Raw genomic sequence first — 144,179 nt, 5'->3', positions numbered from 1 at the left:
AGTACTATAGTACTTTTTTCAATACTTTTTCACCTCGGTCAGTACCGTAGTACCCCCGCGAATGATTTAGTGCCTTTTGTGTAGACATTTTTGAGTCGATATCAGATTTATGGTACAATAGCTTTGACAAAATATTTTAATATTTTGAGAAAGTCTTTATCAACCTTATTTGCTAATAGTCTTTTACAAATATGGCAACAGACATGTTCATGTGGGAAGAAAATCTCGATTTTGTAAAAGACATAGTCAAAGACAGGATTTTATTGAACTTCAAGAATGTTTTAGTCGAAAAAAGAACGCGATTGTATATTATCGATTTTTTATTTCGGTAGAAAATGTTGTCAACATTTTATTTCTATATAGATTTTTGCAAATTGTTTTTTTTTTTATAGAAAATTTTGTCAAAATTTTATTTCAATTGAAAATTTTGTACAAATTTTATTTCTATAGGAAATTTTTGCAAAATTTTATTTCTATAGAAAAAATTTTGCAACATTTTTTTCTACAGATTTTTTTTTGCAAAATTTTATTTCTATAGAAAATTTTTGCAAAATATTATTTATATAGAAAATTTTGTCAAAATTTTATTTTCTTTAAAATTTAGTCTCTTGACAATAATTTTCCAGTGAAATTTTTGTTGAAATTTAGTAAAAAGTACCTTCCGCTCAAAAAATACCTTTTTTGTACTTTCTTAAAAATTGTATTTTCCATCCCTGAGTAACTGGCAAAGTGACCAAAATTTTTAAAATATGCACGTTTGGAAATATCTCTTTATTGCACTCTCCAAGTGCTTCCATCGCTGAATTAGACAAGTTCTTTTCGCAGGTTTTGCGCCATTTCATTTACACATGTGTGTTTGGCTGTTTCGTTGTTGTTGCTATGGCCAAACAAAGCGAGTCATGTTCACAAAAAGAACAACAAACACAAATAAAAAGCAGAAAGACATTTTCCAAAAATGAAATTTGTGGTGCGAGAACAAAAACAATTTATTTTTTTCGACCGTCGTTTGACAGGCTTTTCAACTAGTATTCTATGATTTGTGCAAGTTTTATAGGTAAGCGTTTTTCAAAATAAAACCTCCAGCTTTTCTTCAACATCTTCGATAAGATTTTTCTATGCAGCTAAAAATATATATTTATTTATATAAAATATTCATTCATTTCGGGGGGGGGTTTGACCCCCCTCATCCCCCCCTGAATACGGCCTTGGCCCCCATATAAACCGATCCCCAGATTTGACCTCCGGAGCCTCTTAGAGGATCATCCGATCCGATTGAAATTTGGTCCGTGGTGTTAGTATATTGTCTCTAACAACCCTATCAAAATTGGTATAGTCCCCATATAAGCCGATCCCCGGATTTGACCTCCGTAGCCTCTTAGATGAGCAAAATTCATCCGATCCGGTTGAAATTTGCAACATGGTGTTAGTATATGGTCTCTAACAACCATGCAAGAATTTGTCCATATCGGTCCATAATTATATATAGCCCCCATATAAATCGATCCCCAGATTTGTCCTCCGAAGCCTCTTGGAGGAACAAAATTCATCCAATCCGGTTGAAATTTGGAACGTGGTGTTAGAATGTGGTCTCCAACAAACATGCAAGAATTGGTCCATATCGGTCCATAATAATATATAGCCCCCATATAAACCGTTCCCCAGATTTGATCTCCGGAGCCTCTTAGAGGAGCAAAATTCATCCGATCCGGTTGAAATTTGCAACGTGGTGTTAGTATAAGGCAGCTAATAACCATGCCAAAATTGGTCTATATCGGTCTATAGTTATATATAGGCGATCCCCAATCACACAAAAATTGGTCCTTATCGGTTCATAATCATGGTTGCTGCTCGAGCCAAAAATAATCTACCAAAATTTTCTTTTTATAGAAAACATTGTCAAAATGTTATTTCTATAGAAAATTTTGTCAAAATTTTATTTCTATAGAAAATTTTGTCAAAATTTTATTTCTATAGAAAATTTTGTCAGAATTTTATTTCTATAGAAAATTTTATCCAAAGTTTATTTCTATAGAAAATTTTTTTCCAAATTTTACTTCTATAGAAAATGTTGTCAAAATTTTATTTCTATAGAAACTTTACACTTAATTATATACGTATTTAATCGGCCGTGTTTAGTTTAATATATACCACGTATGGACTATGTGGTATATATTACGGTGTTAGGAAGTTTTAAGATACCTTGCCATCGGCAAGTTTTACCGGAACCCAAGTAATTCGTTTGTGGATGACAGTCTTTAGTAGAAGTTTCTACGCAAATTATGGTGGTGGGTACATAAACTTCGGCCTGGCCGAACTTACGGCCGTATATACTTGTTTAATTTTATGTAGCCTAGATTTAAAGCTAGAGTCAATATGAAAATCTATAAGCGAAGGTCAAAATCTCTCCAAGTAAACTGTTTTTTGGGTGTACATATCAATATATCTTTCAATATATTGCAATCTTTCTTCAATGTAAATTCCCCAATCCTTCTTCATCAAAGTTCAAGAGGGAAAATATTATTTTTGCTTCAAAGTTATGTTTACATAATTCATTTGTTTGCTGCATTGTTCTGGGTAGACAGGATCAAAAAGTTTGACATAGATATTAGTCAGGCCCTCCCAATATTCGCATGGCCGGATAAGGATGTAAGTCTAGAAATATGGGTGATATAAGTTGGATAGCATTCTCAATGTGTGCATGTGTCCATGATGTGATTCATACAGTTTTCACTTTAGTTTCTGAACTCAGAAATGCATAAAACGTGATGCGATGCTCTAAAGTTTAACGAAAGGATTTTCAAAAATGTTAACACGTTACATTACGTTCAGTTGATATTTACACTGTTCACATGGTGTTGCTGTTGTTGTTGCTTTTATTGCTATCGTTTGTGGTAAGGATGTGAAGATTATTGGACAAGAGAGCGCGAGCAAACGAGCCAACAGCTTATTTACATATTTTTTGAAACATAATGAAAGCCCACTTTACCGCTATACGGCAAAATATTTACAACTATTTACAAGGGTTTTAACAACAAACGTTACAATTTAGTATGCACATAAATACGAACGCACGCATGATAAAAATATTTGAGCAACTAAAAATTATCGTTAATCCACAGAGAGAAATAAATTTGAAATGTTCTTAAGCAAAATCAGGCTGAAATGTACCACAATTGCCAAGGGCAGATGCATCAATTCGCAAACATCAGTGTAGGTATAATGACAGCATGTTAGTTTTTTGGCTCATTTGGACTATATAGTCGATATCATAGTGCTGCACAATTTTCAATTTCAGGGTACTTTCTTTATACCCTTCTCCACTACTGTGGTACAGGGTATAATAAGTTTGTGCATTTGTATGTAACGCCAAGAAATAGTGGTCATAGACCCATCTTTTAGTATACCGATCGGTATACTAAAATCGAATTAAATTTCGATTTAGCGATGTCCGTCTGTCTATCCGTCCGTCTGTCTGTCTGTCTATCCGTCCGTCTGTCTGTATATGTAATTTCGTGCACAAAGTACAGCTCGCAATTTAAGTCCGATCGTCTTCAAATTTGGCATAGGGCCGTTTCTTGGGACATAGACAATCGCTATTGGTTTTGGAAAAAATCGGTTCAGATTTAGATATAGCTGCCATATATATTTATCCCCGGTTTTGTCATAGTTAGCGTGTTTATCAACCGATTTTCTTGAAATATCGTACATCCAAATATTTTATGAATCTCGAAAATCTAACAAAATATCAGCCAAATCGATTCAGATTTAGATATAGCTCCCATATATATCTTTCGTCCGATTTAGACTCATATGACCACATAGGCCAAAGTTTACTACCGATCTTCGTGAGATTTTGCACAGAAGGTAGAATTGATTGAAATCGGTTCAAATTTAGATATAGCTCCCATATATACCATATATCCGATTTGAACTTACATGGCCACAAAAGCCAGAATTTTGCCGTGATTTGCTTCAGATTTTGCACAGGGGGTACATTTACCAGAGGGGGTACGTACACCAGAGTTGGGGAAATATGGTAGACGGTTACACATTTTAGACCCATTTTCAATGGAAGTTTCCTCCAATTAACTGGATAGCGTTAGCCGATTTAAATTTTAATTCTAGAGATTTTGTAGAAGTAAAAAATTGTCTCCTTTTTATAGCTTCCAGCAAATGTATCTCAGCTACTTCACATTTGCTGGAAGCTATAAAAAGGAGACAATTTTTTACTTCTACAAAATCTCTAGAATTAAAATTTAAATCGGCTAACGCTATCCAGTTAATTGGAGGAAACTTGGAGGTAACACAAATTTTGGCCTACATAGAGGTGAAGGGTATAATATAGTCGGCCCGCCCGACTTTAGACTTTACTTACTTGTTTGTTACGAACATAGAGTACTATCCCAGGGCGTTAGCCGACTTAAATTTTAAGTCTATGGTTTATAATTTGACATTTGACGTATTTGATATAGTGTCGAAAATGCGGATTTACAGGGTATAATATAGTCGGCCTCGCCCGACTTTAGACTTTCCTTCCTTGTTTAGTAGAACTTTGTTCTCTTTATGGGAGCTATAACAAATCATTGAGCGATACACATCATATTCGGCACTCCTCCTTGTGGACGTAAAGTACCTGCAGATTTCCAATTTCACGTAACCCGCAGTGTTTAGAAGCCCAATAAGTCAAATCGGAGATTGGTCTATTGGGGGCTCTACCAAAACATGGACGTTCTACGTTTCAACGTACAAAAATAACATTTTGCACTAAAAAGGTGTACCCGGTTCCAAAGATTTTTTTTCTTTACACTAAAGATTTTGGTATTGATTCCGAGCCAAAGAAGCGGAGCATTGCAGTAATGCTACTTTTAAGAAACAATTCTCTTTTAAACTTGAGTTTCAGAGTTTTTCTTCATGTGCTATGAAAGTTGATTAAAAAAGTTTTAACGACAATTTAAATTTCCAAATTCAGACTCTTCTTCACGTTGAAGTTATCCAATGTTTCAAATAAAAAACGTCTTTACAATATAGTGTTGAAACACATCTCGCTATTTTTTAACGTTTGTTTGCTTTGTAGCCAAGACACAAAAAGTCAAAAAATTTACAGACGATTTCATTAATTTTGAAGATTTTTTCAGAAGTATTAAAGCCAAGTCAACCATAATAAAATGAAATTTTCTTTCATGTTAGGACACTCAATTTTAATTCGAATCACTTAACTATAAGGACAAAGCGATTTCATTGAAAAGTTTATCGACTTTTGGACAAAAAAGAAAACTTTATATCTCAGAAATGCGTCATCTATGCTAAGCAAAACTCGAATTCGAAATTTAAAGACATGAAATCGTTGGCCTCACGACAATATGTTTTTCAGTGTGCTCTTGACTCATGTTTGGTGTGATCATATACCTTCTCTGAGTGTGGTTGTGGATCCAATTTTCTTGAAAATCGCATGAACAGTACAGTGTGTAGATGCTCAAGACCTCAAATCCGGTAATCGGCATATATGGTGGTGGTTTACGGTGGTGAATACATCAGACAGACAGACGGCCATACGGATATTGTTATATCGTCTTGGATCCCCTGATCTATAATATACAAACTGCATATAGTCTGGCATCTATATTTCGATGTGCTACAAATGAAGTGGGAAAATTTGATATACACCCATCACCATTCTATGGTGGTGGGTATAACAATTGAGCCAGTTCATAGTATTAATGAACTTTTTCATTATTCCGATTGAAGATTTTCGTTATGGCAATCAAAAATACGCTGGTTCAATTTTAATGTTTTTTTTTTTTTTTTTGTGTGTACTCATACCAAAAAGACAACTTTTAAAAATGAAAGTTAAACAAAACGTGAGCCCTTTTGTGTTTGTTGTCCAAGCTCTCATTCGTTAGTTAGTTACTATGTGTGTAATTATAAAATAATGTTGACACATGTTCACGATTATGTCTGCGTGCGAATATATATATATATTTTTTTTTTGCTTTTGAATTATTTTAAATCATACTGCGTGTTTTAATAAAAAAAAGCTTTGTGTGTTTGGTTGCAGATATATTCATGGAAAATATTTTTACACCCTCCATCATAGGATGGGGGTATATTAACTTTGTCATTCCGTTTGTAACACATCGAAATATTGCTCTATGACCCCATAAAGTATATATTCTGGGTCGTGGTGAAATTCTGAGTCGATCTAAGCATGTCCGTCCGTCCGTCCGTCCGTCCGTCTGTTGAAATCACGCTAACTTCCGAACGAAACAAGCTATCGACGTGAAACTTGGTACAAGTAGTTGTTATCGATGTAGGTCGGATGGTATTGAAAATGGGCCATATCGGTCCACTTTTACGTATCGACCCCATATAAAGGGACCCTCAGTTTTGGCTTGTGGAGCCTATAACAGAAGCATATTTCATCCGATCCGGCTGAAATTTGGTACATGGTGTTAGTATATGGTCTCTAACAACCATGCAAAAATTGGTCCACATCGGTCTATAATTATATATAGCCCCCATATAATCCGTTCCCCAGATTTGGCTTGCGGAGCCTCAAAGAGAAGAAAATTTCATCCGATCCGGCTGAAATTTGGTACATGATGTTGGTATATGGTCTCCAACAATCATGAAAAAATTGGTCCACATCGGTTCATAATTATATATAACCCCCACGTAAACCGATCCCCAGATTTGGCTTGTGGAGCCTCTAAGAGAAGCATATTTCATCCGATCCGGCTGAAATTTGGTAGATGGTGTTGGTATATGGTCTCTAACAACCATGCAAAAATTGGTCCACATCGGTCCTTCATTATATATAGCCCCCATATAAACCGATCCCCAGATTTGGCTTGTGGAGCCTCGAAGAGAAGCATATTTCATCCGATCCGGCTGAAATTTGGTACATGGTATTGGTATATGGTCTCTAACAATCATGCAAAAATTGGTCCACATCGGTCCATAATTATATATAGCCCCCATATAAACCGATCCCCAGATTTGGCTTGCGAATCCTCATAGAGAAGCAAATTGCATCCGATCCGGCTGAAATTTGGTACATGATATTGGTATATGGTTTCTAACAACCATGCAAAAATTGGTCCACATCGGTTCATAATTATATATAATTATATATAATTATATATAATTATATATAGCCCCCATATAAACCGATCCCCAGATTTGACTTGCGAAATCTTCAAGAGAAGCAAATTTCATCCAATCTGGTTGTAATTTGGAACATGGTGTTAGTATATGATCTTTAACAAGCGTGCCAGAATTGGTCCACATCGGTCCATAGTTATATATAGCCCCCATATAAAACGTTCTCCAGATTTGACCTCCGGAGCCTCTTGGAGGAGCAAAATTCATCCGATCCGGTTCAAATTAGGAACGTGGTGTTAGTATATGGTCGCTAACAACCATACCAAAATTGGTCCAATCACACAAAAATTGGTCCATATCGGTTCATAATCATGGTTGCCACTAGAGCCAAAAATAGTCTACCAAAATTTTATTTCTATACAAAATTTTGTTCAAATTTTATTCGGTTCATAATCATGGTTGCCACTCGAGCCAAAAATAATCTACCAAGATTTTATTTCTATAGAAAATTTTGTCAAAAGTTTTTTTCTATACAAAATTTTTTTAAAATTTTATTTCTGTAGAAATTTTTTTTTTCTAAAGAAAATTTTGTCAAAATTTTTATTTCTATAGAAAATTTTGTGAAAATTTTATTTCTATAGAAATTTTTTTTTTTAATTTTATTTCTGTAGAAAATTTTGTCAAAATTTTATGTCTACTTTGTCAAACTGAATTATATACGTATTGGATCGCTCTTTTTTGATTTAATATATACCACGTATGGACTTACATACAATTTAGAAGATGGTGTTAGGAGGTTTTAAGATACCTTGCCATCGGCAAGCGTTACCACAACTTAAGTAATTCGATTGCGGATGGCAGTGTTTAGAAGAAGTTACACGCAATCCATGATGGAGGGTACATAAGCTTCGGCCTGGCCGAACTTACGGCCGTATATACTTGTTTTTTTGCTAGCCATATATTGTAAATCCATAAAATTCTTTTTTTGCGTTACGTTTCGCCATGTTAATTGAAGTCATTAGCTTCGGCATCGATTTGAAACTTACCATTTTTTTTGCCATAATGACTAATATTAGAAATACACGTGTTATAGAGTTAATTACATTCTAACATACTTGCATCCATTAAATATTTGTAAAAAAACTCTATTCAGTATAACATGGAATTAATTACTATACGTAGATACATACACGCATTAAAAAATTAAAGTTAACAAAACGGTTATCGCAAACGTTATTCGTTTCCTTATCACAATGGACTGAATAGTCTAAGTGAGCCTGATACATCGGGCTGCCACCCTAACCTACAGTGTTTTGAATTTCGCACAAAAGTTCATACTTTTATCACAAAAGAATGTCCGTTCCCAGATATTGTGTTTAATATGAAGTGCTTTGTTTTCATTAAGTAAAAATTCTTCAGCCTGATCAGCTTGATTGTGCCCGACAATCGGGTCTATTTTCAAGGATTTTGAAGACCAATCAACATCTTTTGAATCTGCGAAAACGAAGGATATCACCTTCTCAAGTCATTCGAATACAATCCTAGTAACGAGTTTACGAGGAGAAGAGGAATATCAGGGCTCTGGTTTAAAAATTAAATAAAGAAGAAATATCGTAACTTGGAATCAAAAATTCGGGAAGAAGCGTAAAAGATCGCAACACTGAACGCTTTTTATACAATTATTCAATCAATTAATTGGTTGCCATTCTTTTTACCAACTTTTTTTTTTAAATTCATATATTTCTGTTCACACTCCACAAGAATGGGTTCAAACCCTGAACCGATACAGGACAAAAATAAAATTTTAATAAAATTTTCTATAGAAATAAAATTTTCACAACATTTTCTATAGAAATAAAATTTTGACAAAATTTTATATAGTATTAAAATGTTGACAAAATTTTCTATAGAAATAAAAAAAATAGAAATAAAATTTTGAGAAAATTTTCTATAAAACTAAAATGTTTACAAATTTTTCTATAGAAATAAAATTTTCTATAGAAATAAAATTTTGAAAAAATTTTCAATAGAAATAAAATTTTCTATAGAAATACAATTTTGACAACATTTTCTATAGAAATAAAATTTTGACAAAATTTTCTATAGAAATAAAATTTTGGCAAAATTTTCTATAGAAATAAAATTTTGACAAAATTTTCTACAGAAATAAAATTTTGACAACATTTTCTATAGAAATACAATTTTAACAAAATTTTCTACAAAAATAAAATTATGAGAAAATTTTTTATAGACATAAAAAAATAGAAATAAAATTTTGACAAAATTTTCTACAGAAACAAAATTTTGACAAAGTTTTCGATAGGAATAAAATTTTGACAACATTTTCTATAGAAATAAAATTTTGACAAATTTTTCTATTGGAATAAAATTTTGACAAAATTTTCTATACAAATAAAATTTTGACAAAATTTTCTATAGAAATAAAATTTTGACAACATTTTCTATAGAAATAAAATTTTGACAAAATTTTCTACAGAAATAAAATTATGAGAAAATTTTCTATAGAAATAAAAAAAAATAGAAATAAAATTTTGACAACATTTTCTATAGAAATAAAATTTTGACAAAATTTTCTATTGGAATAAAATTTTGACAAAATTTTCTATAGAAATAAAATTTTCACAAAATTTTCTACAGAAATAAAATTTTGACAAAGTTTTCTATAGAAATAAAATTTTGACAAATTTTTCTATAGAAATAAAATTTGGCAACATTTTCTATAGAAATACAATTTTGACAAAATTTTCTACAGAAGTAAAATTATGAGAAAATTTTCTATAGAAATAAAAAAAGTAGAAATAAAATTTTGACAAAATTTTCTACAGAAATAAAATTTTGACAACATTTTCTATTGGAATAAAATTTTGACAAAATTTTCTATAGAAATAAAATTTTCACAAAATTTTCTATAGAAATAAAATTTTCACAAAATTTTCTACAGAAATAAAATTTTGACAAAGTTTTCTATAGAAATAAAATTTTGAAAAATTTTTCTATAGAAATAAAATTCGGCAACATTTTCTATAGAAATACAATTTTAGCAAAATTTTCTACAGAAGTAAAATTATGAGAAAATTTTCTATAGAAATAAAAAAAAGTAGAAATAAAATTTTGACAAATTTTTCTACAGAAATAAAATTTTGACAAAGTTTTCTATAGAAATAAAATTTTAATAAAAATTTCTATAGAAATAAAATTTTGACAACGTTTTGTATAGAAATAAAATTTTGACAACATTTTCTACAGAAATAAAATTTTGACAAACTTTTCTATAGAAATAAAATTTTGACAAAATTTTCTATAGAAATAAAAAAAATAGAAATAAAATGTTAAAAGACCTTTCTATAGAAATAAAATTTTGACAAAATATTCTATAGAAATAAAATTTTGACAAAATTTTCTATAGAAATAAAAAAATAGAAATAAAATTTCGACAAAATTTTCTACAGAAATAAATTTTTGACAAACTTTTCTATAGAAATAAAATTTTGTTAAAATTTTCTATAGAAATAAAATATTCTATAGAAGTAAAATATTTGAAAAAGTTTTCTATAGAAATATAATTTTGACAAAAAAATTCTACAGAAATATAACTTTGACAAAATTTTGTATAGAAATTAAATATTAGACAAAATTTTCTATAGAAATAAAATTTTGACAATATTTTCTATAGAAATAAAATTTTGGTAGATTATTTCTTGCGATATTGACCAATTTTTGCATGGCTGTTAGCGGTCATATACTAGCGCAATGTACCAAATTTCAACCGAATCGGATGAATTTTGCTTCTCCAACAGGCTACGGAGTTCAAATCTGGAGATCGGTTTATATGGGGCCTATACGAAAAAGTGGTCTGATATGGTCCATTTGCAATACCGTCCGACCTACATCAATAACAACTACGTATGCCAAATTTCAAGTCCATAGCTTGTTTCGTTCGGAAGTTAGTGTGATTTCAACAGACGGACAGACGGACGTTCATGCTTAGATCGCCTCAGAATTTCACAGCGACCAATAATATATATACTTTATATTTCAATATTTCAATGTGTTACAAACGGAATGACAAAGATATTTTATGGTGGAGGGTATAAAAACAAATCTAAAGACATTTTTAGGCTTTTTCGCAAAGTGTATTTATGATTTATCGGTCGATAGATATGTATTAAAGATATAGGAAAATTTGAGAGATTTTTACAAGTTTCGACTTAGCAGTGATGATTTCACAAGGATATGGTGGGTATTTTGGCCAATTTTGCTCAAATCGAAGAAATATTATATATGAAGGCTTTGTCTAAATCTAAGCCGATATTGACCAATTTGTTATGTATAGTAAGAATCTACACAATTTCAAGTAAATCGGAGTAAAACTTTGGGATTTTGGACCATATGAGTGTAAACAGGGCGATTTTATCAAAATTTGACACACTTTACGACACTACTCCTTGTGCAAAATCTGTGCAAAAAGTAAATCAAAGTAAAACTCTGAGGCCATATAAGTGAGAGATATACGAGTGCTATATCTAAATCTGAACTGGTTTTTTCCAAACTCACTATTTATGCCATGTTCCACAGTGTGGCACAGAGTATAAATAGCCGATATCTATAAAAACACAATAATTTGATTTTGTGGTCCCAAAATAAACCAACAAAAACCAAATTCTAGTCAAATCGAATGAATGTGGAGGCTTCTATGCGCTCAAGAATAGGTCTATGTAAGGCTATATCAAAATCTGGACAGACGGGATTTGTACTTTGAATATTTTTTTTGGGGATCCCAAATTCTGGAAAATGGTATGAAAATTTAAGCCTGGCGAAAAATTGTAGACCGTTTAGTACCAACACACTGAAAGAAGAGTTATCTTTTCTGAGGAATGAAATTTTAGACAAACGAAGATTTCTTTTAACGCTAAACAATTTTCTTTTTTTACGACTCCGACTTCAGCAAAATCTTCAGACCCCAACTCCGGTTCCACAGCCTTGGTACCAATCCTATGATAAGACCTTAGTGGCATTTTGCAATAACTTCACGTTGGGCATGTTCTTACGTTTTACATGTTTTCTCACTTTTTTATTTAAAGATTTATAGTTAATTTAATAATTGTGTATTAAACCTTTTTATACCCTGTGCCGCACTATGAAACAGGGAATTATAAGTTAGTGAAGAAGACGAAGAAAATGAAGAGATAGACACATGGTGCCTTTGACAATAATGCTCAGTACCACCCCATTTGTCACAATTTGTGACAGGGTTGGCCCGTCACAAATTGAGACTTTTGAGACATACATTTGCGACGGTATAATACGTATGTCGCAAAAGTCGTAAGCCTACTGTAGAAAACCTAATTACACGCAAAGAAAAAAAAAAAAAAAACGTTTGCAAAACGTGTACCGAAAACGTTTTTCTTTTGTTAGAGTTTTTTGAATTGCTTCGAAAATTTTAAACTTTTATCACCAAAAAATTCGTTTGTTACAAAATTTTATTTTTGAAACAATAACACAGTCCATTTCGTTTATATCAAACACTGTTCTTTTCTGACTTTAGGTCTTTAATAAGACACATTTTACAGTTCAAAATTTAATATACTACAATGTAATGTTGAACATTTTTTCGGAATCTTCCGAACATATCTGGAATATATGTAAAAAAAAAAAAAAAAAAACTTTGGTCAAAGCAGGGATCGAACCCACGACCCTTGGCGTGCAAGTCGGACGTAGCAACCACTGCTCCACGGTGCCAAACTAAATGTTTGTTTCTGTTAAATAAACTTTCTTTATTCGGTTCGTGGGCGCCGCAAGCTATGCTATATAAATATAACTTATATGGATATTTATCTATTGATGACCATAACAGGTACATAGCTCAGTGGTTAGTGTGTTGGCTTAGAAAGTGCATGGTCCGCGGTTTGATTCTCCGTCCAGGCGAAAGGTAAAAAATTTTAAAAATTTATAAAATCGTATAATTTCTTCTAAATTGTTGGTATTACAGGAAAAGGTGTTAAGAACTAAAAAACCTCGAGGATGTGAGAAAGAGAAGACTTCCTTACAGCGAAAAGCAAATGAGAAACGAACTTTGTTTGTCTAAAATTTCGTTTGGGAGGAAAGAATTATTTTTTTGCGTGTATGAATAGAAGAAATTCTGAAATTTTTTTAATTTATTTTGACAGCTTTCGCTGTGAGTTTCTGCAGAAATTTGTGAAAGTTTTCCCACGGTCAAGCCTATTTTCTTAGGTGGTTTCGAAATTCCCGTTGTTGAGTGTGCAAAATACGATTTACGTGAAATTGCACAGGGAGTACAATTAACATTTTAACTACGTATGCCAAAATTAACACAGAGAGTACATTTAATATTTTGGAAATGAGTGAGATATTTGGTAAAAATCGGTGTAGATTTAAATTTAGCCTCGATATATGTTTTGTTCGATGAGGGAAATATGGCTGGATTACCCACATTTCACCCAAGAGATTCAATGAGTGTTAGTTTATTGGTATGGATTGAATAACCCACAGTGTTTTACTAACATTTTGGTCCTTCCATTAGCCGATTTAAATTTTAAATCTAAACATTTTGTAGAAGTGTTCAAATTTTGTTCAAATAGCTTTAACATATATTTAAATCTAGGTATAAGACAATATAATCCTTTATATAGAACCCAACAAATTTGAAAGATTTGAGATGGAATCAAACATTTCGGCCTACAAAGTGGTGAAGGGTATAACATAGTCGTCCCCGTTTAGACTTTCCTTACGTGTTTGAAATAAATTTTAAATTCTTATTTAATTTTAAAACCTTCAAAAAATACCATTAATTGATAATACCCTCTAACCGTATTGTCACTACAATAGGCATAATCCCGCCATTTACCATACTTAGCATTAATTCCAAAGTCATTCTAATTTGATTAAATTTAATTTAATTAACATAGCAACAATTGTGCCACAAATGATGACGATGATATTTCAATTGGCTGAATAAATGGCCTAATGAAATAAACATAATTTCATTAATTATATCACTTTCTCTCTCTCTCGCTGTCTCTGTATGGAAATTCTTTGTGGAGAATACTTCCACAAAAACACATGTCGGCACATCCACCTCCACCTTCAACACACACTGAAACCACCATTAAGCCATATTAAATTGTTACTGTAATAGCTTAAATGTATCTTTCGCATGTGTGAGTGTGTTTGTTTGTTTGTCATGAAATGAAAGGACTAAGGCGCGTGTATGTTTAAAAATCGTAATTGGGTATTAAGACGACAAACGCCAAAAGAAAAGTTTTTAAATAAATCCTTTTGTTTTGCCTTCTTTCATTTGGCAAAATAAACCAATTATAGCTCATTTAACAAACTCATTTAGATGTAGTCATATTTGTGATATTACGGTGGGTCGACGCGTTTTAAATACCCCTGTGCATAGCAATGGTACTTGTATGAAGATAGGTTTTTATTATAACCTTTCTTGAATTTTTGCTTGGGAGTTTTTGAGTCGTATACCGGATATGACATTTAATTGTACACCCATAGAAACCGATTTTCTGATTTCTATATTCTTTCGCCACCTGTAGTGTTTGTCTAGGGCCTCTTATATCCATGCAAAAATTGGTCCATATCGGTCCATTAATATCCCTGCAAAAAACAAGTATATACGGCCGGAAGTTCGGCTAGGCCGAAGCTTATGTTATGTACCCTCCACCATGACTTGCGTAGAAACTTCTTCTAAACATTGTCATCCACAATCGAATTACTTAAGTTGCAGTAACGCTTGCCGATGGCAAGGTATCTTAAACCTCCTAACACCGTCTTCTAAATTGTATGTAAGTCCATACGTGGTATATATTAAATAAAAAAGATCGATTAAATACATATATAATTCAGTTTGACAAAATTTTCTATAGAAATAAAATTTTAAAAAAATTTCTATAGAAATAAAATTTTACAAAATTTTCTATAGAAATGAAATTTTAACAAAAATTTTTATAGAAATAAAATTTTCACAACATTTTCTATAGAAATAAAATTTTCACAAAATTTTCTATAGAAATAAAGTTTTGACAAAATTTTCTATAGAAATGAAATTTTAACAACATTTTCTATACAAATAAAATTTTGGTACATTATTTTTGGCTCGAGTGGCAACCATAATTATGAACCGATATGGACTAATTTTTGTGTGATTGGAGATCGGCTATATATAACTATAGACCGCTATGGACCAAGTTTGGTATGGTTGTTAGCGGCCATATACTAACACCACGTTCCAAATTTGAACCGGATCGGATGAATTTTGCTCCTTCAAGAGGCTCTGGAGGTCAAATCTGGTGATCGGTTTATATTGGGGCTATATATAATTATGGACCGATGTGGACCAATTTCTGCATAGTTGTTAGAGACCATATACTTACACCATGTACCAAATTTCAACCGGATCGGATAAATCGGGGGAACGGTTTATATGGGGGCTATATATAACTATTGACCGATGTGGATCAATTTTTGCATGGTTGTTAGAGACTATAACTAACACCATGTACCCAATTTCAACGGGATCGGATGAAATTTGCTTCTCTTAGAGGATCTGCAAGCTAAATTTGGGGGTCCGTTTATATGGGGACTATACGTAAAAGTGGACCGATATGGCCCATTTGCAATACCATCCGACCTACATCAATAACAACTACTTGTGCCAAGTTTCAAGTCGATAGCTTGTTTCGTTCGGAAGTTAGCGTGATTTCAACATACGGACGGACGGACATGCTCAGATCGACTCAGAATTTCACCACCACCCACAATATATATACTTTATGGCGTCGTAGAGCAATATTTCGATGTGTTACAAACGGAATGACAAAGTTAATATACCCCCATCCTATGGTGGAGGGTATAAAAAAAATAGCTTCGAAAAAAGTAGTTTGGATCCCCATTTTATGAATCGGAAGTGGTACAAACTTGGATCATCTCCAATGAATTTTATATGGCCTTGTCATAGGACGGAAGTACTCCATTTATTGATCCTTTACATTGCTTTAGAAGTTGTTCCTTGGAAGTTCATTTGGATGAAGGAATTTAAAACGCTAAAAACAAATTTTTTCCAATTTCACTTTTTATTTTTATCGGTATTTTTTGTTACACATTTATTTTCTTATTATTTAATTTTTACACATTGAAAAACTTCTTCGGTTCCACCGGAGGTTGAACCTGGGTCTATTGGCACCATAACAGAACGCCTTAGCACACTCAGCCACAAACGTCATTACACATGATGTATCAAAACGTCTATTCAAATGTTTGTGATATGAAGCTAATTTGACACCACGGCATGACATACTAATTACTTCCTGAAATGTTATTTATTATTAGCAAGACAAAATAAAGAACGCTGGTTCAAATCTCACTAGCGGCAATTTTTTTAATTAAATATTTTTCTTAAAAATATTTTTTTTTATGTTATAACTACATCGTTTTTATTTGTTTTTTTTTCGGCATATATTTTTGTATAAATATATTTTTTGCATTAAAAATCAACAAAAAATTAAAAATGATTGTAATTTGCAAAGTCTTCTCAAAAAAAATTTCCATGGATGTGAAAAAGTCAAACGGCACAGTTCTATTATTATTATTTTTTTTTTTAATTTTCTATTCTTTTTTGCCAAATTTTTTTCCAAAACTTTAATTTTCACTTAAAATGGCCGTCTTCTGAACTTGCTAAGACTTGTTCAAAAGGACTGCATCGGAAGTAGGAACAAATTATGGGGAATTTCGGGATGCGAAAGAAATGTTTGTGGATTTATCCAAAAGGCCTGCATCGAAAGTGGAAAAATTGATGGGGGATTCCGGGATGCGCTTTAAAAGAAATATTTGTGGAACAACTTCAAATTTGTTTTGCTGGGTATATACATATACACATCCTCCGTTTAACCGATCCCCACAATACATACATGTTATACCATAGAATGGTGATGGAGGTACACAGAAAAAAAAGTAAACTACATTACGGGAAAAATTAACTATCTTGTGCGAAAATTGAACTAAATTGTATTCCATATTTTGAGATTCTTTAAATTTTCCGACATTTTTTTAAATTAGCATTTACGAAATACATCTTTCTCGGAAAGAAAAAAATGAACTAAAAACAAGTATATACGGCCGTAAATTAGGCCAGGCCGAATCTTATGTACCCTCCACCATGGATTGCATAAAAAACTTCTCCTAAAGACTGTCATCCACAGTCGAACTACTTGGCGATGACAAGTTATTTTAAACCTCCTTAACATCGTCTTCTAAATTGGAAGTTAGTCCATACGGGGTATATATTCGGCAAAAAAGGCAGATTAAAAACCTACATAATAAAAATCGGATGAAATTTTCGCATCCAAGAAATGTGCTCTTCCAAGAGGCTCCCGACTTCAAATCTGGGGATCGGTTTATATGGGGGCTATATATAATTATGGACATTTATGGATAAATTTTTGCATGGTTTTAGTGGCCTTATCCTCACGCAACATAGCAAATTTCAATCGAATCGCACGAAATTTGCCCCACCAAGAGACTCCGAAAGCCAAATCTGTGGATCGGTTTATATGGGGGATATATGTAATTACGCACCCATGTGGACCAATTTTCGCATGAGTGTTAGATGTCATATAACATACTAACATCACGTACCAAATTTTAACCGGATCTGATGAAATTGGCTCCTCCCAACGCCTCCGCATGCCAGATCTGGGGGTCGGTTTATATGGGGGCTATACGTACCCAGCAAAAAAATTTGGAAGTTCTTTCAAAGGCACAACTTTAAAAGCATTTCCAGATGTTGCACTCCCCATGAAATTTTGTCGAAAAAAAACAATGCTAAATCTATTCTGAAAAAATTGTGAATTTTTGAAAATGTTTGAGGTTAAACGTTTCCGACAAGCTTTAGAATCCATTAAAAATTATAAAAATTATTTATTTGACAAAATATCACAGAACTTTTTAATTTACATCCAAAACATTGAATTCGGATCACACCTAAAGAAGTGATGCAAATTCAGTGCAACGGCTGTAGAAATGGAGGACTTCCGTCCTATGACAACCCAGCAAAAAAATTTGGAAGTTCTTCTAAAGGGACAACTTTAAAAGCACTTCCAAAAATGTCCTTCGAGAGATGTTATTTATTTTAACTACTCAGGAAGTTAATTTAATTCAATTTTTTATAACTCGCTGTTTTCATACTTTTAAAGGGCAATTTTAACATTTTTTGTTTCAAATATGTTAAAAACAGGGTAAGGATTAATAAAATGGTATAAATTATTTAAATTTTGTCGAAAAAAATTCTAAATTCATTCTAAAAAAATTTGAAATTTTGAAAATATTTGAGGTCAAGGGTTTCAGTCAAGTGTTAGATTGCATTAAAAATCATAAAAAATTATAAAAAGTAATTATTTGTCAAAATACCACAACATTTTTTAATTCACATCCAAAACACGGATCACATCTAAAGAAGTGGTGCATATTGAGTGCAACGGCTGTGGAAATGGTGAACATCCGTCCTATGACAAGCCCATGTTAAATTCATCGCTTCTGCGCCAATTTTGCACCACTTCCGGATCCAAAAAGATCATTTTCACTACTTTTTTGGCGACGCATTTTTTGCTGGGTAAACTTGGTCGATATAGACCATTTGCAATACCATCCGACCTAATCAATAACAACTACTTGTGCCAAGTTTCGAGTCGGTAGCTTGTTTCGTTCGGAAGTTAGCGTGATTTCCACAGATGGACGGACATGGTTAGATTACCATGACCCAGAATATATATTCTGACAAAATTAATATACCTCCCATCCTATGGTGGAGGGTATACTAAAGAAAAAATCTTAGACGACAGATCATTCCCATTTTAACCACGCTGTAGTTCATTCTTACTATTTTTGAGAAGTGTACGAAAAACTTTTCCTGTTTTAGTTAGAATTGAACTAATGTGTATGTAATTGAAATTTTACTGTCATTTAGTTCATAAAATTTGTGAGACATACTTGGAATAAAGGAAAAATCGTTAGGGTGGGGAAAATTTCATAAAAAAATTTTGAAAATAAACTAAATCAGAATAAAATGTTTGCAATAAATATTAGTTCATTTTAACATCAGTTTTACAACAGACTTTTTTCTGTGTATAATAAGTTTTTCATTCCGTTGTGTTACATCGAAATATCGATTTTCGACTATGTAAACTATACATATTCTTGGTCAGAGAGAAATTTTAAGACAATATAATCATGTACGTCTTTATGTCTGTTGTAATCTAGGAGGTAATCACATTCCTTCTTTCATATTTGCTCAGATCTAATGTCACAATTTTGGGAACCAATTGTATGAAACTGGATCCCTAAATATTTACTCTGACTGTTTATTTTAGTCATATTTTATAGATATAATGAAGCTTTTCTTTCTTGTAATGCATTTTCCATAAAATAACAAAATATGTCGTAATACTAACGAATTCATTCATTGGCCTCATGATTATCGCTATGCCATAGTTTCGTACCACCCTATTGTATATAACTTATCCCTTTCCTCGAAAGAACAATACTATCGTTCTTAAGTGTTATGGTTGCGCATTTAAATGAACATGTTCGTTGTGATCATCTGTGCTAGTTGTGGTGGTTGGTGATGGTGGTAGTGATGTTAATTGTGGTTGTATTTGCCATAACTTTTTAAGAAGTTTTAAGAACATAACTTGGAATATGGTTATGTGTATCAACTTTTGAAATGATTTCGTTATTATCACCATCAACAACACATAAGGCTTAAATGTATTCATTTGAACAAGTACATTTTCAATGGTGGAATAAAGGCTTATAGCGAAATCTGAGATTTCGAAGGAGATTTTCTAATTAAAAAATATACAGAGCCAAACCAAATGTTCATGGATACACTATGAAAAAAACCAGTGGCTTGAATCAATTTGTATTGGGCTAAAGACTTTTAGTTATATGGATTTTTAGCCAAAGGAAAGCAATGAAGTTTTTTATACCCTCCACTTTGTCATTCCGTTTGTAACACATGGAAGTATTGTTCAAAGACCCCATAAATAAATAAATATATATATATATATATATATATATATATATATATATATATATATATATATATATATATATATATATATATATATATATATATATATATATATATATATATATATATATATATATATATATATATATATATATATATATATATATATATATATATATATATATATATATATATATATATACATATATATATATATATATATATATATATATATATATATATATATATATATATATATATTCTGGGTCGTGGTGAAATTCGGAGTCGATATAAGAATGTCCGTCCATCCATCCGTCTGTTGAAATCACGCTAACTTCCAAACGAAACAAGACACAAGTAGTTGTTATTGATGTAGGTTGCAAATGGGCCATATTCGACCACTTTTACGTATATCACACATACAAACCTAAGATTTGACTTGCAGATCCTCTAAGAGAAGCAAATATCATCCGATCCGGTTGAAATTTGGAACATGGTGTTAGTATATGGGCTCTAATGACCGTGCCAGTATTGGTCGATATCGGTCCATAATTATATATAGCCCCCATATATGTTAAACCGATTCCTAGATTCGACCTCCGGAGCATCCTGGAGGTGCAAAATTTACCCGATCCGGTTGAAATTTGGTTCGTGGTTTTAATATATGGTAATGCAAAAATTGGTCCAAATCGGTCCATAATTATATATAACCCTCATTTAAACCGATCCCCAGATTTGACCTCCGGAACCTCTTGGAGGAGCAAAATTCACCCGATCCGGTTGAAATTTGGTACGTCGTGTTGGTATATGGTCTATAAAAACCATGCAAAAATTGGTCCATATCGGTCCATAATTATATATAAGCTCTATTTAAACCTATCCCCAGATTTGGCTTCCGGAGCCTCTTGGAGGAGCAAAATTCATCCGATCCGGTTGAGATTTGGTATGTGGTGTTAGTATATGGTCTCTAACAACCATGCATATAAATCGATCCCCATATATGACTTCCGGAACATCTTGGAGAAGCAAAATTCATCCGATTCGGTTGAAATTTTGTATATTACGCTACTATATGGCCGCTAACAACCATGGCAAAATTGGTCGATATCGGTCTATAGTTATATATAGCCGATCCCCAATTACACAAAAATTGGTCGATATCGCCAAAAATAATCTACCAAAAGTTTATTACTATAGAAAATATTGTCAAAATTTTATTTCTATACAAAATTTTGCCCAGATTTTATTTCTATATAAAACTTTGTGAAAATGTTATTTCTATACAAAATTTTGTCCAGATTTTATTTCTATAAAAAACTTTGTCAAAATTGTATTTCTATAGAAAATTTTGCCCAAATTTTATTTCTGTTGAAAATTTTGCCCAAATTTTATTTCTATAGAAAAATTTCCAAAATTTTATTTCTATACAAAATGTTGCCAAAATTTTATTTCTATAGAAAATTTTGCAAAACTTTTTTCTATAGACAATTTTGCAAAATTTTATTTCTATTTTTTTTGCCCACAATTTATTTCTATAGAAAATTTTGTCCAAATTTTATTTCTATAGAAAATTTTGTCCAAATTTTATTTCTATAGAAAATTTTATCAAGATTTTAATTCTATAGAAAATTTTGTCAAAATTTTATTTCTATAGGAAATTTTGTCAAAATGTTATTTCTATAGAAAATTTTGTCAAAATTTTATTTCTATAGAAAATTTTGTTAAATTTTTTTTTCTACAGAAAATTTTGTTAAAATTTTATTTCTATAGAAAATTTTGTTAAAATTTTATTTCTATAGCAAATTTTGTCAAACTTTTCTATAAAAATAAAATTTTGACAAAATTTTCTATAGAAATAAAATTTTTGACAAAATTTTCTATAGAAAGAAAATATTGACAAATTTTTCTATAGAAATAAAATCTGGACAAAATTTTGTATATTTATTTTTTTTTATATACAAGTGTAGCTTAACCAACAGAGGAAAAGAATGTTTGTCAAATTTATTTGGGCAAATCCCTATAGACTGTAAGATGGTTGAATGGACGCACGTTTCGGAATTACCACATTACTCATCAGCATCCTCTACTTGCAGCAAAATTATAATAAATTCGGGTAGTTCACTAAACCCAAAAGTGAACCACACTTGAACCTTCCAAAAAAAAGGTTTACACGAAAGCCCGCTTATGCCGAAATAAATTAAGCCGGCTATCGTGTAAACCTATTTTCGGAAGGTTCAAGTGTGGTTCACTTTACCGTTTAGTGAACTGCCTGAATTTTTTCTGATAATTAGTTTATAGTTTTGCTGCAAATAGAGGATGCTGATGAGGAATATGGTAATTCCGAAACGTGCTTTCATCCAACCATCTTGTAGTCTATAGGACTTTGCCCAAATAAATTTGACAAAAATTATTTTCCTATGTTGGTTAAACTACACTTGCATATAAAAAAAATATATGTAAAAAATTTTGTCCAGATTTTATTTCTATAGAAAAATTTGTCAATATTTTCTTTCTATAGAAAATTTTGCCAACATTTTTTTTCTATAGAAAATTTTGTCAAAATTTTATTTTTATAGAAAATTTTGTCAAAATTTTACTTTTATAGAAAATTTTGTCCAAATTTTATTTCTATAGAAAATTTTGTTCAAATTTTATTTATATAGAAAATTTTGTCCAAATTTTATTTCTACAGAAAAATTTGTCAAACTGAATTATATACGTATTTAATTGACCTTTTTTTGTTTAATATATACCCGTATGAACTAACTTACAATTTAGAAGACGGTGCTAAGATATTTTAAGATGCCTTGCCATCGGCAAGTGTTACAGCAAACCGAGTAATTCGATTGTGGATGGCAGTTTGTAGTATGGAGGGTACATAAGATTCGGTCTGGCCGAACTTATGGCCGTATATACTTTATTTCAAACAATGATGCAGATCTAGTTAGGACAAATATCCACTTCCTATGCAAGACAATACAAAAGGTAATGACAATGAAATGCAACAATATAGAGTTGCGCTATGAAAAATTCAAGACGAAAAAGATTTGTTGAGATTTTACATAGTTTAATATGACATAGTTTAATACACTGAAAAAAAATATTGTCGTGAGGTCAAAGATTTCATGTCTTTAAAATACGAATGCAAATTTTGCTTAGCATAGAAGACGCATTTCTATAGTATAAAGTTTTTTTCCTTGACCAAAGGTCGATAAACTTTTCAATGATGTCGTATTATCCTTATAATTAAGTGATTTGATTTCAAAATGGATATCATAACATGAAAGAAAAAATGTTTGGGCTAAGGTCAACTTGACTTTAATAATTTAGAAAAAATCTTTAAATTCAATGAAATTGTCTTTAAATTTGTTGTCTTTTTGCATCTTGACTACAAAGCAAAAAATCGTTCAAATATAGGACATGTTTTTCAACACTTTATTTTAAAGACGTTTTTTACTTGAAACACAGCATAATTTCTACTAGAAGTCGAGTCTTAATTTGGAAAATAAAGTCGTCGTTAAATTGTTTTTAAAGGACTTTGATAGCATATGAAGAAAAAAAGCTGAAAAAGCAAAGAATTAAAATTTGCTTCCTAGAAGCAAGTACACAAAACCCGATTTTAAAAGAGAATTGTGTCTTAAAAGTATCCTTACATGTATTCTCCGCTTCATTGGCTCGGAATCAATACCAAATTTTTTAAAGTAAAGACAAAATCTTTGGAACCGGGTATGCTTTTTTTTCAGTGTAGGGAGAAAATTGTGTAAACATTTTGTATAGAAAGAAAATTTTTTTATAGAAATAACATTTCAAATTTTCTATAGAAATAAAATGTTGACTAAATTTTCTATAGAAATAAAATTTTGACAAAATTTTTTATAGAAATAAAATTTTGACAAAATTTTCTATAGAAATAAAATTTTGACAAAAATTTCGATAGAAATAAAATGTTAACAAAATTTTCTATTGAAATAAAATTTTAACAAAATTTTCTATAGAAACAAAATTTTCTATAGAAATAAAATTTTGACAAAATTTTCTATAAACAAGTATATACAGCAGAAGTTCGGCCGGGCCGAATCTTAAATACCCACCACCATGAACCAAATATTAGGGTTTCCTTTGAAATTTCAGGAGGGCTTGAGGACTTGAGGACACTTCCCGAAGATAAATTTAAAGATTTCAACTATGAGGACTATATCAGATTCTGGATTTATAAGAACCATTTTTGTTTGAGTTTTAGAGGAATCATTAACATCTCTTGTAAGTGTGCAAGAAAATTATAAAATAACGTCTTGATTTGAAATCTTAAATCTGTAGAAGTAAAATCTGGAAACTTTACATTGAGTTTCAAGCAATTTTCATGATCAGTGCGCCTTCTACACCCTCAAGAAGTGAAGTCGGTCTATATGGAGGCATTACCAAATGGACCGATAAAAACATAATCCGATGCATGTTTTTGTGAGCCTGAAATACCAGAATATTTACAATTTCAGGCAAATCAGATAAAAACTACGGTTTCTAGAAGCCCAAGAAGTAAAATCGGGATATTGGTCTATATGGGGGATATACCAAAATATGGACCGATACTCACCATTTTCGGCACACCTCTTTATGGTCCTAAAATACCTCTAGATTTCCAATTTCAGACAAATTGGATAAAAACTACGGTTTCTATAAACCCAAGACCCAAATCGGGAGGTCGTTTTATATGGGGACCATACCAAAACATGGACCGATACTCACAATTTTTGGCACACGTATTTGTGGTCCTACAATACCTCTAGATTCCCAATTTCAGGTAAATTGAATAAATACTGCGGTTTCTATAAGCCCAAGAAGTAAAATCGGGAGATCGGTCTATATGGGGGCTATACCAAAATATGGACCGATACACACAATTTTTGGCACACGTATTTGTGGTCCTATAATACCTCTAGATTTACAATTTCAGGTAAATTGAATAAAAACTGCGGGTTCTATAAGCCCAAGAAGTAAAATCGGGAGATCGGTCTATATGGGGGCTATACCAAAATATGGACCGATACTCACCATTTTCGGCACACCTCTTTATGGCCCTAAAATACCTCTAGGTTTCCAATTTCAGACAAATTTGATAAAAACTACGGTTTCTATAAGCCCAAGACCCCAAATCGGGAGGTCGTTTTATATGGGGAACATACCAAAACATGGACCGATACCCACAATTTTTGGCACACGTATTTGTGGTCCTACAATACCTCTAGATTCCCAATTTCAGGTAAATTGAATAAATACTGCGGTTTCTATAAGCCCAAGAAGTAAAACCGGGAGATCGGTCTATATGGGGGCTATACCAAAATATGGACCGATACTCACAGTTTTCGGCACACGTATTTGTGGTCCTACAATACCTCTAGATTTCCAATTTCAGGTAAATTGAATAAAAACTTCGGATTCTAGAAGCCCAAGAAGTAAACTCGGGAAATCGGTCTATATGGGGGCTATACCAAAATATGGACCGATACTCACCATTTTCGGCACACCTCTTTATGGCCCTAAAATACCTCTAGGTTTCCAATTTCAGACAAATTTGATAAAAACTACGGTTTCTATAAGCCCAAGACCCCAAATCGGGAGGTCGTTTTATATGGGGACCATACCAAAACATGGACCGATACCCACAATTTTTGGCACACGTATTTGTGGTCCTATAATACCTCTAGATTTACAATTTCAGGTAAATTGAATAAAAACTGCGGGTTCTATAAGCCCAAGAAGTAAAATCGGGAGATCGGTCTATATGGGGGCTATACCAAAACATGGACCGATACTCACCATTTTCGGCACACCTCTTTATGGCCCTAAAATACCTCTAGGTTTCCAATTTCAGACAAATTTGATAAAAACTACGGTTTCTATAAGCCCAAGACCCCAAATCGGGAGGTCGGTTTATATGGGGACTATATCAAAACCTGGACCGATATAGCCCATCTTCGAACTTGACCTGCCTGCAGACAAAAGACGAGTTTGTGCAAAATTTCAGCACGATTGCTCCATTATTGAAGACTGTAGCGTGATTACAACAGACAGACAGACAGACAGACAGACGGACAGACGGACATCGTTATATCGTCTTAGAATTTCTCCCTGATCAAGAATATATACTTTATATAGTCGGAAATCGATATTTCGATGCGTTACAAACGGAATGACAAACTTATTATACCCCCGTCACCATTCTATGGTGGTGGGTATAAAAATAAAATTTTGACAAAACTTCCTATAGAAATAAAATTTTTATAAAATTTTATACAAAAATAAAATTTTGACAAAATATTCAATTGAAATAAAATGTTGACAAAATTTTCTATAGAAATAAAATTTTTACAAAATTTTCTACAGAAATAAAATATTGACAAAATTTTCTATAGAAATAAAATTTTGACAAAATTTTCTATAGAAATAAAATTTTGACAAAATTTTCTATAGAAATAAAAATTTTGAGTAGAATTAAATATTTGACAAAATGTTCTATCGAAGTAAAATTTTGGAAAATTTTAAACTTTTAAATGATATTAATTTAATTTGGTAAAAATGGTCCGCTGGTAAGAATTTTGGTCCAATTTTGGAAAAATGTTGGTCCAAAATAAAAATTCATTGTGGCAACGCTGGTACTGATTCCGAGCTAAAGATGCGGCTTCTTTAAAATAAAGAAATTTTTTAGCGACCTATCTAACTTCAAATCTAGGACCAATAAAATTAAAATTGGATACAGATCTCATTTATCGAATTTTGATATTCTTTACGGGGTAAATTATTAAATGTACTCACGTACAAACAAATGCCAGTTTAAAAATTCAACTTATAACGGATACTTCAAAGTACAAAATGTTTTCTTAATTCAAAAAAAAAAAAACTTTAAACCAAAGATGCTAAATCCTCAAAATAAGTCTTAGCCTATATTTAAAGCTTTTTATCTTAAAACTAAAGATTTAATGTTTCAGTTAATTTAAGGAGGATTTCTTTCTTTACTTTAAGGAAAATTAGCTTTATTTCAAAGACATGGGACTTTAACGGAGGGACGCAAATTAACAAAATGTGTGTCCTAAATTTAATGAAAACAATTTTTGAGGCAAATATTATAAACTTTATTTTAATTAAAATTTTATTATTTTAAAGAAATTTGTCCTTAATATTTTGTAAATTTCGCATCCTAAAATTTAGGTTGTGAAATCTTTAATATCAATACATATGTAATTTATTAGGTCTGATACTACAATGGCAATCCATTACAAACGGAATAACAAAGTTATAAAACAAATACTATTGTGGTTAAAATATTCTCAGACTGATTAATTTTAATTTCACTCGAAAATCCATTTGATCAAAGCTAGACTTCGTGATATGGTGATTACTGGTAACAATTTAACTCTTAAGATCGAAGAATTAATACCATCTAAATATATTTTATATATGCTTCAATCCATAACATTGTCCTTCCAATGCCATAAAATGCTATTATCACGTTTCTCAGTAGGATTGCCTGTTTTCTTTGAATTGTCAACACGTACATAGGCTCTATAATAACGAATATAATCGTATCAGTTTATGTTTATTACAAGAACATATGTTCATATGTAAGTACATATGTATGTAGGTATTATGTATGTATTTATGTGCAAAAAGTTTCTTCTTCTATTAAGTTTCATCATTTATAATTAAACAAATATGTAGAACATACATTTTGTTTATTTCATCATTAGCAACTTATGCCGGAACAACAAACTGTTGCAGAAGGCAATATTAACCACGAGCCAAGCCGCCATACCGAACGATGGAGGCAAGTTTTTGAAGCAAATGTTTCGAGGCAAACAAATGAAAACCACAAGTTTATTTTAATCAACTTAGTTAAAGGTTTTGCCTATGGTTTCCGGTGAAATTCATTTAATTATGTTCACTACATAAACTTCAGGCTGTGACATTTTGTATTCATTAAAAATTATCCAACATTTTGCCAAGGATGACAATAAATTGCTTCAAGTCTTGGGTATGAGAATGGGAAATATTATAATATGGGCTAATTAAATCGAGTCAGGGGAAGGCTACATCTCAATCTCCAATTGAATGATGTTTTTTTTTTTACAATTCTGCATCGGACTGAGGTCCTTTCTTTTGTTTGTTTTTGTAGAATTGATGAGTAAAGTTCGGATCTTCAATAATTGATGCTCAATAATCGACTCATTTCGTTTGTAAGATAATAAGGATAACCGTGATACAATGGTTAGCATGACCGTTTCCATATACCATTTTCGACCAAACGCTAAAAAGGTATTCAGCGGTGTATTATTTATTTATTTACTAAAATCTTTATTATAATTACAAATTATAATAAATATATAACAAAAAATAAATATATAACAAATTATAATAAATATATAACTAGCAACTTAGGTGTATTATACTCCCTCAGTAATGCTGGTGATATCTCTGAGGGTTTCAAAGTTTCTCTAACTCGGCTATAAAAATTGTCATTGAACTAAACCTGGAATCGGATAGCACTTAGTGATGAGATAGATGAGATGTTCACCAACTCTGGTATGACAACCCAGCAAAAAAATTGGAAGTTGTACCAAAAACACAAGTACTTCCAAAAATGTCCTTCCAAAGATAGTTTTTATTTTAGCTACACAGAATAGGATGGGGGGTATAGTAACTTTGTCATTCCGTTTGTAACACATCGAAATATTGCTCTAAGACCCCATAAAGTATATATATTCTAGGTCGTGGTGAAATTCTGAGTCGATCTGAGCATGTCCGTCCGTCCGTCCGTCTGTTGAAATCACGCTAACTTCCGAACGAAACCAGCTTTCTACTTTAAACTTGGCACAAGTAGATGTTATTTATGTAGGTCGGATGGTATTGCAAATGGGTCATATCGGTCCACTTTTACGTATAGCCCCCATATAAACGGACCCCCAAATTTGGCTTTCGGAGCCTCTAAGAGAAGCAAATTTCATCCGATCCGGCTGAAATTTGGTACAGGGTGTATGTATATGGTCTCTAACAACCACGCAAAAATTGGTCCACATCGGTCCATAATTATATATAGCCCCCATATAAACCGATCCCGCGATTTGGCTTGCGGAACCTCTAAGAGAAGCAAATTTCATCCGATCCGGCTGAAATTTGGTATATGGTGTTAGTATATGGTCTCTAACAACCACGCAAAAATTGGTCCACATCGGTCCATAATTATATATAGCCCCCATATAAACCGATCCCGCGATTTGGCTTGCGGAGCCTCTAGGAGAAGCAAATTTCATAGGATCCGGCTGAAATTTGGTACATGGTATTAGTATATGGTCTCTAATGACCATGCAAAAAATAGTCCACATCGGTCCATAGTTATTTATAGACCCCATATAAACCGATCCCCAGATTTGACCTCCGGAGCCTCGTGAAAGACCAAAATTCATCTGATTCAGTTGAAATTTGGTACGTGGTGTTATTATATATGGCCTCAAACACCCATGCAAACATTGGTCGAAATCGGTCCATAATTATATATAGGCCCCATATAAACCGATCTCCAGATTGAACCTCTCGAGCCCCTTTGGAAGAGCAAAATTCATCCGATCCGGCTGAAATTTGGTGCATGGTGTTAGTATATGGTATACAACAACCGTTCAGGAATGGGTTCATATCAGTCCATAATTATATATAGCCCCCATATAAACTGATCCCCAGATTTGACCTCCGGTGCCTTTTGGGGAAGCAAAATTCATCCGATCTGGTTGCAATTTGGTTCGTGGTGGTAGTATATGATTAACAGCCATGACTCTCTGGCTCTCTACCACGTATGGACTAACTCCCAATTTAGAAAACGATGGTAAGAGTTTTAGTATACCACAACCCAAGTAATTCGATTGTGGATGACAGTCTTTCATAGAAGTTCCTACGCAATCCATGGTGGAGGGCAGGGCTGTGGAGTCGAGCCAATTTTGCTCGACTCCGACTCCAGCATTTTTCATCAGCTCGACTCCGACTCCGGAGTCGACTCCGGGTAATATAACTAAATCTCATTTTAATACCACTAATTTGTAGTTCTATTGTGGGGGTACCGTAAGTGGACCGATATAAAGTATCGTATTTATTTATGTGTGCAAAAAAAAGGTCTTAATTTCACATTAGATGCCAATTGAACTCTATATTTCAAATTTTGGGCAATGTTTAATAAATAAAATAACGATATAAATACCCATCATAATATGAGAAGATTCCAACAGTATATGTATTTGTGGACCAAAATTATTGATACTATCTCAAATCCTTTACATTTGTTGCGAGGTTTATATTCCCATTTGCATGAATTTGAATCTGAATCTGAATCGATTTAGACAAAATTGTATATACTTCTACAAAATCTATGTACCAAAATTAAATCTAACGTTATGGGACGTAACACAATTTTAACAAAAAACCAGTAAGGAAAGTCTAAAGTCGGACGGGGCCGACTATATTATACCCTGCACCACTTTGTAGATCTAAATTTTCGATACCATATCACATCCGTCAAATGTGTTGGGGGCTATATATAAAGGTCTGTCCCAAATACATACATTTAAATATCACTCGATCTGGAAGAATTCGATAGACTTCTACAAAATCTATAGACTCAAAATTTAAGTCGGCTAATGCACTAGGGTGGAACACAATGTTAGTAAAAAAAATATGGGAAACGTTTAAATTTGAAACAATTTTAAGGAAACTTCGAAAAATTTATTTATGATTTATCGCTCGATATATATGTATTATAAGTTTAGGAAAATTAGATTCATTTTTACAACTTTTCGACTAAGCAGTGGCGATTTTACAAGGAAAATGTTGGTATTTTGACCATTTTTGTCGAAATCAGAAAAACATATATATGGGAGCTATATCTAAATCTGAACCGATTTCAACCAAATTTGGCACGCATAGTTACAATGCTAATTCTACTCCCTGTGCAAAATTTCAACTAAATCGGAGTTAAAAATTGGTCTCTGTGGTCATATGAGTGTAAATCGGGCGAAAGCTTTATATGGGAGATATATCCAAATCTGAACCGATTTCAAGCAAATTTGGCACGCATAGTTACAACGCTAATTCTACTCCCTGTGCAAAATTTCAACTAAATCGGAACAAAAAATTGGCCTCTGTGGGCAAATGAGTGTAAATCGGGCGAAAGCTATATATGGGAGCTATATCTAAATCTGAACCGATTTGGCTGATATTTTGCAAGTTTTTCGAGACTCATAAAATATTCGGATGTACGGAATTTGAGGAAGATCGGTTGATATACACGCCAATTATGACCAGATCGGTGAAAAATATATATGGCAGCTATATCTAAATCTGAACCGATTTTTTCCAAAATCAATAGGGATCGTCTTTGAGCCGAAACAGGACCCTATACCAAATTTTAGGACAATCGGGCTAAAACTGCGAGCTGTACTTTGCACACAAAAATACATCAACAGACAGACAGACAGACAGACAGACAGACAGACAGACAGACGGACAGACGGACAGACAGACGGACAGACAGACGGACAGACAGACGGACAGACAGACAGACAGACAGACGGACATTGCTAAATCGACTCAGAATTGAATTCTAAGCCGATCCATATATTAAAAGGTTGGTCTATGATTACTCCTTCTTGGCGTTACATACAAATGCACAAACTTATTATACCCTGTACCACAGTAGTGGTGAAGGGTATAACAAGTGAGGAAAGTCTAAAGTCGGGCGGGGCCGACTATATTATACCCTGCACCACTTTGTAGATCTAAATTTTCGATACCATATCACATCCGTTAAATGTGTTGGGGGCTATATATAAAGGTTTGTCCCAAATACATACATTTAAATATCACTCGATCTGGACAGAATTTGATAGACGTATACAAAATCTATATACTCAAAATTTAAGTTGGCTAATGCACTAGGTTGGAACACAATGTTAGTAAAAAATATGGGAAACATTTAAATCTGAAGCAATTTTAAAGAAACTTCGCAAAAGTTTATTTATGATTTATCGCTCAATATATATGTATTAGACGTTTAGGAAAATTAGAGTCATTTTTACAACTTTTCGAATAAGCAGTGGCGATTTTACAAGGTATTTTGACCATTTTTGTCGAAATTAGAAAAACATATATATGGGAGCTATATCTAAATCTGAACCGATTTCAACCAAATTTGGCACGCATAGCAACAATGCTAATTCTACTCCCTGTGCAAAATTTCAACCAAATTGGGGTAAAACTCTGGCTTCTGGGACCGTATTAGTCCATATCGGGCGAAAGATATATATGGGAGCTATATCTAAATCTGAACCGATTTCAATAAAATTTGGCACACTTGAATATAGTCTAATTGTTCTTCTTGTGCAAAATTTTAAGCAAATTAGGGTAAAACTCTGGCTTCTGGGGCCAAATAAGTCCATATCGAGCGAAATATATATATGGGAGCTATATTTAAATCTGAACCGAAAATCAATAGGGATCTATTCTGAGCCAAAACACATACTTGTACCAAATTTGAAGTCGATAGGACTAAAACTGCGACCTAGACTTTGATTACAAAAATGTGTTCACGGACAGACGGACATCGCTATATCGACTAAAGAGACCACCCTGAGCATTTTTGATAGACACCATGTGTCTATCTCGTCTCCTTCTGGGTGTTGCAAACATATGCACTAACTTATAATACTCTGTTCCACAGTGTGGAGCAGGGTATAATAAAAATGCAAGGAAAGTCTAAAGTCGGGCGGGCCGATTATAATATACTCTGCACAACTTTGTATTTAGATCTACATTTTGATAAAATCTCAAATCAGACTTCTTCAAAATTTCGGGCAATATTTGGGAAATATTTATAATTGTTTAGACAATTTCGCAAAAATGCATTTATGATTCATTCATTGAAAAATTTGAAAATTTGAGTCATTTCTACAAGTTTTTGACTTAGCAGTGAGTATCAGTGAGCATACAATTTTGGAAAAATTTTTGTGTAGTAAATAAAATTTTGCAAAATTTTATATAGAAATAAAATTTTGCAAAATATTTTACAGAAACAAAATTTTGACTAAATTTTCTATAGAAATAAAATTTTGGCAAAATTTTTAATAGAAATCAAATTTTGACCAACTATATAGCAATTTTTATAAAAATAAAATTTTTATAGAAATAAAATCTGGCAAAATTTTTTATAGAAATAAAAGTTTGAAAAAATCATCAATAGAAATACAGTTAAAAAAATGTGTTTCAAACAAAATTTTGCAAAATTTTCTATAGAAATAAAATTTTGCAAAATATTCCATAGAAACAAAATTTTGATTAAATTTTCTGTAGAAATAAAATTTTGTCTAAATTTTATATAGAAAAAAAATATTTCTATAGTAATAAAATTTTGAATACATGTTTTATAGCAGTGAGTATCAGTAAGAAAAAAAATTTGAGAAAATTTGCTATAGAAATAAAATTTGACAATTTTTTCTTATAGAAATAAAATTTGAAAAAATTATCAATAAAAATTACAATTTTAGAAAATTTTTTGTGTAGTAAATAAAATTCTGCAACATATTCTATAGAAACAAAATTTTGACTAATTTTAATATAGAAATAAAGTTTTGATCAAATTTTCTAATAAAAAAATCTATTACTATAAAATTTTGGCAAAATTTTCTATAGATATAAAATGTTGACCAAATTTTTTAATAAAAAAATCTATTACTACAAAATTTTGGCAAATTGTTTTATAGCAATAAAATTTTGCAAAATTTTCTATAGAAATAAAATTTTGCAAAATATTCTATAGAAACAAAATTTTGACTCAATTTTCTATAGAAATAAAATAAATAAAATAAATTTTTGAATAGATTTTTTATAGAAAACTTTTTATAGAAATAACATTCAAAATAAAATTAAAAAAAAAAATAATAATTTCGATTTGTTCGAAATATTTCAAATTTATTGATATGGACATTAAAATGGATCGATCCAGCCCATCTGCTAGTCTAACATTCTAGGAAACATAAAAAGATAGCCGTAATTGGAAGTTGATTTTCAGTTACAATCATGCTGTACATTGATCAAATGAATAACGCAATGGAAACTAATTTGCGTAAAAACTTACTTAGTTACAAAAATGTGAAGTGTTTTAAAAAATTTGGTGTAGCCGGAGTCGGAGTCGAGGAAAATTTTTACGACTCCGACTCCAGCAAAATCTTCAGACTCCGACTCCGACTCCGGCTCCACAGCCCTGGTGGAGGGTACATAAGATTCGGCCTGACCGAACTTACGGCCGTATATACTTGTTATGGTCCTAAATTACTTCTAGATTTCAAATTTTAGACAAATTGGATAAAAACTACGGTTTCTAGAATCATTTCTTGCACACATATTTATAGTCCTAAAAGCCTTCAGGCAAATTTCAGGCAATTTGGACAACAACAGCGGTTTCTACAAGCCTATATGGGGCCTATACTAAAACATATGTTAGACCGATAGTCACCATTTCCGGTGCACCTCTTTATGGTCGTAAAATAATTCAAGACTTTAAAAGCACTTCCAGAAGACGAACTCCCAATGATGTTCTTTATGTTAACTACCCAGGAAGTTCTTTTAATTCAATTTATTATAACTTGGTTTTTTTCATACTTTTAATGGGTAATTTTAACTTTTTTTGTTTCAAATAGGTTGAAAACAGAGTAAGAATTCATAAAATGATACAAATCATTAAAATTTTGTCGACAAACACGCTAAATCCAATCTGAAAAAATTGTGAATTTTTGAAAATATTTGAGGTCAAACGTTTGCGACAAGCGTTAGAATCCATTAAAAAGAATAAAAAACTATAAAAATTATATATTGAATTTTTAAATTTACATCCAAAACATTGAATTCGGATCACACTTAAAGATATGATGCAAATTCAGTGCAACGGCTGTTGAAATGGAGGACTTCCGTCCTATGGCAAGCCCATGTTAAATTCATCGCTTCTGCGTCAATTTTGCACCACTTCCGGATCCAAAAAGAACATTTTCAGTACTTTCTTGGCGACACTAGGGTGTAATGGGCCATGTTTTGGCATAGCCCCACAGAGACAGTTCTTATTGTTGCGCATCTGTCAAATTCAATTCTGAGACCACATTGTAAGTCCTCCCTTTTGGTACAAGTAGTAAATTTCCCAAGATGGTGAGAGTTAAAATCGGTTGGTAGATTATTTTTGGCTTGAGTAACAACCATGGATAGAAGCCTACCTGATTACAGAAATTTGCAGAAACTAGAAGTAAACTGCCAATTTTGCTTCTTGTCCTCATTCGAGTAATTGGATAAAATCTGAAAATTTTATGCATGTTATTTCAACGGATAGTTTTCGCATGCTCAGACGAGATGTTTAAAATTCCTGCAAAACTTACTAAAATTGTTCTTCTAACTCCAGACTCTGATGTTGTTTCCTAATGTAGACATTTTCGGGAAGAATACCATTTGAAGCGATATTATTGCGGTTGTATGTTTCATCAAATTCACATGAAATCCTACATATTTTCAATTTGGCCATCATTATTGTTTATATATTTTCGATTTGTTTTTTTTTTCAACATATCACTGTTCGAAATTTAATTTTCACTTAAATTGGCCAAATGCGAAATTTTACTCTTCCTTGGCTATACTACTAAATGTACAAACTTATTATGGCCAGTACACTAGAAGTGAAGTATTACTTGGGATATTCAGATTTAGTGAAGCATATCGCATAATTTTGAAATATAAATCTCGTATTCTGACGTTTTGGATATTATTTGGATTGTAAAAAAAGTCGGCCCCATCCTAGCTTGAATAGTTCTTACTGGTTTCATTAATTACGGATGGATCACCCTTTGGTCCGATTAAAATCTTTGATAATGACAAAATATAATGCAGAATATTACCACTAAATATCTCTATAGTACAAAATGATGTATGGTCAAGTTTTGAAACAAAAGTACAAAACATAATCATAAAAGAAAACTCCATTGCATTGTGTCTCATATACCATTTAATATTTTTCCATGTTTTCTGCTAAGAGCAGCATAATTCTAATAATAGTGTTATTCACTCCAAGAGCAAACCCAGAAAAGTCAAAAATGATGTCCCTTTGCAAGTAGTACAAAAAGACAAAATTTCCAAGAAAAAATTAGTATGTTTAAAGAAACCAAGTAATTGTAATAAAAAATAGAGAAAACCATTGCCGTTAGTGGAGTTAAGGGACCACGTAAACATTGTCTTCAACTATTCGCGCTACAGCGACTATTTGTACTATCATGACCATTATGAGTTTCTCTAATGCTTTTAACAAATTTCTAAAATTGTTTTCGAGCATAGCCACACTAGCGTAAGTGCAATATGCGATAGGGATGACATATCAAATGGTTCATACGCTTAGTCCAATTTTGGAATACTCTTTGCCACATTTCGGCCGGTGTATCACGAATACGAGCTTCACTCTTGACTTCCAATAAGTCAATTGAAGCGAACTTCGCTGTATAGATATGAGCTTTAACATAGACCCACAAAAAATATTCTGAAGGCGTTAAATCGCACGATCTAGGCGTGATTGATAAAATACTGTTTTCTGAAGGGAAAAAATACGGTGGAAGCAAAAACTTGGCTTGTTAATGAGTTTCCGGACTCTTCCCCAGGGAAATCAATAATAATTGATTGGTATGCAAAATTCAAGCGTGGTGAAATGAGCACGGAGGACTGCCCGAAAGAGGTGGTTACCGACGAAAACATCAAAAAAGTTCACAAAATGATTTTGAATGACCGTAAAATGAAGTTGATCGAGATAGCAGAGGCCTTAAAGATATCAAAGGAACGTGTTGGTCATATCATTCATCAATATTTGGATATGCGGAAGCTCTGTGCAAAATGGGTGACGCGCGAACTCACATTTGATAAAAAACAAAAACGTGTCGATGATTCTGAGCGGTGTCTGCAGCTGTTAACTCGTCATACAATGGACTGAATAGTCTAAGTGAGCCCGATACATCGGGCTGCCACCTAACGTAACCTAACTCGTAATACACCCGAGTTTTTCCGTCGATATGTGACAATGGATGAAACATGGCTCCATCACTACACCGGTGAACCGTCTCCGAAGCGTGGAAAGACTCAAAAGTCCGCTGGCAAAGTAATGGCCTCTGTTTTTTGGGAAGCGCATGGAATAATTTTTATCGATTATCTTGAGAAGGGAAAAACCATCAACAGTGACTATTATATGGCGTTATTGGAGCGTTTGAAGGTCGAAATCGCGGCAAAACGGCCCCATATGAAGAAGAAAAAAGTGTTGTTCCACCAGGACAACGCACCGTGCCACAAGCCATTGAGAACGATGGCAAAAATTCATGAATTGGGCTTCGAATTGCTTCCCTACCCACCGTATTCTCCAGATCTGGCCCCCAGCGACTTTTTCTTGTTCTCAGACCTAAAAGGATACTCGTAGGGAAAAAAATTTGGCTGCAATGAAGAGGTTATCGCCGAAACTGAAGCCTATTTTGAGGCAAAATCGAAGGAGTACTACCAAAATGGTATCAAAAAAATGGAAGGTCGTTATAATCGTTATACCGCTCTTGAAGGGAACTATGTTGACTAATAAAAACGAATTTTGACAAAAAAAATTGTTTTTTTTTTTTTTTTTTGTTAGACCGGGGACTTATCAGCCAACCTGTTATAGCCCTTATATAAACTGACCCCCAGATTTGACTTCCGGAGCCTCTTGGAGGACCAAAATTCATCCGATCCGGTTGAAACTTAGTATGTGGTGTTAGTATATGGTCTCCAACAACCATGCAAAAACTGGTCCATATCGGTTCATAATTATATATAGCCCCCATATAAACCGATCCCAAGATTTGACCTCCGGAGCCTCTTGAAGGAGCAAAATTCATCCGATCCGGTTGAAATTTGGTACATTTCACTAGTATATTGCCGATAACAACCATGCTAAAATTGGCCCGTATCGATCTCTATTATATATAGCCCCCAAATAAACCGATCCGTAATCACAGAAAAATCACGATTGCCACTACAGCCAAAAATAATCTACCAAAATTTTATTGTCATAGAAAATTTTGTCAAGAATTTATATTTCTATAGAAAATTTTGTCAACATTTCTATAGAAAATTTGTCAACATTTTATTTCTTTAGGAAATTTTGCCAAATTATATTTTGTCAAAAATTTATTTCTATATGAAATTTTGTCAAAATTTTATTTCTATAGAAAATCTTGTAAGAATTTCATTTCTATAGAAAATTTTTTCAAAATGTTATTTCTATATAAAATTTTTGAAGCATTTCATAGAGAGGAATATTTTGCAAAACCTTCCAAAACATCGAGAATTCTTCTAATCTACCAAACAGTAAAAAATCTGCCATTTTTCGTAGTCTCGTGTTCATAATTGTATATAGTCCCCATAAGACCCCCATATTTCAATTCTGGCTCTATAATTACCGCACAAAAGTTTATATCGGTTCGTAGTAATTTCTTTCCTATATATGTCAGTCAAGAACTGGATATATACGTATTTAATCGACCTTTCTTTTGTCTACTATATATCCCTCATGGACTAACTTTCAATTTAGAAGTTGGTGTTAAGAAGTGAAGATGCCTTGCCATCGGCCGCAACCCAAGTAATTCAATTGTGAATGACCGTCTTTAGTAGAAGTTTCTACGCACTCCATCTTGGAAGGTACATAGGATTTGGCCTGGCCGAACTTACGGCCGTATATACTCGTTTAAAACTCAATTAAAATATTAATTGGAAAAATTTCCGTGAAATTTTCTCTTTGTACGCCTGATGTGAGGCATCCCAGCAAAGACTCCTATTACCAGGTATCGGTAGCAGTATGCCTGCGCCAAATTGGTAACAACTTCCTCGTACATATATCAGTAGTAATACTTTTACACGGGCATGCCATTGGAGGAAAGTACTTCCGTGCAAGCATACCAGCAGTCGGAAAATAAGTACTTCTTCGCAAGCATACCAGCACTCCAAAAATAATATCTTTACCATAATGATACCCAAAAAGTGCGAACTCACCCCTGCTGTCTTGTAATCCAACACACTATACCACGCTCCACGACATGGATCTATTCAATGATGTTATTTTGTAATATAAATTATGTACTAAAGGGTGATACGGTCAAAATTTGGTCAATATAAACTTGACGTATTTCTTTCAATTTTGCATTTAAAAACCTGAACACCCTTCATTTTGAAGGTGTGTGTGTGTTGAATGTTGCTCCTATTTTGATTTTGGAATTCACTTTTCAGTTGTCAAAATGCCGTCTAAGCAAGAAGAACAGCGTATCAAAATTTTGCTCGCGCATCGCGAAAATCCGAGCTACTCGCACGCAAAGCTGGCAAAATCGCATAAAGTTGCCAAGTCAACCGTTACAAATGTAATTAAAGTGTTTGGGGAACGTTTGTCGACAGCCAGAAAGTCTAGATCGGGGGTAAATCGAAAACCGGAAGCCGCTGAGACGACAAAGAGAATTGCCGGCGGTTTCAAGCGAAACCCTAACCTCTCTCTCTCCGAGATGCCGCAAATAAGCTGGTTGTATCGTCTACAACCGTGCATCGAGCCAAAAAACGAGCCGGACTATCGACTACAAGAAGGTAGTGACTCCAAATCGCGATGATAAACAAAATACGACGGCCAAAGCGCGATCCCGGAGGCTGTACACGACGATGCTGACGAAGTTTGACTGCGTGGTAAAGGACGACGAAACCTACGTCAAAGCCGACTACAAGCAGCTTCCGGGACAGGAGTTTTATACGGCAAAAGGAAGGGGAAAGGTAGCAGATATTTTCAAGCACATAAAACTGTCAAAGTTGGCAAAGAAATATCTGGTTTGGCAAGCCATCCGTACCTCTGGCTTGAAAAGCAGCATTTTCATAGCTTCCGGGACTGTCAACCAAGAAATTTACGTGAAAGAGTGTTTGAATAAACGTCTGCTGCCTTTCCTGAAGAAACACGGTTGTTCCGTACTGTTTTGGCCGGATTTGGCATCTTGCCATTACGGTAAAAAGGCCATGGAGTGGTACGCCGCCAACAACGTGCAGGTGGTTCCCAAGAACAAGAACCCTCCCAACACGACAGAGCTCCGCCCAATTGAGAAATACTGGGCTATTGTCAAGCGGAACCTAAAGAAGACCAAAAAAACTGCTAAGGACGAGCAGCAGTTCAAGGCAAACTGGCTTTCTGCGGCGAAGAAGGTGGACAAGGTGGCTGTACAAAATCTGATGGCAGGTGTCAAGCGTGAGGCTCGGCAATTCGGATTTGGAAAAGCGAAAGCCTAACTGAATATTTTTCCTGAATTTTATACTAACTGAACTTGAAAAAGAAATTTAATTTGATTTTTTAAATAAACGATTTCACCGATTTACACGCGTTTTCCCTTGACCAAATTTTAACCGTATCACCCTTTATACAACTATAGAATACAAAGGTATATTTTATTGGTTTGATTACCGGTATTACTGAAAGAATCACTAATGCTTACCTAGTTTTTGCTTGGATGTGGCACCGTTTTCTTGAAATCAAATGTCATGCAAGTCAAGCTCTTTCATTTTGGACAAAAGTTTGTTATCATCGCAATTCACAATTTCGATACGATTCACATCATCTTTGAAGAATTAAGATCCACTGATGCCACACTAAATTGTGAATTTTTCTGGAGGCATTGGTAGCTTTTGTAATGCTTCTGCTTATTTGAGCTACCCAAAAATGATCTTCGTGACAGAACACAATACGCTCACAATGAACTTCTTAACAGAGAGTATCAATGTTGCCAAAAAGATAATAGCTAGAAAATCATCCTTTATTAATAAAGTGAAACCTCTCACATGTGCACACTTTAAAACGTATATTTACAAAGTAACTACGAGGAAATCTAAGTTGCCAGCTTTTTCAAATGATTAGTTTTGTTTTGTAGTCCCAATATTACCACTTTTTACGCAACGACATCTCTATTTTTTACACATTGAAATATTCACATAGATATGTTCGGATATTAACGTTTAGATATAGTTATGCATGTAATAAAATGGGATGAAAGTGACCCAAAAGAATTTGAAGTGTCGCCAAAGTACAAACCAAACTTTCACACCACTAGTGGTTTTTCGAAGAAGTTTAAAAGTTTGTTCATTCCAGGATCGATGGACTTGAGCATGGGTGTGAAAGTTAATTGGAAGTGACTACACTTTTATGCTTACCATTAAGGTGCAATAACATGCATAATGGTATGGTTGTACCTATATATATGTATATGCAGCTAAGAAACTTCAAAGATATGTTCAGAAACTGATACAAACATTTTTCGCTAACAAAGAGGATAAGAGAGCAAAACTGGAAAATATTTTTATTACAGCTTTATAAACTTGAAGAGTTTGTATATCGTTTAGGAAAATAAAATATGCTTCTATGTTTCCGCTCGGGATTGAACCGGGGGCCTTCCGCGTGTTAGGCGGATGTGATAACTACACTACACCACGAAAACTTATAGAATAAATCTGCGATATTATTACCAAATGGTATTTGTCTTTGTTTTTAGATATCAACCAATTCATTAGCCACACAAACGTAATCGCAATCAAGCCATTAAAAAATTGGCATTGTCATGCAGCAACAATGACATTGTCACAATTTAACAATCACGATTCATAAAAGTCGATCGAACCTCATACACTAACAACTGGGTTTTTGAAAACCAATGGTTCTTAATTGTGCTGAAATTATATTGATATATTTTGTATGAAGTACTAGGGTTGCCTTTTATATTTCGAGATTAGGCAACCTTTGTGTCGCGATCTGCCAACTGTGACAACTCTATTGGAAAGCGTGACATTTTTGAGGTTATACGTACTCAGAACGTTTCGACATACGAACGTTATTTGTGTTGTTTACAGCAACTTAAAAGATTCATTTCGTAAAAAAAAATAATTAAATCGCCAACATTTTTGTGTGATATTTTTTTTACAATTTCCTGGCAGTGTCTATCAATGGTATGGTAAATTCAGCCGATGTCGTATTTAACTCCAAAACGAATTTCGTAAAGGTCGCCCAAAAGTAGTTGTGGTTCTCGAAACCATTGATGTTATTCGCCAACTGCTACTGCAAGATTGTCATGTGAACTATCGTGAGATTGTTTGTATCATTACCAAATAACAAAATTTGCAAGTTCTTCCAAAGGTACAACTTTAAAAGCACTTCCGGAAGATGCACTCCCAATGATGTTCTTTATTCTAACTACCCAGGAAGTTCTTTTAATTCAATGGTACAAATCATTTAAATTTTGTCGAAATGCTAAATCCAATCTGAATTGTGAATTTTTAAAAATATTTGAGGTCAAGCGTTTGTATAAATCTGAATCGATCTAGCGATGTCCATTCCTCTGTCGAAATGACGATAACTCCCGAACGAAACCTGCTGTCGGCATGAAACCTTGGTATAGGTAGTTGTGGTATTGCAAATGAGTCATATCAGACCGTTTTTAGGTATAGCCGCTATATAAACCGACCCCCAGATTTAGCTTGCGGATACTCTTGAATGACCAAATTTCATACGATCCGGTTGAAAATACAGACGTTATGTTATTATATATATATATGGCCTCTAACACCCATTCATTGGTTCATATTGGTTCACAATTATATATAGCCCTCATATAAATCTATCCCCAGATTTGGCTAGCGGATCCTCGTGAAGGAGCAAATTCATGCGATCCGGTTGAAATTTGGTACGTGATGTTGGTACATATAATCATATATATCCCCCAGATAAATCGATACCCAAATTTTATTTTTGGGGAACAAATTTCTTTTGATCCGTCACGTAAAAATTGGTGGATATCGGTTCATAATTTTATGTATAGCCCCGTGTAACAATTAATTTCACTTCTGGCTCTATAAATACCGTCCAAACATTGGTTCATATATGTTGGTAATTGTCTAACATAGACTTCATATGGACTAAATTACAATTTAGAAGACAATGTTAATAAGTTTAAAGGTACCTTGCCAACGGCAAGTGATACCATAACGCAAGTATTTCGAGTGTAGATGACAGCCTTTATTAGAAATTTCTACACAATCCATTGTGAAAGGTACATAAGCTTCGGCCTGGTCGAACTTACGGCCGTATATTTTTATGTTCACAATTATTATCAAAACCAGTGATAATCTCATTTAAAGCAAATAGACAATCAATTGCTAGCCGTGGCACTATGATTAAATATTATTATCTTAATAAACAAAATGGAAAACTAACAGGTTGGCTGATAGGTCCCCGGTCTAACAAAGAAAAACACATTTTTTGTCAAAATTAGTTTTTATTATTCAACATAGTTCCCTTCAATTTTTTGATACCATTTTGGTAGAACTCCTTCGGTTTTGCCTAAATTTCGGCAATCACCTCTTCATTGCAGCCAAATTTTTTCCCTGCGAGCATCCTTTTGAGGTCTGAGAACAAGAAAAAGTCGCTGGGGGCCAGATATGGAGAATACGGTGGGTTGGGAAGCAATTCGAAGCCCAATTCATGAATTTTTGCCATCGTTCTCAATGACTTGTGGCACGGTGCATTGTCTTGGTGGAACAACGCTTTTTTTATTCTTATGGGGTTGTTTTGCCGCGATTTCGACCTTTAAACGCTCCAATAACGCCATATAATAGTCACTGTTGATGGTTTTTCCCTTCTCAAGATAACCGATGAAAATTATTCCATTACTTTGCCAGCGGACTTTTGGCGGAGACGGTTCACCGGTCGCTGTCCACTCAGCCGACTGTCGATTGGACTCAGGAGTGTAGTGATGGAGCCATGTTTCATCCATTGTCACATATCGACGGAAAAACTCGGCTAACAGCTGCAAACACCGCTCAGAATCATCAACATGTTGATGTTTTTGGTCAAATGTGAGCTCGCGCGGCACCCATTTTGCACAGAGCTTCCGCATATCCAAATATTGATGAATGATATGCCCAACACGTTCCTTTGATATCTTTAAGGCCTCTGTTATCTCGATCAACTTCATTTTACGGTCATTCAAAATCATTTTGTGGATTTTTTTGATGTTTTCGTCGTTAACCACCTCTTTCGGGCGTCCATTGCATTCACCGTCCTCCGTGCTCATTTCACCACGCTTGAATTTTGCATACCAATCAATTATTGTTGATTTCCCTGAGGCAGAGTCCGGAAACTCATTATCAAGCCAAGTTTTTGCTTCCACCGTATTTTTTCCCTTCAGATAACAGTATTTTATCAAAACACGAAATTCCTTTTTTCCATTTTTTTTTCACAATAAATAACAAAAGTTGCTTCACAAAAGACGCTCTATCTCACAAACTAATTGACTTACAGACGTCAAATTTTGACACGAATCATTTGAAAGTTGGTACTATATTAAAGTAATATACATTTAATACTAGCGACGCCATCCATGTGTCAGACCGGGGACTTAACAGCCAACCTGTTACGAGCGTTATTTGTGCTGTTTACAGCAACTTAAAAGATTCATTTCGCAAAAAAATTTAATTAAATCGCGAAAATTTTTGTGTGATGATTTTTTACAATTTCCTGCCAGTGTTTATCAATGGTGTGGTATATTCAGCCGATGTCGTATTTAACTCCATTGATGGTATTCGCCTACTGCTTCTGCAAGATCGTCATATGACCTATTGTGAGATTGGTTGTATCATTACCCACCAAAAAAAAATTGGAAGTTCTTCCAAAGGTACAATTTTAAAAGCACTTCCAGAAGATGCACTCCCAATGATGTTCTTAATTTTAACTACCCTGGAAGTTCTTTTAATTCAATGGTACAAACCAATTAAATGCTGTCGAAAAAATGCTAAATCCAATCTGAATTGTGCATTTTTAAAAATATTTGAGGTCAAGCGTTGCCAACAATCGTTAGAATCCATTAAAAATTATAAAAATTATTTATTTGACAAAATATCACAGAAATTTTCAATTTACATCCAAAACATTGAATTCGGATCACACCTAAAAATGTGATGCGAATTCAGTGCAACGGCTGTTGAAATGGAGGACTTCCGTCCCATAACAATCCCATGTTACATTCATCGCTTCTGTGTCAATTTTGCACCACTTCCGGATCATTACTTTTTTGGCGACGCGTTTTTTGCTGGGTAGTGTAATCAGCATACAGCAATATTGTATGAAAATTTGACTCTCAAAAAAATTGTTTGTATTGTATTCCACACAATTTCTCAATCGCTCACAAAAGGCTCTTGTCGGTTGAAACCCTCTAAAAATACGAACGCGGTGCTGCGAAACCCGTCTATGTCATCGTGACAGGTTATGAGTCGTAGATTTACGTGTATGGGTCCGAAGGTATACAGTAGTCGATGTTTGGCTATTTTTTTTTTGTTTGTGATTAGGTTAGGTCGATATTTTACTATTCCTTCCATTCCACAGTAGTGAACTTCTGTCTTGTCGCTGAGTGCTGCCTTATTCTATGTTTAGCTCAATGACAATGTCATTTAGAGAAGCGTTGAAACACTGTCACCAGCATTACTGAGAAGGTATAATCCACCAGTGGAAAATATTTTGGTATTTTGTCGAACTGGAATTGAACCTATGACCCTGAGTATGCAAGGCGAGTTTTTGTTCTCTAATCCCGAAACATAAAAGCCAACCTTCGTACAACTATTCCTACACTCTAAGGTGTGGAGTGATATTTTAAAAACTTGTGTAAACACAAGTATAAGTGGTTCCATTCACAATCAAGAAAATACCCTCAATAAATATTAGACAAAATAATAAGCATTTTATATTTTGGAAAATCACGAATGTATTGACTTTTGACGGTATGTATTTTTTTATATACATCCAGAGAAGGATCTCCTCAAACATGTTTCAAGAGCAAAATGTTATTTTTGGATGGCGAGCATGGAACAAAAATGTTCTTTTCTCGGCGAACAAATATAAGATTGCTGAAATCACATACATAATTTTCGCGAAAATATAAGTTTTGCGACAAATAGAATATTCAATATATTCTCAGTCCAAAAATAACATTTTGCTCTTGAAATATGTTCGAGGTCATCATATCCATTCACTGGGTGTATATTAATTTTTTCATTCCTTTTGTACCACATCGAAATATTGGTCTCAGATCCCATGAAGTATATATATTCTGGGTTTGTATAAATCTGAATCGATCTAGCGATGCCCATCCCTCTGTTGAAATCACGATAACTCCCGAACGAAACCTGCTGTCGGCATGAAACCTTGGTACAGGTAGTTGTCATATATTCTATGGTATTGCAAATGAGTCATTTTGGACCGTTTTTAGGTATAGCCCCTATATAAACCGACCCCCAGATTTGGCTTGTGGATCCTCTTGGAGGACCAAATTTCATACTATCCGGTTGAAAATACAGAACGTTATGTTATTATATCGTCTCTAATACCCATGCATTGGTTCACAATTATATATAGCCCTCATATTAATCTATCCCCAGATTTGGCTTGCGGATCCTCGTGAAGGACCAAATTCATGCGATCCGGTTGAAATTTGGTACGTGATGTTGGTGCATATAATCATAAATATCCCCCATATAAATCGATACCCAAATTTTATTTTTGAGAAACAAATTTCTTTTGATCCGGCTAAAATTTGATACTAGTCACGTAAAAATTGGTGGATATCGGTTCATAATTATATGTATAGCCCCGTGTAACCCTTATAAACCCCTAATTTCACTTCTGGCTCTCTAAATACCATCCAAGCATGGTTCATATTTGTTGGTAATTGTCTGATACAGGTATTTTGTATACCTTTTTTGTCTAACATAGACTTCATATGGACTAAATTACAATTTAGAAGACAATGTTAATAAGTTTATACACCCAAAAAAAGTTTACTTGGACTCAAAGATTTTGACCTTCCCTTAAGGATTTTGGTATTGATTCCGAGCCAAAGATGCGGCTTGTTTAAAATAAAGACATCTTTGACGGACCTCCCTGGCTTTAAATCTAGGATAAATAAAATTAAAATTAGATACAGATCTCATTCATCTTATTTTTATCCTCTTTTTGCGATATATTAATAAAGGTATTTATGTACAAACAAATTCCAATTTAAAATCCAAATTATGACAGGTACTTCAAAGTAAAAACAGTTTTCTTAATGTTAAAAAAAAACTTTAAACCAATGATGCAAATCCTTAAAATAAGTCTTAGCCTATATTTGAAGCGATTTTATCTTAAATTTAAAAATGCAATATGTCAGTTGAGTAAAAGACGATTTCTTTAAATTAGAAATGTTTTTCTTTATTTTAAGGAAAATTTGCCTTACTTCAAAGATCTACAACTTCAGAAGAGAAACGGAAAATTTCAAGATTTGTGTCCTAAGTTTAATGAAAAAAAAATTGAAGCAAGGATTATAAACTTTCATTTAATTAAAAAGTCATTATTTTAAATAATTTTGTCCTTAACTTTGTGTAAATTTCGATTCTTAAAATTTAAGTTGCATAATCTTCCATATTAGGTCAATATTTGTTTTAGTGTAGGTACCTTGCCAACGGCAAGTGATACCACAACGCAAGTATTTCGAGTGTAGATGACAGCCTTTAGTAGAAATTTTTACAAAATCCATTGTGAGAGGTACATAAGCTTCGGCCTGGTCGAACTTACGGCCGTATATTTTTATGTTCACAATTATTATCAAACCAGTGATAATCTCAGTTAAAGCAAATAGACAATCAATTGCTAGCCGTGGCACTATGATTAAATATTATTATCTTAATAAACAAAATGGAAAACTATATCTGGGATTCATTATAATTTACGATAACGTCTGGACTTGGCACCGAATGACTCCTTTTTATTCCCGTACGTAAAAAATGAAATGAAGATCAACGTTTTTCTACACCTGAAGATGCGGTTGAAGCGTTCAGAATTCATGATTTGGAGATCCTCAATCAGAATGGCAAAAGTGATTCGACAATTGGTTCTAACGCATGCATGCACTACTATCAGCAAATACTTATCGTTCCACCCTAACGTACATAAATATGTACCATTAAACTAACAATACACACCTACATATGATTGTACAATAGTTTATGGTTCACAAGGGACTACTTGATCAGTGTACAAATTTTGTAAATATGTATGTATGTCTGGATAAACGCACAGAAACGGATACACCATGCATTCGTTTGTCCTGTAGGAAATTTCCATAAATGCATACCTTTCAGAGTTTTTGTTAGCATTATGGATTTTGTTGTACTTCTGTCTTTGTTTATTTGTTAGTTCGCATTCAGATACGAGTAAACAAAGACACATATCAGTGATAAGCTAACAAACAGAAGTACCCAAATACAAGTGCACTATCACTTACATACCATCTACACGGCATGTATTTTTACCTTTCTACTCAGATACAGGAATGTATGTGGAAGAGCAAAGCGTTAAGGTGAGCGTTATTCTCATGTATTTGGACCCTTTTACAAAGAGAGCCATTTAAACATTTACTTCCCACCCGACCAAAGTGCCGAGAAATGGCGAAGGTTCGCTAAAGCGAACATTTTTCGAAATAATTTAAAGCGCACATTATTCGAGAAAAGTTCGATAATAGAAAAATTTCGAACGTTCGTTGTTTCGAAGTAATAACGAATATTTTTCGGCTTATTTGTTGGTGTTCCGCCATGTTTGTTTTTGACAAAGACAGAGATAAAAAAGTCATTTCAGTTTAAGAAATTGTTAAGTGCGGGTGAAGTGTCTTAGCGAATCTAAAAGAGGTAAGTAATTTATTTATATATCTTTTAAAAAAACTATCAATTTCCTTTCTTGTTTAATTTGCAGATGTATCCAGGAAAATCCATGAAAAGCCACGACCGGCTTAATAAGAAATTCCGTGCAAAGAAGTCAATGCAGTGCCTTAAATGACTTTAAATATATATTCCAAAATGTAAATATTTTAAGTATTTTGTTCGCAACACTAATATCTATATTATTTTGTATTATAATTATCTATATTGTGTTATAATAAAATAAAAACAAACTTGAAAATTTTCTTTTACTACACAACTTATAATGGGAACAAAATGGGAATAAAACATGTAGAAAACTTTCGAAAGCGGAATGATATCGAATACGAAAACGAATTCGAAATAGATTCGTTAACGATCAATTATAGATATCGCGAAACCTTCTTTAACGAATCACTAGCAAGCCCTCGAAAACGAAGAGTTTGCTGGCAGTAACAGCACGACAGATGAACGTTTTTCGAAATATTTTCGAACCATTCTCGATATCGTTTTCGATAGTTTTATTCGAGAAAAAACCGAGAATATTTCTATATCGAATACGATAACGAACGTTGTGGTCAGGTGGGTTTGGACTGTGTGTTTGTTCACTTTTCTTTAGTACAAATAACCACTGCTACAATTGTGCATTGAGAGTAAGTCTATTTGGTCTTTGTATCATTCATTTATCCGTAGAAGGTTTGTCACAATGCAGTGAGAGAGTGAGTGTATGCAACTGTGTATGTACTACTGGTAATTGCATATAATGCCTTTGTTAGAATGGTACAGTATTCTGATCACGGTTGCCACGCGAGCCACATATACAGTCAGCAACAAAAAAAAGTTATACACCTATCAATTTTAAGAAAATTGTGAAACGACATGAGAAATATTAACTAAATATATATGTATTACACCTTAAATTGAAGCTTGAGATCTGAGCTACAATATAGATTTAATACTGTTTAGAGCAATAAAAAACAAAAACATAGTTAATTTCACTTAGCCAAAAAAAAAAAAAAGTACACTAAAAATAAATAAAACTTATTGGCTTAAACACTAAATATTACAAATTTGTAATATTTTGTAATATTTTCTACTGTCTGGAGTCTATTTGGCATTGGATAGGTTAGAGATTTCGTCAAATTTACGGGAATTGAGCTCCATAACATATATCCATAAGGACGTTTTTGAGAGCTTTTTTGTGATAAAAATTCTAAAGCTCTTCAGTTTGCCTTTATATATGTCCATAGGTGTTCAGCTAGATTCATGTGTGGGCTCTGCGGAGGGTGAGGTATTTCTTTTTTGGTGGTGTATACCAAGTATTCCTTAACAATATTGGACGAATGCTTGCGGTCATTATCTTGGACAAACACAAATCCGTCTTCCAGACCCATTTTTTGGGCAGATTCGGCCAAAGTATTCTTCAGAGTATGTAAATTATTTATTTTGTGTATACTTCCTTCAAGAAATATGAGGTTTCCAACGCCATTCGCATACCGTCACATTGCCACAAACGTGGTTAACAGTATGCGTAATATTGCACGCTCAAAATAAACCCAGCCAACTGCACTCAAATCGATGATTTGACGGTGGCAAAGGAAAAGATATATGTTTGTACGAATTTATTTCGGCATAAGCCAGCTATCATGTAAAACCTTTTTTCGGAAGGTTCAAGTATGGTTCATTGTTGGGTTTAATAAACTGCCTGAATTTATTCTGATAATTGGTTGATAGTTTTTCTGCAAGTAGATGATGCTGATGAGGAATGTGGTAATTCCGAAACGTGCGTCCATCCAACCATCTTGCAGTCTATAGGGCTTTGCCCAAATAAATTTGACAAACATTATTTTTATCTGTGGGTTAAGCTACACTTGTAGGTTAGTCAATGCATGGTTTTAAGCTGAAATCAAAAAAAAAAAAAAAAAAAAACAACAATGATTAAAAGAAAAAACCAACAATAACAAAACAAAAATTTTTATTCTATAGAAAATCTTGTCAATAGAAATTTATGTCGTAATTTTATTTCTATAGGAAATTTTGTCAAAACTTTATTTCTATAGAAAATTTTGTCAATATTTTATTTCTATAGAAATTTGTGTCGAAATTTTATTTCTATAGGAAATTTTGTCAAAATTTAATTTCTATACAAAATTTTGTCAAAATTTTATTGCTGTCAAAATTTCGTAAAATTTTATTTCTACAGAAAATTTTGTCAAAATTTTATTTCTATAGAAAATTTTATCAAAATTTTACATTTATAGAAAATGTTGCCAAAATTTTATTGTTAAAGCAAATATTGTCAAAATTTTATTTCTATAGAAAATTTTGTTAACATTTTATTTCTATTACAAATTTTGTCAAAATATTATTTCCGTAGAAAATGTTGTCAAAATTTTATTTCTATAGAAAATTATGTCAACATTTTATTTCTATAGAAAACTTTGTGAACATTTTATTTCTATAGAAAATTCTTTTTCCATAGAAAAATTTGTCAAAATTTTATTTCTATAGAAATTTTTGTCAAAATTTTATTTCCGTAAAAAATTTTGTCAACATTTCATTTCTATAGACAATTTTGTTGAAATTTTATTTCTATAGGAAATTTTGACAAAATTTAATTCTATAGAAAATTTTGTACAAATTTTATTTCTATAGATAGTGTTGTCAAAATTTTATTTTTGTAGAAAATTTTGTAAAAATTTTATTTTTGTAGAAAATTTTGTAAAAATTTTATTTTTGTAGAAAATTTTGTAAAAATTTTATTTTTGTGGAAAAATTTGTCCAAATTTTATTTCTGTAGCAAATCTTGTCAAAATTTTATTTCCGTAGAAAATTTTGTCAACATTTCATTTCTATAGAAAATTTTGTTGAAATTTTATTTCTATAGGAAATTTTGACAAAATTTAATTCTATAGAAAATTTTGTCCAAATTTTATTTCTATAGATAATGTTGTCAAAATTTTATTTCTTTAGAAAATTTTGACATAATTTTATTTTTATAAAAAAATTTTGTCAACATTTTATTTTTATAGAAATTTTTTTCAAAATTTTATTTCTACACAAAAATTTCTCAAAATTTTATTTCTATAGAAAATTTTGTCAAAATTTTATTTATATAGATAATTTGTCAAAATTTTATTTATACACAAAATTTTGTAAAAGTTTTATTTCTATAGATAATTTGTCAAAATTTTACTTATACACAAAATTTTGTAAAAATTTTATTTCTATAGAAAATTTTGACAAAATTTAATTCTATAGAAAATTTTGTCCAAATTTTATTTCTATAGATAATGTTGTCAAAATTTTATTTTTGTAGAAAATTTTCTCAAAATTTTATTTTTGTAGAAAATTTTGTCCAAATTGTATTTTTGTAGAAAATTTTGTCAAAATTTTATTTCTATAGAAAATTTTCTCAAAATTTTATTTCTATAGAATATTTTGTTCAAATTTTATTTCTATAGAAAATTTTGTCAAAATTTTATTTCTATAGAGAAATTTCTCAAAATTTTATTTCTATAAAATATTTTGTTCAAATTTTTTTCTATAGGAAATTTTATCAAAATTTTATTTCCATAGAAAATGCTGTCAAAATTTTATTTCTATAGAAATTTTATTTCTATGGTTTACCTAATTTCTGACAAACAAATGGTCGTGTACCACTCAGAAATGATTGTTCTGCACTGTTGTGGTGGTACGATTGAGACATGTCCAGTTTTCCCAAAAAACAAGCCATCATTTGCTTGGAAATGCTTTGCGTGGAAATGCTGAGAAACTTTTGGATTTAGCTTATCTTGAAATACCCATACAGTCGACTGCTGTTTACTTTCGGAATCACTCGCTGTAATCCACGCTTCATCACCTATCACGATATCATTTTACAAATTGTGTGGGATCCAACGCGAACAAAATTTTTTTATGGTTAAATGTTCATGCAATATTGAATGTATGCTGCTCCCAATAATGCCTAAGATTGTCTCAATCTCACGATAAATCACACGACGATCTTGCAATATCAGTTGGCGCACAGCATCAATGGTTTCCTGAGCAACTGCTGATTCTCAACTTAAATTGATAACTTAAAAAAGTTAGATAGCTGTGACGTCTAAGGTGTTAGGTTCGCAAGGTGTATGCGATCTCGGTTAAATTCACTACACAAATAGATTTTCCGCATATGGTGTAAATCCATGCTTTGGTATATCCTCCATATGGACCTATCTCCTGATTTGACCTTTTGGGCTTCTACATACCGCAATTTTGATCAGATTTGCAAGGATTTGGAAATCTAGAATAATTGGGTTCACAAATAGATTTTCCGAACATGATGTATATGGCTACATGTTTTGGTATAACGCTTTCATATAGAGCGATACCCGGATTCCACTTGTTGAGGGGATAAAAGCCATACTGATCATCCAGAGTGCTTTAAAATAAAATTAAAATTTCGCCATTTTACCTCTCGTACTCATTCGAATAATGTAGATTATATTCTATAGAATTTAGATTTTATGGCGTTATTTCATAATTTTCTTGTTCACTTAAGCGAGATGTTAAATACAAAATACAGATTCTGAAATAGTCCCCATACGTAGAAACTTTAAATTTAACTTCGGATAGCGTATCATTTGAACAGATCTTCTTGATCTTCTTGATGTTATATATTATATATATTTTTAAGTAGCCCGCTATTTGATTCATAGTGGTGGGTATTTAAGATTCGTCTTTGTATACCTTTTTAAAGTAAAATATGTTTTTTTTACAAAAGTCGCCTCTTTGCACTGGAGGAAAAACAGATTAAAATAAACTAAGCCAAGTTAGTGGAACAACGGATTTTTTTCTGTTCACTTACCCAAAAATCGTTGTAAAATATTTCTAATGCAAAACACTACGAATTTACGTTATGTCTCAATAAATTTCATAACACTGTGCTCCTAATCCCAAGTTACTTGGATACCTTGTTGAAAAAGTAAATTTGCATGTGCTAATATTTACTTAGAATTTTGCTTGGGGGAGGTAAAAGGATTATTGTTAACTAATGTTTATGAATAATTGTTGTTTGGTGCTTAAGAGTTGAGAATGAATTTATTTAATTTTGCATGGACACAAGTGATTAATATTTAACTATTTGCATATTGTCATACTTGATGTTGTGGTAAACATAATTTGATTTAAATTCTCTGCCTGTTTGTTAGGAGAAAAATATGATTTATATTAAGTATACCAGGTATGACTTATTTGATCTTTATATGGACATAATATGAAATGAATTCGATTTCAAAAGATTAGAAATAAATTGAATGGAAATAAAATCAATATTTAATAAATATATGATAATCATGTAGCCAAATGTTATCTCGATTTACTTTGGCCTTTCACTTATATTCCAGAAATAAAATTATCAAATATTTACAAAGAGACATTTTAATTAAGTATTTCAAAAGGATTTATAGTAAAATTGAAAAGCTTGAATTGAACTGTTTTGCTTTTCAATTGGATTTTATATCCATATTTATTTCATCAAACTTTTGAAACATACTTGGGATACGATGTATATGCGGTTAAAGTTCGGCTAGGCCAAATCTTAGATATCCACCTCCACAGAACGCATACAATAGTTTTTTTTTTTTTTGAAAACATCTCCTCGTAATAAACAAATTGTATATACACAGAAAAAAAATTCACGAAAATTTTCCCAGTTAAAATCTTAATTGAGATTTAAAAAATATTCAATTAAAAATTTAATTGATTTAACAAATTTTTTAATTGAAATAAAAATCAATCACACAAATTAATAGTATCAATTAAATATTTAATTGGATCAATTAATTTTTTAATTGATACTATCATTTCTGTGATTGAAGACATTTCAATTAAAAAATTAATTGGATCAATTAATTTCGTGATTGAATCAGAAAAAACTTTTTTTGTGTGTACCTAACAACTTTTTATGGGAATTTGAAGCCATAAAATGAATTTTAGAATTTAAAGTGATTACTAGAATATACCCCGAAGATAAATTTGAAATTGTTAACATTAGATTTTAGATTTGTAGGAAAACTTTGGGCTAAATTTAAATATATAATAATATTAAACATATTTTATGTCCTCTATCCGCAAACAAGAAATTTTAGGTATGCCAATTTTTGCATGGTTAGAGGCCATATAACAACATCATGCACAACATTTCAACCGAATCGGATGAAATTTGCACTTAGAGAAGCTTCAGAAATCAATTCTGTGGATCAGTTTATACGCGGGCTATATATAATTATGGACTGATGTGGACCAATGTTTGTACGGTTGTTAGAAGGCATGTATTGGAAAGTGGTTGGAGAGGTCACACTACTTCAGGGGAAGTCTGATGGTCTGAGGAATATACTGCTAGGTTGAACGCACTCCCCTAGCTGGTGCTTGGAAGAGCACGTAGAATGGGGAAAAAACGTGGATGGCTGTAATGAGGAGAGTGAGGAGACGAGGCACAACGAGGATAGAGTGATCACACACTCATCTCTGACTAAGGACTAGGAAAGACTATGGGGAAGTAGGAGCACGTTGACTAGAGTGGTTAGGAAATGTCGGAACACGTGCCGACAGTGGTCGCACATCTCTAGCTATAGGATAAAAAGGAGGAGGAAATGTAGGAGCGCGAGGCTAGAGTGATCGCACACCTCTAGCTGTGGAATAGGCATAAGGGAAAAGTAGGAACACGTGGCTAGAGTGATCGCACACCTCTAGCTGAATTATTTCGACCTTCCGCTTCACTCTCCAAAATAGTATAAAAATTCCAAAATATCTACTAAGGTACTCGCTTACATTGTTGGTGCTACCTCCTTGGCTGATGCCCTAGATTTCACGCACTGCATGCCTTTCAGACCAAAATTGGTCCAAAAAATAATTAATTTTTAAATTTGGTCCGATAGTCGGACCAAATTTAGAAATAAAATTTTGACAAAACAAAATTTTCTATAGAAATAAAATTTAAACAAAATTTTCTATAAAAAATAAAATTTTGACAAAATAAAATAAAAATAAAATAAAATTTTATTTATTTGGATTGTTGACCTGTGTTTAACTATATTTTTGGTTTTTGTCCAGCTCAAGGTCATTAATAAAAAAACTCCAGATGTTTTTTTTTTGAGTTTTACTTTATTGAAGCCAATATTTCGATTTGACATCGTCAATCTTCATCAGGGCCAGGTAATTAAATAAAACAAAAGTGAATTGAACTTTACTGTTTTATGACACCTTACTGACTAACTTTCGTTGTCGATATCTGCTTTTTTATAACGATATCCATGTATAAAAAAAAATATAAAATTTTTTATAAAAATAAAATTTGTATCAAATTTCCAATAGAAATAAAATTTTGACAAAATTTACTACAGAAATAAAATTTTGACAAAATTTTCTATACAAATAAAATATTGACAAAATTTTCTATAGGAAGAAAATTTTGACAAAATTTTCTATAGAAATAAAATTTTGACAAAATTTTCTACAGAAATAAAATTTTGACAAAAATTTCCATAGAAATAAAATTTTGACAAAAATTTCCATAGAAATAAAATTTTGACAAAAATTTCGATAGATATAAAATTTTAACAAAATTTTCTATAGAAATAAAATTTTGCCAAAATATTGTACAGAAATAAACTCTAAACAATTTTATATAGATACAAAATTATGCATAAATTTTGTATAGGGAGAAAATTGTGTTAATATTTTGTATAGGAAGAACATTTTTTTATAGAAATAAAATGTTGACAATGTTTTCTATAAAAATAAGATTTTGACAAAATTTTCTATAGAAATAAAGTTTTGACAAAATTTTCTATAGAAATAAAATTTTGACAAAATTTTCTATAGAAATAAAATTTTGACAAAATTTTCTATAGAAATAGAATCTTGTCTAAATTTTCTATAGAAATAAAATTTTGACAAAATTTTCTGTAGAAATAAAATTTAGACAAAATTTTCTATAAAAAATAAAATTTTGACAAAATTTTCTATAGAAATAAAATTTTTATAAAATTTTTTATAAAAATAAAATTTGTACAAAATTTCCAATAGAAATAAAGTGTTGACAAAATTTTCTATAGGAAGAAAATTTTGACAAAATTTTCTATAGAAATAAAATTTTGACAAAATTTTCTATAGAAATAAAATTTTGACAAAATTTTCTATAGAAATAAAATTTTGACAAAATTTTCTATAGAAATAAAAAATTGCCAAAATATTGTACAGAAATAAACTCTAAACAATTTTATATAGATACAAAATTATGCAAAAATTTTGTATAGGGAGAAAATTGTGTTAACATTTTGTATAGGAAGAACATTTTTTTATAGAAATAAAATTTTGACAATATTTTCTATAAAAATAAGATTATGACAAAATTTTCTATAGAAATAAAGTTTTGACAAAATTTTCTATAAAAATAAGATTTTGACAAAATTTTCTATAGAAATAAAGTTTTGACAAAATTTTCTATAGAAATAAAATTTTGACAAAATTTTCTATAGAAATAAAATATTGCCAAAATATTGTACAGAAATAAACTCTAAACAATTTTATATAGATACAAAATTATGCAAAAATTTTGTATAGGGAGAAAATTGTGTTAACATTTTGTATAGGAAGAACATTTTTTTATAGAAATAAAATTTTGACAATATTTTCTATAAAAATAAGATGACAAAATTTTCTATAGAAATAAAGTTTTGACAAAACTTTCTATAAAAATAAGATTTTGACAAAATTTTCTATAGAAATAAAGTTTTGACAAAATTTTCTATAGAAATAAAATTTTGACAAAATTTTCTATAGAAATAAAATTTTGACAAAATTTTCTATAGAAATAAAATTTAGACAAAATTTTCTATAAAAAATAAAATTTTGACAAAATTTTCTAGAGAAATAAAATTTTTTATAAAAATAAAATTTGTATAAAATTTCCAATAGAAATAAAGTGTTGACAAAATTTTCTATAAGAAGAAAATTTTGACAAAATTTTCTATAGAAATAAAATTTTGACAAAATTTTCTATAGAAATAAAATTTTGACAAAATTTTCTATAGAAATAAAATTTTGACAAAATTTTCTACAGAAATAAAATTTTGACAAAATTTTCTATAGAAATAATATATTGACAAAATTTTCTATAAAAAGAAAATTTTGGCAAAATTTTCTATAGAAAGAAGATTTTGAAAAAAATTTCTATAGAAATAAAATTTTGACAAAATTTTCTACAGCAATAAAATTTTGGCAAAATTTTCTATAGCAATAAAATTTTGGCAAAATTTTCTATAGAAAGAAAAATTTTGAGTAGAATTAAATACGAGTATTTGACAAAATTTCCTATCAAAGTAAAATTTTGGAAAAATTATATCTTTTAAATGATATTCATTTAATTTGGGAAAAATGGTCCGCTGGTAAGAATTTTGGTCCAATTTTAGAAAAATTTTAGTCCAAAATAAAAATTCATTGTGGCAACGCTGATGCCTTTTATACTTTTCCCCAGCATGCGTAATAGGTGATGCTCACTTGTGATGTGGTTGGTTTATAACGGCAACTTGTTCACTGCAATTACAAATAGAATTGTAATTCATTATTATTAAATATTCACTATTATTATATGTTGTGGCTGGTAACAAGGGCCTCCGACATCCAGCGTCACAAGTCTCTTATGTTGATGGTTGTTAACGATTTGGCCACAACAGGCAGATTATGCACTGAAAAAAATATTGTCGTGAGGTCAAAGATTTCATGTCCTTAAAATACGAATGCAAAATTATCTTAGCATAGAAGACGCGTTTCTCTAATATAAAGTTTTTCCTTGTCCAAAAGTCGATAAACTTTTCAATGAAGTCGTGTTGTCCTTATAATTAAGTGATTTAACTTAAAAATGGGTATCATAACATGAAAGAAAAATTTTTTGGGGTAAGGTCAACTTGACTTTTATAATTAAGAAAATCATTTAAAATTAATGAAAGTATCTTTAAATTTGTTGGCTTTTTTCATCTTGACTACAAAGCAACAAATCGTCCAAATATAGGACATGTTTTTCAAAACTTTATTTTAAAGACGTTTTTACTTGAAACATAGCATAAATTCTACTAGAATTCGAGTCTGAATTTGGAAAATAAAGTTGTCGTTAACTCGTTTTTTAAGGACTTTGATAGCATATGAAGAAAAAAAGCTGAAAAAACGAAAAATTTAAATTTGCTTCCTAGAAGCAAGTACACAAAACGCAAATTTAAAAGAGAATTGTGTCTTAAAAGTATCCTTATTTGTATTCTCCGCTTCTTTAGCTCGGAATCAATACCAAAATGGTTAAAGTAAAGACAAAATCTTTGGAACCGGACATGCTCTTTTTTCAGTGTGCAGATTAGGCGAAAATAAATAAATGAAATGAAAAAAATGAATGTTGGTTACAACAATATTATTTACAGTATACTGTTAACAATAACGTAACTAATTATAGACAACCCATTCATTAGATATCCATTACCGTATCTGGCAAAACAAATCTTAGAAATGAAACAAGAATACACCTTAGAATCTTCCTTAAAATCACTAGCATATGAAAGTAATCCAAGGTAATTATAACTTAAGGTTGTCAAAATCATTATCTGATTAAGTAGAGAGGAGAAGTGGATACCACCTGATAATTATTTTAAATCTATACCAGAAAATCTGTTTATGACATGGCATCACATTCTCATTCCCCCAGGGCCAAACAATTATCAATCCCATTAGGCCAATGGACAACGACGTATATCTTCATTAAAAGATTATCTCTGGAAAATCATCATCGAAATAACGACACATTGCGAAGAAAACAAAAAACCGTAACAAAAACTCAATTCCTTTTTGAGGCGATTACATCATCCAATGGCAAAGGACGAATTTCGAGTGTGCCACAATCCTGTGGAATATTAATTAACTAATGAGAAATAAGAAAATTCACACTTCAACAATCGTTGTGAAGAGACTCCCTCGCAGTCGTTGGGGCCTAAAGATGGTCCCCTTTTGACAATAAAAAAGGAAAATCACTTTTACCATTATCGAGACATATTCGAAAGGCTTATCGCAAAACATTAATCTCGCCTGGGATGGACACGTAAAGTGAAGCCAGGACACATCATCAACAAATAATGCCCATATCCAAGGCAAAGTCAAAGGTAATTCAAGACATTCAACGTGAAAACGTGAATGCCATAAAGGAGTCCCAGGGAATGCATGAATCTCCGCAACTGATAACAATTAACAAAAGAGAAAGGACAAATGACCAAAGAGGAAAACGAAGAAAAACCCATATGGACAATAATACAAAATACATTAAGCAAAAAAATGTTTGAACCCTAGGCAAGCAAGGTGAATGAATGGTTAGGTGGCCATTTTCTCCATTGGCCATTGTCAAGAGGAGGAAGGGCAGTTAAATAAATTGAAAACAGATATATTCATTCTTACATACGAGTGTGTGTGTGCGAGTTCTTAAGAGAAAAATCGAAGATAAACCATCAACTACAACAGCTAAACACTCCCATTTTGTTTGTTTTTTTCTTTCGATTCGATTTATCTTTATAAGGGAAATGTGATGGAGAGATTGGCCGACCGTTAGTTTTAGGTTATGTGTACTTAAGACGCTTTACTGTGTGTATATGTGTGTGTGTGCCTGTATGTCTGTCTATGTTTATCGCCGGTAGGTGTTCCTTTGGTATCCCACCTACAAAATGTTCAATAGTAAATATTTATGAATATGAGTTACACTCTCATAACACAGATAAACTTACGCATACACACACGCACACAAACAATCACTTGAAATTGCGTAAATCATAAAAGGACATAAAATTGTTGGGCGTTAACCAAGTTATGACCATCATGCAATCAACGTTCGCTACGATACTCTAAATACGCGATGGTATATGGGGATTAAATGCTCTATAAATTGTTACACATTGTATTTTCTTAAGAGCTTCCGTAATGGATAATACACTAAGAAAGTAGCTACGTACAAATTATACGCAAAAAAAAAATAATTCTTTCCTCCCAAACGAACTTTTAGACAAATAACGCTACTTTCAAAGCTATTTTAAAAATTTTAATGTTTTTTTTTTTTTAATTAAACAAATTTCAAAATGTTTATTATACCCTGCGCCACACTGTGCAACAGGGTATTATAAGTTAGTGCATATGATTGCAACACCCAGAAGGAGACGAGATAGACATATGGTGTCTTTGGCAAAAATGCTCATGGTGGGCTCTTGAGTCGATATAGCCACGTCCGTCTGTCTGTGAACACATTTTTGTAATCAAAGTCTCGATCGCAGTTTTAGTCCAACCGACTTCAAATTTGGCACAAGTATGTGTTTTGACTCAGAATAGAACCCTATTGATTTTGGAAGAAATCGGTTCAGATTTAGATATAGTTCCCGTATATATGGCCCCAGAAGCCAGAATTTTACCCTGATTTGCTTAAAATTTTGCTCAAGAAGAACAATTGGTACTATGTTATGTTATAGTCATGTGTGCCAAATTGAAATCAGTTCAGATTTAGATATAGCTCCCATATATACTCCCGATATTGACTAATATAAATAGCATATAAAATATATTCTCTATCGAAACTATCGAGTCAATTGTAGGAAAATCCCATTGAAAATAGGTCTAAAATATGAAAAATTCTACCATATTTCCCCAACTCTGGCGTGCATATATATGACAGATTTTGATCAAATTTTACATGCATTCACTGAAAAAAAAGCTTGCACGGTTCCAAAGATTTTGTCTTTACTTTAAAAATTTTGGTATTATTTTCTAGCCAAAGAAGCGGACAATACAAGTAAGGATACTTTTAAGACAAAATTCTCTTTTAAATTTGGGTTTTGTGTACTTGCTTGGGAAGCAAATTTTAGTTTTTCGCTTTTTCAGCTTTTTTTCTTCATATGCTATCAAAGTCCTTTACAAACGAGTTAACGGCAACTTTACTTTCCAAATTAAGACTTGAACTCCAGTAGAAATTATGCTATGTTTCAAGAAAAATACGTCTTTAAAATAAAGTGTTGAAAAACATGTCCTATATTTGAACGATTTTTTGCTTTGTAGTCAAGATGCAAAAAGACAACAAATTTAAAGACAATTTCATTAAATTTAAAGATTTTTTCTGAATTATTAAAGTCAAACATTATTTTCTTTAAAACAAGTAAGTAAATTCTAAAGTCGGGCGGGGCCGACTATATTATACCCTTCACCTATGTAGGCCAAAATTTGTGTTACCATCTCAACTACTTCACATTTGCTGGAAGCTATATAAAGGAGAAAATTCTTTTACTTCTACAAAATCTCTAGAATTAAACTTTAAATCGGCTAACGCTATCCAGTTAATTGGAGGAAACTTCCATTGAAGGTGGGTCTAAAATGTGTAACAGTCTACCATATTTCCCCAACTCTGGTGTACGAATTATGGGAGCTATATATAATCTGAACCGATTTTGACTAAATTTGACATGTATAGTTAGAATAATAATTTTGCTATCTATGCGAAATTTCACGTAAATGGGGGGGGCCAAAGTTATGCCCCCTGGTCATATGAGTGCAAATCGGACGGAAGATATATATGGGAGCCAAATCTAAATCTGAACCGATTGTAACAAAATTTGACACACTTAACGATACCATTAAACGTACCCCTTGTGCAAAATTTGAAGCAAATCACGGCAAAACTCTGGCTTTTGTGGTCATATAAGTTCAAATCGGACAAAAGATATATATGAGAGCTATATCTAAATCTGAATCGATTTTGATCATATTTGGCACATACAATAGTATCGTTAAAAGTACCGCTTGTGCAAAATTTGTAAGTCGGGCAAAACTCTGTTTTTTGAGACCATATAAGTCCAAATCGGGCGAAAGATATATATGTGAGCTATATCTAAATCAGAACCGATTTTAACAAAATTTGACACACCTAACGATACTATTAAACGTACCCCTTGTGCAAAATTTGAAGCAAATCACGGCAAAACTCTGCTATATCTAAATTTGAACCGATTTCAATCAAATTTACCAACCATTGGTAGAATGTCAATTCTACCCTCTGTGGAAAATTTCACGAAGATCGGTAGAAAACTTTGGCCTCTGTGGTCATATGAGTCTAAATCGGACGAAAAATATATATGGGAGCTATATCTAAATCTGAACCGATTTGACTGATATTTTGCAAGATTTTCGAGATTCATAAAATATTTGGATATACGGTGTTTCAAGAAAATCGGTTGATAAACACGCTAACTACGACCAAATCGGGGATAAATATATATGGCTGCTATATCTAAATCTGAACCGATTTTTTTCCAAAACCAATAGCGATTGTCTCTGTCCCAAGAAACGACCCTATGTCACATTTGAGGACGATCAGACATAAATTTCGAGCTGTACTTTGTGCACAAAATTACATATACAGACAGACGGACGGACGGACGGACAGACAGACAGACGGACATCGCTAAGAAATAGTGGGTCTATGACCACTATTTCTTGGCGTTACATACAAATGCCCAAACTTATTATACCCTGTACCACAGTTGTGGTGAAGGGTATAAAAATGACATATGCCGATTTTCCGATTTTTGCTCCAATAATGACGATATTAGCTCCGTTCAAAAATGTTGACTAGAAGCAGTTTGCTTACACGATTAGAGCCAGCAAAAGAGAGAATGCATTTGACAGTTGTCAGATGGAGAAATTTCAAGTTTTTTCTAGAAATTTCATACATGCAGGAGCTATACCCCATTTTACTTGTACAGTATTTGTATCATTGTTGCCAATCGTACCAAAAATAATCCACCAAATTTTTAAGAAAATTTTAAGAAAAATCTACAAAATTCAATAAAAGCTTTTCAAATTTTTGTGGTTACATACAAAAATAATATTCGAAAGAAATGTTTTATATTGAATTTATAGAAAATGTTGTTAAAATTTTATTTCTATAACAAATTTCGTCATAATTTTATTTCTATAGAAGACTTTGTCAAAAATTTATTTCTAAAGATTTTTGTTTTTTTTTTCAAAATTTTATTTATATAGAAAATTTTGTTAAAATTTTATTTCTATAGAAAATTTTGTTAAAATTATATTTCTATAGAAAAATTTTTGTCAAAATTTTATTTCTGTAGAAGATTTTATTAAAATTTTATTTCTATAAAAAATTGTACGTCTTTATTGGACAGTTAATAAATAAGAGTTTTATGGTCAAATTTTGGATCTTTAATATTGACATACGTAAATATGTTATTAAAGATTTTTATTTTATTTTCATTTTTAAATAAAAAGTTTTCTGAATTAGTATGTACATACTAAAAAAATTAATTTTTATATAATTTTTTGAATTGCTTTTTTTTATACCCTCCACCATAGGATGGGCGTATATTAACTTTGTCATTCCGTTTGTAACACATCGAAATATTGCTCTAAGACCCCATAAAGTATATATTTTCTGAGTCGTGGTGATTTTCTGAGTCGATCTGAGCATGTCCGTCCGTCCGTCCGTCCGCCCGTCCGTTGAAATCACGCTAACTTCCGAACGAAACAAGCTATCGACTTGAAACTTGGCACAAGTAGTTGTTATTGATGTAGGTCGCATGGTATTGCAAATGGGCCATATCGGTCCACTTTTACGTATAGCCCCCATATAAACGGACCCCGAAATTTGGCTTGCCGATCCCCTAAGAGAAGCAAATTTCATCCGATCTGGCTGAAATATTGTACATGGTGTTAATAGATGGTTTCTAATAAACTGGTCCACATCGGTCCATAACTATATATAGCCCCCATATAAACCGATCCCCCGATTTGGCTTGGGGAGCCTCTAAAAGAAGCAAATTTTATCCGATCTGGCTTGAAATTTGGTACATGGTGTTAATAGATGATTTCTAATAAACACGCAAAAATTGGTCCACATCGGTCCATAATTATATAAAGCCCCCATATAAACCGATCCCCAGATTTGGCTTGCGGAGGCTCTAAGAGAAGCAAATTTCATCCGATGCGGTTGAAATCTAGTACATGGTGTCAGCATATGATCTCTACCAACCATGCAAAAATTGGTCCACATCGGTCCATAATTATATATAGCCCCCATATAAACCGATCTCCCGATTTGGCTTGTGGAGCCACTAAGAGAAGCAAATTTCATCCGATCGGGCTGAAATTTGGTACTTGGTGTTGGTATATGGTCTCTAAAAACTATGAAAAAATTGGTCCACATCGGTCAATAATTATATATAGCCCCCATATAAACCGATCCCCAGATTTGGCTTGCGGAGCCTCAAAGAGAAACAAATTTCATCAGATCCGGCTAAAATTTCGTACATGGTGTTAGTATATGGTCTCTAATGACCGTGCAAAAATTGGTCTACATAGGTCCATAATTATATGTAGCCCCCATATAAACCGATCACCAGATTTGACCTCCGGAGCCTCTTGGAAGACCAAAATTCATCTGATTGAGTTGAAATTTGGTACGTGGTGTTAATATATGGCCTCAAACACCAATGCAAAAATTGGTAGAAATCGGTCCATAATTATATATAGCCCCCATATAAACCGATCCCCAGATTTGATCTCCGGAGCCCCGTGGAATTGCAAAATTCATCCGATTCGGTTTAAATTTGGTACGTCATGTTAGTATATGGTATCCAACAACCATGCAGGAATTGGTTCATATCAGTCCATAATTATATATAGCCCCATATAAACCGATCCCCAGATTTGACCTCCGGTGCCTTTTGAAGATGCAAAATTCATACGATCTGATTTAAATTTGGTACATGATGGTAGTATATGATATTGAGCAACCATGCCAAAAGTGGTCCATACCAGTCCATAATCATATATGGCCCCCATATAAACCGATCACGATATTTGGTTTTGGAGGAGCAAATTTTATCCGAGTCAGTTGAAATTCAGTACATTGTGCTAGTATATGGCCGTTAGCAACCATGCCTAATTGGGCCATATCGGTCTATAGTTATAATATTATTTAGAGTGCAGATTTTTTTTTGACGATTTGTAAAATGGAAGTGACAATTATGACGATTTCTTTGGAAAATGTGACGATTTTTCTTGAAATTTTTTTGGCAGCCTTGGGTAGATGGCGGACTATAAGTATATACCGAGGAGCGAAATTTTAGACAAAGGACATTTTCTAACAATTTTCTTTAGAAGCAGAGAAAAAAGATTTGAGACAATCGTCTCCCTAAGAAAGTGCTTTTCGTTTGACTAAAATTTCGTAGTCGGTAGAAAAATATTTTTTCTTTGGGTGCAAGACACACAATCTTCTGCTTTATCAAAGAATGTGAAATCTAGAGATAATGCCCTAGTATAAGATTATTATGTGCTACTTAGTTAAAACGTCTTGTAAATAGTCAGTTGTTTCTCATCTTTAGTACCGCTCTACAAAAATTTTGACTTTTGGAGGAAACATATATAGTGTATAGAAATTTCATTAACACACAGAAATCCGGTTAACCGAGGGTCCGATTAACTGGTGTCGGTTTTGGACTCCGTAAGATCTACAGTGTATATCATTAGACTTTCCTTACATTGTTTAATTTTACCTTTACGTTCAATAGTTCATAAGCCATTCATGGTACAAGATTACTTTTACAATTTTTTGAGGAACATATCGATGCCCTCATTCCAGAGTACACTAAGTCGACTTATCACGTTTTGACGGAGTTCGTTGTTTTCTATTCAGATTGATGTGAATTACATGCTGTCAAAATTTCAAATTTACTGGACACTTCTATCAAAAGTTATGGTTAATATTGCACTTAGCCTGTGTCTACACACAGAAAACAAATTTGTTGTGACAACCAATTCTTTTGCCAACCAAATTATTCGGTCCCATCTACTACCAGAATATAACTGACAAAATTTGTCAAAGCAACCAACTGAAGTCTTGCACAACAGTATATCAAATTGTTTGGATAACTAAAATTTGGGCACATTATAAGTCTAATTGGTAATCCCAACCAATAAGATTTTATTCGTTTGTTGAAACAACTACTTATTATTTTCGGACAACCAATGCTTGAGAAATTAAAGAAACCCTTTGGTGAATTAATTTTAGTCTGTATTTAATTTTAATACATATTAATATTTTTATTGACTATTAACGTAAAAAAACATCGTCATCTTTAGAACCTTTTATGAACTGCAAAAGAAACTCCATGAGATAGCAAGAGTTGCGAAATCTACACAATTTTCAGGTCCAAGGAGGTCAAAATATTTTTTTTAAATTTCTGGAAGAAAAGCAGACATAATATAAAAAAAAAATTGCGTTAACGTTAAAAAATGTACCTTTGATCGTGTTCTGTTGGCAAAGTTTGTCTAATAGAACACGCCTTACATGATTATATATGTCATTCGATTTGAGTGGCAGTACCCCAATGTACCCAAAACCCCAACAGAGATTAAAAACTGAATGGAAATGATGCAGATACTGCTGATGCTCCACTGACAATTACCCGATCGTGACTCACGCATGGACCTTGAAATGTTGTTATGTCTTTGCACCAGAATCTTTCTTCAGTTCTGATCGATTTTAAGTTCGATGGCGAGGTAGCCATTCACATCCTCGGAAATCGTCACATTTGTTAAAATATCTCTAGTAGGGGAGAACGTAAGTGAGTGATATTAATTTCATTTGATGATTATGTTACTTACCACTTAAGAATGCAGCTACCGAATTAAAAAGAATATATACCTAATTCACAGACAGTCTTTATGGCCAGAATTTTCTCTAATATTGGGTACTCGACATGAAAAATTTTAATTGTATTGAAATTTTGAGAATTTAGAGTTTATAATTAATGAAATCAAACAACAACTTATTTGTTGTCATATTTATGTAGTCCATAGCAACAAATTCCTTTATAACTATACAATTTGTTAACACAACCAACTTATTGGCTAGGCGGACTTTCAGTTGGGTTTGGTGACACATTGGCAAAACAAATCAGTTATCACAACAGGGTGGAATAAATTGAAATGGTTAGTTACTTCAATGTATAAATAACGACCAATATTTGGTCATGTGTACCAACTTTTGGTCACACCACCGTTATATTGATTATATAAACTATCAAACAAGAGAAATAACTAACAATTATTCCACCCAATTAAAAATTGTGGGTCTCCACTATCAAACTGTTGTCCTAATCGAATTCCAACCAATCATTTCTCTGGGTGTAAAGTTTGAAAAATGTCCAATCCAAAAAGGGCAAAAAACTTTGTTCGGTCTGAAGTGGTCTAAGTCATTTTACCCATGTTCTATTGTCACTAGTTTGAATTCGTACATATTAAAAAAAATCTGTAAAAAATATGATTTTAAGACCGTAAAAAAGGGAATTTCTACACAGAAAATACAGATTGGTTGTGACAATCGAATTTATTGCCAACCTCCTTTTGGCAGTTGTGGCAAATACCAGTTGGCAGTTGTGCCAACCGACTGATTCGCTCGACACAACCAATATCTCATATGGTGTTGGTTGGGTCTGCCGACGACATTGGTTGTTGCTACCTTCATCATTCGGTTGTGTTGCCTAATGAACGAATTAAAAACCAATTTCGTCCAGTTAAATATTATATTTTATTTAATTAAAATATATGTATATAATAAATCTAAATACAAAGTAGGTGACATCGAAAGATGAAAATCAACTAATTAAACTCATGTACCCTCTACCATGTACCATCTGCCATGGCGAAATCATCTTATACGGCAATAAATCTTTACTAAAAATAAAATAAAAATTAATTAATAAATGGAATGGTATATGTTCGTGTTGAAATCAACTAAATACGATAGAACATCGGCCGGGCCTTATCTTAATGGTGAAAATCGGTTACTAGCAGATTGTAAATAATTACAAAGCACCCTATTTGTGACAAAAATTCACAATTCGCCAAATGTCTTAGAGAGGTCCAGCCCATTTGTAAAATTGTAAAAATGTCTCAAATATACCTACACATCTAATTATAAATCATTAATGCTTTCGGGAACCTCATCAACTTCCACGATTATTTTTGATACATGCTAGATATTAAGATAGTTGAGTTATTTTGAGTCCTCTAAAATACAATACAAACCATTGTTATGAATTTTTTGTCTCGATAAAACATTTCTTATACCATTCATGTTGTACTGTGATCCCATTCATGGCGAAGAGATGATAAATTTTTATGTTTTTGTTATCGTTGTCTCTATTTAAAATTTTGAAATAAAATTCTTTATTCTTCTTCCAAAAAAAAAAAAAAAAAACAATGACATTTTATAAATATTTTAAATGATATTCGGCTATGAATAATATATGACAATGGTGGCTACTAAATGATAGTTAAAAATTTTCCTTACGGATGGTCGTATCAACCAATACGAATCAAAATTATTCAAAGGAGGTAAATTTGGTTACTACAACCATATATGTTGTGGCCAGCGTTGCCAATTTAGCTTTTTTCCCGCTAGATTTGGCTTTTTTTGAAGACGTTTAGCGGGAAAAAAATGCATTTAGCTTTTAGCTTTTTTTTTCTGGCTTTTTTTCATGACCCTTTTAGCTATTTTGGCTTTTTTTATTTTCGACATGTTTCTATTGAAATATGGATAAATCGGCGTTTTTATCAAAGCCTTGCTGCAACTATGAGGGTTTCCACATATTTCAAAGCTCAGTTGAAACATTAATAATGAGTCCAGCCATTATGCGGGCATTTTTGTAGCAAATACACCTTGTTGTAAAGTTTTTTCATTATATACATAAAAGTTATCGTAAACTTTAAATCTACTATTACCATACAAATTTGTTAGATAAACTGTCAGTAAATTATTGGGAATATTATCATTTGACTCGTTTATCCTTTTTATGTTATTATAATATTCTAAAGTTATTACTATATTACTAAATTAAAATAGTAGATGTGAATAGCTTTGTGCACTGAAAAAATATTGTCGTCTCCTTAAAATACGAACGCGAATTTTGGTTATAATAGCATTTGTGAATTTCTTTTATATAAACTGTTTTCCTTGTCCAAAAGACGATAAAGTCGTTTTGTCCGTATAATTAAGTGATTCAACTTAAAAATGGGTATGTTTTCATGAAAGAAGGAAGAATTAATGAAATAGTCTTTAAATGTGAGGAGTTTTTGCATCTAAACCACAAACCAAAATAGCGTTCAAAAATAGAAGATGTTTTTCAACACTTTATTTTAAAAACGTATATATACAATAATTTCTACTTGAATAGGAGTCTGAATTTGGAAATTTAAGTTGGCGTTAGCACGTTTTTAAAGCACTCATGAAGAAAAGGAAAATGTTTTTACTGGGAAATGTAAACTATAGGTATTTTCTACAATTTAAATAACAGTAATGTATTTCGAATTTTTCACAATTTCAAAACCAAACTAAAATTTTATTTAAAAAAATGACAAATCATTTTTTTACCAAATCCAAAGCATGCTTAGATCATTTAATATTTTAAAATAACAAGTAAAAAAAATAGAGGTGTTGGGAAGGTAGCTCCCACAAAACGAAGGACTTCCAGTAAAAAATTTGTGATAGTAATCAAAATGTATCGAATACGCAAACAGAGCTAATATGCCTTAGATATTGTTACAGTCTCACAGAAGTGGAATTAAAATGAAAATAATATTCATTGTAAGTGAAATAAAGCCTTTAAGTTTGTTAAATTTCAATCAAAAATGTGACTTTTGATACAAAAAAATTTAGCTTTTTTTCTAGCTATTTTTTAGAATTTTTTAGCTTTTTTAGCTATTTTTTGGGCAAATCTAGCGGTTTTTGGTGAAACAATTCTGGCAACGCTGGTTGTGGCACAACAGAAAATCTGTTGAAAATATCATCAAATGGTTACAGATATGAATAAATATATGTAAATACAGAAAATTGGTATAAACAACTAATATTTATTTCCAAATATAGAATGTTCATAAGAACAACCGAATTCCAACCATTCTCTTCTCTGTGTGTATCTTATACGGTTTTTGTGAAAATCCAAAACAAAAACTTTGAACTTGTTTCCTGTAAAATTAACTTTTTAGACTTAGCGCACTTTGGAATGAAGACATCAATATGGCAACCCCGAATGCCTGTCAGTGTAATGTTGTGATCAGGAGTTCAATTCAGGACTGGTATATATTAGACATATCTAAAAAGAGATCTATTACCTTGGAAACGAAAATCCAATCATCCTGCACTCATTATTACGACTTCCCTCTTGATTCATGAGAAATATGCAAGAGCATGATTGAGTTTTAAATTTTTAATACATAAACACAAATTTTCAAAATACAACCCAATTTTCCATAGTGTAGTTTACCTACGACACATCCCTTTATTTATTAAAGTAAAAGAATGGGGCAAAAGTTTCTTTCCAAAAAGAAAAATCAGTTATAAATCTTTTGAGTTTTACTTTCCCTTCTGTTGTTATTGTTAATCGAAGGTCACGCCCGATTGCCTACCAAATATATGTCGAATGGTTTTGATGCGAAACCCTTAAGGCCTCACCACAACAGAACAGAACAATGTCAAATGGCTGAGAAAATGAAATGGACAAACACTCTGTGGTCCACATAAATCAAGCAATTTCTTCTGTTTCTCGATGTCCGTGCGGACATGTTTCGCATAAGCACTTACAGAACGCACGACCCTTTGAAATACTCGTAAGGATTATGATGGGGGCGTTTACGAAAAATATGAACTGGTTTTCGGTTAACAAAATGGGTTTGTATGTTAGTAATGGCACACATGTTAGTATAGTTGTAGGGGAAGTTATGTTTTTGTGTTGTCAATGTTTGTTTTCTTTTTTTCGCCATAAAGGATATTTCTTTAAAAAAATCCAATTTCCACATGTGTGTTAAATAGTCACAAGATGTTCTCCTTCGTTTTTATTTGAAAACGAAGTAGCCATATCTCTCATATATTTAAAATGGAAGTAAATGAATGAAATGATATTTCCTTGTGGAAATTTTTCTGATCTAACTAATTCCACTCTAACAAGTCATGTACCAGTATCTTGAGCTGGAGCAAAGTGAGAAATTTTACAAGAATAGGCGAAGCAAAATAATCTATCATTAAAGTCCAGCAAAAAATGCGTCGCTAGAAAAAGTAGTGAACATATTCGGTTTGGATCCGGAAGTGGTGCAAAATTGAAGCAGAAGCGAAGAATTTAACATGGGCCTGTCATAGGACGCATGTTGACGATTTCAACAGCCGTTTCACTGAATTTGATTCACTTCTTAAGGTGTCATTCGAATTCAGCATTATGGATGTGAATTAAACAATTTTGTGATATTTTGCCATATTACAATTTTTTATAAGATTTTTTATGATTTTTAATGCATTCTAAAGCTTGTCTAAATAGACTGACCTCAAATATTTTCAAAAATTAGCAATTTTTCTAGAATGGATTTAGCATTTTTTTTTCGACAAAATTTAAATAAATTGTTCCTTTTTATACCCACCACCATAGAATGGTGACGGGGGTATAATAAGTTTGACATTCCGTGAGTAACACATCGAAATATTGATTTCCGACTATATAAAGTATATATATTCATGATCAGGGAGACGATATAAGCATGTCCGTACGTCTGTCTGTCTGTCTGTTGTAATCACGCTACAGCCTTCAATAATGGCGCTATTGGCACAGATTCGTTTTTTATTTGCAGGCAGGTCAAGTTCGAAGATGGGCTATATCGGTCCAAGTTTTGATATAGTCCCCATATAGACCGACATCCCGATTTGTGGTCTTGGGCTTATAAAAACCGTAGTTTTTATCCAATTTGCCTGAAATGGGAAATCTGGAGGTATTTTAGGACCACAAAAAGGTGTGCCGAAAATGGTGCCTATCGGTCCATGTTTTGGTATAGCCCCCATATAGACCGATCTCCCGATTTTGCTTCTTGGTCTTCTAGAAACTGTATTTACAATCCGATTTGCCTGAAATTGGAAATCTAGAGGTATTTTGGGACCGTAAAGAGGTGTGTCGAAAATGGTCCGTATCTGTCCATGTTTTGGTACTTCTTGGGCTTCTAGAATTCGTAGTTTTCACCCAATTCGTCTGAAAGTGGAATTCTAGAGGTATTTGAATTTATTTGTAGGACTTCTGGAATCCGGCTGACCACAAATAGCTCAGCCGAATATGGTGTGTGTCGACCCAGGTTTTAGTACAGCCTCCTCATAGACCGATTTCCAGATGAAATATGGGGGGTCGCTTTATATGAGGGCTATAAACATTTATGAGCTCATATGAATCAATTTTTGTGTTATCGGAGATCGGTTTATCTGAGGAGTATATATAACTATAGACCGATATGGACCAAGTTTGGCATGTATACTAACAAAATTTACCAAATTTCAACCGAATTTTTCCTCTCAAAGAGGCTCCAAAACCAAATCTAAAGATCGGATTATAAGGGGCCTATATACCATATAATTATGGCCCGAAATGGACCAATTTTGACATGGTTGTTAGAGACCTTATACTAACACAACGTACCGAATTTCAACTGGATCAGATGAATTTTTCTCGGTCAAGAGGCGTCGGAGGTCAAATCTGGAGATCGATTTATATGGGGGCTATATATAATTATCGAAAATTTACATTTTTTTTATTTTGACAAAATTTTCTATAGAAATAAAAGTTTGACAAAATTTTCCACATACCAAACTAACACCACGTACCAATTTTCAACCGGATCGGATAAATGTTGCTCCTTCACGAGGCTCCGAAGTTCAAATCTGGGGATCGGTTTATATGACGGCTATATATAATTATGGAAAATGTACAATTTTTTTTATTTTGACAACATTTTCTATAAAAATAGAATATTCTATAGAAATAAAATTTTGACAAAATTACCTATAGAAATAAAAGTTTGACAAATTCTCTATAGAAGTAAAATTTTGACAAAATTTTCCACGTACCAAATTCCAGGTACCAAACTAACACCACGAACCAAAAAATGAGTTTTGATCCTCCAATAGGCTCCGGATGTCATATCTGGAGACCAGTTTATATGGGGGCTATATATAATTATGGACCGATATGGACCAATTTTTGCATGGGTTTTAGAGATCATAAACTAACACCACGTACCAAATTTCAACCGGATCGGATGAGTCTTGCTCCTCCAATAGGCTCCGGAGGTCAAATCAGGGGATCGGTTTATATAAGAGATATATATAATTATGGACCGATATCGACAAATTTTTGCATGGGTTTCAGAGGTCACAAACTAACACCACGTACCAAATTTCAACCGGATGGGATGAAATTTGCTTCTCTTAGATGCTCCGCAAGCCAAACTGGGGATCGGTTTATATGGGGGCTATACGTAAAAGTGGTGCGATATGGTCCATTTGCAATACCATTCGACCTGCAAGTTTGAAGTCGATAGCTTGTTTCGTTCGGAAGTTAGCGTGATTTCAACAGACTACAAACGGACGGAGGGACGGACGGACATAAATTATATTGACTATATATAGGCTAATATGTAATGCAACAATGTAAAACGCTATAATTGTAGATTTTTGTACACCCTCCACAATAGGATGGAGCATATTAACTTTGTCGTTCCATTTATAGCATACGGAAATATTGATCTCAGGCCCGATAAGGTGTATATATTCTGGGTCGTGGTGAAATTCTATGTCTATTTAGCAATGTCCGTCCATCTGTTAAAATAACCCTAACTTCCGAACGCAACAAGCTATCGACAAGTACACTGAAAAAAAGCATGCCCGGCTCCAAATATTTTGTCTTTACACTAATTATTTTGGTATTGATTCCGATCTAAAAAAGCGGAGATATTAAGTAAGGATACTTTTAAGACGATTTTTTTCTTTTTAAATTTGAGATTTGCGTTCTTGATTCTAGGAAACATACTTTATTTTATTCATTATTTCAATTTTTTTTCTTTAAAAAACAAAAACTTTAAAAACGTGTTAACAACAATTAAAATTTCCAAATTCAAAATAGAAATTACACTATGTATCAAGTAAAAAAGTCTTTAAAATAAAGTATTGCAAAACTTCTTTTATTTTTAGACGCTATTATTTTGGTATTGATTCCGATCTAAAAAAGCGGAGATATTAAGTAGGGATACTTTTAAGGCAATTTTTTTTTTTTTTTTTTGTTAAATTTGAGATATGAGTTCTTGATTCTAGGAAACAAATTTTAATTTATTCGTTATTTAATTTTTTTTTCTATAAAAAAAAAACTTAAAAAAAAAAATTTTAAAACGTGTTAACAACAATTAAAAGTTCAACATTCAAAATAGAAATTACACTATGTATCAAGTAAAAAGTCTTTAAAATAAAGTATTGCAAAACTTCTTTTATTTTTAGATGCTATTTTGCTATTTCATTAATTTTGAAGAATTTTTCAGAATTACTAAAGCCGTGTTTAATTCAGTCGAACGATTTTTTTTATGTTTAATTTTTTTTAAGTCGAATCGCTTAATAATAAGGATAATATTATTGAAAAGTTTATCAAAATTTGGCTTAAGAAAAAAACTTTATATCAGAGAAATGAGTCTTGTATGGTAAGCAAAATTCGCATTCGTTTCTTAGGACATGGTTTCATGGCCTCACGACTATATTTTCACTGTAGTTATTATTGATTTAGGTCGGATGGTATGGTCCATATAGGACCACTTTTACGTATAGCCTGCATATAAGCCGATCGCCAGAATTGATTACCGCAGCTTCCTGGAGTTGAATATTTCATCTGATCCGGTTAAAATAAAGGATGATACGGTCAAAATTTGGTCAATATAAACTTGACGTATTTCATTCAATTTTGCATTTAAAGGTGTGTGTGTAGAATGTTGCTCCTATTTTGATTTTGGAATTCACTCTTCAGTTGTCAAAATGCCGTCCAAGCAAGAAGAGCAGCGTATCAAAATTTTGCTCGCACATCGCGAAAACCCGAGCTACTCGCACGCAAAGCTGGCAAAATCGCTAAAAGTTGCCAAATCAACCGTTACAAATGTAATTAAAGTGTTTGGGGAACGTTTGTCGACAGCCAGGAAGTCTGGATCGGGGGGAAATCGAAAACCGGAAACCGCTGAGACGACAAAGAGAGTTGCCGGTAGTTTCAAGCGAAACCCTAACCTCTCTCTCCGAGATGCCGCAAATAAGATGGGTGTATCGTCTACAACCGTGCATCGAGCCAAAAAACGAGCCGGACTATCGACTTACAAGAAGGTAGTGACTCCAAATCGCGATGATAAACAAAATACGACGGCCAAAGCGCGATCCCGGAGGCTGTACACGACGATGCTGACGAAGTTTGACTGCGTGGTAATGGACGACGAAACCTACGTCAAAGCCGACTACAAGCAGCTTCCGGGACAGGAGTTTTATACGGCAAAAGGAAGGGGAATTGATAATAAAGTGTCAAACAGTGTAGACGTGTTTTTCATAAGCTCCCAATAAAAGCTTTTTTTAATACAAAATACAACGGTAAATGGACAAATAAAGTAACAATCATATGCAAATGCAACCGTGCGATACATTGGTGATATTGTTATACTGTCAATCGATATTAAAAATTAAAATTTTGCATTTGAAAATATAAGATCGACGCATTACACAAACCAAAAAAAAAAAACTAAAGGTGAAACCAAAACAAAACTATAACAAAGAGAGAGTGAGAAACAGTCAATATTGAGAGATTTGTTATTGACAAATATTACTTGTGGTTACTTACAAATTTATATTGCTACTCGATATTGTTGAAAGCTTTTTATAACAGTTTTACTAAGAGCTAACAAAACTGTTTAATTCCTATTGCATACTTTGAGGAGTAACATTTAATTAGCATTAACAAATATTAATGGACACTTCACACGATCAAAACGCTGGCCGTTATATCGGAGACTATACACAGCTTAAAATGTTTGATTCTAAACGAGAAAGAGAAGACGATAACGATGCAGGCATCTCAACAGTTGGAAACTCTAAGACACCGCGACTTGGTAATAATGATTCGCCGTTTCGCGTTGTGAATGTAATGGAAGAAGGCTTCGAGAAACAATCGGATTTTATGCAAACAATGTTCAGACAAATTGAGGAAAAAATTCTTAATCATATGAACAACAAATTTGCTGTTTTGGAAAATAAACTATCAGAAATGATCGACAACCATATTAAACTTGTGAAAGACGAGGTTACTAGTTTAAAGAATACTATTTACATAATTGAATCTGAGTGTAAGGAAGAGATTACTCAATTGAAAAACGAAGTACACTTTTTAAAATCACAAATAAAAAAGCAAGAAAATCTCAAAGTTTCTCGTGAGATAAGAATTAACGGGATACCTTACAGTAAAACTGAAAATTTATGCAAGCATTTTGAAAACATATGTTGTGCTCTTAACATTAATGTTCCGCCTTATAAGACAATCTATCGCTTATCTACAAACAAAAAGAATAAAACTACTCCTGATGGAACCATAATTATTAAACTTTTTACACCGTATGACAAACATTTTTTACTAAGAGCTGTATCCATCTTCTGCAAACAAAATAAATGTCAATTATCGCTCAATCATATTGGCTATGACTCCAATAAACCAATATTTTTAAACGAAAACTTAACTTCGTCTAACTTCAAAATACTTCAAACTGCAATTAAAATTAAAAAACAAAAAATTATTTCATCTGCTTTTTCTCGTCGGGGACTCATTTTTATTAAACAAAATGCTGAAGCTGAACCTATACTTATTGATGATATATCAGAACTCAATAAGTTTTTTCCATCGGACCAAGATAATGAGGCCTAGGTTTTCTACGATTCTTATTATATATTTAAATATAAATTCTCTTTGCATATTGTTAACATATAAATTTATCATTATATTTATTACTACTTATATAATTGTAAAGCCAATTTGCGTTGCCAAAATGTTTATTTTCTATGTCCTTACTTAATACTACACCAGCGAGTTCCATTGATTGTACAAGCAGTGTATTACGGATTCTAGCGAAACAATGTCATGGCTTTAATGTCTGCCAATTGAATGCTCAAAGCTTAACCAAGAAAATCGACGAGTTCAGACATTTGTTTGAGAATTCAAAAATTGATATTGTCTGTGTTTCTGAGACCTGGTTCACTTCATCGGTCGCTGATGCTCAGGTTAAGGTAGATGGATATAAAATTGTGAGAAATGATCGAAGCTCTCACGGCGGAGGTGTAGCTGTATATGTTAAAAACAATGTCGCATTTAAAGTAGTGAAACAATCCCAACCAGATGAACGGATTGAGTATGTCTTAATTGAAATCAAACACAACGGAAAAAATGCACTAGTTGGCGCTGTATATAGACCAAATTCAAGAATAAATTTTGACAATTTTATGCATGAAATATCTCTTGTAACTACGTGTTGTGACGACGTTATTTTAGCTGGTGATTATAACTCTAATGCACTTAAAGACGATAGCATTGTAGTCTCATTCAATTCAATTGGTCTTTACAATGTTAACGAGATTGTACCTACTCACTACTCTGAAACATCAAACACTTTGCTTGACTTATTCCTGGTAGATGACAAAAGTAAAGTTTTAAAATATGATCAATTATGTGTTCCCTGTTTTTCCAAACATGACCTTATATTTATGTCCTATGGTCACTTGCATCGAAATGACGAGTGTCACCGTACCGTTTTTGATTTCAAAAAAATTGACTATTGTCAATTGTATGAAGAATTTGTTTCAATGGATTGGAATGCTATATATAATAAGGTATCAGTAAATGATCAAATTTCATATTTAAATGAGAACGTTTCTAATCTAGTGAATAAAACGGTCCCAACACGAATAGTCCGTCCAGGCAACACTAATAGCTCATGGTTTAACACGTCTATAAAAAACATGATTAAACAACGAGATATTGCATATAAACGATGGAGACGTTTTAAAACCTCCGAATTGCATGAAGAATTCATGCAATTCGAAAACAAGTAAACAAGTAAATAAAGAAATTAGCAATGCCAAACGTCAGCACTTTGAGGAAAGTTTCCGATCTGCCGTCGACTCAAAAAGTAAGTGGCGTAAAATAAGAGAAATTGGAATTGGCAAACCTCTAACAGATACAATCAATGCGAATCCAGATGAGCTAAATGAAAAATTCCTCAATTTCTCCGACAACAGCATACGAGCACCTTCAGTTTCCTATGTGAATCCATTTGACGCAAACTCTTCATTTGAATTCTCGTGTATTACGGATGTCGAAGTACTTACAAGTTTTCAGACCGTCAGGTCAAATGCAATGGGACTGGATAACTTGCATCCAAGATTCATAAAAATAATACTTCCTCTAATTTTACCGTACATCACTCACATATTTAACACAGCAATCATGAGTAGCACCTTCCCAACAGTATGGAAATTTGCAAAGATTGTGCCAATACCTAAACCTAACACCACATCTGAACTTCGACCAATAGCCATTCTACCATTCCTTTCGAAAGTATTTGAAAAGTTAATACATCAACAAATATGTAATTATTTGAATATTAACAATTTAATGACAACGGAACAGTCTGGATTCAGACAAAATCATAGTTGTGTGACAGCACTCGTTAAAGTTACTGACGATATAAGAATGGAAATGGATAAAGGTTTTGCCACGATTTTGGTATTGTTAGATCATTCGAAGGCGTTTGATTGTGTGGACTATGACATCCTTTGTAGTAAACTTTTCTCTCAATACAACTTTTCAAATACAGCCGTATCATTGCTATCTAGTTACCTCCGTAATCGTTCTCAAGTAGTTGCTATTGGTGAATCTTTATCGAATCCCCTTCCACTATCTAGGGGAGTACCGCAAGGCTCAATACTTGGACCTCTCTTGTTCTCCATTTATGTGAATGACCTCCCTAATCAGCTATTAAATTCCAAAATCCATTTGTATGCAGACGATGTACAAATATATTTAAGTTGTAAACATGACTCCTTGGCGGATGGGGTGTCTCGTATTAATGAAGACTTGGAAAGAGTTTGCATCTGGGCTGCCAGTAATTCATTGACTCTCAACCCGCATAAATCGAAATGTATGATAATTACAAACAAACGTCGCAACATTACAAATTATAACCCAGTATTACTAAGGGGACAAGCAATTGAAGTAGTCAACCGTTCCAAAAACCTGGGTATAATCTTCAACAATAACCTCTCTTGGAGTGATCATATATCATCTGCTGCTGGAAAAGTATTTGGAATGCTGCGTACACTATACCATTCTCAATCATTTACGCCTATACACATTCGGATTTTACTTGCCAAATCATACTTGTTACCTATCCTTCTGTACGGCTGTGAGTTGTTCAGCAAATGTGATGCTAAAAGTAAACAGCGCTTGGAATCCGTATACAAAGCTATAATTCGCTACGTATTTGGCTTAAAAAGATACGACAGCTCTTCTTCATTCATTAACTCCTTATATGGCTTCCCGTTATTGGACTTGTTAAAGGTACGAACCCTTCTTTTCCTTCACAAGATAATATACTTGAAACAACCTGAATACTTATATGACAAGATACGTTTCGGGCGGTCTAACAGAGATGTACTGCTTATACCAGATCGACATCGACTTCAAGTGAGCGAGAGACAATTTATGCTACATTCTGTCTTTCTTTGGAACTCGTTACCAACAAACCTTCAATCACTTGGCAACGCAAACAAATTTAAGAAATCACTTTTCAATCATTTTAAGAATTTGCAATAATTTTCTTTTCTTAACTTTGTTCTATTTCAATACTTTTAACTTTTTTATATTTTGTTATATTCTATATTTTATTTTAGTAAAGTAATTTTTGTTATATGAAATCTTATTTTTATATGTTCATTAACCTACTTAAAATATTTCAATGCTAATACCAATTTTATATGTATTTAGTTTAATTGCTTTCGTTTTCTTACATTTTTTCTATAATATTTTAATATGTAATTATGATAAGAATTAACTTCATACCTTGCAATGATAGACACATACTTTAATTGAAAAAATTGTTAAAATTTTGTTGTATGTGTAATTCCCTAAATAAAATAAATAAAATAAATAAATAAATAAATAAAGGAAGGGGAAAGGTAGCAGATATTTTCAAGCACATAAAACAGTCAAAGTTCGCAAAGAAATATCTGGTTTGGCAAGCCATCTGTACCTGTGGCTTGAAAAGCAGCATTTTCATAGCTTCCGGGACTGTCAACCAAGAAATTTACGTGAAAGAGTGTTTGAATAAACGTCTGCTGCCTTTCCTGAAGAAACGCGGTTGTTCCGTACTGTTTTGGCCGGATTTGGCATCTTGCCATTACGGTAAAAAGGCCATGGAGTGATACGCCGCCAACAACGTGCAGGTGGTTCCCAAGGACAAGAACCCTCCCAACACGTCAGAGCTCCGCCCAATTGAGAAATACTGGGCTATTGTCAAGCGGAACCTAAAGAAGACCAAAAAAACTGCTAAGGACAAGCAGCAGTTCAAGGCAAACTGGCTTTCTGCGGCGAAGAAGGTGGACAAGGTGGCTGTACAAAATCTGATGGCAGGTGTCAAGCGTGAGGCCCGGCAATTCGGATTTGGAAAAGCGAAAGCCTAACTGAATATTTTTCCTGAATTTTATACTAATTGAACTTGAAAAAGAAATTTAATTTGATTTTTTAAATAAACGATTTCACCGATTTACACGCGTTTTCCCTTGACCAAATTTTGACCGTATCACCCTTTATAGTACGTGTTTAGTGTATGATCTTTAAAAACCATGCAAACATTGGCCGTAATTATATATATATATATATATAGACGCATATAAACCGACCGATTTGACTTCTGGAGCCATAGAGGAACACTGGTTTAAACAGCTGATGCATATTTCGTGCTTTGTTTCACTGTTAAACATCTTAAGTTTGGTCCAGATTTAACGCATTATCCATAGTTTAACCATTAGGAGAAATTATGAATTTTATTATCAAAATGCGTTCTCTGTTAAGAAAGTCCATCGCGAGCACCTTCCATTTTATGGTTAGTTTAATTGAACTGAAACTGAACCGTCTATTCGGGCTACTATGACCAAATTTCGCACGAAATTTTGATTGTTGGACATTAAATCTGCAACACGCTTACGTAGAGTGTGAACTGAAAAAATATCGCAACTGTATCGGCCAATGTTAATGATGACCATCAATCAACGATTTGTCGCAGTTCGAAGCAAATGGACTCGACAACGTGTAAAGTTTTACGGAAGGATTTAGATGTGAGTCTTTTCAATATGCAACTGGTGCAAGAATTCAAGCCGAACGATCTAGCGCAATGCAGAATTTATGCTGAATGGGCTCTTGAAGAGCCCAAAGATTGACTTTTTTATCGAAAAATTCTGTACAGCGACGAAGCTCATTTTTACCTCAATCAAAGTTTGAAATGAAGATCAACCGGATGCATTACAAAATGTATCCAGAGAAAGTCGCAGTTTGATGAGGCCTATGGCACCTTTCCAGCCATACAAAAAGTATTGAATGATGTGCACGTTTCAAAACGATCCGTTCATGAAAGTGAACCAACACACACGTGGTGTCAAACGGAGAACAGACGTTGTCAATATGACAAGGATAAAATGACATCCTGCGTTTCCAAAACAACAACTTGTGTTCATGATCTGAAATCATAGTGTTTACGAATTTATAATCAGACACGATTTAAACTTTAGTGCGAAACAAGAGCTAGGAGAACCCAAAGATTATGGATTACAGAAGATGGGAGATTGGCTACTGAGCACATCAAACCATTTACCACATTAGTTTAATACTCGAACCAAACGCGTATACGACAAATATTGACATAGCATTAAAATGCAAATAAAAAGAATTTAAGAGCACGAAATAAATTTCCATAAAGGGGAAAATGTAATTTTTTTGTTGTTGCCTAAAATTTTACATTGTTTCATTAAGAGAATTTAATTTTTCATTTAAAAAATAAAAACGAAAAACAACTAAAACATTAAAAACATGTATTAAACTAATCTGGTAAATGCAACATTTAGTATGACGCAAGCCAATCTCTCATCTTCCTCAAATATATAATCTTTGGGAGGACCCACATTCGAGCATATTTTTTTATTATTGTAATTTTTTAAAGAAATTTTTTAGATCCTTATATGCTAAAAAATGTGGAAAAATATTTCGTGCGGATTTTTTTTTAATCCTGCACAGTAATATTGCTATGAAAACTAATTTACTAATTAATATATTTATACATCGAAATTTTTTCCGCTACCGTGACTCGAACCTGTATTATCTGCTCCATACACTGAAAAAAAGCATACTCGGTTCCAAAGATTTTGTCTTTACTTTAAAAAATTTGGTATTGATTCCGAGCCAAAGAAGCGGAGAATACTAGTAAGGATACTTTTAAGACACACTTCTCTTTTAAATTTGGGTTTTGTGTACTTGCTTCTAGGAAGCAAATTTTATTTTTTCGCCTTTTCAGCTATTTTTCTTCATATGCTATTAAAGTCCTTTAAAAACGAGTTAACGACAGCTTTATTTTCCAAATTAAGACTCGACTTCCAGTAATAATTATGCTATGTTTCAAGTAAAAAAGTCTTTAAAATAAAGTGTTGAAAAACATGTCCTATATTTGAACGATTTTTTGCTTTGTAGTCAAGATGCAAAAAGACAACAAATTTAAAGACAATTTTATTAAATTTAAAGAATTTTTCTGAATTATTAAAGTCAAGTTAACCTTAGCCCAAACATTTTTTCTTTCATGTTATGATATCCATTTTTAGGTGAAATCACTTAATTATAAGGACAATACGACTTCATTGAAAAGTTTATCGACTTTTGGACAAGGAAAAAAACTTTATATTAGAGAAAGACATGAAATCTTTGACCTCAAGACAATATTTTTTTCAGTGTACGCGTTAACACCTAACCTAACCTAACAGTCGCCTTAGCACTCTGCGTCTGTAGACGATTTGAGTTTTCATGAACGTCTCCGTTTCATTTTGTTACCATCCGTTCACGATCCGTTCTTCACTTTATAACTCATTCACATAATCTCATAATTTTTAATTAATTATAAAAATCATATTTTCTAATTTTTTCATTACAGCACATTGTAATCTATAAAACATTTATGTTGTTAACATAATGAAATTACAACTACATACCATTTATCTATAAAAGTAATGAGAATTCATTACCCAATTAAGGAAATAACTTGACCAACATAAATTCCCATTTAGTAGAAGCGTATTTCAAAACAAGCGAAAAAAAATGATTAGATGAAATCACATTCGTGGACAACTTCAACACTAACCATCCTCAATGGTGAAACAGAATAGCCCATCCAAAGTCCTTAGCATCGCGTAATAAACCAAAATAACGGGTAATGTAACTACGCCAAGGACATAATCGGATAGAAAGAACTTTGAGAAACTGGCACGTATTAAGTTAACAAATCGCCCAACAACTGATCCACTAAATGTTCCAAACTTTTACCCTACAATGGAACAACGGAAAGGAATGAAACACCCATCACTCTCAAAAAAAGGCACAAATCAGCACAAATGACGAATGACGTGAATGAGAAAACTGAAATGAAGAAATATGGCCAACAAGAAAACAAACAGACGACGATAAACATTGCCACTTGCTTTTTTTTTTTCGTTTTTTTTTTCGTTTTTTGGTGTTAGAGCAATTTTTGCTGTTGTTGGCAATGTTGTCATTTCTGATCCTGTTGTTGATTTTCCCTTCATATACTGACAGGAGATGTACTACAACTACAACTACTACTCCCAAGCTTATATTCCCGATACACTGGCAGTCGGTTAGCGGTAGTTCCGAGTCCTGTTTCTCTTCCTGCTGGTGGTGGTGGTGGTGTACACAATTTCCTTGATTTGACTTGTGTAGCAGACATCTCTAAACATGACTTATGACCGCTACGTGATGCAACATAAAAATGCCATTATACACGTTACGGTTTAAGCCAAAGACATTGCCAGTGTCAGTAGAACAGTGACGACTTCCACTTACACTCATGTCCCAATGTCACTATCCAAGCAAAAGCATCAATCGCAAATAACAATAGAGAATATAGTACGTGTGCTGCGATATATTCTCTCTCTCGGGTCTATGAAGTTCCGCTTGTGTTTGTTTATTCCTACACGCAATACTTATTTGGCAATATGGGGGAATATACCCACTAGGAAATGAGTCTAATGGAGAGTAATACAAACTCAGTGAAAACTGGGTAAGAAGTTGAAATGAAAACTGGTGAAAATTATTATCGAAAACACTAGTACACTGAAAAAAATATTGTGGTGAGTACAAAGATTTGTTGTCTTTAAAAAGAGAATGAGATTTTTCCCGGACTTATCACTGGAATGGTACCAATACTCCAGTTGGCTCAATTTTTACATTGTCATACAATTTATTTATATCTACACTCACTTGATAATTATTGGATCTACACATTTATTGAAATACAATTATCAGAATAATATATTGTTAAACATATTCCAAAAGTTTTTCCTATTTGGTGCGATTCTAATGCTCAAACTGAAAAAGGTTCTGAATGCATCAACCATGTCAGGACTATACGACGGATGACCCTTAAAATCGATGTTTTGAGTGCTCGAAAAAGCTGTTGTTTGAGCCGATATGTCAGAGCTTGCACTGTCGTGGTGAAGAGTGATCCGTCTTCGGCTGTTGGTTTTCTTGATTTCTTGGTAGATATCTAGCAAACAAATTGTTGTGTACCACTTAGAACTGACGGTTCTGCGTTGTTCAAGTGGTACCATGGCGACATGTCCAGATTTTCCGATTTTCGAGCGATTGACAAATTGTGTGGAAAGAAAATTTTTTAAAATCAAATATTCATGCAATATGTAATGTATGCTGGTCCCAATAATGCCTAAGGTTGTCTCAATCTCACGATAAGTGCCAAGACGATCTTGGAATATCAGTTGGGGCACAGCATCAATGGTTTCCAGAACAAATAAGATTTTGGGCGTCCTTTACGAAATTCGTCACGAAATTCATAGAACTATGACCTCACTGGTCCTTGACGGAACTTCATCGCCAAAAATTGAATTGAGTACATTGATGAAATGTTGTTGATTGACACCACGTCGAAAGTTGCAAAAAATAATAATAATAAATAACAAGTATATACGGCCGTAAGTTCGGCCTGGCCGAATCTTATGTACCCTCCACCACAGATTGCGTAGAAACTTCTACGAAAGAATGTCATCCACAATCGAATTACTTGGGGTGTGGTATCTTAAAACTTTTTAACATCGTTTTCTAAATTGTGAGTTAGTCCATACACTGAAAAAACAGTGAACCCACCAGGAAGAAAACTTTTGATTAATTTTAGAAAATTTTGAATAGTTTTAGAAATTTTTAACTAAACAGTATTACAAGCGCTGGCATCACGCCGATATCACAAAAATAAGTAAATATTTTTCGACAAATTCAAGAAAATTTATTAGACATAAATAATTTTTTTCACTTTTTAAAGAAAATTTTGTAGTTTGAAGGAAAAAATTGGAGTTCAAAATTGCAAGAATGTCTTTAGTGACATACGAAGTTCATGATGGACGCTGTTGTAGTAAAATTTACAAATTTTAAGAAATAATGAACTATTTTGTGAGAAGTACGAATTTAGTAAAACTTTTTATTTCATTTGCGTATAATTTTTTCCCGTCTTTTAGTTCATTTAACTAACGTACGCAAAAAATTATTAGAGTAAATGAAACTTTCTCCAAATATAATAATTTCATGAACTAAAATATAGTTAAATTGGCTTTAGTGAAATAGTGAGTTCACTTTTTTTTGAGTGTACGTGGTATATATTAGACAAAAAAGTTATGTATAGGTAAGTCAACAAATAATTACGAATCGATATGGACTTTTTGCACGATTCGTAGAGAGCCAGAATTGAAAAATGGGGGTCGCTTATGTGGGGGCTATATGAAATTATGAATTTGATATGGACCAATTTTTGTGTGATTGGGGATTGATTTATCAGAGGGCTATATATTTATAACTATAAACCGATATGGACCTAGTTAGGCATGGTTGTTATGTTATGAAATTTGCTCCTCCAAGAGGCTCCAAAACCAAATCTCGGGATCGGTTGATATGGGGGCTATATATGATTATGGACTAATATGGACCACTATTGGCATGGTTGTTAAATATCATATACTACCACCACGTACCAAATTTCAACCAGATTGGATGAATTTTGCTTCTCCAAAAGGCACCGGAGGTCAAATCTGGGGATCGGTTTATATGGGAGCTATATATAATTATGGACTGATAGGAACCAATTCCTGCATGGTTGTTGGATACCATATACTAACATCACGTACCAAATTTCAACGAATGGCAAGAATTTTGCTCTTCCAAGGGGCTCTGGAGGTCAAATCTGGGGATCGGTTTATATGGGGCCTATATATAATTATGGACCGATATCGACCAATTTTTGCATGGTTGCTAAAGACCATATACTAACACCATGTAGCAAATTTCAGCCGGATCGGATGAAATTTGCTTCTTTTAGAGGCCTCGCAAGCCAAATCGGGGGATCGGTTTATATGGGGGCTATATATAATTATGGACCGATATGGACAACTTTTGGCGTGGTTGTTAAATATTATATACTAACATCACGTACCAAATTTCAACCGAATCGGATGAATTTTGCTCTTCCAAGGGCCTCCGGAGGTCAACTTCGGGGGTCGGTTTATATGGGGCCTATTTATAATTATGGACCCATTTCAACCAATTTTTGCATGGGTGTTTGAGGCCATATATTAACACCACGTACCTAATTTGAACTGAATCAGATGAATTTTGGTCTTCCAAGAGGCTCCGGAGGTCAAATCTGGTGATCGGTTTATATGGCGGATATATATAATTATGGACCGATGTTGACCAATTTTTGCATGGTCATTAAAGACCATATACTTACACCATGTACCAAATTTCAGCCGGATCGGATGAAATTTGCTTCTTTAAGAGGCTCCGCAAGCCAAATCGGGGGATCGGTTTATATGGGGGCTATATATAATTATGGACCGATATGGACCAATTTTTGCATGGTTGTTAGAGACCATATACTAACACCATGTACCAAATTTCAGCCGGATCGGATGAAATTTGCTTCTCTTAGAGGGTCCGCAAGCTAAATCTGGGGATCGGTTTATATGGGGGCTATATATAATTATGGACCGATGGGGACCAATTTTTGCATGGTTATTAAATACCATATACTAACACCATGTACCAAATTTCAGACGGATCGGATGAAATTTGCTTCTCTTAGAGGCTCCGCAAGCTAAATCTGGGGATCGGTTTATATGGGGGCTATATATAATTATGGAAATTTTTGGGTCCGTTTATATGGGGGCTATACGTAAAAGTGGACCGATAAGGCCCATTTGCAATACCATCCGACCTACGTCAAAACAACTGCTTGTGCCAAGTTTCAAGTCGATAGCTTGTTTCGTTCGGAAGTTAGTGTGATTTCAACAGACGGGCCGACGGACATGCTCAGATCGACTCAGAATTTCACCACGACCCAGAATATATATACTTTATGGGGTCTTAGAGAAATATTTCGATGTGTTACAAACGGAATGACAAAGTTAATATACCCCCCCCCCCCCCATCCTCTGGTGGAGGGTATAAAAATAAGCACGAATATGCTCACGATTTAATTACATATATTTTGGGCGAGATGAATCTTTTAGTTAAAATGTTGAAACGTTCTGAGTACGTATAACCTCAAAAACGTCAAGCTGTACGATAGAGCTGTCAGATGGCATATTGTAACACTAGGGTTGTCCAATCCCGAAATATGGTATACGAACAAATGCATATGGCTGAAAGTTTCGGTCAGGCCGTTTTTCGGCTTCCGTTTTTCTTTGGTCTTAACATATTCGTTAAACGTTCTTATCGTGACTCCGTCAGCGTATGGAGCAGACAATACAGGTTCGAATCACGGCAGCGATTTTTTTTTTTACAAATTCGTAAGCACTAAGTTTTCAGATCATGATCTTCGACCTCATATACCTTATGAGGTCTGAGATCAATATTGCAATGTCTATCAAACGGAATGATAAAATTAGAAGAGCCCCCATCCTATGGTGGAGAGTATAAAATGAGAATAATGAAAAATTGAAATTTTAATGTTATTTATATTTGGTAATAAAATTATTGCTATGATTAGTAATTTTCCCCATTGGGTTCATGGCGTTTACTAAGAACTACATGACGAATGATGCTATCACGTTATTCTTTGGCTGTTGCTGCTAATACTGATTGTAATGTTCTTGGAAGGATGAATGCGTAGATGGGAAAGCATGCGTATGTGTATGATTTTGACACTGACATTTGATACACGACACGAGTTCATTTATTTTTCACCTCCATATTTCCCAAAGAATTACTTTTGCACCGCATCTATTGTTTTGCGATTTCCTTCACAGTTAATGCAGGTAATCGATATCGAAAGAATACAATTGATAGTAGAACAAGTATTAAATTTTCAATTGATATTTTAGCTTTATTGTAGTTAAATAAATAATAAAAAAAAAAAAACATTTAACCAAATATGATTTTGGATTCATAAGAGAAACATTCATGTCCTGTTCCAAAGATTTTGTCCTTACAGAATTGATTTTGGTTTTGAATACGAGCCAAAGAACCAGATAATTGAATTAAAGACACATTTAAGACACAATCCTCTTTTAAATTAGATTTTAGGTACTTGATTCTAGGTAACAAAATTTAATTTAATCGTTTTTTCGACTCTTTTCTTCATGAGCTGTCAAAGTCCAATCAAGTTAAAAAGTTCTCTAAAATAAAGTGTTGTAAAACATTTCCCATTTTTAAACGCTTTTTTACTTTGTAGCCAAGATGCAAAAAATCAACAAATTTAAACACGATTTCATTAATTTCGAAGAATTTTTTCAGAAGTATTAAAGCCAAGTTGATTATATTTTCTTTCATGTTAGGATGTCCAGTTTTAGGATGAATTCCTTAACAAGAAGAGCAAAACTAAAAAAAAGATTATCGACTTTTTGGCAAGGAAAAAACTTTATATCAGAGAAATGCGTCGTCTATGCTAGGTAAAATTCATATTCGCACAATTCGAATGAACACGAGAAGTAAAATTAGTTTCGTGTAATTTTGTTGATAAGTGCGCCTCTATCTCCTCAAGATGTTAAATGGGATGTCTACGGGTGTTTAACCAAATTTCACATATCACTTTATAGACCTCAAATACCTCTACAATTATAATTTCAGATATAGGGCCAAAAGATGGTTCAATACTCATTATATTTGATAAAATTTTCTATAAAAATAAAATTTTGAAATAAATTTCTATAAAAATTAAATGTTGACAAAGTTTTCTACAGAAATAAATTTTTGAAAAAATGTTCTATAGAAATACAATTTTGAAAAAATTCTCTATAGAAATAAAATTTTGAAAAAATTTACTATCGAAATAAATTTTTGGAAAAATTTTTACTTTTGGGTTTAGTGAACTGCCTCAATTTATTCTGATAATTGGTTGATAGTTTTGCTGCAAGTAGAGGATGCTGATGAGGAATGTGGTAATTCCGAAACAGCTATACATCCAACCATCTTGCAGTCTATAGAGCTTTGCCCAAATAAATGTGACAAGCATACTTTTCCTCTGTTGGTTAAGCTACACTTGTAGTTTAGTCAATGCATGGTTTTAAGCTGAAATCAAAAACAACAATAATGATTGAAGAGATACTAACAATAACAAACAAAACAAATGAAATAAAATTTTGATAAAATTTTCTAAGTAATAAAATTTTGACAAAATTTTCAAAAGAAATCAAATTAAGATAAAATATTCTAATGAAATCAAATTAAAATAAAATTTTCTATAGAAATAAAATTTTGACAAAATTTTTTATAAAAATTAAATGTTGACAAAATTTTCTATAGAAATAAAATTTTGTCAAAATTTTCTATAGAAATATAATTTTGACAAAATTTTCTATAGAAATAAAATTTTGATAAAATTTTCTATAGAAACAAAATTTTAAAAAAATTTTTTATAGAAATAAAATTTTGAAAAAAATTTCTATAAAAATAAAATTTGGAAAAAATTTTCTATAGAAATAAAATTTTGACAAAATTTTCTATAAAAATAAAGTTTTGACAAACTTTTCAATGGAAACAAAATATATAAATTTTCTATAGAAATAAAATTTTGACAAAATTTTCTTTAAAAAAAATGTTGGAAAAATTTTCTACAGAAATAAAATTTTCTATAGAAGTAACATTTTGACAAAATTTTCTATAGAGATAAAATTTTGACAAAAGTTTATATAGAAATAAAATTTTGAAAAAATTTTCTATAGAAATAAAATTTTGAAAACAATTCTCTATGGAAATAAAATGTTGACAAAATTTTCTATAGAAATCAAATTTTGACAAAATTTCCTATAGAAATAAAATTTTGACAAAATTTTCTATGGAAATAAAATTTTGACAAAATTTTCTATGGAAATAAAATTTTGACAAAATTTTCTATGGAAATAAAATTTTGACAAAATTTGCTATAGAAATATAATTTTGACAAAATTTTCTATCGAAATAAAATTTTGACAAAATTTTCTCTAGAAATAAAATTTTGACAAAATTTTCTATAAGAATTATATGTTGACAAAATTTTCTATAAAAATAAAATGTTGACAAAATTTTCTATAGAAATAAAATTGTGACAAAATATTCTATAGAAATAAAATGTTGACAAAATTTCCTATAGAAATCAAATTTTGATAAAATTTTCTATAGAAATAAAATTTTGACAAAATTTTCTATAAAAATAAAATGTTGACAAAATTTTCTATAGAAATAAAACTTTGAAAAAAATTCTATGGAAATAAAATTTTGACAAAATTTTCTATAGAAATAAAATTTTGACAAAATTTTCTATAGAAATAAAATTTTGACAAAATTTTCTATAGAAATAAAATATATATATTTTCTATAGAAATAGAATTTTGCAAAATTTTTTCAGTAATAAAATTTTGACAAATTTTTTATAGAAATAGCATTTTGACAAAATTTCTTCCAGAAAATTTTAACAAAATTTTGCACAAAAAGTCTCCATTTTCCCGATAATACACGGCGTTTATTTTGGCCTCACGGTCGCTACCATCTCGTCACCGGCCTTTTTGGCGACCACCATCATTATCATCGACGGAGCTTTAGTTCTGGTGGTCAATCGATCATTTTGTTTGTTCACAAACTGCTCAATTTGAAATGGCTTCGCATCGGAGAAAACCATATTAATTTTGCATCCGCTCTCACAAATTTATTTCGGCTTAGCCATCAATGCTCCGCCGCCGGAGCCAAAAATTTAGTGTCACCTGCCGCCGACACAAAAAGGGCCGGCTTCATTCTTTGCTTCTAACGATAGCCAATTGTGGTTTTCCAGCCAAATATAAAGTTCCATCACAAATAACTTTCTGAATGCAATAGATCAAAATGCTTTTGTTAGCTGTAAACAATAAAATGTACTATCACTGAAATAAATTCGTCAGCCCTTATCTAATCAATAGTGTCTCCACTTCATTTGCGGTATATTAGGGAAATTTTGTGGTGCATAAATGAATTTCGTGCAATTTCTTAACTGAATTTGATTTTCAATGCAATAAATTCATTAAATTCATTTAAGGTGTAGGACTTGAGAGTGTAAAAGGTTTCTTTGGTTATCTGTAAATCAAACAACAACAACAAAGCGAAAGCATGGTCAAAAGTTTTATAGCACTTGAGTGCAAATTTAACGTACTTAACCTTTTTTTTGTATTTTGTGTCTGTTAACTTTGAGTTCTGCATTGCTATTTGAGAGTTTTGATTTTCTATTTGTGGCATCCACTATCATAGACCAGAAGTGCACTTACAATGTTTTGTGTGCGAAGTACTATATATGCACCAACATTTACTGAGTTTTTCTACCCATTTGTAACACATTTAGAGAGAGCGCAAATTCAAATGCTTGAGAATTTATCGCAAAAAAAAATTGTAACAGACTGATCCAGCGAAGTATTTTCAAATGCTGACCACCGAATTTTCCCATCACTCTGGCAACATACGGATACCCCAAGTAAAAAGCGTCTCGTCTTTTGACTCAATCCATAAAACAACCAAATTTTTGGCCTATCGGCTAGTGGGGTGGGACTTCCCATTTGTGTTTTCAAATAAGTTTTCAGAGTCTTGCAGTTTGTGGCGAACGTTATGGTGTGGAAAAATCACCTTGGCTCTTTCCAAATCTGGCATGCACTTTTTGGGCACGATACAATACAGTCAGAGCAATGTTAAATATTAGAGGCTCTACCGATAGCCAATTGTGGGTTTGTAGCCAAATAAAAAGATGTCACACTGTCACCCTTGAGTTTCCTCACGAATAACTTTATTTATGACTGCAGTATGTCAAATTGCTTTTAAAAACAATAAAATGAACTGTCACTGGAATAAATCTGTCAGCAGTCGACGTGCGGTTTAGAAATGATAGTAGCCTTATCGTCCACTATGAATATGTTCCCGGTCGTATAGAGTCTAGATTATTGATTAAGACGATCCCGTATTGAAGGTTCTGAAATTCGCTTGAACTATCGTAAAACAGTCTCCTAAGTTACTCCTGTATTTAAATGTAAATGAGATAACTGATGAGCCACGTCTAGATGTTCCTTCAAATGATGATAAAGGCACAGAACTTCAAGATCACGTATTGGCAGAGTGTCGTTTTTGTAAGCGTAGACTGAAAGAAGAGGTTTCTATTCTAGTTGACGGAATTTTAGACAAACGAATTTTCTTTAAGATCAAATCAAAAATATTTGAGACAATCGTTTCATCACTTGTCATAAATTCGTTGGTCCAAAGTATTTTTTCTTTGGACGTAGCTGAGACAATAGACATCGTGATGAATTTCGCGATTCTGGACAACCGGAGTTTATAAATCCATCGAATAATGACGGTGGATTATTGCAGGGGTGGATCGTCGAAGTAGAAAGGCCTCAACTTCGGTATTAACTCGGGAGTGGTAGCACGGTTGTCACCGGTGGTAAAATTCTACCAAAATTCTACCAAAAGTTTTCACTGTTTGTTAGACTGGCAGAATTCTTTATTTTTTGGTAGATTTTGCAAAATATTCCTCTTTCTTTGGACAGAAACAAAATTTTGGAAAAATTTCATATAGAAATAAAATTTTGAGAAAACTTTCTATAGACAAATTTTGACAAAAGTTTTTACAGAAATTAAATTTTTGACAAAATTTTCTACAAAATAAAATTTTGACAAAATTTTCAACAGAAATAAAATGTTGACAAAATTTTCTACAGAAATAAAATTTTGACTCAATTTTCTGCAGAAATAAAATTTTGACACAATTTTGTTCAGAAATAAAATTTTGACACAATTTTCTATCGGAATAAAATTTTGAAAAAATTTTCTATAGAAATAAAATTTTGACAAAATTTTCTATAGAAATAAACTTTGGACAAAATTTTCTATAGAAATAAACTTTAGACAAAATTTTCTATAGAAATAAAATTTGGACAAAATTTTCTATAGAAATAAATTTTTGATAAAATTTTCTATACAAATGAAATTTGGACAAAATTTTCTATAGATATAAAATTTTGACACAATTTTCTATAGAAATAAAATTTTGACACAATTTTCTACAGAAATAACATTTTGACAACACTTTCTATAGAAAAAAAAAATTTTGATAAAATTTTCTATAAAAATAAAATTTGGACAAAATTTCCTATAGAAATAAAATTTTAACAAAATTTTCTAAAGAAATAAAATTTTGACAAAATTTTCTATAGAAATAAAATTTTGACAAAATTTTCTATAGAAATAAAAATTTTGACAAAATTTTCTATAAAAATAAAATTTGGACAAAATTTTCTATAGAAATAAACTTTAGACAAAATTTTCTATAGAAATAAAATTTGGACAAAATTTTCTATAGAAATAAAATTTTGACAAAATTTTCTATAGAAATAAAATCTTGACAAAATTTTCTATAGAAATAAAATTTAGAAAAAATTTTCTATAAAAATAAAATTTTGATAAAATTTTCTATAAAAATAAAATTTGGGCAAAATTTTCTATAGAAATAAAATTTTGACAAAATTTTCTATAGAAATAAAATTTTGACTCAATTTTCTGCAGAAATAAAAATTTCACAAAATTTCCTATAGAAATAAAATTTTAACAAAATTTTCTAAAGAAATAAAATTTTGACAACATTTTCTATAGAAATAAAATTTTGACACAATTTTCTATAGAAATAAAATTTGGACAAAATTTTCTATAGAAATAAAATTTGATAAAATTTTCTATAAAAATAAAATTTGGACAAAATTTTCTATAGAAATAAAATTTTGACACAATTTTCTATAGAACAAAATTTTGACAACACTTTCTATAGAAATAAAATTTTAACAAAATTTTCTATAGAAATAAAATTTTGATCAAATTTTCTTTAGAAATAAAATTTTGACACAATTTTCTATAGAAACAAATTTTTGACAACACTTTCTATAGAAATAAAATTTTAACAAAATTTTCTATAGAAATAAAATTTTGACAAAATTTTCTATAGAAATAAACTTTAGACAAGATTTTCTGTAGAGATAAAATTTGGAAAAAATTTCTATAGAAATAAAATTTTGGATAAAATTTTCTATAAAAATAAAATTTGGATAAAATTTTCTATAAAAATAAAATTTGGACAAAATTTCCTATAGAAATAAAATTTCGACAAAATTTGCTATAGATATAAACTTTGGACAAAATTTTCTATAGAAGTAAACTTTAGACAAAATTTTCTATAGAAATAAAATTTGGACAAAATTTTCTATAGAAATTAAATTTGGATAAAATTTTCTATACAAATAAAATTTGGGCAAAATTTCCTATAGAAATAAAATGTTAACAAAATTTTATAAAGAAATAACATTTTGACAAAATTTTCTATAGAAATAAAATTTTTGACAAAATTTTCTATAGAAATAAAATTTGGACAAAATTTTCTACAGAAATAAAATTTTGACAAAATTTTCTATAGAAATAAAATTTTTGACAAAATTTTCTATAGAAATAAAATTTTGACAAAATTTTCTATAGAAATAAAATTTTGACAAAGTTTTCTATAGAAATAAAATATGGACAAAATTATCTATACAAATAAAATTTTAACAAAATTATCTATACAAATAAAATTTTAACAAAATTTTCTATAGAAATAAAATTTTTGACAAAATTTTCTATAGAAATAAATTTTTGACAAAATTTTCTATAGAAATAAAATTTGGAAAAAATGTTCTATAGAAATAAAATTTTGATAAAATGTTCTATAAAAATAAAATTTGGACACAATTTTCTATAGAAATAAAATTTTGACAAAATTTTCTATAGAAATAAAATTTTGACAACACTTTCTATAGAAATAAAATTTTGACTCAATTTTCTGAAGAAATAAAAATTTCACAAAATTTCCTATAGAAATAAAATTTTAACAAAATTTTCTAAAGAAATAAAATGTTGACAACATTTTCTATAAAAATAAAATTTTGACAAAATTTTCTATAGAAATAAAATTTGGACCAAATTTTCTATAGAAATAAAATTTTCTATAAAAATAAAATTTGGACAAAATTTTCTATAGAAATAAAATTTTGACAAAATTTTCTATAGAAATAAAATTTTGACACAATTTTCTATTGAAACAAATTTTTTACAACACTTTCTATAGAAATAAAATTTTAACAAAATTTTCTATAGAAATAAAATTTTGACAAAATTTTCTATCGAAATAAAATTTTTGACAAAATTTTTTATAAAAATGAAATTTTATAAAACTTTCTATAGAAATAAAATTTTGACAAAATTTTCTATAGAAATAAACTTTAGATAAAATTTTCTGTAGAAATAAAATTTGGACAAAATTTTCTATAGAAATAAAATTTTGATAAAATTTTCTATAAAAATAAAATTTGGATAAAATTTTCTATAAAAATAAAATTTTGATAAAATTTTCTATAAAAATAAAATTTGGATAAAGTTTTCTATAGAAATTAAATTTGGATAAAATTTTCTATAAAAATAAAATTTGGGCAAAATTTCCTATAGAAATAAAATGTTAACAAAATTTTATAAAGAAATAACATTTTGACAAAATTTTCTATAGAAATAAAATTTTTGACAAAATTTTCTATAGAAATAAAATTTGGACAAAATTTTCTATAGAAATAAAATTTTGACAAAATTTTCTATAGAAATAAAATTTTTGACAAAATTTTTATAGAAATAAAATTTTGACAAAGTTTTCTATAGAAATAAAATATGGACAAAATTATCTATAGAAATAAAATTTTAAGAAAATTTTCTATAGAAATAAAATTTTCTATAGAAATGAAATTTTGACACAATTTTCTACAGAAATAATATAACAATAACAATTTGGTTAAATTGTCTATAGTAATAAAGTTTTTTCAAAGTTTTCTATAGAAATAAAAATTTCTCAAAATTTTCTATAGATATATTAAGATTTATATAGAATAAAATAAGATATTTTGTATTATTTGGGGTGTTATTAAAATGGGATTTCGTCACATTACACTGAGTCGAAGTCGAGGCTTATGACAAATGCTGGAGTCAGAGCCAATTTTGTTAGTAAATATAACTATGACTACGATGATCATATACTTCGGCGCAATCGTATACTTCCAGCGCGTGTCGACGATGCTGAATAATGCATGAAATCATACCTGACCAAACTTCATAATGTTTTTACTTGTTTCACATTTTGGTGCTTTCATTAAAAAAGTTTTATGACTTCATTTGTTGTCTAGAAGAAGCGTAAAAGTTTCTATCGACGATAGGTGCAAATTACAAAACAAACCCAGCTCATTGTCTTCATTTTCAGACGAATATTATTGGAATTTCATTCCCCGTGCTTACCAAATCCCATTCCGCTAGTGCCTTTCACAAAGTCTCCCCAAACTCTTATTCTGAATTTATTCTTGCTTTCCACAAAAACGGTTAAAGGGAGGGATAGAAAATAAACAAAACTTTTGTTTCCCCAAATGGATGAGTGAGTTGCAAGTCAATTTCATTCATTTGGAAACATTTTCACCTGTTTCACATTTTTGGGGTGGTCTAGACGCCATTGTAAAATAGTCGTACTAAGCCAAGAGATTTACGAATGTGCGAATTGTTAAGGTTTATGAAAACTCCGACATATATAAAATGCCAAAAGAAAAAGTTACAAAAACTACGGCAAAACAAGTTTTTAGTTGTGATTCATTGGGAAACAAAAAAGAACGCTTAATAACTTAAGCGTTATTGCGTGCACTGAAATTTGATGCCTAAGCTCAGGGAGGTTTGTGACTTTTAAATCAGAGAGCATGAATAGCAGCAGTAGATGGTGGTGAAAGGCAAAAAAGGAAGATTATTTTTAAAAGTAATATAGTTCATAAAGGTATTATTTAATTTGGCTAACAAGACTATAATTTTAGGTTCGTTTGTCGCTAAAGAAAATATTTGCTAATAAACGGAGGTTTTATTTGTCTAAATCTCACTTTGGGTCAAGGTATAAAGTACTTTTAAGAGTAGACAGTTAATGATTTAACTATCGCCTAAAAGTATGCTAAACTTTTAGACAATATACCGTAATCATCAGTAGGGAGCGTCATCTACCGGTAATAAACTACGCGCTTGTAGTTATTAAGTGGCTAACCCAATAAAATGGTCAAAACATAGCACACTGAAAAAAATATTGACCAAATGAGATCGATTATGCAACCTAAATTTTAGTATCTTAGGATAATTTATATAATGTTAAAGACAAATTTCTTTAAAATAGAGAAATTTGATTATAAATTTTTTTTTTATATCTTCCACCATAGGATATTAACTTCGTTATTCCGTTTGTAACACATCGAAATATTGCTCTAAGACCCATATATTCTGGGTCGCGGTGAAATCCTGAGTCGATCTAAGCATGTCTGTCCGTCCGTCTGTGGAAATCACGCTAACTTCCGAACGAAACAATCTATCGACTTGAAACTTGGCATAAGTAGTTGTTATTGATGTATGTCGGATGGCATTGCAAATGGACCATATCGGACCACTTTTACGTAAAGGCCCCATATAAACCGACGACCCAGATTTGGCTTGCGAAACCTCTTGGAAGAGGAAAATGCATTAGATCCGGTAAAATTTAGTACGTGGTGCCAGTATATTGTCTGTAACAACCATGCAAAAATTGGTCCATATCGGTCCATAATTAAATATAGCCCCCATATAAACCGATCCCCGAATTTGGTTTTGGAGCCTTTTGGACGATCAAATTCCATCCGATTAAGTTTAAATTTTGTATTTTGTGTAAGTATATGGACGCTAACAACCATGCAAAAATTAGTCCATATCGGTTCATAATTAAATATAGCCCATATATGAACCGATCCCCAAATTTGGCCTCCGGAGCCTCTTAGAGAAGCAAATTTCATCCGATCGAGTTGAAATTTGGTACGTAGTGTAAGTATATGGTCTCTAACAACAATGGTCCATAATTATATATTATGTAGCACCATATAAACCGATCCTCAGATTTGACCTCCGGATCCTCTTGGAGAAGCAAACTTCATTAGATTCGGTTGAAATTTGCTACATTGTGTTAGTATGTGGCCGCTAACAACCATACCATACCAAACTTGGTCATTATCGGTTTATAGTTATATGTAGCCCTCAGATAAATCGATAGCCAATCACACAAAAAATGGTCAATATCAATTCATAATTGCACCCTCAAAAAAATCGCTTCTTTAACATATGCTCCAAACATATTTTGCAGGAAGCACATACACCCAGAAAAAAGTGACCCCTTCTTTAAGTTAAAATGAACTCATTGTGAAGAAAGTTGAACTTCGTATAGCGCCAAAGACATTTTTATTTGTTTGAACGATGTGATTTTCGTAGAAATTAGGAATAATGCATTCCATATATTAGCTAACATTTTCCTATATTTATATACCACTATACTGCAGAATGAAAAAATTTAACTAATTTGAATTCATATATGGAATGATTTTATTGAAATTTTTTCATTCATTTCGACAAATCTTACACATTTGTGGTAAAACTTTTGCTTCATAATTAGAACTGCTTACCTTCGTTTTTAAATACAATTTTATTTATTTCTATAAGCAATTTTATCTTCAATAAAAGACATGTTTTATTAATATATTGAATATATTTATTAAGAATCAACAGCATCGAATCTCTTTGAAATATTAATTTATTATTCCACTATTTCCAATTTCCGTGTGATATTAGCAACTGTAAAACGCACTTTTTCTTCTTCTTGTACTTCTCACTTTTAATAAGTTGCTGCCTAACGATTTTGTCCTCCTTTTACAATTTCAATACCTACAAATATAAAAAATCATAAAACATTTTTGTTGCAAAAGGTTAGCGTCACTGAATATTACCTGATAATTGAAGATTCCAAAATGAAGACAAATGAAAGGGTTGTTATTCTGCTGGTGTTTTCTTTCTTTATACACTATCACGAACATTGATAGATTTATTTAAAAAAAAAAAACGAAATTTTTTCTCACTAATTTAAAATAACAAATATTTTATTTGTTATTTATTATATTTTTTAACAATCTCTCCGTATACCAAAACAACGCGATTCCAACTAAAAAAACAACCGACGCGCAAATATATCGATTACACCCACGCGCAAACACATCGATTACGATTACAGGTAGACAATAGAAATGTAGGAAAATTTCCTATATTCTAACAAGTGTGTTTCCTTAAATTTTGAAAGGATTGCATACTTCTTAGTACGAATGAACTAAAATATTTTTCTATGCCAAGTGTTGTTCGTATGTATGAAAAACTTTCTATTATAAAGGAAGTCGCAATTATCATTTTATAAGAAATTTTACTACTTTTGAGGAAACTTGGTTTTAGTTCGGTTTTTGTTTATTTTTACGAATGCTTTGTTATCGGTGAATAAAATTTTCTTTTTCAGTAGTAAATTCTTATACCCAGCGAAGAAAATAGTATGAGTAAAATTCCATGCCTTATTCTAGTTAATGAACTAATCCTAACTGCTTACAGTTTAGGATTTTTTTACTGAAACGAGTAAATTTTATTATTTTTCACAAAAATTTACCTTAATGGAAATAAAATGGATAAACTATATTGATGAAAATTTTTTCCTTTAGTTTCGAAGGCACTTTTTTCTGGGTGTATATTATTGGATACTGCCGAACATTAATATGTTTGTTTTATGTGAACATATTATATGTTTGGAAGCATTTTGGGCCCAAAATATTACATACTTGGAAGAATTTTTCCCAAAGACGATTGTGATCATTCCCTAACATACTCGTAATTTTCACTTCCACGAAATATTTTAGTTCTTGGCACCTTTTTATACCCTGCGCCACACAGTGGAAGAGGGTATTATAAGTTAGTGCATATGTTTGTAACACCCAGAAGGAGACGAGGTAGACATATGGTGTCTTTGGCAATAATGCTCAGGGTGGTTCCCTGAGTCGATATAACCATGTCCGTCTGTCCGTCTGTCTGTGAACACATTTTTGTGATCAAAGTCTAGGTCGCAATATAAGTCCAATCGCCTTCAAATTTGGCACGTGTTCCTTTTTTGGGTCAGAATAGAACCCTATTGATTTTGGAAGAAATCGGTACAGATTTAGATATAGCTCCCATATATATCTTTCGCCCGATATGCACTTATATGGCCCCAGAAGCCAGAGTTTTGGCCCCATTTGGTTGAAATTTTGCACTAGGAGTACAATTAGTAGTATAGTCATGTGTGCCAAATTTGATTGAAATCGGTTCAGATTTAGATATAGCTCCCATATATATATTTCGCCCGATATGCACTTATATGGACCCAGAAGCCAGAGTTTTATCCCGATTAGTGTTAAATTTTGCACAAGGAATACAATTAGTAGTATAGTCATGTGTGCCAAATTTGATTGAAATCGGTTCAGATTTAGATATAGCGTCCATATATATCTTTCGCCCGATATGGACTTATATGGCCCCAGAAGCCAGAGTTTTGGCCCAATTTGGTTGAAATTTTGCACTAGGAGTACAATTAGTAGCATAGTCAAGTGTGCCAAATTTGATTGAAATCGGTTCAGATTTAGATATAGCTCCCATATATAGCTTTCGCCCGATATGCACTTATATGGACCCAGAAGCCAGAGTTTTGGCCCAATTTGGTTGAAATTTTGCACTAGGAGTACAATTAGTAATATAGTCGTGTGTGCCAAATTTGATTGAAATCGGTTCAGATTTAGATATAGCTCCCATATATATGTTTTTCTGTTTTCGACAAAAATGGTCAAAATACCAAAATTTTCCTTGTTAAATCGCCACTGCTTAGTCGAAAAGTTGTAAAAATGACTCTAATTTTCCTAAACTTCTAATACATATATATATATATATATATATATATATATATATATATATATATATATATATATATATATATATATATATATATATATATATATATATATATATATATATATATATATATATATATATATATATATATATATATATATATATATATATATATATATATATATATATCGAGCGATAAATCATAAATAAACTTTTGCGAAGTTTCCTTAAAATTGCTTCAGATTCAAATGTTTTCCATATTTTTTTAGCCGACTTAAATTTTTAGTCTATAGATTTTGTAGGAGTCTATCAAATTCTGTCCAGATCGAGTGATACTGAAAAGTATGTTTTTGGGACAAACCTTTATATATAGCCCCCAACACATTTGACGTATATGATATGGTATCGAAAATTTAGATCTACAAAGTGGTGCAGGGTATAATATAGTCGGCCCCGCCCGACTTTAGATTTTCCTTACTTGTTTTGTAATACAAATAATGTGGAAGAAATTATTCACTTTTATAAATTTTTTAAATTTTACCTTTCGCCTGCTCGGAGAATCGAATCGAGGACCATACAGTTTGTAAGCCAACACACTATCCACTGGGCTACGTAGCTGTTATAGTCACCAGTAGATAATTATCGTTATAAGTTACATTTATATAGCATAGTTTGTAGCGCCCACGAGCCCATGCAAACATAACATTATTTAACAGAAACATACATTTGTTTGCCACGTGGAGCAGGGGTTAGCATGTCTGCCTTGCATGCAAAGGGTCGTGGGTTCAATCCCTACTCCGACCGAACACTTTTTTTAATTTACACATTTATTTAATTATTTAACAGAAACATACATTTGTTTGCCACGTGGAGCAGTGGTTAGCATGTCTGCCTTGCATGCAAAGGGTCGTGGGTTCAATCCCTACTCCGACCGAACACTTTTTTTTTTAATTTACACATTTATATAATGAATTCGAAATGTGGGTTATTAAAGATTTATAGTCAGTAACAGTGCTTGATATAAACGAAATTTACAGATATTTGGATAAAATATTATTTTTTTATTGCAAAAATAACAATTTTGTAACAAAAACTGTTGGAAGGAATTCAAAAACTCTAATAAAAGAAGAACGTGGAGTCGAGTATAAACATGCATAAATAATTTTATAATATAAATATAAATTTATTTAGGCGTGAACAGTTTTTTACTAGCATTTAACACCATCGCTCTAAAATGGTTTTTATTTTTCTTTAATAATTCATTTTAAAGAAAATAAACTTTTTAAATTGTTTTAGCTGCAAAACTCGAACTTAATGCCGCTTTTATATTTGAAGGTGTCCGTCAACTTCTCGTGGACTACTTATTAATAAGGAGGAACTAAACTTTGTTTTTATACATTTTACTGTGTAATTTTTCACTATTTCCTCCTTATTTTATTTTACTGTCCCAACTCTAGAAAGAGTATAGTGCCCTTTCGTTATTTTTATGAAGACCCCTGATTTCTTTTAACGAAAAATTGTGCCCATAATGCCAAAATGATAAACAAAACACATGTCCACACATACATAAAATGCTGCTCTCAAGGCGAAAACATATGCTGTTTGTTTTTCAAATGTCTATTCTCTTGGTTCCGAATGTCTATTCTCTTTATTCAAATTGAATAATATTTAGACTTAAGCATATCAAATTTTTGGCCTTATAAAACAGTTTTCCGAAACAACATACACGCGGTTTCACAGAAATTGTTCTCTTTTGATTCTTTCGCTGTGTTATGTTGATATCTTTCGTCAACTCTCCCGGTTTCCATCTCTATTTCTTTCTCTATACTCTCTCTGTCGCTTTGAATAAAATATCACAACATATTAATGTTTAGTCGAAATTTGTAAATTTATATATGTTTGCATTCACACATATGATTTTTATGAAACATGCATGCCCCAAACATAATATATTCTAACATATTAGCATAGATGTCCCAAACATTTAGTGTTAGTTTAGGAACATTACATGTTTGCACTTAAATATATTGTGTTCCAAAATTGTGCCCGAAACACATTTTGTTTATATCGGAACATATGAAAAACATATTTTTCTAACAGTGTATATATAGCCCTCATATAAATCGATCCCCAGATTTGACCACCGGAATCTCTTGGAGGAGCAAAATTCTTCCCATTCGGTTGAAATTTGGTACATTGCGCTAGTATTTATATGGCCGCAAACAGCCATGCCAAAATATGTCATATCGCCAAAAATAATCTACTAAAATTTTATTTCTATAGAAAATTTTGTCAAAATTTTATTACTATAGAAAATTGTGTCAAAATTTTATATCTATAGAAAATTTTGTCAAATTGTTATTTTGTGAAAATTTTATTTCAATACGTATTTAATTGGCCTTTTTTGTTTAATATATACCCCGTATGGACTAACTTACAATTTAGAAGACGCTGTTAAGAAGTTTTAAGATACCTTGTCACCGGCAAGTTTCACCGCAACCCAAGTAATTCGATTGTGGATGACAGTCTTTAGTAGAAGTTTCTACGCAATCCATGGTGGAGGGAGATTTATTTTACATATTATTACGGTTTGATATGAGCTTATTGGGCGTGATGGTTAAGGAATTGGTGTTGTGGAAATTCGAGTATGCTGTCGATGAATCATATGTATAGTCTAGGCTTGTGTAGATTGGTATCTGGCATTTTCTTTCCAATAAGTTGGGTTAGGTGGCAGCCCGATGTGCGGGTTTCACTTAATTTTAATAACAACTCTTATGTTACACATATCAGGAGCTTTAATTCAACTCATTATCATCTCTGTCCTGCTTTCGCTCTTTTTTCACTTATTTTATTCAATAGTTATTGACATCATTGAAATTTGAATAATTGCATGTCTCACAATTAAGGACAAATTATTTGTGATTGGAAATTGAGTGATTTGATCACGTTTAAAACATCTGCGGCCGGTATACTCTGACAGCATTAATTTAGAAATATACAATTTTACAATGATTTTATTTTTATTACAATTTAAATCACATTATAATAGCTTTCACTCTCTATGAAAATGATAAACGCATACACTAACCCCTACTACCACATGTACATCAAAATACTTGCACACAAATCAAACCACTAAATGCAATTAACATTCGTGTAAAAATGTCATTGATTTAAGTAAGCGAAACAAATTCATTCCCTAGCTGACAATATTTTTCTAACAAACTAATTATCATCAATTATAATTAAATCTCCTATAGTGTGATTTATTATAAAACAAATGAGACCGATTTAGATTAGATGTGTGGGGTATTTTGATCACATTTTTTTTTGTAGCTTCTTGGAAATTATAACCAATTATTGTGGAAATAAATCACACGGATTTAACCGTATGTATATTTGTGTGTATCTATAGAGTGTGTGAGTGAGTGTGTGTGTGTGGGGGAGTCTGGGTTTGTACGATGGTATTGGTAGGGTCCTGGTTGATATTATTGTAATTTAAAATTTTAATGACTTAAAACCACACACATGATGTTCACAACCGATTTACATTATCAGCGTCATCGAAACCAAACATGGTCATGGGCAATATAACTACAAAATGTAAGAATAAAAATATTTGTATGCATTTCAATGAAATGTTTAATGTTATTGCACAATTGTTCATATATTGCTATTATAATATAGATGCTCTTAAATAATTTATTTTTATTTGATTGCACAAAAAATAATGTAGAACTATGAAATTGGCGGGATATTGGCTGTAATAAAGATATCTTCCCCCTGCACTACATTTTCGATGCCATCTAAAATTCTTCAAATTTGTTGAGTGCTATATAAAGGTTTATGTTCAAATATACATTATATATTTAAATCTTAAAATCTCTTTACAAATATGAGAAATATTTCAATTTATAATTAATTATAAGCCTAAAGGGGCGGCCTCTCTTCCGTCCAAATATCACAAAATCAGGTATCAACTATTACGGTTGATGGAGGTTACGATCTCTCCCCAGTCCTCTGTACATTTCAAGTAACTCGGTAAAGTTTAATTGTTTCTCTGTATGTACTTAAGAGAAGCGGATGTCTCCCTATGTCCTTTTATTTTTATTAAAAAATCAGGAACCTGATATAAATTTCGTAACCCATTTTTTCTGTAAAATTTCAGTCGGCGGAGTTTAGTTTTGTTTGAACTTTCAAAAAAAAAAATTTGGACAAAGGGGTGGTCCCCCTCCCCGATCAAATATCGAAAAATAATGTAGCGGATTTTTGTCGACATGCCAACCCCAACATTCAATGAAAATTTCAAGCAAATCGCATAATTTTGTTCCAAGTTTCAAAAAGTATGTGGATGGGGAGGTCCCCCTCCCCATCCACATATGAAATCATCGGGTACCCCATATTAATTCCATAACCTCACCACATGTTCAGTGTAAATCTCAGATAATTTAGAGAATTTTAGTTTTTTCACTGTACTTTAAAAAAAGTCGAACAAAGGAGAGGACCCCTCCGCCACCAAATATCGAAATAAAAAGTAGCGGATCTTTGTCTAGATGCCATCCCCAATCTTCAACGAAAATTTCAACCAAATCGGTCAACTTTGGTCCAATTTTCAAAAAGTCCGACAAAGGGGAGGTCCCCCTCCGCGACCAGGTTTCAAAAAATGAGGTACCCTATTTTCACCACATGAACGCCCCCTACGATCTCTGAAAGTTTCAAGTAAATCGGTTCAGCCGTTTCGGAGCCAACTCGGTACATACAAACAAACAAACAAACAAACAAATAAACAAACATAGATTGAATTTTATATATATAGAAGATTAATTATCTATCTTCGAGCTTTATGGACAAAGAAGTTTAAGGAAAATATTTTTGTGAAGTACTTTCCTCCGAAGTAAGTAAGAAACTTAATCGAAGAAAGGAATTCTTATCACGATGACATGACATGAACGCAATGGGGCAAATATTGCACACCACCTTCAGTACTTAGGTTATGTTAGGTGGCAGCCCAATGTATCAGGCTCACTTAGACTATTCAGTCCATTGTAATACCTACATTGGTGAACTTCTCTCTTATCACTGAGTGCTGCCCGATTCCATGTTAAGCTCAATGACAAGGGACCTCCTTTTTATAGTCGAGTGTTGACGGCGTTCCACCCACTTAGAGAAGCTTTGAAACCCTCAGAAATGTCACCAGCATTACTGAGGTGGGATAATCCACCGCTGAAAAACATTTTGGTGTTCGGTCGAAGCAGGAATCGAACCCACGACCTTGTGTATGTAAGGCGGGCATGTTAAACATTGCACCACGGTGGCTCACCTTCAGTACTTGGGTATAAATGCTTATGAAGCCAAGAATGAAACAGGGGTGATATTCTAATGAAATTAAAATGGATGAATATGCAAATAGAAAGACTGTGTAAGGGGGATCGAGTTGTATTTCTTTGGGAATCAGTTAATATCGGGCAAATTATGGAATATTCAGATCCATTGAAGTCGTATTGTCCTTATAATTAAGTGATTTGAATTAAAAATGGGTATCATAACATGAAAGAAAAAATGTTTGGGCTTAGGTCAACTTGACTTTAACAATTCAGAAATATTCTTTAAATTTAATGAAATTGTCTTTAAATTAGTTGTCTTTTTGTATCTTGACTACAAAGCAAAAAATCGTTCAAATATAGGACATGTTTTTCAAAACTTTATTTTAAAGAAGTTTTTTACTTGAAACATAGTATAATTTCTACTGGAAGTCGAGTCTTAATTTGGAAAATAAAGTTGTCGTTAACTCGTTTTTAAAGGACTTTGATAGCATATGAAGAAAAAAAGATGAGAAAGCGAAAAATTAAAATTTGCTTCCTAGAAACAAGTACACAAAACAAACAAACAAGTACAAAAGTACAAAATTTAAAAGAGAATTGTGTCTTAAAAGTATCCTTACTTGTATTCTCCGCTTCTTTGGCTCGGAATCAATACCAAATTTTTTAAAGTAAAGACAAAATCTTTGGAACCGGGCATGGTTTTTTTTTTCAGTGTATAGCAAATTTACAACAAATTGGATATTAACGGAATTTGCATCATTTTTTATCCGCAGCAAAATATTTATAGGACAATCTATTACGAAGAGATGTTTTCAAAGAAAAATATTATATTCTTTCTATGGTGGTGGGTGTTTAAAATTGGCCCAAGGTCATACACCGAAAGAATTCTCTTCGTTAATTTTACGAAGAATTCTTCATTAACTATTCTTCGTAAATTCTTCATCAAAACAACGAAATTTTCATTCATTTTCATAAATTTCATGAAGAACATTTTACGAATATACGAAACTTCTACGAAATATTCTACATTAACATTACTTCGTAAAAAGTTCGTACTTTTAACGAAACTTTTTTTTCCAATTTCATGACTTTTGTGAAGAAGTTTTTAGGAATCAATGAATATTTTATGAAACATTCTGCGTTAAATTTTCTTCATAAAAAGTTCGAAACATTTTCTTTGAAATAACGAAGAAGTTTCATTGAAGTTGTAAAACTTCCGTTCGCGACATAAAATTGTCTTTGATAATGTGCTTGAGTATATTCCTTTATTTAATTTTTTAATGCATGTCTATGCTACTTCTCATTTGGGTGATAGGATGTTATGAATAAGAATGAGGCAACCAAACTGAAAATTATTTAAAAACTTAAGATGTAAAGTAGTGATGACATTTTTCAAACTTGTTACTACAGCCAAATGCACTTTGGACATTAAATTTTTTTTTTAAAAGTTCGAACATTTTTCACAAAAGTACGAACATTTTTCGTAAAAAGTACGAAATTGTTTCATTAAAAGTACATAAAAAATTCATAAAAAGTATGAAAATTTTTCATAAAAAGTACGAACAAATTTTATAAAAAGAACGAAATTGTTTCATAAAAGGTATGAAACTTTTTCATAAAAAGTACGAAGTTATTTCTTACAAACTACGAAAAATTTGGAAGAATAAAAAGAACGAAATATTTCGTACTTTTAATGAAAAGTTTCTTTGGTTGTAAAACAATGACAACTTTCGTACTTTTAACGAAATTTTTCGTTCTTTTTACGAAGAAAATTCTTTCGGTGTACTTATTTATTTTTAATACAAAAGACGTATTTTTCTGATACGTGATATTTTTCTTGATCAAAAGTCGATAAACTTTCCAATGAAGGCGTTTCCTTCTTAGAGTAAAAGGATTTGACTTTAAAGTGGATATCTTCACATAAAAGAAAATTCTACTGAACTGAGTTTAATTTGTCCTACAAAATTGGTGACAAATCTTCAATATTATAGATATTGTCTTAAAATTTGATTATTTGTAATGACTTGACTATAAAGCTGTATCATATTCAAGACTTCTTTCACGAATTTATTATAAAGTCGAGTATTACTTCAACCATGGCATAATTAACTTCACCCAGAAAAAAGTGACCCCTTCTTTAAGTTAAAATGAACTCATTGTGAAGAAAGTTGAACTTCGTATAGCGCCAAAGCCATTTTTATTTGTTTGAACGATGTGATTTTCGTAGAAATTAGGAATAATGCATTCCATATATAAGTTAACATTTTCCTATATTTATATACCACTATACTACAGAATGAAAAAAATTAACTAATTTGAATTCATATATGGAATGATTTTATTGAAATTTTTTCATTCATTTCGACAAATCTTACACATTTGTGGTAAAACTTTTACTTCATAATTAGAACTGCTTACCTTCGTTTTTAAATACAATTTTATTTATTTCTATAAGCAATTTTATCTTCAATAAAAGACATGTTTTATTAATATATTGAATATATTTATTAAGAATCAACAGCATCGAATCTCTTTGAAATATTAGTTTATTATTCCACTATTTCCAATTTCCGTGTGATATTATCAACTGTAAAACGCACTTTTTCTTCTTCTTGTACTTTTCACTTTTAATAAGTTGCTGCCTAACGATTTTGTCCTCCTTTTACAATTTCAATACCTACAAATATAAAAAATCATAAAACATTTTTGTTGCAAAAGGTAAGCGTCACTGAATATTACCTGATAATTGAAGATTCCAAAATGAAGACAAATGAAAGGGTTGTTATTCTGCTGGTGTTTTCTTTCTTTATACACTATCACGAACATTGATAGATTTATTTAAAAAAACGAAAATTTTTCTCACTAATTTAAAATAACAAATATTTTATATATTTTATTTGTTATTTATTATATTATTTTACCATATTATTTTTTAACAATCTCTCCGTATACCAAAACAACGCGATTCCAACTAAAAAAACAACCGACGCGCACATATATCGATTACACCCACGCGCAAACACATCGATTACGATGACAGGTATCGATTACAGGTAGACAATAGAAATATAGGAAAATTTCCTATATTCTAACAAGTGTGTTTCCTCAAGTTTTGAAAGGATTGCATACTTCTTAGTACGAATGAACTAAAATATTTTTTTATGTCAAGTGTTGTTCGTATGTATGAAACACTTTCTATTATAAAGGAAGTCGCAATTATCATTTTATAAGAAATTTTACTAATTTTGAGGAAACTTGGTTTTAGTTCGGTTTTTGTTTATTTTTACGAATGCTTTGTTATCGGTGAATAAAATTTTCTTGTTCAGTAGTAAATTCTTATACCCAGCGAAGAAAATAGTATGAGTAAAATTCCATGCCTTATTCTAGTTAATGAACTATTCCTAACTGCTTACAGTTTAGGATTTTTTTACTGAAACGAGTAAATTTTATTATTTTTCACAAAAATTTACCTTAATGGAAATAAAATGGATTAACTATATTGATGAAAATTTTTTCCTTTAGTTTCGAAGGCACTTTTTTCTGGGTGTTTAAGTAGAGTTAAGTAGAGAGGGATTAGAGTCAGTATTTATCAAGTTAATTTATTTGGTACATTTTGAAATGACTTAAAAATTACATGATGAATGCACCATTGCGGCAATTGTGGGACTGTATGGACAAGTCCCAGTTCTGGTCAAAAATTATGGAAGTGTCCGGCCTCTCATGGGTTTTTCATGGACGTGTTAAATTTACACTTTAGACCATATCTTGCACGCATTGCAAATTATACGTTTTGGGGCAGTTTGTTAGGACTATCCCTTGATACATGTGTATTTTTTAAGTAAGCAACCTACCGCGGTACCGCGGGAGCCACCGTGGTGCAATGGTTAGCATGCCCGCCTTGCATACACAAGGTCGTGGGTTCGATTCCTGCTATGACCGAACACCAAAAAGTTTTTCAGCGGTGGATTATCCCACCTCAGTAATGCTGTTGACATTTCTGAGGGTTTCGAAGCTTCTCTAAGTGGTTTCACTGGAATGTGGAACGCCGTTCGGACTCGGTTATAAAAAGGAAGTCCCTTGTCATTGAGCTTAACATGGAATCGGGCAGCACTCAGTGATAAGAGAGAAGTTCACCACTGTGGTATCACAATGGACTGAATAGTCTAAGTGAGCCTGATACATCGGGCTGCCACATAACCTAACCTAACCTAACCTACCGCGGTACCGCCGGAACACATTTAGTACCTATTTTACACATTCCTTAAGGCACGTAACTTCAATTAATTTTACCCTAATAAATCCTTTAGCACTTGAAGATTGCTATTTTATCGACGTATACGTCTTCTTTCAAATAACCCCTAAGCCGAAAGTTCAATAGTGTCAACTTTTTAATAGAATAGACAAAAACAGTCGATTGATTCCAATTATAGATTTTTCACGCTCGTTACAACGACAGAATTTTCTTCGTAAAAAGAACGAAAATTTTCGTTAAAAGTACGAAATTTGTCATTGTTTTACAACCAAAGAAACTTTTCATTAAAAGTACGAAATATTTTGTTCTTTTAACGAAGAAAAATTCTTCCAAATTGTTCATAGTTTGTATGAATGACTTCGTACTTTTTATGAAAAGTTTCATACTTTTTATGAAACAATTTCGTTCTTTTTATGGAATTGTTGCTCACTTTTTACGAAAATTTTTCATACTTTTTACGAAATTGCTACACGGATGAAAAAGACTGTTTTTCATATGTTTGGCTATAAACATTATATGTTTGGAACACAAATTTTTAAACACAATATTTTTGAGTGCAAGCATATAATGTTCATAAACTAGCATAACATGTTTGGGACATATATGTTAATATGTTAGAACATATTATGTTTGGGACATAAAATGTTTGTAAATATAATATGCTTGGATGCAAACATATATTAATTTAGAAATAGCCTATAAACATATATGTGTTTAGTAGCTTGGAGCGCTATTTAACAGGGAGCGATATTGAATTAAGTTTGTGGTTGTTGCTTGTTATTACAAAATTAACATTTTATTTTTCCTTGGGCAATTGATCAGCTACTTCTTTGATCCTTACAAACTTTGTAGTCCGCTGTTCGAATCCCCGTCCGGCAAAAGGTAAAATTAAAATAAAAAACAAATCATAAAATTGAATAATTTCTTCTACAATGTTTGTATTACAGAAAAAGGTGCTAAGAACTAAAAAATCTCGTGGAAGTGAGATGTCGGGGAATATACAATTGGGCAGAAACAAAATTTTGAGCATTCAGGTCGAAAACCTATGTTGTTAGCACCTATATTACCTGTTTATTTTCATAATTCATTATGATTGTAAGTATATAAATAAATAAATAAAATTTTGAGCACAATATTGTTTGGGAGATTTTTTTTAAGCATATAATATTTTTGGGTGCAAAATGCTTCCAAACATATTATATGGTCACATAATAACATATTGTTTTTTGGAAGACAACATTATTGAATTTGGATGCAAAAATACAAAATGTTTGGAACTTAGACTACCCAAACATATATTGTTTAGACCAATATGCTTTCAAACATATTATATATTATATATAAATGTTGGGGCAATACCCAAAAATGTATATGCTTGAAGCAAAATATGTTTGGGAGTAAATGTTACAGAAGCGATTTTTTGTGAGCGTGTATTTGACATCTTAACTTTTTGAATAACTCTAAGTTTGGTTGCTTCGATTTTATGCATAGCATACTGTCACCCAAATGAGAAGTAGCATAGACATGCATTAAAAAATTGAATAAAGCAATACACCCAAGCACATTATCAAAGACACCTTTATGTCGCGAACGGAAGTTTTAAAACTTCAATAAAACTTCTTTGTTATTTCAAAGAAACTGTTTCGGACTTTTTATGAAGAAACTTTAACGCAGAATGTTTCATAAAATATTCATTGATTCCTAAAAACTTATTCACAAAAGTTATGAAATTTGAAAAAAAGTTTCGTTAAAAGTACGAACTTTTTACGAAGAAAAGTTAATGTAGAATATTCGTAAAATGTTCTTCGTAAAATTTATGAAAATGAATAAAAAATTCGTTCTTTAATGAAGAATTTACGAAGAATAGTTAATGAAGAATTCTTCGTAAAATTAACGAAGAGAATTCTTTCGGTGTATACCCGAGGGGCGACTGTGATACCAATTGGGTAATGAACTACAGCATCATGTAAGAAACTAGCAGATTATAATTTATGAGGATCTGTAAATACAAACATTAATTTATACTTGTTGAAATTAAATTTAAAGGTAGCTTTTGTACCCATTACTACCGGTATGCAATGATATGCAAATGTTTGCAGGGATAAAACACTGTCATAACTTAAGCCTCTGATCATTGAAGCTAACGAAATGACAACACCCAAAGTGAAGTTATTAATTTACGTAAGCATATAATCCACACGTTATTTAAATCTCTTCAATGACAATAAAAATCAAAGGCGTCGGACCGAAATATCCATTACGTGTCAAGGTAGCATACGTTCTTTCGAGTGTAGCAAATAATATGTACATGTATTATCTTTAAATAGATCAGGGATGTTTGTATTCGAAATAAATACAAATAACTTGATGAACACTGGTATAAAATGCAAAAAATGAATTAAACTGAATTAAAATCTTAAAACAAGTATAAACGGCCGCAAGTTCGGCCAGGCCGAATCTTATGTACCCTCCACCATGGATTGCGTAGAAACTTCTACGAAAGACTGTTATACACAATCGAATTACTTGGATTGTGGTATCTTAAATCTAAATTGTGAGTTAGTCCACACGTGGTATATATTAGACAAAAAGGTATGTAAGTCTACAAATAATTACGAATCGATATGGACTTTTGCACTGTACGTAGGGAGCCAGAATTGAAATATGGGGGTCGCTTATATGGGGGCTATATACAATTATGAACTTGATATGGACCAATTTTGGTGTGATTGGGGATCGATTTATCTGAGGGCTATATATAACTATAGACCGATATGGACCTAGTTAGGCATGGTTCTTAACGGCCATATACTAGCACAATGTACCAAATTTCAACTGACTCGGAGGAAATTTACTCCTCCAAGAGGCTCCAAAACCAAATCTCGGGATCGGTTTATATGGGGGCTATATATGATTATGGACTTTTGGCATGGTTGTTAAATACCGCCACGTACCAAATTTCAACCAGTTCGGATGAATTTTGCTTCTCCAAAAGGCACCGGAGGTCAAATCTGGGGATCGGTTTATATTGAGGCTATATATAATTATGGACTGATATGAACCAATTCATGCATGGTTGTTGGATACCATATACTAACATCACGTACCAAATTTCAACCGAATGGGAAGAATTTTGCTCTTCCAAGGGGCTCTGGAGGTCAAATCTGGGGATCGGTTTATATGGGGGCTATACATAATTATGGACCGATTTCGACCAATTTTTGCATGGGTGTTTGAGGCCATATATTAACACCACGTACCAAATATCAACTGAATCAGATGAATTTTGGTCTTCCAAGAGGCTCCGGAGGCCAAATCTGGTGATCGATTTATATGGAGCTATATATAATTATGAACCGATGTGGACCAATTTTTGCGTGGTCATTAGAGACCATATACTAACACCATGTACCAAATTTCAGCCGGATAGGATGAAATTTGCTTCTCTTAGAGGCTCCGCAAGCCAAATCTGGGGATCGGTTTATATGGGGGCTATATATAATTATTGACCGATATGGACCAATTTTTGCATGGTTGTTAAAAACCATATACTAACACAATGTACCAAATTTCAGCCGGATCGGATGAAATTTGCGTCACTTAGAGGCTCCGAAAGCCAAATCGGGGGATCGGTTTATATGGGGGCTATATATACTTATGAACCGATGTGGACCAATTTTTGCATGGTTGTTAGAGACCATATACTTACACCGTGTACCAAATTTCAGCCGGATCGGATGAAATTTGCTTCTCTTAGAGGGTCTGCAAACCAAATTTGGGGGTCCGTTTATATGGGGGCTATACGTAAAAGTGGACCGATATGGCCCATTTGCAATACCATCCGACCTACATCAATAAAAACTACTTGTGACAAGTTTCAAGTCGATAGCTTGTTTCGTTCGGAAGTTAGCGTGATTTCAACAGACGGACGGACGGACGGACGGACATGCTCAGATCGACTCAGAATTTCACCACGACCCAGAATATATATACTTTATGGGGTCTTAGAGAAATATTTCGATGTGTTACAAACGGAATGACAAAGTTAATATACCCCCCATCCTATGGTAGAGGGTATAACTAGGTATATTTATACAGAATTACTTTAAAATTCATATGTCCGAACAAGCGAATATTTATTCACTGAAAAAAATATTGACCTAATATGAAAGATTAGCCAACCTAAATTTTAGGGCACATATACAATATTAAGGATCGATTACTTTAAAATAAAGATATTTTAATTAAAACAAAGTTCATAACCTCTGCGTTCAACATTGTTTTCTTTAAATTTTGCAATTTGTGTCCCTTTGATAAAGTGGAAATTCTTTGTCCTTAAAGTAAAGAAAAACATTTTTGATTTTTAAACGAACTGAGATATTAAATTTTTGGATTTATCTGTAATCTAAAAACAGCTTTAAATATTGGCTAATATTATTTTTTAATTTTGCATCTTTGGTTTATAGTTTATTTTTATTTATTTATTATTATTTTTTAATTAACAAATCATTTGGTTTTACAAAAGGATGGTCGGTCTCGTTGACCGTTGAATATTAGAATGAGAAGTATCCAAAATTACAAGTAAATCGATAATTAAAGTTGCTTTTTTATAATCTGATAAAAGGTACGTCACATTGAACAAATATTGCCGTTAATTCTAAATCACGAGATAAGAAATTAGAATTTAAAATGGTAATCTTAACATAAAAGAAATTTCCATTGAACTGAGATCAACTTTTCTTTAATAAATCTTCATAGGAAATACTGAAATCATCATTAATTTCGTCGATTTTTTGTAACTTGGCTATAAAGAAAAAAAAAATAAAAAAATATGAGATAATAAATATTAGATTATATCGTAAAGAAACTTTTTACTTGAAAAATAACATAATTCTTCGTGAAGTCGAGTGTGAATTTGGAATTTTAAGTTGCGGCTCAAATGTTTCTAAAGGATTTTTATTTTACACTAAAAAAAGATTTTGTGTGTACACTAATGATAATGGTATTAGGGTTGCCAGATGATGGTTGCCGAAATCCGGGACAATGTGCCGTACATTCCAGCAAAAACAGTCACACTTTTCAAAAATAGTAGCCCATTTTTTCCACTTGGTATTTCTTTTGGTAAATTTGCAGAAACGCCATGTCGCAGTCATTATTGCCTGCAGACTTTGAAAATCCTAGATATGTTGGAGCCTCTCAAGATGGCTACGATGATTTTATATCAAGTTGTCGGATATTAGGGTGTCCCCAATGACATGAATTTGGGTATATTTCACAGTGGGCGATTGTTATAGTGTCACTAAAGAGTCTATGGTAGTGATAGGGATAAAATCGATTTTGAAATGTTGGCAGGAAATACAGACTTCAATAGAGTTGAACGCTAACCGTGAACTGATAATTATAATTTTTAAAAATACATTCCACAGAAGGACGTGAATTTAGAATAAAATTAGAATAGAATAAAGAGTGATGATTCGAAAGACAGTGATAGTCTTTTGATTTGTTTCTGTTAATGATGAGATTGAATGAAATGGCAAAAAAATCTGAGAGAAAACGTATATTTAAAAAGTATGAAAATCCAAAACCAAAAATATTTTTGAAATCGATTTAATTTCAAATAGTTTTCTTTTCTAAGAAATGAGAAAAATTAAAACATATGCCTTGAGCAATTGAAATTCCGGGATTTTTGGCAACATTTGTAAAAGATTCGGGACACTTCCTGTTGCAAAATTCCGGGACAATCCAGGCGAATCCCGGCCATCTGGCAAGCCTAAATGTTATTAATTCCGAGCCAAGGAAGCAGAGACTTGAAGTAAAGATACATTCGTACATTATCCTAGGAAACAAATTTTAATATAATTGTTTTTTTTCTGCTTTTTTCTTCATGTGTAGCACAAAGTCGTTTAAATACGTATTAACGAAAACTTCACTTTCCAAATTAAGACTCGACTTCAAGTAGAAATTAGCTATGTTATGCTTGAATATATCAAGCAAAACATATCAGAGAAATCCGCCTTCTATGCTAAACAAAAAACATTCGTATTTTAAACCTTTGGCTTCACAACAATATTTTTTCAGGGTACACGATGATAAAAGGTGAAACCAGTATAGACGGCCAAAAGCTCGGCTTGGCTGAATCGTAGGTTCTACTAAAGACCTACAGTCGAATTGCTTAAGTTGGGATGGACCGATATAGATAAATTTTTAAACGGTACTTAATGGATATATACTACACTGAAAAAAATATTGTCGTGGGGTCAAAGATTTCATGTCTTTAAAATACGAATGCAAATTTTGCTTAGCATAGAAGACGAATTTCTCTAATATAAAGCTTTTTTCCTTGCCCAAAAGTCGATAAACTTTCCAATGAAGTCGTATTGTCCTTATAATTAAATGATTTCACTTAAAAATGGGTATCATAACATGAAAGAAAACATTTTTGGGTTAAGGTCAACTTGACTTTAATAACTCAGAAAAATTCTTTAAAATTAATGAAACTGTATTTAAATTTGTTGTCTTTTTGCATCTTGACTACAAAGCAAAAAATCGTTCAAATATAGGACATGTTTTTAAACACTTTATTTTAAAGAGGGTTTTTTTTTTGAAACTTAGCAGAATTTCTACTGGAAGTCGAGTCTGAATTTGGAAAATAAAGTTGTCGGTAACTCGTTTTTAAAGGACTTTGATAGCATATGGAAAAAAAGTGGGAAAAACGAATAATTAAAATTTGCTTCCTAGAAGCAAGTACACAAAACCCAAATTTAAAAGAGAATTTTGTCTTAAAAGTATCCTTACTTGTATTCTCCGCTTCTATGGCTCGGAATCAATACCAACATTTTTAAAGTAAAGACAAAATCTTTGGAACCGGGCATGTATTTTTTCAGTGAAACATCACACACAAAACGCCAACTGGATCGGATATATAAAGTAAAATTCAGAAAATGTATATTTATTGCGAAAACTGCTTAAAACAATAGATTTCACCTTAAAAGACTTTTTGTAAAGTAAAAATTAAATCCATCATTAGAAGAGCATTTCTGGTGGGACATGTACATTTGAAAGTTAAGCCAAGGAGATGACTATATATACACCTAAATATTACAAAATAATCTATAAAATGTTTCGTCTTCACCTATGTTTCTTATAAATTTCATACATATAAAGAAGAAGTGAAGATTTCTAACTGTCCCAATTCCAAAAATTTAATTAACCTTTTGTTGTGCCGGTACAAACTTCCGCCTTACTTGTAAATGTCTAGTAATTTCGCGTGATATATCTAAATCTTATCTCACTGTGTTTTGTGAACAATAAACAAAGGGGAAGATGGATGGACGGATTGCTAATACCACATTTAATCTACATTTAATCCTTCCAACGTAATTCGTATTCAGAAGCTATATTGCTTGAACTATCAAGCCGTTGCCAACATACTGTTGGTCACATATCTTCCCAGTGAATCGCAATGAAAACTATTTATATTTTTATGTCAAATATGATAAAGAATGTTCAAATGTAAACATTTACGAAGTTCTATTTGTCTACACTGTGATTGCCTATGACAAGACCCGTCTTGAATACAAAATAAGTCAGAATATAATGTGGAATCACATATGAGATTCTTATCGCACAGGTAATGAAACACTGTTCCTACCGATTTGTGGTCAGCGGAGATATGTATTTAAAATATGATCTATATTTGCTCTTGCTTTGATATGACATCACTAACTACAAAAGCCTCAAGTAAACGAACATACAGTGAATGAGAACATTCTATCAAGAAATAACAACAACAATAGTAACTCAAACAAATCACTACAAGGTATTGTTGTTATCTCTAATTTGTTTTAATGCTCACAATACGATTTCTGTTTGTATAGGGTTGCTGTGTTGTTGTTGTTATTGATATTCGTAAGCCGCACTTTAAGCATCGTTTGGCATTTGTTGTTTGAATTTAGATTACTTTTTCATTTCGTTTTCTATGGGCTCTCAGTGTCAGACTTTTGGGATTTTTTTGTGATGGAATTGAGAAGAGACTGAAAGTAAAAACAATAACAATTTTTTTTTGGTTTTTGATTTCTTTGTAATTTATTTTGCTTGTCTTAAAAACCGACTTTACTTAAGACATCATTGGGGACAGTGATTTTAGTTTGTATTTCAATTTCGGTGCGTAAAGATCGCCGGAGATTATTTTTGTGTGTCGATATTGTGTGTGAAGAAATTTACATATATTCTTTGGTGTGAAAGGGAAAAAAACAAAATGAAATCATTTATAGTGTTATGTGCCTTGTTGGGGGCTATTACCATCCAACAAAGCTGGGCCAATCCGGCCTCAAGTGCTCATTTAGTTTGCTATTACGATGGCAATTCCTATGTCCGTGAAGGTAAATAAATAAAACACAAAATCACAAAAACTTTCCAGCTATATATGCAAAATAAGCCGGTATTAATAACTTTTGTTTTTACGAAGTGTGATATCGATAAACATATTCGTTATAATTAAACTGATGTACTATAAAAAAAGTTGACCTTCATACTCAGTTGCAATGAAGTTATGGTATTTGTCTTAATGGTACTAGCGCAGTTGGAAGTACAGTGAAATCCCTCAAATTTGGACACTCTTAAAACCGGACACCTTTCAGAGGGAACGTTTGCTATTTTAACACATCACAATTAAACTCTCCTAACTAGACACCTGCCATATGTGGACCAAATTTGGCAATCAAGAGTATCTACTTCTAAGAGGTTTCACTGTATATCATAAATGATTTTAATAAATTAACAAGATCTCATTACTTTGTGTGACGTGTCCCTCACAAATTCTTCGATTTGTTTTTAGAATTTTCCAGATTTTTGATTTTTTTTCTACAATTATGTATGAGTTTATAAATTGTTTCATTCAGTTCATTAAATGTTTTTTTTGCAAAATGTTAAATAGGTTATCATATATTAATTGACACACAAATCACAGCCAATATTATTACTAAGAAATGGGACACATGTTAAATTGTTTTTTTTTTTTTTTATTCAATGCTAGCCGTTTCGAGTTTGTTTTTCTCAGTAAAAAAGATTAAAAGCTTTTAATGTTTACTCGACTATATGATAATCAATTTGACATGGACGCTGTATAATGTTTGTTTGGAATATATAGATGGTATACAGCAGTGTTGCTAAGTTAGAGGGTTTTTCCCTCTGCAATTTAGTTTTTTTTCCACGATTTGGGGTAACAATTATTTGGCATTTTTTAAGGGTAAAAAAATATCTTACGCCTAATAAAGTCAAACAATGCTCAACCAAATTTAATTGAAGAAAAAAGACAACACAGGTTCCTAAATATGAACAAGTAATGCATAAGCATGACTCTCGCTAACCTTTTCAAATGCGTCTGTTGAATGGACATTTTCAATGTTCAAAAAATTAAGAAATATAGCATTTTAAGAGTTAAATACTCTTTAAATGATGGGAGTCATAATTATGTTTCTAAAAGTGAAATGATTAAATTATTTACTGCCAACCATTTGTACACTGCCAATGTAAAATATTTAGATATTGTCGGTTTTTTTTTTTTGTCGAATAATGTACATTTTTACTGAATTTTATGTTTTTTTTTTGTTTCTACTTTATAAAACGAATTTTAATTTTTAAATAATTTTAAAACTTTATGCCTTGACTTATTTTATTTTACCTAATATATTGATATACACATAGACCCAGCAAAAAAAATTTGGATGTTCTTGTAAAGGCACAATTTTAAAAGCACTTCCGAAAATGTAAGATGTTCTTTATATTAGCTACACAGGAAGTTCTTTTAATTCAATTTTTTACATGCTTTTTTTCATATTTGTAATGGGTAATTTTAACTTTTTGGTTCAAATGGGTTAAAAATAGAGTAAGAATTCATAAAATGCAACAAATTATTAACCCTAGGATAGGCGATAAGCTTTCGATCACTAAGCGCTCAAAGTCAAATTTGGTCTGGCCTGACCAAGTACACGCAGAGAAGGAATATGATCACCTCAAACATGTTTCAAGAGCAAAATGTTATTTTTGGATGGTAACCATGTAACATGTTTGTCGCAAAAATGTTATTTTCTCGCCAAACATAACATGATTTCCGAAAACATATACATAATTTCTGAGAAAATAACATGATTGCGGTGAACATGTTACATGGTCACCATCCAAAAATAATATTTTGCTCTTGAAACATGTTTGAGGTGATCATATTCCTTCTCTGGGTGTAGTCTATCCTAGGATTAAAATTTTGTCGAAAAAATGCTAAATCAAATCTAGCAAAATTGTCAATTTTTGAAAATATATAAAAATTATTAAAACATCATAAAAAGTATATAAAAATGATTTATTTGGTAAAATATTACTACATTTTTTAATTCACATCCAACACACTGAATTCGAATCATACCTTAAAAAGTGATGCAAATTCAGTACAACGGCTGTTAAATGGTGGATATCCGTCCTATGACAAGCCCATGTTAAATTCATCGCTTCTGCGCCAATTTTTCACCACTTCTAGATCCAAAATGAACATTTTCACTACCTATTTGGCGACGTTTTTTGCTGGGTATTATTACATTTGTTTTGAAGTGTATATAATTGTTTCTTACGAAATTTGTTCATTCACGACAAAAGTGATTCACGCGTGTCTCGACAATTTCGTGTCACTCGCACACCTCATGTGTAAATATTAATGATCTTAGGATTAAAACTCATATTTTTGTGAATCTGAATATTATTGCGAGCAACTTTGACAATTTTATATCCGATCCGGCGGAAATTTTGTACATGGTATATGGTCTCTAACAACCATGCAAAAATTGGTCCACATCGGTCCATAATTATATATAGCCCTCATATAAACCGATCCCCAGATTCGGTTGCGGAGCCTCTAAGAGAAGCAAATTTCATCTGATCCAGTTGAACTTTGGAACATGGTGTTAGTATACGGTCTCTAACAACCGTACCAGGATTGGTTCATATCGGTCCATAATAATATATAGTCTCCAAATAAACCGTTCTTCAGATTTGACATCCGGAGCCTCTTGGAAGACCAAAATTCATCCGATCCGGTTCAAATTTGGAACGTGGTGTTAATATATGGCCGCTAACAACCATACCAAAATTGGTTCATATCGATCTATAGTTATATATAGCCGATCTCCAATCACAAAAAATTGGTCCATATCGGTTCATAATCATGGTTGCCATTCGAGCCGAAAATAATCTACCAAAATTTTATTTCTATAGAAAATGTTGTCAAAATTTTATTTCTATAGAAAATTTTGTCAAAATTTCATTTCTATAGTAAATTTTGTCAAAATTTTATTTCTATAGAAAATGTTGTGAAAATTTTATTCTTTTATGATTTAATAATATACCACGTCTTACTTACAATTTAGAAGACGGTGTTAGGAGGTTTTAAGATACCTTGCCATCGACAGCTCAAGTAATTCGATTGTGGATGGCAGTGTTTAGAAGAAGTTTCTACGCAATCCATGGTGGAGGGTACATAAGCTTCGGCCTGGCCGAACTTACGGCCGTATTGTTTTTAAATATCTTGCAATCGGTAACTTCAACCCAATTAATGCAAATTTAGATGAAAGTATTTAGTAGTATTTTGAGCTCAATGCATAATAGAGAGTGCATAAGATTAGGTCTGGCAGAATTTTCGGTCATATATATGCCAGACGTTTACTGTCTACTTTTTCATTCCACACCCAGTTTCAATTATTTTGTTTCTTTCCCAGAATTGAGTGTAAATTATTAGCCCACTTAAAGCTTCCCAAATGATAATTAATTACGTCCGCAGTCATTTAATACTAGATGCAATAAGCGGTTCGTAAATTCAAGTATTCAAGTAGACAGTAAGAGAAAATAATTGGTATACACTTTGATTACCGAAAGAGCTATTTTAAATTATCGTTCCAATGTTGTAACGAACTCTTTTAAATGCAATCTATTCTCACATAACTGAAATTGATCAATGTTAATTTCAAAAGTTTTTACGATTTTCATACAACCAATTCAATACATACTTATTTTTCACTAATGCTATAGCTTTTTTGTTGTTCAAACTAGAACTGGTTTTCGTCAATTTCTTTAGTTTGCTTTCATTATAGAAACGTAAGTGATCTTGTGATCAAAACAATTACACTTTCATTGAGAAGCTTTTGCGGAAATATTACATATTTTCCTATAAATGACTAATTGTCAGGTGGCAGAACAATTGGGATGTGTTGGCTAGAATTTCTGTCTGAGTCAATTGATAGACTTTTATAGAGATTAGCATTTTGTGAAACTGATATATTTAGACTAGTTGTAAAATTTAAATAATAATGACTTGAATATAAATATGAATTATCTGAGATTATAGTCACTTATTACAACGATAAATAATTTTTGTTTAATAGTTATTGCAATGATAATGGGTCACTGTCTCGCAATGGTTACCAAGGCGATGGTCCTAGATTCAACTCATCTAAACATCAACTGCTGCATGGTTTTGATAATAGGTTGTGCTCTGCACTGCGAGATGATTTGCTAGAAACTTCTACGAAAGTCTGTCATCCACAATCGAAATACTTGGGTTGTGGTTAGAGGTGTGCACGTGACACGAAATTGTCGTGACTCACGAAAATTTTCGTGATTCGTGCGTGAGTCGTGAGTCACGCTCATGACAACAGCGTGAGTGTGCGTGAGCGTGATTAACAAACCAAAATGTCGTGGGTGAGCGTGAGTCACGAAAATAATATCTTCGTGAGTGTGGTTGAGTAACGAATTACACTCACGAAAATATTCCTGCTCACCAACATAAAACGCTTAAGAGTTAAATTCAATTACAATTTTAGTGACACCTGGGATGTTAAGAGTTTAATAACACTCTCGATTTTAATAATGCTCATGTTTTCAGACACTTCGGTAAGGTAAATTAATCATAAAATTATTCGTGAGTCACGATATTTTTCGTGAGTCACAGTATTTTTCGTAAGTCACGACGTTTTCGTGCGTGAGTCACGACGGTTTCGTGCGTGATATGGACCTAGTTAGGCATGGTTGTTAACGACCATATACTAGCACAATGTACCAAATTTCAACTTATGGGGCTATATATGATTATGAACCGATATGGACCACTTAAATATCATATACTTGCACCACGTACCAAATTTCAACCAGATCTGATGAATTTTGCTTCTCCAAAAGGCACCGGATGTCAAATCTGGGGATCGGTTTATATGGGAGCTATATATAATTATGGGCTGATAGGAACCAATTCCTGCATGGCTGTTGGATACCATATACTAACATCACGTACCAAATTTCAACCGAATGGGAAGAATTTTGCTCTTCCAAGGGGCTCTGGAGGTCAAATCTGGGGATCGGTTTATATGGGGCCTATATATAATTATGGACCGATTCCGACCAATTTTTGCATGGGAGTTTGAGGCCATGTGTTAACACCACGTACCAATTTTCAACTGAATCAGATGAATTTTGGTCTTCCAAGAGGCTCCGGAGGTCAAATCTGGTGATCGGTTTATATGGGGGCTATATATAATTATGGACCGCTGTGGAGCAATTTTTGCATGTTTGTTATAGACCATATACTAACACCATGTACCAAATTTCAGCCGGATCGGATGAAATTTGCTACTCTTAGAGGCCTCGCAATCCAAATCGGGGGATCGGTTTATATGGGGGCTATATATAATTATGGACCGATGTGGACCAATTTTTGCATGGTTGTTAGAGACCATATGTTAACACCATGTCCCAAATTTCAGCCGGATCGGATGAAATTTGCTTCTCTTAGAGGCCTCGCAAGCCAAATCGGGGGATCGGTTTATATGGGGGCTATATATAATTATGGACCGATGTGGACCAATTTTTGCATGGTTGTTAAAGACCATGTACTAACACCATGTACCAAATTTCAGCCGGATCGGGTGAAATTTGTTTCTCTTAGAGGCCTCGCAAGCCAAATTTGGGGGTACGTTTATATGGGGGCTATACGTAAAAGTGGACCGATATGGCCCATTTGCAATACCATCCGACCTACATCAATAACAACTACTTGTGCCAAGTTTCAAGTCAATAGCTTGTTTCGTTCGGAAGTTAGCGCGATTTCAACAGACGGACGGACGGACGGACATGCTCAGATCGACTCAGAATTTCACCACGACCCAGAATATATATACTTTATGGGGTCTTAGAGCAATATTTCGATGTGTTACAAACGGAATGACAAAGTTAATACACCCCCCATCCTATGGTGGAGGGTATAAAAAAGGTGAAGAAAACTTTATGTAATTTTCAAAATCGACCACTTTACTATTGATCAAAATAATCCAAATAATAAATAAGTATACATACAGAGTAAACCGAAAAGTGAAGGCCAGTTTTTATCGCAATCCACGCCCTAGTGGTAGAAAACTTGTAGTAGTAGAAAACTCATGAGCTTAGAATATTTCGAAAATGGATGCGACATATTTTGGACTAAAGCCATTGATGTTCCAAAAAAGTGTAAGAGACCACCGATATACAAAAAAGTTTGACTTGAAAAAGCCAAGGAGTTGCTTCGCTTGCATAAAAGTGGTCAGATATCGAATCGAAGTTTTCCCCTATGAGAAGCCATTCTAAATTGAGATGTTTGTGAACAAACTAAATTGTCGGGTTTACTTCAAAAAGAAGTCAGCCGAAAATTTACACCTTCGATTGGTCAGCAAAATTCAAGCGCTGTCGATAGTAATCGTGTGCAGCAGATGATCGCTCCCCGCAAATATTCATCGGCCATGAGTTTAAAATAAATCACGAATATTATCGAGAAAATATCTTGAACACAGTATTGCTCTGGGGAGAAAAACATATCGGCTGCAGACCGTGAACATTCCAAAAAGACAAAGAATGACTTAAAATGGAGGTTCATCGTTTCGTTTGTAGTAGAAACGGTAGAACCTTTCTACCGCACTATAGCTACTAAAATTTAGGTCCGGAGCACTTTGGAGAGTAAGGCTGGCGCTAAAAAAGTATCATAGTGTCGACCACCTCTAGACAGTATTTAGCGTGAAATGTTTTAAACAAAAGAATTTAAAAACAAGTATATAGGGCCGTAAGTTCGGTCAGGCCGAATCTTATGTAAGTTTTATGTAAAAACTTCTACTAAAGACTTCATCCACAATCGAATTACTTGGGTTGTGGTAATACTTGCCGATTGGAAGATATCTTAAAACTCTTTAACATAGACTTCTAATTGGATTAGCCCATATATTAGGTATATATTAGGCAAACAAAGCCTGATTAAAGGCCTGTACAATTCAGTTCTTCACCGGTATGAAATTTTGCGCTGAAAAAAAAGCGGCAGAAGTAAAATATAAAATATATTATAACAGCAACTTTTGTTATTGTGAAAAAAAAATGAAAAAAAAGGAATTTCGTGTTTTGATAAAATACTGTTTTCTGAAGGGAAAAAATGCGGTGGAAGTAAAAACTTGGCTTGATAATGAGTTTCCGGACTCTGCCACAGGGAAATCAACAATAATTGATTGGTATGCAAAATGCAAGCGTTGTAAATGAGCACCGAGGACGGTGAACGCAGTGGACGCCCGAAAGAGGTGGTTACCGACGAAAACATCAAAAAAATCCAATAAAAAATGATTTTGAATGACCGTAAAATGAAGTTGATCGAGATAGCAGAGGCCTTAAAGATATCAAAGGAACGTATTGGTCATATCATTCATCAATTTTTGGATATGCGGAAGCTCTGTGCAAAATGGGTGCCGCGCGAGCTCACATTTGACCAAAAACAACAACGTGTTGATGATTCTGAGCGGTGTTTGCTGCTGTTAACTCGTAATACACCCGAGTTTTTCCGTCGATATGTGACAATGGATGAAACATGGCTCCATCACTACACTCTTGAGTCCAATCGACAGTCGGCTGAGTGGACAGCGATCGGTGAACCGTCTTCGAAGCGTGGAAAGACTCAAAAGTCCGCTGGCAAAGTAATGGCCTCTGTTTTTTGGGATGCGCATGGAATAATTTTTATCGATTATCTTGAGAAAGGAAAAACCATCAACAGTGACTATTATATGGCGTTATTGGAGCGTTTGAAGGTCGAAATCGCGGCAAAACGGCCCCATATGAAGAAGAAAAAAGTGTTGTTCCACCAAGACAACGCACCGTGCCACAAGTCATTGAGAACGATGGCAAACATGGATGAATTGGGCTTCAAATTGCTTCCCCACCCATCGTATTCTCTAGATCAGAGGCCTATTTTGAGGCAAAACCGAAGGAGTACTATCAAAATGGTATCAAAAAATTGGAAGGTCTCTATAATCGTTGTATCGCTCTTGAAGGGAGTTATGTTGAATAATAAAAACGAATTTAAAAAAAAAAAAAATGTTTTTTTCTTTGTTAGACCGGGGACTTATCAGCCAACCTGTTATGGTCCAATTTTTGTGTAGTTAGTACCAAATTTTAGCAAGATCATATGAAATTTGCTTATTCTGGAAGAATTAGAATCTGGGGATCGGATTATAATTATAATTAACTGTGGACCCGTATGGACCACCTTTGGCATGGTTGTTGACACGACCATATACTTACACAACGTACCAAGAAATTTGATCTTCCAAGAGCCTCCCGAGATCAAATCTGGTTATCGGTTTATATGGGACCTATATATAGATATAGTCCGATATGGACCAAATTTTTCATTTTAACCGAATCGGACGAAATTTGCTCCTCCAAGAGGCTCCGGAGTTCAAATCTGGGGATCAGTTTGAATGGGGAGAATTTCACCGCGCCGCAGAATAAATGTACTTGATGGGGTCTTAGATCAATATTTCGATGCGTTACAAATGGAATGACAAAGTTAATATACCCCCCATTCTATGGTAGAGGGTATATAAATGAAAAGCAAGTATATATAGTAGTAAGTTCGGCCGGGCCGAATCTTAAATACCCACCACCATGAATCAAATATAATAGTTTCCTTTGAAAATTTCAGGGGGGTTTTGATGACAGATATTTTCCCAAGCAGATCAGTTCAACCAGTACGCTTCCCACAGATAAATGTAAAGATTTTACCTATGAAGACTACATCAGATTCTGAATTTATAAGAACAATTTTTTGTTAGAGTTTCAGAGGAATCATAAACATCTCTTGTAAGTGTGCACATGCATATGTAATGCAACAAAGTAAAGCGCCATATTTTTTATACCTACCACCATATAATGGTGATGGGGGTATAATAAGTTTGTCATTCCGTTTGTAACACATCGAAACATCGATTTCCGACTATATAAAGTATATATATTCTTGATCAGGGAGAAATTCTAAGACGATATAACGATGTCCGTCTGTCTGTCTGTCTGGCTGTCTGTTGTAATCACGCTACAGTCTTCAATAATGAAGCAATCGTGCTGAAAATTTGCACAAACTCGTCTTCTGTCTGCAGGCAGGTCAAGTTCGAAGATGGGCTATATCGGTCCAGGTTTTGATATAGTCCCCATATAAACCGACCTCCCGATTTGGGGTCTTGGGCTTATTGAAATCGTAGTTTTTACCCAATTGCCTGAAATTTGAAATCTAGAGGTATTTTATGATCATAAAGAGGTGTGCCAAAAACGGTGAGTATCGGTCCATGTTTTGGTATAGCCCCCATATAAACCGATCTCCCGATTTTACTTCTTGGGCTTATAGAAGCCGCAGTTTTTATTCAATTTACCTGAAATTGAAAATCTAGTGGTATTGGAGGACCAAAAATACGTGTGCCAAAAATTGTGAGTATCGGTCCATATCTTGGTATAGCCCCCATATAGACCGATCTCCCGATTTTACTACTTGGGCTTATAGAAACCGCAGTTTTTATCCAATTTACCTGAAATTGGAAATCGAGAGGTACTTTAGAACCGTAAAGAGGCGTGCCAAAAATGGTGAGCATCGGTCCATGTTTTGGTATGGTCCCCATATAAACCGACCTCCCGATTTGGGGGTCTTGGGCTTATAGAAACCGTAGTTTTTATCCAATTTGTCTAGAGATACTTGAGGACCATCAAAAGGTGTGCCGAAAATAGTGAGTAACGGTCCATGTTTTGGTATAGCCCCTATATAGACTGATTTCCCGATTTTACATCTTGGGTTTATAGAATCCGTAGTTTATATACAATTTGCCCGAAATTGGAAATTTATAGGTATTTTAAGACCATAAAGAGGTGTGCCACAAATGGTGAGTAGAGACCGATATCCCGAGTTTACTTCTTGGGCTTCTAGAATCCGAAGTTTTCATCCAATTTGCCTGAAATTGGAAATCTAGAGGTATTTTCGGGCCATAAAGAGGTGTGCCGAAAACGGTGAGTATCGGTCCATATTTTAGTATAGCCCCCATAAGAACGATCTCCAGATTTAACTCCTTGGGTTTCTAGAAACCGTAGTTTTTATCCGATTTGCCTGAAATTGTAAATATTCTGGTATTTTAGGCTCACAAAAACGTGTATCAGATTAAGTTTTTATCGGTATATTTGGTAATGCCTCCATATAGACCGACTTCACTTCTTGAGGGTTTAGAAGGCGCACTGATCATGAAAATTGCTTGAAACTCAATGTAAAATTTCCAGATTTTACTTCTCGGGTGAAAATCTATAGATTTAAGATTTCAAATCAAGACGTTATTTTATAATTTTCTTGCACACTTACAAGAGATGTTAATGATTCATCTAAAACTCAAACAAAAATGGTTCTTATAAATCCAGAATCTGATATAGTCCTCATAGGTGAAATCTTTAAATTTATCTTCGGGAAGTATCCTCAAGTCCTCAAGCCCTCCTGTAACTTCAAAGGAAACCCTAATATTTGGTTCATGGTGGTGGGTATTTAAGATTCGGCCCGGCCGAACTTACTGCTGTATATACTTGTTAACAATTAAAGTTGTCGAGATTAATACCATTTGCCACTAAATTGAACATTCTCTGATATACAAATTTTTGAAATATTATTTCTAACACATCACGATGGTATCATAGAAAAATTTGATTTAGTTGTGATCACGGGTGTGTTTCATGGACATGCGTAATGAAAATTACTGCAGCAAATAGTAGCGCAATAAATAAAAAATATTATTATAGGTGCCATTACTTAACTCTGATTTTAAGACTTTAACGCTTGTTTAGCAATTATCATAACTTTATACAAAACTTGGCGAATTTATGCAATTTTTTAATGAATATTTCTCCTCACCTACATGCGAATGACGTCATCCCTTATTGATGCTTATCTCTCTTGTTTTTTGTTCATTTACAGGTCTTGCAAAATTGACTTTGCCCGAATTGGAACCTGCATTGCAATTCTGTTCTCACCTTGTCTATGGATATGCCTGCATTAACCCTACAACCAATAAACTGGTAAGCCGCAATGAAAAGCTGGACTTGGATGTTGGCACCGGCTTGTATCGCACTGTCACCGGATTGAAGAAGAAATTCCCTCACCTCAAAGTTTTGTTGAGTGTTGGTGGTGACCATGATTTAGTTGATTCGGATAACAACCCCTATATGACTCTGTTGGAATCCAGCAATGCTCGTATTCCCTTCATTAACAGTGCCCATGCCTTGGTTAAGACCTACGGATTTGATGGTTTGGATGTTGCTTGGCAATTCAACAAAAATAAACCAAAGAAGGTTCATGGTTCATTTGGTAAATTCTGGAAGGGTCTTAAGAAGACTTTCACTGGTGACTTTGTTGTTGATGAAAAGGCTGAGGAGCACAAAGATGGTTTCACTGCTTTGGCTAGAGAATTAAAGAATGCCTTACGTCCCGATGGTTACTTGTTGGGTTTGACTGTCTTGCCCAATGTCAATTCGTCACGTAAGTTTGTTACAGATGATTTCTATGTTCTTGATAAATATTTGTAAAAATTTTCAATTTAGTATTCTATGATGTCCCTGCCCTTGTCAATAACTTGGATTATGTTAATTTAATGGCTTTCGACTTCCAAACACCCGCTCGCAACCCCGAAGTAGCAGATTTCCCTGCCCCCCTCTATGAATTAAGCGAACGTAATCCTGAAGCCAATGTCAACTTCCAAGTTCAATACTGGTTGAATAATCACTGCCCTGCCTCGAAAATTAATGTCGGTATTCCCGCCTATGGTCGCTCCTGGAAATTGACCGAGGATTCTGGCCTCACTGGTCTTCCACCAGTAATGAAAACCGATAAGTCTGGTCCAGCTGGTTTGCAAACTCAAGAAGAGGGTCTCTATAGCTGGCCTGAAGTATGCGCTAAATTGCCCAATAATGCCAATCAACATTTGAAGGGTGCCGATCAACCTTTACGCAAGGTTGGTGATCCTACCAAACGTTTCGGCAATTATGCCTACCGTGCTGCCGATGACAATGATGAAAATGGTCTTTGGGTTGCTTATGAGGATCCCGATACTGCAGCCAACAAAGCTGCTTATGTTAAGGCTAAGGGTTTGGGAGGTGTTGCTCTTGTTGACTTGTCCTATGATGATTTCCGTGGTGCTTGTTCCGGTGACAAGTATCCCATCCTTCGTGCCATCAAATATAAGTTGTAAAACATCAACGCAAATTATGTGATAGGTTAAGATTGAAAGAGAAAGAAAAATGTATCCTAATACTTGAGATTTTATATTAATATTCTGCTTTGAATAAATGTTAAAAAAATATAAAAAAATGTGTTTAACTGAAGGAAAATTATAAAAAACAAGTATATCAGGCCGTAAGTTCGGCCAGGCCGAATCTTATGTACCCTCCACCATGGATTGCGTAGAAACTTCTAAGAAAGACTGTCATCCACAATCGAATTACTAAAAAAGTCCATACGTGGTATATATTAGACAAAAAAGTTATGTATAGGTAAGTCTACAAATAATTACGATATGGACTTTTGCACGGTACGTAGAGAGCCAGAATTGAAATATGGGGGTCGCTTATATGTGGGCTATATACAATTATGGACCGATGTGGACCAATTTTTGCATAGTTATTAGAGACCACATACCAACACCATTTACCAAATTTCAGCAGGATCGGATGAAATTTACTCCTCTTTGAAGCTCCACAAGCCAAATCGGGGGATCGGGTTATATGGGGGCTACACGTAAAAGTGGACCGATATGGCCCATTTGCAATACCATCCGACGTACATCAATAGCAACTACTTGTGCCAAGTTTCAAGTCGATAGCTTGTTTTATTCGGAAGTTAGTGTGATTTCAACAGATGGACGGACGGACGGACATGCTCAGATCGACTCAGAATTTCACCACGACCCAGAAATATATATAATTTATTGGGTCTTAGAGCAATATTTCGATGTGTTTCAAACGGAATGACAAAGTTAATATACCCCCATCCTAAGGTGGAGGGTATAAATGAAATAAATAATAATAATAAAAACGGATCAAAGTCCGTTAACACTTAAAAAAGATTTTGGCCACCCGGCAAAACAACTTTCATACGATCCGATTGTACTTCCGCGTACGTTGTCAGTACACGCCTCTGTTTTCAGTATAACTTTATACGCAATTCATTCGGCCTGACCTAGTTTTCGTCATAGTTACCTATTTTTATACCCTTCACCATAGGATTGTACCACATCGAAATATTGCTCTCAGACCCCATATAATATATATATATATATATATATATATATATATATATATATATATATATATATATATATATATATATATATATATATATATATATATATATATATATATATATATATATATATATATATATATATATATATATATATATATATATATATATATATATATATTCTGGGTCGTGGTGAAATTCTGAGTCGATCTAAGCTTGTCCGTCCGTCCGTCTGTTGATATCCCGCTAATATGGTCGCTAATATGGTATCTAGCAACCATGCAAAAATTGGTCCACATCGGTCCATAATTATATATAGGGCCCATATAAACCGATCCCCAGATTTGGCTTGCGGAGCCTCAAAGAGAAGCAAATTTCATCCGATCAGGTACATGGTGTTGGTATATGGTCTCTAAGAACTATGCAAAAATTGGTCCACATCGGTTCACAATTATATATAGCCCCAATTATAAACCGATCCACAGATTTGGCTTGCGGAGCCTCAAAGATACGCCAATTTTATCCGATCCGGCTGAAATACGTGGTGTTGGTATATGGTCTCTAGCAACCATGCAAAAATTGGTCCACATCGGTCCATATTTATATATAGCCCCCATATAAACCGATAACCAGATTTGGCTTGTGGAGCCTCTAAGAGAAGCATATTTCATCCGATCCGGTTGAAATTTGGAACATGGTGTTAGTAACAACCCTATCAAAATTTGTCCATATCGGTCTATAGTTATATATAGCCGATCCCCAATCACACAAAAATTGGTCCATATCGGTTCATAATCATGGTTGCCACTCGAGCCAAAAATAATCTACCAAAATTTTATTTCTATAGAAAATTTTGTCAAAATTTTATTTCTATAGAAATTTTTTAAAAATTTTATTTTTATAAAAAATGTTTGTCAAAATTTTATTTCTATAGAAAATTTTGTCAAAATTGTATTTCAATAGAAAATTTTATCAAAATTTTATGTTTATAGAAAATTTTGTCAAAATTTTATTTCTACAGAACATTTTGTCAAATTTTTATTTCTACAGAACATTTTGCCAAAATTTTATTTCTATAGAAAATTTTGTTAAAATGTTATTTCTATAGAAAATTTTGTCAAACTGAATTATATACGTATTTAATCGGCCTTTTTTTGTTTAATATATACCCCGTATGGACTAACTAACAATTTAGAAGACGGTGTTAAAAAGTTTTAAGATACCATCGGCAACACAAGTAATTCGATTGTGGATGACAGTCTTTAGTAGAAGTTTCTACGCAATCCATGGTGGAGGGTACCTAAGATTCGGCCTGGCCGAACTTACGGCCGTACGCGATTCTATGGCCATTTTGAGGGAAAACTTCGGAGAACAATTCATCTCAAGAAATGGACCGGTAAGTTGGCCACCAAGATCATGCGATTTGACGCCTTTAGACTATTTTTTGTGGGGCTACGTCAAGTCTAAAGTCTACAGAAATAAGCCAGCAACTATTCCAGCTTTGGAAGACAACATTTCCGAAGAAATTCGGGCTATTCCGGCCGAAATGCTCGAAAAAGTTGCCCAAAATTGGACTTTCCGAATGGACCACCTAAGACGCAGCCGCGGTCAACATTTAAATGAAATTATCTTCAAAAAGTAAATGTCATGGACCAATCTAACGTTTCAAATAAAGAACCGATGAGATTTTGCAAATTTTATGCGTTTTTTTTAAAAAAAAAAGTTATCAAGCTCTTAACAAATCACCCTTTACTTGTTTTATCTTAAAGCGGATCAACACTATCGAGAAACCGATATGCAAATTTAAAGAACAATGGCTGTCTTAAATTTTTCAACGATAACAGTTTTATGGCTTCATTTCTCTAAAATAAAAATGCCCATGCATTATCTGGCAGTCTTTAATAGACTACATTGATAAAGTCTTCCTAAAAACGGGAAACTCACACACATTTGTATTCTTCAATTGGTGATGCACTCACAACATCCGTTGCAGTGTCACATTGAGGTCAGTTAGCAATTGTTTTATGGGTGACAGGACATAGCTTTGGAACAATTGCAGCCAACTTTAAATGATTTCATAGACTCATAGAAACACATCGGTATCCCATAACATACTAGGGATACCAAAGACTACTAATCGGCGAATTCGACTAATCGATTTTTTGTCAAAATAAAGTCTAAGTCGACTTTGGTAGTCTTCAAATTCAACTAATCGACTTTTCATATATTTGAAAATCAACTTTTGATAACGAAATTTGAAAATTGAATTAAAAGGAAACTCGTGGGAGTATCTGTAGACGATATTATTATACTCACCACCATAGAATGGTGAGGGGGGTATAATAAGTTTGTCATTATTATTCCGACTACATTTAGCACAGTGAAACTTCTGATAGGGGGACACCCACGGTCGCCTAAATTTTGTCGACCTTTGAGAGGTGTCCAGGTATGAGAGGATGATATAACAAACGTCCCAGACAAATGTACATGTTCGGACAGTTGTCGTCTCGTCTTTGGTCTGCGGGTAGGTCAGGTTCGATGATGGGCTATATCGGTCTAGATTTTGATATAAGCCCCATACAAACCGACCTTCCGATTTGGGGTCTTGAGCGTCTAGACATCTCAATTTTTATCTGATTTGCCTGAATTTTTAGTTATTTTGGATGTATAAATAAGCGTACCGAAAACGGTGTGATTCGGTCCGATTTGCCTAAAATTAAACATCTAGAGGCATTTTGGGTCCTCAAGTAAGTGTGCCGAATATGGTGTGATTCGGTCCATGGTTTGCTATAGCCCCATATAGCCCGATCTCCTGACTTCTTGGGCTGCTAGAAACCGCAATTTTTATCACATTTTCTCTAATTTCAATATTTTGAAATATATTTGGTCCATAGGTAGGTGTAGCGAATATAGTGTGGATCGGTTTGTGGTATAGAGCGATTTCTCGATTTGACTTCTTGGCTATCTAGACACCGCAATTTTTATCCGTAAATGGGTGTGGCGAATATGGTGTGATTCGTTTCACATTTGGATATAGAGCTCCCATATTTCCCGACTTGACTACTTGAGCGTGTAGACATCCGAATTTTTATCCGATTTCCCTGAAATTCAAAATCTAGAGGTATTTCGGCTCCATAAATAAGAGTATCGGTCCATGGTTTGGTATAGCCCCCATATAGACCGATCTCCCGCTTTGACTTCTTGGTTTTCTAGACACCGCAATATTTCTCCGATTTGCCTGAAATTTGCGATATTTTGTGTCCCTAAAAAAGTATAGCGAATATAGTGCAAATTGGTCCATGTTTTGGTATAGCCCCCACGTCATGCGTTTGTATGCACCTCAAAATTATCCACCAGAAATTATATATGTTTACGAGTAAGCCGACGAAGAGTTTTCAAAGGGTGGTATTTACCAGGTATACCGGTATGAAGTGAGCCTCAAGATACAAATGTCTCGATAGGGAACATTTGTTGTGAACGAGCCTTTATTTTTTTGTTTGTGTGCTATTACATCTGTGAAAAATATTTAGTATACATTAAGTCATTGAACAGACAACATCATATTTTTCATCGTGTTAAAAATGTAGAATTTTTTAGAAGAAAGCGATGATTTACGGAAAGCATTCATTTTTTGTTTTCATTTGAAGAAAAGTGCTGCAGAGTCGCATCGAATGCTTGTCGAGGCATATGATGATCATGTTCTATCAGAAGCAACATCAAAAAGATGGTTTCGATGGTTCAAAAATAATGAATTTGATGTGAGAAATGAAGAACGTGGAAAACCGCCAAAAAGTTTGATGACGACGAATTGGATGGAGATGACGTTTTGAGACAAAACGCTCATTTCATACCGGTATGCTTGGCCGAACTTATGTCCGTATATACTTGTTTACTTTCAAAATTATTGTATAAAGGATATCTATGTATTGACATATGGTAAATGTGTAAAAAGTCCGGGTTAGCCACAGCTCAAATTTTAAAAAGTCGAAAAATCATTTTTTTTTTATTTTTCAAAAAATTCTAAACTCGAGTTTCTCACATTTTTAAGAAATCGAACACTTGACGTTTCCAAATTTTGTAAGTCGAAAAATCGAATTTTTGATTCTGATTACAATCCCTATAACATACCCTCTCACACAGACACCCACAAATACTGACTTCAACTAACATCCTCCATATATATCTGATAATCTTTGCAATGTGTTTAGTAGCGGCGCTGATGGTCGTGCTCATGGTAATATAGCCTAGGCCGCCGTCACTTGGCATTGATGTTCATCCTGGAGTACCCATCCACAATCACTATTTACTAGAGATGGTGTTAGTTCCCTCGTTGATATGCAGATTGGTTGAAATCTCTTTTGCAGTGTTTTCCTTTTCACATCCTGTTGCCATTGCTCCCTCGTATTATGTGCTACTCTTTGATTTTCATTTTCATTTCCAGAATGTATTGCTATTTTCGATTTGGAAAAATTGCCAAAGCAACCACATGTTGGCTTCGATGATGCCTTCTGCTCAACATGCTTCCAAGCTAACAGACAATAGAAAGAAAAACACAATAGGTGGCTGACTGAAGGAATGGACTAATGCATCTACAAGGGAGATAGATGTCATTGTTGTGTCGACACACCCTCTATTATTGTTTGTGCATTTTCCATGTGGACTGGCTGAAGTCATTGGGGTATTGAAAGTTTTACGCCAAGATGCGAGTATGCCAGTTCTGCCAAATATTTCCTATGAAATTGTGGGCATCAGTAAAGTAGATATAACAAGTTTGTTTGACTATGGACTCTACTATGGAAAAAGAAAGTCATTACTGGAAGATGGACAATATTCTGATAATTTGGAATATTGGTAGATATCAAGGAATTAAACGGAACTATTAATCTGAGAATAAATGTAACATCTGGGGGAATTGACTTTACTATAGCAATCCATGCACGATGGATCTGCGCAATAATGAACGTAAAACATACATATATTGGTCTTAGATCACATACAGATTGATGCAATAATATTTCGTGAAATGATTACATAGAGAAAGACAACTAGCTTTCTCTATGTTTGTCCATACCTCTTTTACTAAAAAGCAAGTTTCGCCCAATTTATTTAAATATGACCACAAGAGTCGGAACCTGCCAACTGACAGTTGGATCGCAAAGATTGACAGCTTTGATGTTATACGAGCGCAGAACGTGTTGAATTATGGCGCTATTTGCGTTGTTTACAGCGAATCACATAGATTCAATATTGCATGGAAATTTGATCGTCAAAACAAATTTTCACGTTGGGTGCCACACAATTAGCAAGAGATCAAAAAAGGCTCGTGTCGATTGGTCGAAAGAAATGCTTCATAAATACGAAAGCGCTCCTTCGAAATATGTCTACGACATCGTGACAAATGATGAATCGTGGATACAGCGTGGATACTGTACCTACAACAAGTATATACAGTAGTAAATTCGGCCGGGCAGAATCTTAAATACCCACCACCATGAATCAAATGTAATAGTTTCTTTTGAAAATTTCAGTGGGTTTGATGACAGATATTTTCCCAAGCAGATCTATGTGCAGGCCTTACCAAATGGACCGATAAAACTAAATCATATACATTTTGTTATGGGTCTAAAATGCCAATATATTTTCAATTTGTGGCAAATCGGATAAAAACTACAATTTCTAGAAACCCTAGGAGTTAAATCGGGAGTTCGGTGTAATGGGGGCTATACCAAAACATGCAAGGATGCCCAAAGTATTCAGCACATTTAATTGTAGTTATCTAGACCCCAAATCGCAGGGCCGGATTATAAGGGGTTATATCAAAAACTGTACCGATACTCAATATATTCGGCACACCTCTTTATGGTCCTAGAATACCTCTAGATTTCCAATTTCAAGCAAATTGGATAAAAACTACGGATTCTAGAAGCCCAAGAAGTAAATCTGGAGATCGGTCTATATAGGGGCTATATCAAAACATAGACCGATAACCACAATTTTCGGCACATCTCTTTATTTTCCTAGAATACCTCTAGATTTCCATTTTCAGGCAAATTGGGTAAAAAAACACGGATTCTAGAAGCCTAAGAAGTAAAATCGGCAGATCGGTCTATAGGGGGGCTATATCAAAACATGGACCGATACTCACCATTTTCGGCGCACCTCCTTAAGGCCCTAGAATACCTCTAGATTTCCGATTTGAGGAAAATTGGGCAAACATTACGGATTCTAGAAGCCCAAGAAATAAAATCGGGAGATCGGTCTATATGGGGGCTATATCAAAACATGGACCGATACACGTCATTTTCGGAAGACATCTTTATGGTCATAGAATACCTCTAGATTTCCAATTTCAGGCAAATCGGATAGAAAATATACTTTCTAGACGCCCACGAAGCAAAATCGGGAAATCGGTCCATATGGCAGCTATATCAAAACATGGACCGATACACGTCATTTTCGGAACACCTCTTTATGGTCCTAGATTTCCATTTTCAGGCAAATCGGATAGAAAATACAATTTCTAGACGCCAAAGAAGCAAACTCGGAAATCGGTCCATATGGGGGCTATACGAAAACATGGACCGATAGGCACCATTTTCGGTACACTTTTTGATGGTCATAAAATACCTTTAGACTTGCAATTTCAGACAAATTGGATAAAAACTACAGTTTTTTTATAAGCCCAAGACCCCAAATCGGAAGGTCAGTTTATATGGGGACTATATCAAAACTTGGACCGATATAGCCCATCTTCGAACTTGACCTGCCTGCAAACAAAAGAAGAATCTGTACCAAATTTCAGGACCATAGTGCCATTATTGAAGGCTGTAGCGTGATTACAACAGACAGACAGACAGACAGACGGACATGCTTATATCGTCTTAGAATTTCTCCCTGATCAAGAATATATATACTTTATTTAGTCGGAAATCGATATTTCGATGTGTTACAAACGGAATGATAAACTTATTATACCCCCGTCACCATTCTATGGTGGTGGGAATAAAAATAGAAAATCTTACTAAAACCTAGCAAATTTTAAAATATCTTATTCCTTGAATTGTAAATGTGTCGAAAAGGAAATTTGGATAAATTTTTATTTCTATACAAAATTTTGTCAAAATTTTATTGCTGTCGAAAATTTTGTCAACATTTTGTTTCCCTAGAAAATTTGGTCAAATAATCTTTCTACAGAAAATTTGGTCAATATTTGATGTCTATAGAAAATTTTGTCAAATTTTATTTCTACACGCAAAAAAATAATTCTTTCCTCCCAAACGAAATTTTAGACAAAAAAAGTTCGTTTCTCATTTGCTTTTCGTTGAAAGGAAGTGTATTGGGAAGAAAAGTATATACTTTTTGTGATAAACGTTTATTCTTTTCCAGGATGTAAACACAATTTCATAAAGACTACCTCAAAAAAAAAAATTTTTTCTAGCTAATTGCATTTTCCTCACATCTTTCTCACTTCCACGAAGTTTTTTTTAGTTATTAGCACCTTTTTCTGTAATACAAACAATGAAGAAGAATTATACGATTTTATAAATTTAAATTTTTTTTTTTACCTTTCGCCTGGACGGAGAATCGAACCGCGGACCATGCAATTTGTAAGCCAACACACTATCCACAGAGCTATGTAGCCGTTAATGTCATCAATAGACAATTACCCATATAAGTTATATTTATATAGCATAGCTTGCGGCGCCCACGAGCCGATTAAACAAAGTTTATTTAACAGAAAAATACATTTAGTTGGGCACCGTGGAGCAGTGGTTGCTACGTCCGACTTGCATGCCAAGGGTCGTGGGTTCGATCCCTGCTTCGACCAAAGTTGTTTTTTTTTATTTTTTTACATATATTCCAGATATGGTCGGAAGATTCCGAAAAAATGTTCAATATTACATTGTACTATATTAAATTTTTACTATGAACTGTAAAATGTGTCTTAATAAAGACCTAAAGTCGGAAAAGAACAGAGTTTGATATAAACGAAATGGACTGTGTTGTTGGTTCAAAAATAACTTTTTTTATTGAAAAAATAAAAATTTTGTAACAAACGAATTTTTTTGGTGATAAAAGTGTATACTTTTCGAAGCAATTCAAAAAACTCTATCAAAAGAAAACATTTTCGGTACACTTTTTCCAAACGTTTGTTTTCTTTGCGTAAATAGATAATTTTGTGAGAATTCTATTTCTATAGAAAATTTGGTCAAAATAGTCTTTCTAAAAAAAAATTTGGTCAAAATTTTACTTTTACAGAAAATTGATCAAAACTTTATTTCTATAAAAAATTTGATCAAAATTTTATTTCTATAGAAAATTTGGTCAAAATGTTATTTATATGGGAAATATGGTCAACATTTAATGTCTAAAGAAAGTTTTATCAAAATATTATTTCTAAAGAAATTTTGTAAAAATTTTATTTCTACAGAAAAATTTTTGTCATATTTTATTTCTATATGAAATTTGGTAAAAAAAATTCTTACTAAAAAAATGTTGTCAAAATTAGAAAATTAGGTTAAAATTTTATATCTATTGAAATTGTCGAAATTTTATTGCTATAGAAAATTTTGCCAAAATTTTATTTCTATAGAAAATTTGGTCCAAATTTTATTTCTATAGAAAATTTTGTTAAATTCTATTTCTATAGAAAAATTTTCAAAATTGTATTTCTATAAAACATTTAATCCAATTTTATTTCTATAGAACATTTTTATATCTATAGAAAATTTTGTCAAAATGTTATATCTAACATATAGAACATTTTGTAAACATTTTATTTTTTATAGAAAATTTTGTCAAAATTTTATTTCTATGGAAAATTTAGTCAACATTTTATTTCTATAGGAAACTTTGTCGAAATTTTATGTCTATAGACAATTTTACCAAAATTTATTTCTATAGAAAATTTGGTCAGAATTTTGTTTTTCAAAAAATCGGGAAAACCAACCGCACAGAAAAAAATATCACCAAAATATTTCCAATTAAAATGTTAATTGAAGTTGAAAATTTTTTCAATTAATAAATTAATTGATACAATTAACTTTCCAATCATGATAAAAACATTAAGTTAATTAAGTCAATGATTGAAAATTTTAAAATTTTTAATTAAAAAATTAATTGATACAATTATTTTTTTAATCAAATTCTGAAGACTAATTCAGTTAAAAAAAATGCTGATTTTTTAAAATTTTTAATTAAAAATGTATTTCAAACAATCATTTGTTAATCCAAATAAAAACTCTAAGCCAATTCAGAGAGTAATTAAAAATATTTACCTTTTTTAATTAATAAATTAATTGAGTTTTGCAATCAACATCAATTAAATTTTTCATTGAATCAATTAAAAAATAATTGAAATTTGGTGAAAAAATCAATTAATTTTTTAATCACGAATTTTTTCTATACCCAATTAAAACTATGATTGATACTATCATTTTCGTGATTGAAGACATTTCAATTAAAAAATTAATTGGATCAATTAATTTGGTGATTGAATCAGAAAAAAAATTGTTTGTGTGCGTCGAAGACGCATCACTCTTCACCACGACAATGCGAACTTTCACACATGGACATGGGAGCCACCGTGGTGCAATGGTTAGCATGCCCGCCTTGCATACTCAAGGTCGTGGGTTCGATTCCTGCGTCGACCGAACACCAAAAAGTTTTTCAGCGGTGTATTATCCCACTGACATTTCTGAGGGTTTCAAAGCATCTCTAAGTGGTTTTACTGCTATGTGGAACGCCGTTTGGACTCGGCTATAAAAAGGAGGTCCCTTGTTATTGAGCTAAACATGTAATCGGGCAGCACTCAGTGATAAGAGAGAAGTCCGCCAATGTGGTATCACAATGTACTCTAAGTGAGCCTGATACATCGGGCTGCCATCTAACCTAACCTATCCTTCATACATGGACTCAAGTGCTTCCACAAAAATCTATAAATCTTTGAAAATCAATTAACCGATTTTTGGCGATTAATGTTTTTGTTCTCCTATTCAGTTAGTTTGATGAGGGGCATAATAAGGACATCAACTCTTTCTTGGTTGTTTGTAACTAATATGGAAAATTTAACTTTTTTTTATCCAAAGTTTGGTAAGATTTTTTTTTTGGTATTTTTAATTTTGAGTTTAGGTGGAAAACCTGAACTACAGTGCCTCCCTTTCTATAGATAATTTTCGCATATAAATCGTCAAATATATCAAATCTTTACTGCATTACTTATATGTACCACATCTTTATCTTCCACAATCCCCATTTCCCTCTAATCAACTCATTTGAGAATCTCTAATTATGAAAACGAATTTGGGCCAAAATATCCTTGAAATCCACTTACAGT

At 32.6% G+C, this 144,179-nt stretch overlaps 2 protein-coding genes, 1 long non-coding RNA gene and 1 other non-coding gene across 4 annotated transcripts; 2 read left to right on the top strand and 2 right to left on the bottom strand.

Annotated features, from left to right (window-relative positions):
- Window positions 1–41,679: 41,679 nt before the first annotated feature.
- TRNAV-AAC (transfer RNA valine (anticodon AAC)) lies at window positions 41,680–41,754 on the bottom strand. The gene has a single exon. It is a non-coding gene; the product is annotated as a tRNA-Val (tRNA).
- Window positions 41,755–67,147: 25,393 nt separating this feature from the next.
- LOC142232012 (uncharacterized) lies at window positions 67,148–67,881 on the bottom strand. Its single transcript, XR_012720990.1, has 3 exons — window positions 67,763–67,881; window positions 67,397–67,703; window positions 67,148–67,338 (listed from the first exon to the last, which is right to left on the bottom strand). It is a non-coding gene; the product is annotated as an uncharacterized LOC142232012 (long non-coding RNA).
- A 10,148-nt stretch (window positions 67,882–78,029) lies between these two features.
- LOC142231250 (uncharacterized) lies at window positions 78,030–119,823 on the top strand. Its single transcript, XM_075301868.1, has 4 exons — window positions 78,030–78,860; window positions 79,000–80,583; window positions 93,788–93,911; window positions 119,663–119,823. The coding sequence occupies exons 1-4, from the start codon at window positions 78,030–78,032 to the stop codon at window positions 119,821–119,823; spliced, it is 2,700 nt and encodes an 899-aa protein (XP_075157983.1).
- A 536-nt stretch (window positions 119,824–120,359) lies between these two features.
- Idgf4 (Imaginal disc growth factor 4) lies at window positions 120,360–132,913 on the top strand. Its single transcript, XM_075299193.1, has 3 exons — window positions 120,360–120,590; window positions 131,525–132,085; window positions 132,148–132,913. The coding sequence occupies exons 1-3, from the start codon at window positions 120,467–120,469 to the stop codon at window positions 132,792–132,794; spliced, it is 1,332 nt and encodes a 443-aa protein (XP_075155308.1). The 5' UTR covers window positions 120,360–120,466; the 3' UTR covers window positions 132,795–132,913.
- The last annotated feature ends 11,266 nt before the right edge of the window (window positions 132,914–144,179 follow it).

Source organism: Haematobia irritans, chromosome 3 (genome assembly GCF_050003625.1).
Source record: "Haematobia irritans isolate KBUSLIRL chromosome 3, ASM5000362v1, whole genome shotgun sequence".
Classification (NCBI taxonomy): Eukaryota; Metazoa; Arthropoda; class Insecta; order Diptera; family Muscidae; genus Haematobia; species Haematobia irritans.
This window is presented reverse-complemented; position numbering and strand designations above follow the sequence as displayed.

Excerpts from the sequence above, each read along its gene's own strand:
- LOC142231250 (XM_075301868.1), top strand. The coding sequence starts at position 78,030 with ATGTCCTTACTTAATACTACACCAGCGAGTTCCATTGATTGTACAAGC. Across the intron at positions 78,861-78,999 it reads CTATATATAATAAGGTATCA|ATATTGCATATAAACGATGG; the intron begins GTAAATGATCAA and ends TTAAACAACGAG. Across the intron at positions 93,912-119,662 it reads ATTGGCAGAGTGTCGTTTTT|TGAATCGCAATGAAAACTAT; the intron begins GTAAGCGTAGAC and ends ATATCTTCCCAG.
- Idgf4 (XM_075299193.1), top strand. The coding sequence starts at position 120,467 with ATGAAATCATTTATAGTGTTATGTGCCTTGTTGGGGGCTATTACCATC. Across the intron at positions 120,591-131,524 it reads CAATTCCTATGTCCGTGAAG|GTCTTGCAAAATTGACTTTG; the intron begins GTAAATAAATAA and ends GTTCATTTACAG. Across the intron at positions 132,086-132,147 it reads GCCCAATGTCAATTCGTCAC|TATTCTATGATGTCCCTGCC; the intron begins GTAAGTTTGTTA and ends TTTTCAATTTAG.